The sequence below is a fragment of the Parus major genome, chromosome 20 (assembly GCF_001522545.3).
Source record: "Parus major isolate Abel chromosome 20, Parus_major1.1, whole genome shotgun sequence".
NCBI lineage: Eukaryota > Metazoa > Chordata > Aves > Passeriformes > Paridae > Parus > Parus major.
In genome coordinates this window covers 8,555,259-8,698,341 of record NC_031788.1, presented here as the reverse complement: position 1 = coordinate 8,698,341, position 143,083 = coordinate 8,555,259, and the positions used below count along the sequence as shown (strand labels likewise).

Sequence of the window (143,083 nt, the reverse complement as noted above, 5' to 3'; positions counted from 1 at the left end):
TGATAGATTTATTGAAGACTTCCATGAAGAAATACCACAATTTGATTTTAAGATGAAAGCAAATTTCTGACTACTGATTTTTTTCCCCAATAAATTCTCATTTTATTAGATCAGTTCTGCTCCTCACAGTATATTTCAGTTCCAGAAGATCATTTTCCTTCTTCTTTTTCATTTCCACTGGGAGGAAAAAACCTGTACTTTCCTACTTTATATTACTTGGGTCCAGAGAGAGAAAATAGTGCAGCCCCACAATGGAGTCAGCATTATCCCCTCAATCTGAAAACTCAGGCTCTTCCTTCTGTGCCAAGCTGCTGTGGAACAGCAGAGAAAGGTGACCCCGAGTCCCCAGGGGAGCCCACAATCCTGCCCACAGCTCATTGCTGGATGTTTTCCTGGTGCTTTTCCTCACAGTCTGGGCTGGCGGGAGGTTGGGTCAGAGACCAAAGGCTCAATATTGCTCCTTCTGCTTTTGATGTTTAGTGCTGTAAATAGCTTTCTCCTCAGGATGATCACTTAATTTCAAGAGGGTAGAGCAGCTGAAGGTATCAGAAGAAAAATTGTGGCTTTTGAAGTCTGCTTCATTAAAAAAAATTAAGAGGAAGGAACCCAAAATATTAATTGAGACCATTCTTGTTAACACCAACCAGCTCAGCAGGGAGAACCATTTGAAATGGGAAGTATTACTGGTGTAATATTTTTTCATTTGCACCATGGGGAAAAAATTGAGCTAAACTCAACTGACATCCAAGGGTTTACTTGTGATTATTGCCAGAGGGAGAGAGCAGAGTTTAATTCCTGCACTCCTAATGTGCCTCTGAAGTGCTTTACCCTGGCAAGGAGTTTTGGACTGGAAACTAATGAAGATGAGGATTCACAGCCCATCTCTGCCACAGATTTGTTCTGTGACCTTGAATAGGAAGTTTGTGTTTTGGCTGTAACTCCTCAACACAAGGAATTAACAGTTCCTTCCTCAAAAGGAAGCTGGGAAATAAAATCAATTGAGGAACAGGGGCCCTAACTGTGATAATAAAGAGTATAAAAATGGACAGTAGTATTTCAGCTTTCCTTGCTGCTGTGCAGAGCTGTGAAAAATGCAAATAAAAGACACTCTCCATGCTCAGGAAGTCTTGTATAAACACATTATGACTTGCACTGATTCTAAATCTTAAGAATTTTAAACTGTAGACAAAGCTAAAAAGCACCTTTTGCATATGGATCTGCCCAGGAAAAGGTAGATAAGACTTTTCTATAATAAGATGACTAACTTCAGGTTATCTTGTGCCTTCCTTCATTATGGCCATAATTACTAGCACACAGTATCCACAGTCCTGCAGGAAAGAGCTACAAGAGCTGTGAAAGGATGTGGAATTTATGTGCATCACTATCTCCATGAAAAGAAATCCTTGCAGCCTCCACTCCCTTTATCTGTATCCATATTTACCCCCACAGAATAAGCAGGAAATTTGTTTCCCTACCTCCCTGCACAGAGCCAACTGCTCCAGTGGAATTCCACTAATGAGGAATCACATCACAATACATGAGCAGAGCTACACAGACCCTGCAGTATCCCCACGCTACCACAGCTTCCCACACCCACAGCCTGCTTGAGCAATTTGCTTTCCTGGGCTCCAGAGTCAGAGTCAGCGATTAATAAAAAGCAGAGAGTGTGAACTACCTACTTGTCAGGCTTAAATAAGGAAGAAGTCTCTGTTCCTGTGAGATGGCAGTGTTTTGGGTCTCTTACAAGCCTAACTGCTACTTTGCTGCCTAACAACAACTTTACTCTGATATTCTGCTGGAGAATTCATCATTCTAGAGCAGGCCTGAGCATGATCTGGTTGTGCTGCCCCCTTGGCCCTCATTCCAAGACCCCAAGGACATCTCCAGCTGTTCCTACAGTGGCCAAAACCCACAAGAGAGATGGCTGATCCTGCCCTCAACATGTACACACTCTGCACAGCTCAAGGCCTGCTGTGGCTCCCTTAGCAGCTCATTTTTGACTTTCTGAAGGAGAGCAGGTTCTGTTGGAATACTCACTGAGAAATCCGCATCCTCTGCCCGCAGGTGGTCTGCGATGTAGTGAACCCCTTCCACTGCCAGCTTCAGGGCTGGGGACATCAGCACGAGGTGCTGCTCTTTGGCACAGTGGCTCTTGCTCCCCTGGGCTGCTGTGCCGGCCGCCTCGCCCTTTTTGCACTTGCACTTGCACTGGGGGGGTTTGTGCCGGGGCTGCTCCCCGTTGAGGTGGCACCGCTGGGATGCTGGAGAGCCACTGGAGTGGCCATTGGTCTGGGAAGAGTCCTCTTGCAGGTAGCAGTATTGGATGCTCCGGGACCTGCAGCGGATTGTCCCCTCCTCTGCCTTGTTGGGGCTGTACATCTGCTGGACACTCAGCGACCTGCCTTTCAAGGCTGAGGTGGCCTGGGTGTCTCTCAGGAGGTGGCAGGAGGGCTGTGGGGAGGAGCAGGTCACCTGTACGGGCTCTGGGTGCAGCACAGAGTACTGCCCTGAGGGGGATTTGCAGATGGGCTGGGGTTTGGCTGGCTCCTCGAGGTGGGCACAGAAGGAGGAGGTGGGTGTTGGCTCATTGCTCTGGGGGCTGGGGGAGGATGAGGTAGTGAAGTTGGGTTCCACATCCATCTCAGACCAAAGCCTCGGTGCGTTGGTTATTTTGTGCATGGACTCAATGAGCTTCTTGCAATTGTCCTTCACTGTGGAGGGACGTTTCATGAAAAGGATCCGTGGGACTACGTCCAGGAACACCCTCCTCACCCAGTCTGGCATCGTGTGCGTGCGGGGGGAGCGGTGGTGCACGTTGAGCACGAAGACAGTGATGATGATAGACAAGGTAACGAATATCATGGTGAAGAGGAGGTACTCCCCAATCAGAGGGATGACCAAGGAGGTGGATGGGATGATCTCTGTGATGAGCAGCAGAAACACAGTGAGGGACAGCAGCACAGAAATGCACAGGGTTATCTTCTCTCCACACTCAGAGGGCAGGTAGAAGACCAGGACGGTCAGGCAGGAGATCAGCAGGCAGGGGATGATCAGGTTGATGGTGTAGAACAGCGGCAGCCTCCGGATAATGAAGGAATAAGTTATGTCGGGGTAGATCTCTGTGCAGCACTCATATTTCTTGCTGTTGTAATTGCCCACAGCGTTGATGATGACCCACTCCCCACTCTCCCAGTAGTCCAGCTGGTCCACATGGCTGTGCATGCTCACCAAGTCTATCTTGGCTTTGTCGTAGGTCCAGGAGCCAAACTTCATTGTGCAGTTTTGCTGGTCAAAGGGGAAGAAGGTGACATCGATGCTGCAGGAGCTTTTATAGATAGCAGGGGGCATCCATTTAATTCTTCCATCATAGAAGAGGTGAGCCTTGGTCAGGTGAGTGACTGCAAAGTCACCATCAGCACTGGGGACAGATGGAAAATAAGAAAAAAGGCTCAGACTTCTCTAGGACATGTCAATTCTGTTAAGGAAATAGGATATTTAGTGTCTGGCTTCCAGATGACCTGAGAGATGCAAAAGGCACATCACGTCCAAACACCAGATCCATCTACTCTGTCCAGTGAATTTTGAGCTCTTGGCTCAAAAGCCCTGGAATTCACATGCACATGTCAGCCTTCCCCTGGTGTAAGTCAGGTCATTGATGTGATTGCACACAGGTTTTCCCCAAAAGTGTCCCAGATGTGCTCTGGAATGGGTTGAGTTTGTTTTAGAGGTGGGAGGAAGTACTATCAGATAGTGTAGCTGGGGGCTCTGCAGAATTATTTGTGACAGCTGTTAAAAATGAAGGAGTGTTGGGTAATCACCCAGTCTCTTATGTGAAAACCATCAAGAACATCCTATTAATAGGAATAATGAACATTAATCTTTTGATTTCCCTGTCAGGAAGAGAATTGACTTTTGTGATATATTCTCACAGTAATCCTCAGCTGGGGGTTATCAGATAAATAGACAACAGCTCTAATACAACAGGAGTTTGTATTGGAATTGCATGAATAAATTGTATTTTCCAGACTTTTGGAGGAAGAACCCCAGTTACAAATAGCAGCACTGCCAGAAAAAGGACAGGCTGTGCAGGGGAAGAGAGCTGCTGCTAAGAACTTGAGATGAATTATTCAGGCTGCTGTAGCTCAAAAGCTCTCTGCTCCTGCCCAGCCCAGCCTGAAGCCACATCCCCGGCAGTCGCCAAAAATCCCTGGGCCCCGCTCTGCTGCTTCAGTGCCCAGATGTGCCCTGACAGCAGCCACACAGTGGCAGGGATTAGTTTCATAGAATCATGGAATGGTTTGGGTTGGAAAGAACCTTAAAGACCATCTGATTTCAACTCCCTGCTATGGAAGTTTCTTTTTTCCCCCCCTTCCACTAGACCAGGTTGCACCAACCCCCATCCAATCTGGCCATGAAGAATTCCAGGGATGAGGCAGCTGCAGCTATTCTGGGCAGCCTGTGCCAGGGTCTCACAACTCACATCACCTATTTCCACTTGCCCTGTGAAATATCCTAAAAATGAGAGTGGTGTAGTATTGGGAAATAGTGGCAGGATCTGGCACTTGCTGAGCTGCCTTGGCTAACACGGCTTCTGGGAGAGATGGAAACATCCCCAATCCTCAGGAGCACAGCCCAGATGTCCTTGAGACAATTTTTTAGGTTGCTTGAAGTAATGGAAAAATAAACTCAGAATTCTTGTATGGTGGAGAACCAGGTTTTACTAAACTCTTCTTTGTTCTTTGTGTTCTTTGAGGCAGATTTTTGAAAAACCAAAAGATCACAAAAGGACATAATGCTTTTTGACCTCTAAATTGGATTTTTTTCTAAAGATTGAAAACACTTAAAAAGAAAAAGTGGAAACTACATACAAGACTCTCACAAAGGGATTAAGACAAAATCAGCACAGTGATCTACTCTGAAGCAAACAAACCTGAGCCACTCTACAATCCATCCAGCTCCTGTCTTACCTCTTCTTTCTTAAATCTGATTTACACTTCAGAACATGTGATTTGGATGAGAACCACCTTTTTCTTTTTCTCCTGTGTTTTTCCAGGAGCACAGTAAAGTCAGATTGAGACATGAAACAAGCACAGCAAGTGACAGTCCAGTGCTTGCTGTTCTTGGTGGTTTTCTTTTTAAATCTCAATAGGAATATGGAATCAGATTCTGCATTTAATGATATCTCTGAGGCATGATTAAATCTCTCATTAATGGAGCAATACTTTTAATTGGATCTTATTAGAGAAAAGGGATTATGAAGCATCCACTATGAGTGTTTCCCTTCTTAGGTAGAGCAGCATCTAAGTGGCTGGATAAACACTGGTGTGCATTTTTTCTTTGAAATCTCTTGGGAAAACAAAACAAATGCAAAACTCTTGCTAAAATGGCATCCAGGGATGATAATAATTCATGTAACTGTGTTTCATTCCCAGAAATGCCTTCCCTGGCAGTTTTGCAGTTTCTGTGTCATCACCACACTTCTCTTCTGCAGAAGATCTGTAGATGGTACCATTGTGATGCTGAAGATCTTGTGTGTCACTTGTTTCTGTAAATTATCTGCTTTTTAATGAGCAACATCTTTTTTTAATTTTTTAATTGCTTGACTAACAAACCCAGCTTCATCCTGGGTCCCCTTTGGCTCACATGCTTTTACAAATAACAGTGGCACTGCCTTCCAATGGATTTTGCCTGCAGTGCCATGGCAGGAGTGAAACCAGCTGCAGAACATCTCCTTGGATTTAGTCACTTATTGACTCTGAGGAGCCATAAGACACCCTGGGATGCTCCTGCCTCACCAGCCTACCAGGGCTATCAAAGAATTCCTGACTTTATTGAGAGAGTTTCACTTCTCATTGCAGTTCAATGCAGAGGAATTTGTAAGCAGAGTGAATCAGCCATGCTGAGTACATAGAATATATCCCAAGCAGCCACATCATGCAAAGGCAGTGTTCCCACTTGTCTCACTCTTCATGCATCCATATATTTTTGCCTTCTTCCCCAGGATTCCCACCCACACTAGACCTTCAAGCATATGTTTACTGGATTGGAAGCTGTGTCTGCTGGCACCCTGCCCATGCAGGGGAGCTGGGAGAGATTCTCTCCCCTCCTGTGTAAGACTTTGATTCTGCTCCTCTCCACATGAGAGAGGGAGCAAACGAGGTCATCTGGCTGTTGAGTGCCTTCCAAAGTCTTTCCCTCCAAAAGGATGAAGGTGAGACAATCAACTGCAAACACAGTCTGCAGTTGGGAGGTTGGGGAAACCCTGTGTTCCTTTGGACAGCTTTGCTGTGGGAAAATTCCTGTTCCTACAGCCCTGACTGCACCACCTGAACATTGCCTTAGACAGGAGGGTGGGAGACCTGATGTAGTGGGACAGAGAAAATCTGCAGACATTCCTTTAGAGCAGTAGCACATTCTCATCTCTCTCTCAGAGGAGACCACTCTGTTGTGACAGTTGTCATGAAAATCCATTTGGAAGAAGGCGTGAGTGCAAGGTAAACATCACAAGAACTGGAGAATTCAGATAGTCAGGCCCTCCTGGTTACTCTGACCTGACAACTTTAAAAATATGTCAGTAATAAAGAACTAGAGCTCTTATATTTTTTAATGTCAAACACAGCAGTGCACACCAAGAAAGAGAGAAGACAATTATTTATTTTTTTCCCAAGGAAAAATGTGCTGTGTGCTGCAGCCTTTGATTTCTCACTTTGAGAATAAAGGTTGCTCTTCTAAATCTCCTAAGTTTATAAGGGTTTAAGGATGGCATTGCTTTACTGACATCTAGTAGCCATGTTCCACTAAAAAGCTCTGCTGATGGAGAATTTTTATTTTCTTTTGCTACTTCCTATTTTCCTGCAGTTGGGAGATACACCATCCTACAAAATTGTTTTCAGAATGCACATAAACGAGGCACACATTTATTTTAATTTCTGATGATGTAATTTAAATTCAAGCAGACCTTTAAAAGCCTGAAAAATATCTATGCACATATATGGATACAGTAGAATATCCTCACTTTAGTGAAAAATGCTTTAAGAGCAGTAACAAAGAAAAATTGTAGTATTAGGAGCCTGCACCCTTTTGGTACACATTGGAGAGATGCTTCTGGAATGTTCAGATTAAAATTCTCTCCAAAGGGAAACCAGAAAATATTTTGTTTAACTATGGTTTTGTGCTACCAAATGATAACTCAAATGCACTGCTTGGAAGGCACCTCTGGAACTGTCTCCTGCCCAAAGATCCCTGCTCAAAGCAGGTCAGCTACAAGAGGATCAGAACCTTACCTAGTTGGGTTTTAAATATCTCCAGGATCTTGGCAAATTGGGTACAAAACTTCTTGGGTGCCCAGGGGGGCTGTCACCAAAAAAACCCCCCCATCACAAACAAAAAAAATGCAACCCCCAAGAGCTCATTATTCCCTCATTAGAGAAAAAAAAATACAATTCATTTTTTTATACTTCACAATATACAAAGAAAAACTAAAGTGTGCTTCAAAGTCAGTCATGAGTGGAAAAACAAATAAATGCAGAGGATTAGATAATTCATTTAGAAATGATTTGGTGGTGCCTGAAGAGCCTTTAATACCTCAGATAAGGAACAGTCTGGTTTCTTGGCAAAGAGGAGGCTTTGTCACTTCACTATGAACTCATATTCCTCTGTTATATGTATGTTGTGTCACATCCAGTAGAAACTATCTGCAGAATCTTGGAACTTAACTCATCAAGCCTGAAAATTCAACAGCATATTAATTTCCCTGTAGGATATTAATTTGGTTTCAGATTCCTTATGAATGTTGAAAACTACATTTAGTCTCTAGGCCAAACCAGCGGAATTTACTGATTTAATTTGGGTCTCTAGAGTGGGTAAATGGAATTTTTTTTACAATAATGAGCCAAGATATGATAGTAGCCTCACAACAAAGGGTTAGATTTCCTTAAAGATGCAAATCTGAAATCAGTGGAAATTTCTCCATCTCTGTACCTAGCCCAAGATGAAAAGAGAAGGGGTATTTGTATAATCTTTCTTAAAGGAGTCAATCCCAAACAGAAATACCATATTTCTGCCAGAGCATGTGATAAGTAATAATTAGCTCACAGCTAATTATTAGACAGCCTGAAGACAGCCAAAGGTCAGTGTGGCCTCTCCCTCCCTCCCACCAAGGTTTCTCTGCACATTCTCTTGCTCTCAGGGACCCAGACTCATGTGCAGCTATGTTAAACTCCCTCTAAACTATATATATCTGTGTCAAATATGAGATGGACTCCTTGTTAGCATCACTAATCATTATAATTCCCAGCTGAGATGCCCACCAGGGGAAGCCCTGGCTGGGAATGCAGTTGGTGAAATGCTGTGCAGAAGAGCCTCACCTTGGTGTCCCACTGCTCTGGAGGTTTTGCCTTGCATTTGCCCTGCAATCCCTAAAAAATGTGAAACCTGATGAAGACACTGACTGAAGCTCCAGATGGGCTTGGTAGGAAGTTAGGTGGAAGAGAGAAGTACATCTTGGAGTAGAAAACACTTTGCATAAGAACAAAGGGAAATATAGCAGTGAAGATATATGGCATTAATGGAAACCCACTAATGTCTGGTGCCTAGCTTACATCCATGTTTAATTCATGGATAAAGTAACCAATTAAAAATGCATGATAGACTCATGACAACCAACAGATGAATGCATGGTTATTAATGCTAAGTATGGATCAAAGGAGGGAAGTAGCTTGGATTTGGAGAGCTGGGGAATGAGATCTCCCTGTGTCAGCAGGTCCCAGGACAGTCAGGTTTGCTGCTGCAAGTCAGAGCAATAAGGTGGGCAAGACTGAAAGACTCTCACTGCCCAGAAGAGGTTGAGAAAGACGTTCTGGAGTGGCCAGGAGATCAGACCCTTGGAGCCCCTGTAGAGACTCGAGTGAAGCAACAGTGAACAACAAGAGAGCAGAGGGGCAGAGCACGAGAGGGGCAGGAGCCAAAGGCTGCCCAGCTCAAGGTCTGGGTGTCCTGGACATCTGGGGGATGTCTTCAGCATGAAACCCCAAAATGCCCAGAGGCTTGAAGGATACCTTGACTGGGGGTGGGGTGAGATCGTGTTTAAGATATTTTTAAAGATATTTTCATCCCAAACCGTTCTGTCATTCTGTGATTCCCTATTTCCAGGCCCGTCCTTCCTGCATGGACCATCCTCATCAACTGTGCTGAGCCAAGGCAGAGGAAGCAGAGGTGACACATCAGGTTCTTCTGTGCCAGTAGAACCAAAGGATGCTCTGATGCACAAAGATCATGCAGGGATTTGTGCCACATCATTTCCTTTGGCACCATGGTCCACCACACCACCAGAAGCACCAAAAATAATAATCCTTGTCATTAATTTAACAACAAGAATGACAAGGTCATTATTTTTTTTTCCTAGTGGAAGCTGTGAACACCTTTCTTGGCTGCCAAGTGAGGCACTTGCAAGGCTATACTCATGCTCAGAGTGTGTCCCTGGAGGGCAGGAAGGTCCAAGTGCCTCTGAATGAGTCATTTCCATGGGGCTAATCTCTGAAAGGTGCTCAGTGAGGATGCAGTGATTTCCAAGAGGTTTGCAATCACTTCACACCACTGAGGATCAGGAATGAGCTAATGGGAAAGATAACAACCCCTGTAGTCTCCAAAGCTCACAATCCCCTGGGCAGATTCCAGCTTCAGCCATTTATTTTGGTTTTTAAACAGAAGCAAAATCATATCAAGCTAGAACCAGATGACTGTTTATTAAAACCGAGCCTGGCTGCTGCTGTGAGGGTTTTCTGAGTGTCAGCCACATGCAAAAATGCTTTTCTTTGATGCCTGCAGCAAGTGTTTTCTCTGGAGCCTGTGCTGGGGTGGAGGACTGGGATATTTTACATCCTGGGGGACTGGAGAGCTGTGCTGGGGGCTCCAGGGAGAAAACAGCCTTGGCACTTGGGCAGCATTTCTAAGAATATCAACAGGCTCCAAAAGAAAGAAAGAGAACCACAACCTGCTCCCTAGGAAGTGTCCATCTCTCCTCACGAGGGACAGATTCCAAGCATCTTCAATGAGGAACAAATACCTATTTAGAAATCATTCCAGAATGGTATTTAGCTGACCTGAAACCCCTGTAGCTGCACAAGCCTGACATGTTTCAGCATATTTTCCTTATTTAAGCCCATCCTCAGTAATTGGCTTTTCCAGTTGATGGTGATGAATTAGGGGAGAGCTCCTGGGTGAAATGAAATTGAAGAGGACTGAAAGCTCAAATCCAGCTTAATTGTGCATCTGACATGTGAAGAGAAAACAATACCTGGCATCCCCCAACAAAACTGGCTGCCCAGAGGAAGGATCATCAGGGGAGCAAAGCCCTTGTGGTGAATGTCACTCATGTCATTTACGGCATGATATAGAATCTACATGAACTCCCAGCACAGAGAACAAAATAAAGCGGAATAATTGCAGGAAACATTTTAACCTCATGAACAGAGAAAAGTTGCAAGGATGGGTCCTCCTTCTGGTCACAGTGCTCACACTCACTTGTTATAAAGGACAATGTCTGGCCTCCAGATGAGCTCCGAGGGGATTCGGATGGATGTGACATTTTCGTATTCCTGGGGGTCCCAGCGCAGTTTGTAGTCGTGCCACTCCTGCCAAAAATGAGGTGGTTACAAAGTGGGGAGAGTTCAGCATAAAAACTGAAAAGAGGCATGGAAAAACACATATTTGGGGGCACCCACCTGCTTCACCCACACATTCGTGGTCATCATTTGATTTTTCTCATCCTGAAATGCAAGATCAGATATTGGTTACAGGAGCAGATTAAGACGCCCAAAGAACCCTCAATTTCCCTTAATTGTATTTCATTTATGTAATTGAAAATCACCTCTGCAATAAATATAAGTTCAGTCTTGGAAATAAAAAGCAGATGTTTCTGTCATTTGACATGGGACAGGGCACAGCTGTCTGATACCACTGAACAGCTGAGCCTGCACCTAAGCAATCCTGTGAGCAGATGGAATGGAATTTATTGGGATTTTACTCAGTGCTGATGGATTCAGCCTGGGATGATGATACCAGGTAGAGGAAAAAGCTCCCCAGCCTGCCTTTGACCTGAGCACTGAAGGAAGGAAGTGATGGATATATAAACCCTTACTCACACACGTGTGGTGGATTCCAGTGCTCAGCTTCACCTGCAAGGGTGTTCTCCTGTGAAACATTATCCATGGACACACTTCTGGAAACAAGAAGCTCAGCAGCATTTCTCCTTCTACCAAATACATACAACTTGTGGCACTGTGGATTGGATTTTCTGCATCAACCCCAGCTGCTCTGCTGACATTCTTGGGCAGCCTGGTTTTTCTCAAAAAATGCACAAAAAAGGTAAGACTGTATGTACATATTTAAATAATGCCAGGCATTTATAATGCCAGCAGCACTGCAGTAGGGTTAATTACTGTTTGCTGCTTGCCTTTTGTGCCCTCTGTAAGTAACTCAGATGAATTATGTGGGACAGAGCCTAGTGCTGGTCTGACTGAAGTGTCTCATCACAGCTCAGGGTTTACTTGCGTGGGTTTTTTTTATCTCTTGCCTTGGTTGGCATCAAACCCAGCTGAGCTGTCAGGGCTCAGCTGACAGCAAACTGTTCATCATTAACCTTGCTCTTATGGCAGTTCAGGATTGATTGTGAACATTAAAACCCAGAAGTTTGGGGGTAGCTCTGTCTCCTCCTCCCTGAGCCTCCTCATTGCTGTTGTGGCACCAGACATAAAACCTGAGCAGAGATTCTCTCCTCTGGGGCTAGGGATGAGAAACACATGGAGGAAGGAGGAATACAAAAATACTCCAGTGAGAAACAAAGAGAGAAAAGACCCAGCTGCTTCTTTGGGTGTCAATGGAAGATGAAGAATGCCATGACCTGGATCAAGCCTTGAGTACCTGCTTCTCTTACCACTTTGCAATTCAAGCATCTGAGGGTCTCCACCACAGCCCCTGCACTGAGCATCCTGGTGTAGCAGGTGCTGCCTTTTACTGGAATTCTCCCTGGAACCACCCTTTGTGGAAGCTCCTGCCCATCACCACATCATCCTCCTGACCCAAGGGAAGCACAGCTCCAGTCCCACGGGATTATCTGAGAGGGGTTTGCAATGTGCCAATGCCCAAGCTCCTCCTCAGCTGGCACAGCTGGCTGCTCCTCATGGAGCCAGCCCAGAGGACAGCAGTGACTCCCCAACCTGGCCCCTTCTCTCAAGGTGAACACAGCACGTGAGGTCCTGCAGACAAACAGCCATAGGAGTCCAAGGGTGTCTCTTGGTGGCTGCTCCTGGACACACATTTGATCTCTTCCTCCGTATTTCTGGTCCCAGAAAGCCCTCAGCAATCCAGGGTGAGGTGAGGACATGCAGGAATGTAGAGCTCCCCATTGATTTCTGTTCCCCTGCCCCCAGCTTTTGTCAGCAGGAGCTGGGGTTTGAATACAGCTCTGATTTCCCTTTCAGACTCCTTGTCATTGGGAGCTGAGCGTTGTGTCTAACAATTGCAGTGGGGTTTGCACCAAAACTGTCACTGTTGGGAAGGGGGAGAGGAGCTGAAGAGCCACGGTGGTGGCAGGAGTGTCACCAGTCACAGACTGGGGCAGGAGGGGTGAGAGCTCTCCTCCAGCCATGCCCACAGGTCCCAGCACAGCTCTGCCTGCGAGTTGCACTTCTAACCACTGACATGGTTTTAAGAAGATTAATTTTTCTTAAGTAAACTGGGAGTGCACTGTGGAGCAGGTGTATCGATCCCCCCCTTCCACGATTCAGCAGCTGCATAATGGAAAGTCTCTCTCATGCCTCCACAGTCACTAATGTCTCATCTTTAGTCTTATCAATTATTCAGATGAGAACCATGCAACTTCAACATTAGCAACTGCAAACAGCCCTGGATCCCTCGGGCTGACGCAAGAGTGAGGAGGGGAATGGAGACCATTGCTGTGCTGCAAAGCTGGAAGTGGATGGCTTCTGCACGAGATGAGACTCTCCAGCAACTGGTGTCTTCGACTCCCCACCTCCTGAACCATCTCAGCTGTTTCCTTTTCATCTCCAAAATCTGGTTTCATAATATAAAACTGTGTGGAGAGTCATCTGTTATGATTGTCCCACACCAATAATGTCTTTAGGTTGCATTATTCTTTCCATTGTCATAGAAATCACAGAATGGTTTGTATTGGAAGAGGCTTTAAAGCTCATCCAGTTCCAACCCTCTCCAACACCTTCCACTAGACCAGGCTGATCAAAGCCTCATCCAGCCTGCCATGAACATTTCCAGGGCTGGGGCATTATCACCCCTTTCACTCTGCCACATGACTACAGTAAAAAGTGACAGGGAGCCCCATCTTCTGAAAAATAAGGGGGTTGGACAAGATGGCCTTTAACAGTCCCTTCCAACCCAACCTATCCTGTGAAAGCCAGCCCAATACCTGCTCAAGGAGTGTGCAGCTGTACAGACACTCTCCTGGGAAGTGCCACGTGCAAACAGGGACAGCGAGGAGAAAAATACAGGAGCAAGAGGTGCACAAGCTCTAAAGCCTGTGAGTGTGTCTGGCATCTGCAGCCCTGCAGGGACCTCCTTTGTGTAACACTTGACCCCAACACACTGTGCCAGAATAATCCCATAAATGCTGTTTCAGTGCACATCGGTCTGCATGCAGACCTCTCTGTTTTGTACCAGGCATACACAGTTTGCACATGTGTGACTTCTGTCTGAGCAAACACTCCAAGAATTTTCTTGTTAATATCTGCCAGATTAGCTAAAAATGCTCAAAACTTTCATTTGCAGAAACCTCTTCAGGCAATCTCTCTTCCCAAGGTGTGCAAAGCACTGTCCCTATTAGCTTGTGTAAATTAGTATTAATGAACATGGCTCAAATTCCAAATTAGGTATTTGAGTTATTCTTTTGCCAGAATTCTCTGGCATTTATGCCAGGGGCTCCACTGCCCTGCTGTGATCTGTCCTGTGGATTTTAACAGGGAATTTGGGATTTTGCCTGTAGCAAATGAAGAGTAAAGGATCCACTTTGAGGACCAGCTACTCACACGAGTCGCCCGTGTTCCACCAGCTCTGTCTGCTTGATCACTCTGCTGATGGCAGAGCCTTCCCACCCCAACCCTGGATCAGCCAGTCGAGCCCACATGCACCAGGAGCCTCTCCCTGGGCCCCAGCCTGGCTAATCTCAGTCTCTGTTGCACAGAGAGGTTGCACTTACGACATCGATGAGCTGGGCGATGGACAGGCCGAAGCGCACCAGGACCACGTCCGAGATGTTGGCCACGGGACGGGACCATTTGTTATAACCAGAGAAGAGTTTCTTCAGGAGCCGCTCCTCTGCGTGGGCTCGGGTCTCCACGTGGCCAAAGGCTGTGGGAAAGGAATGAAACACCTGCAGGTCCAAGGGCTGGCATAGCTGGAGCCTTCTCCAGAGGGAAACTCCAGCAAACCACAGTGATGGGCATTTGGGGACACGCAGGAGGGCGATGTCACTCAGGTGATTTGTCACCCCTCTATCCCTGACATGGATAAGTATTCTTCACTCTATTCACCCACAATTACAGAGCAGGATTGGTCTGAAGAAAATGGGGGCACCAGTAATAAATACCATTTAGAAAATACTACATGAGCCATTCTTCCCTGAATCTGGTCTAATTTTTATGGCCACTTTGTGGCAAGTTTTTAGCACTGGAGTCTGCAGGCAGGGAAGAGGGATGCTAGAAGGACAAGCCAAAAAGGAAAAAGCAGCTTCCTGCTGGGAGATAGGAATTTTGGATCAGATTTACACATAAAAAATTTACATTACACATATCAGAAGAAAAAAGGCAGCTTGAAATTCAGCTCTTTAACCTGCTTGGTGGATATTTCACAAAAACAATGGGAAGAGGATGGTGGAGAGCACAAGTTGGATAACAAGATCCCAGTTTTGCTCAGGCATAACTTGAAAAGTTATGCCATGCAAGGAGCAGCCCTGACCCCTCATGCAGGCTCCAGGAGCTGCCAGAGGTGCCTGTGGTTATTAAAAATTAAAGCCACGTTTCATCCAGGGGCTGTCGGAGGAGCTGCACTCCTGAGCCGGCGGTACCAGAGAGACGGGAGAGGGAGCCGGGGGCTCTCCCCACGTCCCCCGTGGAATATGGCTTCTACTCAGGCTTTAGCTGCCCTGGATTATACAAAGGGAAGCATTAGCTGAGCGCTGGCTGTGCTCTCCCCAGCCGGAGCTGTAGCCCCGAGACACATTAACACACTTTACCCAGGGAAAAAAAGCCCAGGCAAGAAGCAGGATGCTGAGCCCCCCTCTGGATTCTCCCTCCTGTCCCCTTCCCACCGTGGCTTTAACCCTTTCTCCATCTAATCAGACTAGGAGCAGAAAATAAAGGCAAAGCGGCTGGTGCTCAGGGGACCAGAAATGATGGGGCAGAAGGGTGGAGGAGCCACGGAAATTCCCTGTTGACAGGGGCTGGTTTTTGCAGCGTGTCTTTGAGATAGAAAAGGGAGGAAAGAGCTGAAGAGCAGAGCAGGGGGAGAAGAGCTTTCTCAAACTTACCGGGGAAAATGCTGGCACACAGCAGGAGGAAGAGGTTTCCCTTAGGCACGAGAAATCCCATGGTGGAGCAGAGCTTTAGTGTGCAGAGTCTCCCGTCAGGGCAACTTTTCTGCTCTGAGTCTCTGGATCCTCCAGGTTCATTACCCTAAACTCCTTTGGCTCTCTCTCCCTCTGGGAAGGGATAGCAGCTGGTGCTTTGTTTTGTTTTGTTTTTTTCCCTTCTCTTCTCTCTTTGAGTGATCTCCCGCTCTTCCTCCTCGAAGGATGCTCTTTCCCGGGACGCTGCTGCTCGTTGACTCCCCGGTGATGCGGAGATCTCGTGTAAGAGCCGGGGTGCCCAGCAGCCCTGGGCTGTCCTGCTGCTCCTCTCCCCGCTCCTTGGCTGCTGCTTTATTTGCTGCTGCTGTTCCAGCCTTCCCCCAGCCCTTGGGGCAGCCTTTGCTCGGGTTTTGCTGCTGATGGGCCAGCGATGATGCCTCTGGAGCAGAGAGTGAGCACAGCGTGTTTGTATATTTAATGTAGTCAGACCTGCCCACCACCCGCTTAGGAGGAGGAGGAGGAGGAGGAGGAGGAGGAGAGAATCCCTGCACTCCAGCAAACAGGCTGCAGGGGGGAAAACTTTTGCAGGAGAAATAAAGGGGGAGATCCGGAGCCCAGCTGCAGCCAGAGGTGGATATGGGGCCAGCTGGGATCCTTATAGCACCGGAAGCCCAAACAGTTCTTAATTAACGAAAGCTGTCTCTTTAATCTCGTCCAACTGCTTTTCAAAATCACTCCAGTGTAATTAGACTGAGATATTTCTGGCTTGGGCACGTATCTTTGCTGTCAATAATTACTGGGGTGATGAACCTGCCCAGGAGAACAGGGCTCTGCTGTGCTTGGTGCTGTACAAACACATAGTACAAATACAAATATTAGAGTCTGCAATATTGCAAACCAGGGGTGAGACCGAGACAAGGTCACTTGAATTTATCTATATGCTTAAATGTACCTTAAATACATCACAAAAAACTCTGCTGAAGTCTTGCAAATTTGGTGGAGGAAAGGATAACTCCTCGTGCTAGGAAGGAGTTATCACTCCAGCCCTTCATCTCACATCCCTGATTCCTTGCATGGGAGACGTGGAGTGGAGCTCTTCCCATTTTATTTCAAAACTAGCTTTGATATTAACACAATTACTTCCACACAGATAGCAAATGGATTTAATTTTCAGGCAGGGGTAATGTTGCCAGCTGCAAAATTAATCAGAGTCCATTCTAATAATATTAGCTACATATTTTATGTATAATAATTTCCCTACTCCCAAAGCATCTCAAATATCCTCCAATATAATAGATTGCTCACTGCAAATGGGGAGGATTAAAGTCACAAGAGAAATTAGGTCTGTAGTGAGATTATAAATAACATCAGTGTAGTGCCAAACTCAACTTGTCTTGTTTTTCTTATCTCTTCCTCAACAATTGTCAGCCTTTCCAGAGACAAACCACAGGGTATTTTCCCACTTCATGGATTCTGTACACTTTGCCTGCTTTGCTTTTGGAGTCCTGATCCTCACTGCTGCACCTGAGCACCTGTACATGCTATAAAAATCTGTAGTGCTCATTCCAGGGAACCATCCAGCATTAATTTAATAAGCAGCAGATGTGAGATCAAATTAACTCGGAGCTGAAGGGTGGGATCCATCCTGAGAGCCAGGTCCTGTGCAGCTCTGAGCACCTCCAGCAATAGGGGAGCAGAGGGGCAATCACTCCTCACCAGGGTAAAAACAGCATCACTGTCACCTGCTGCAGCCACACATTCCCAAAAACAACCACCAAAAAACCCCTAGCATTTCTTTAATCACCTTTTCTCAGTGGAACCTGAAGTCTGCAGGTTCTTGTACTCCTTGTTATGTCCAGCCCAGTTCTGACCCAGCAGCATTAAATGGGAGAATCCTGGGTTTCTTCCCACCTCCATCCAGCCACGAGCACCAAACACAACAAACAAATAGTGAGGAATAGGATTTCTAAAGGCCATTTTTCAGTGAGGCTGGTGCTCTGCACAGGTCACACACTGAGCAGCCAAACCCAAGGGATGTAAGATCAGCTATTCCCTTTTGAAAATCTTGGCCATAAATAATACAGGTATCCTTGACTACAGACCCTCCTGTGCAGAGCTGATTCAAATCCCATGGACAAACCCCATCCATCTTCACCTTGCCTGGCTTTCCGTACTGGCAAGCAAACACTGCCTTTAGATTAACCCTATAAATTATTTTGATTAAAAAAGGATTTCCTTCCTTTGGAAATTAATTGTAAATCACTATTTCCTATGAGTGAAACATTTATCCCTCACCTCGCTGGCCATGTGGGAAATGAGCATATTTTACAGTGGTTTCTGTGCCTTGAAGTGACCTTGTTAAATCTCACTGCCAGTTTCTTTCTGCATCATTGGGCCATAACAAAATTTCCATCAGCTCCTGTGTGTATTTGGAAGGCGATGACTTCCACTGGTACATGTTCAAAGGTCTCTGACTGGAACAAAAGATGACATTTAAAGGTTTTAATGATTTTTTTTTATTGTGGTAGAGAGCTGCAACCCCAGCCTGATTTCCAGGGACCCCACTCTGAGTCTCCTCATTATTATTATCTTCCTTGGTCTGAAAAAGACGTGGGTAATTTGGGTGATCCAGATGTTCACAAAAGCTGATTCAAACATCCCAGCTACTGAAGATTTTAGACTGAACAAAACAGAAACAAGGCAGCATCTCTCCAAGGTCTCCACTGAAATCTCAGACTTGTCCTTGGAAAAAGGGCAAGCCAATAACAGGCTCAGTTTTGGGCCATTTAGTGGAATTCCATGATTCTGCAAGGATCTGGTAAGTGTTGACTGTGCCTTCTTGCATTCTGCACTCCTGGAAATCTCTTGTCTACTTTTACCCTTTCTCAAGTAATTGTTATTCTATAGAATAACAATTCTGGCAGAAACAGATGGAAGGTCCCTGAGAGGTGGGTACCTGCACATAAATTGTGCCTAAGCCACCTCTCCTGCCATCACTTATTCAATGTCAAAAAAAAACCAGCTGCTCAAGGAGGCAGAAGCAGCTGCACTGCCAGGGAATCCTAGGACTGCACATTTCCTTTGAATTTGCTTTCTCTCCATGATCTTGTCTTGGATGTCACAGCCAGCCCTCCAGAGCCAGCCCTTGACCTCTGCTTGTTTTGTAAAATGTCATCTGGATGTTTAAATCTACCAGAGTGAGACATTATAATGATAATATCTCCTTACCTGTTGCCCATTTGGGCTTGGCACGGGGGACAGCTGGGTTAATGGAATGCTTGAGAAACACCATCTTTGCATTCAAAGGGGATCAGGACTTTTTTCCTTGTCTGTCCATTCCTGTGATAAAGATTTCCCTCTCCTGTTCCTAATGGCTTTGTCACCAACAGAGGCTTCAGGTGGAGCAAAAGCAGAAGGAAGAAAAGCAACAGTGAAAGGGGAGAGATCTCCTTTCAGTGAGATGTGCACTGGAATGAGCAGAGCAGAGGGACGTGCAGGGCTGTTTCTGAGCACAGCAGGCTCTAGCTGCCTCTGGGGAAACCTGTGAGGGACTGCTGGCTTCTCAAGAGTGACTCTGATTTATTCATATTCATTTCAATTTGTTTCTGAAGTGAAAGAAGGTTTTGAAAGACATTTTTAACTAAATCAAAGATTTTTTACTCTGCAAGAGACTTCTGGCCATGCAGGGGAGCTGAGACACCTGCATGGGACTAAGAACAACGGTAAAATAACAGTGTAGGAATGTAAAAGAATTCAAATTGTAATGAGCACAGGGAGAAGAGGGAGAGATGTTGCCTGTAAATGTAGGAATGATTATTTCCAAAGCAGTAACTACAATTATGGAGCCCAGGCTTTTCCAAGTCTTCTTGCCTTCTTGGAAGTTGGCTATGGAATGGATTTCAGCCACAAAATTCTACCATATCCCCTTATTTCCTGGAGCACCCTCAGGGCACTGACCAGGCCCTGCAGTGCCATGGCTTTGCTAAACCTCACTCTCAGTGAGAGCCCAGGTGTGCCAACACATCTGAGATGCTCCAAAGCTGCATCTCCCACGTGATTCCCCTCCAGACCCTCTATAGGTGCACACAGTGAGTAAATACCTGGCAGCCCAGCCCTTGGTACACCACAGACACACATTGTCCAGTCAGGCTGATGCCTTAGGATTTTAGCTTTTATATTTTTCTGAGCCTGTACTTCTTTAGTGTAGAGCTCTAAAGCTCCACAGTCTGTTAGTTACTGCCTTCCCATTTTATTCAGAATACAAAACAACTCTCTGGGCCTGAAACTCAAGGACACCCTACTGTCTCAGGCCCTGAAAAGTGTAAACAAAAAGTAAATTGGAGGGGGGGGGAGCAAACTGGGAGTATATTACTTCATTAGCTGAAGCTGTAATTGAAGGATTGTAATATGTAAATGGACCAAACTTATAATTGTCTGAAAAACTCCTGACCATTGTCCGTGTTGGGTGTAGCCCCTCTTGGAGGCTTTTGGCTGCCCAAGGTGTAGCTATTGAAGGCCTTTAATAAATATGTGCTTTTACTCTCTTAATCTTGTCTAGCCTCTGTTCCAGGTGGCCACTCCAAGGCATTAAGGTCCCCCCAGTGCTGAGCCAGGGCAGCCCCACGGCTCCAGCCATGAGGAGATGCTCGGTGGGGCTTGGAGCAGAGATGGGCACACCCCACAACAGGGCAGTGTGGTTAATGCAGCATCTCCCCCTCCTCTCTGTGTGCTCATTAGGATTTCAATCCCAGCACAAGAGCCCTGATGCATTAACCTTTTGTGTTGCCTTGGAGTTGTCACGCATTGCTGGGCTGGGAGCTCAGGGAGCTCAGAACCTTGCAGGATTAACTCTATAACGAAGCTCTGGGGAGAACCCAGTTGTATTTACCTCTGAACAGCCTGTGCTGATGGAGAGCAGGGGGAATTCTCTCATTCTTTCTGTCTCCAGATTCGTTCCCACTTCTGTCCTCCACAGCAACACATTTATTCTCTTCTTCTCCGACCCGTGATTCATCATGCCAACAAAACGCAATAATCCACACGTTTCTTCCTCTCTGGATTTCTCTTCTTCCTGTTGCTCACTCAGGCATATCCTGGGAATTTCTGAATAAGGCTCTTTATTAATGAAGCAACAGGAGGATTTACGGTTCTGGCTGTGCTTAAACAAAGCAACAAACAAAGTGAGCCAAACACTGAAAGAGGAAATGAAGCAAAGAAGAAAGTCATGGCCTCATTAAGATTTCCAGCTCTACAGCTACTAAAGGGCTTGTGTTACAGATCAGATGAACCTCTACATCTTATTTGTAAATGCCAGACTCCATTGTAAAGAGCCCATAAAGAGCAGGGAGGCAGCTTTCACTTAAGATCTATGAAGATGGATTTTTAAATTAGAGAACTGAAGCATGTTTCTCCAGACAAGTTTGTTCTCCAAGGATAGCTTTGGTTTCACTGCTCAGCTTTGTGGATCTAAATTAGGCTCTTGTCCTTCCTCACCAGAGGGCAAACACTGCCCAATTTACTCACTGAGGAAATCTGAAGTTGAGTGACTGACAAATCCTTTCCTCTCCCCAGTCAGCCCCAGCAAGACATCACAACTTCCCAGCCAGTGCAAACCTGTCCGAGGGTGCTGCAGGCTACAGGCAAAGCCAGGCCTCATGAGAACAGGGTGGAATTAGCTGGATGAGGTGACTGAGTAAGTTACAACCTCCCCTGAGCTCCAGGCCTGGTGATGGGAAGTGTCATAACCCTGCTGAGCAGCTGGGGCTCTGGAGGTCAGGTACAGAACCTGCCCGTCCACATGGAGAGCAGGAGCTGGGAGCTTCTCCAGCCACCCCTGCTTGTATCAGTGGAGTTCAGGAGGTTCCTGATTTGAAGCTCTGGATGCCACTGCACAGACATGACCTAGAACAACTCCCACACCAGGCCTCAGCTCCCTGAACAGAGGATATTTTAGCCAGGCATGGAGAGAAGAGTGATCTGAGCCTGAAACACCTCAAGTGCCCTCACCAAGGCTGCTGTGAAGACAGAAATGAGCTTTGCCAGAGGTAGACCCTGCTCCAGGCTCTGTCTTGATGACTTCAGCCTTCATTTTCTTGCCCATATCAGTGTGAATGTGATCTGTGTCCTCTGTGCAAAAATCAGCATTAAAAAAAAAAAAAAATGCAGCCAGTGGTAAAAACTTGGTCATAAATATTGTGCTTGGCACAAAGCTTTGGCCATAAATATTTCCTTGGTTAACCAATAGGAAATGATAGCTCTTAAATCTCTATTATAGTTGAGTAGTAACTGGCTCACACTCATTGGCACCAGGGTCCTGCCTTGCCTGTGTGGCAAATAATAAGGGCAGCTTTCCCACAGCTTTGGAAGCAACCCTGAAACTCTGATTTCTGATTTCCAGAGTTCAACAGCATTTGTTTTCTTTCTTAATTTAGAAAGAGCTGGGATGGAAGCACTCTCATGTTTAGACTTCCTTAAGCACTGTCCAAAATCTTCCTGCAGTAGATGTTGTAGTGGCAGTTCTTTTCCAGCCTTTTATTTTTCCATCAATTTCTTTATTTACTGGATTTATTCATATATAGCTCACAGACAATCTTAGGATGTGAATCTTCAGAAGTGCTGCACAAACAGAAAAGGAAAAGTGGTGTTTTTGTTGAATTTTTTGGAACTGGAAGTTTCTGAGATGCTGTCTGGTAGTTTAGCTATGATCAAGCCAGTTGAGATACCTTTCATACCTACTATAAAGTTTATGTTCAAAGTTAAAAGAGAAATAATAAAGAGGATTCAGAGCGTCATCTGTTATGGCTGCAGACAAGCTGTGGCCACACTCACCATACTGGTAGATGCTCTCCCCAGTGTGCACCTGGGAAGGTGGAGAGGGGACAATCCAAGAGCTCCAGAAAAAGGTGCCCTAAGTCTGGATTCAGGCCAAAGATCTTTTTTTCCCTTTCACATCTCTTTGTGCAACAGATGAGAAAGAGTTTGGATAGCCAGGAAGGTTGAGCCTGATTTGTCTGCATCCTCCTCCCACATTTCTGGTACCTTCAGGCTCACATCTCTCTGCTCATTAAGACACTGGCTTCTATTCTTTTCTTGCTGCCTGGCCCACACAAAAAGAAACATCAGCCATCTGTTCCTCCCACAGTTTTCTGGATCACAAGAATGTTGTTGATTAAGGAGGAAGTTTTTCCAAAAAGCACCCATTTCCCACTGATTTCCCCAAAAATATAGTGTCTTCATCTAAAATTACAGCTTCTTGTCCTGCATGTTGACAACACACTGGCTTTTACTTCAGATTCGTGTACAAACCTGTATTTGCACAGCAGTTATTTACAGCACTACTCACTGCTCAGTCAGAGTAGAGGAACACAAACACTTGATTTCAAGTGCCTGGATATCTTTGGAAATCTGGACCATGCCCACCAAAGTATTGTCAGAAAACCACAGCAGTCTCATGCTATTCAGGAACTCGGTTATTTTTTGCACTTTTATACAAAAACAATTTATCATGATGTCTTTAGGCCTCATCCTGCCACTCTAAACATCCAAAAGTTCAGGGATATTTATACCTGGACTGCTTCTAATTTTTCCAAGCAAGATGATTGGGCTGGCATGGCTACAGCAACTCCCATCATGATGACTGTAGAGCTTGGAATTAGCATGAAGATACTTTGACATATTTTATTCCTGATTCTATTCTTCTTCTTTTGGCACAGACTGGTGTCCCATATGTCCCATTGTTGGACCCTGCACCAGCTGAAGGAAAAGCATCTTTGATTGACACTTGAAAATACCAAGTTGGGCCTTTGGGCTGGCTCAGGCTGAAAATGCTCTTGGCAAATGGAAACAGTCATGTCATTTTTATTTCACTGTTCAACAGGAAGAAGATATTTTATACACTGAGCAATACACATAAAAGTTTATTCTCTGAGGGGATGAAATATTCCTCTTTTGATCTCCTGTAGCATGTTTCCAACTGGAAACTGGTTACAGATCACACATTCAGCTCTGAATGGAATTTGGAGGAATAAAAACCCATTCCCAGCTCTGGCCTCTGGGTTCAGAAATCAAATGGCTCCTTCCCTTGGGGAACACAACCCTTGGTCTGAGCAATCTCCTGCTCCACGGGTTCAAAACTCTTGTGTGGGATTACCCACACCCAAAGAACAAGATCAACCTGCTCCTTTCATCTGTGAGGATGGAAATGCAACCAAATTACACAGAATGAGCTGGGGATAGAAGTTTGGAAACATGGACACTCAAATATTTCTTTTTCTAACCCATCTCCAAAACCACAACATAACTTACTTTCCTGGGAGTCCTCAGGACTATCCACACCATCAGGAGTAAAATTTTCTATTCTTTCAAATTTTGCCATTATAGTCTAGGAGAGAAATTAAAAAAGGACTCCCCAGACTATTTCACACAAAAACAAGTGTGGATAAATGAGCAGGAAATAACAAAACCCCCTGTTAGTAGCAAGGCCAGTGGTAACATTATTTTTCTTGTATACCTGCTGAAAGCATTTTACTGCAGTCAGACAGGAGCTGACTAATTTGTGGGTTGCAGCAAGAAGTTAAATTTGTGTAAAGGAAGAAAAGACGGGCATGGAAAAAAATTATTCCCTCTGCCTATCCAGAAAGTGCTTATAATAGAATATTTGCAATTCTCAAATATTCTCACTCATGCTCCTGTTAATGGCAGGGGAATCAAGCCAGGTTCTTGGAACAGGACAACATTGAAATCACTGGTTATGTCCATTTTGTGGGATGAAAATTTTATTGGATAAAGAGCTGTTCCTATGTGGCAGCAGTTGAGTTTGATCCTATGGCTTAGGATATACATCATATAACATGCAACATATCTCCTATAACCCATAAATTCCTTTAACAATGGAGATTGTAAATGGAAATCAGACAGCTCCACACAGCACAGAGTGAAAAATCAATCAACTGTAATAGCAAATACAAAGGCTGTGCTGCAGGGCTGAAGAGCCATTGTGCTCCATGTATTCAAACACCTGCAGCAGAAGAGGCTCCTGTGAGGCATCTCTCTTCTGATGGAGAGACATTTCTCATCTCAATCCTTAATGAACACTCAAATCATCGAGCTGAGCCTTGCTTTGTGTGAGGAAGAAAGTGCTGACCACTTAACATAAAAAAGCGCCCACAAACATGAGTCATAGTCCAAAGAGCAGGAGTTTTTTCTTTAAAACCATAGGACTAAACATGGGTATGAGGTTCTTTGCAATCCTTCCTACCCCCATCCTACAGAGATCATACACTTCACTTCCTCACTAAGATTTTTTATGGCTGTAAGAAGGGAAAAAAACAGAGTTTGTCAGATATTTATTTCCCTGCAGTGTCTGAGGCTGTTGGTGAGACATCACAAGCTCTGTGGTGTAACCCCAAGACCTGGCAGCCCTGAACCTCATCCCTTTCCCTGGCATCAGCATTCAGCCTCTGCCAGTGACTCTGCTGCAGAATTCCAGGGGTGAAACGAGCTGAGAAAGCCAAACCTCTGGTCCCATCTCATCATGGCCTCTTCTCCTCTGAATATGCTGTTTTATGGAAGTGTGAAAAACTTTCTAGATTTGACGACCCACACAACAGCAATATTTTTTTATTGCTGAGATTTGGTTATTTTTTCCCTCCTGCGAGTGAAGGTGCTTTGGAATTCATGAAAGTGTTTCATTGAGGGATACTCGCTTCAACGCACCGCCATTGTTCGGTTCTCTGTTCTCAGAAGGAAAACACAAATGTATAAATTATGCAGTCAGAAGTCAATGAGGCTTTTGAGGGGGAATTTGCTGACAGTGGTTTGGAAGGCAGCGAGTGGCTCCTCTCTGTTGTGGCCGGTGACTCCTAAGCTCCCATCACACCACGGTTTATTAAAAATCCAGTCAGGTCCCGGGCTGAAGTGATGTTATTCTAATACCCCATTCATTTCAGCAAGGTGTAAATTGCTGTGTGGAAAGGAATGACGTTGCCTGAGGCGAGTTTCCAGCTTTGTGGAGCAGGGCAGGAGATCGTGAAAGAGACGGCACAAGGGCAGGCAGGGGGCTGACAGTCGGAATATTCCCATCAGGATCCCAAATGTAGCAGCCAAAGCTTCAGTCAGAGACAATCATTGCTAGGATACAGGGAAATGTGTCCAGAGTCATAGCAACAACTGATTACGAGCAATTCCCCAAATGTTTGAGGGGATGGTTCACTCTAGTCAGCGCTTCAATTTCTTGGTGATTATCCAAGATGTAAACATCTTTACACAAATAATGCAGCTGTCAGCCATGAAAATCGATTAAATGGGAAAGTGGATTCCTGCAAAATGGTCCCTGCAAAGATGTCTGTGTTGGTGGAATTCAAGGGGGCCAGCAGTGCTGGTCCCAAAGTGGGAGCTCAGAACTCTGCACATCCTTTTCCTTTATCCACATCACACGATCCAGCCCTGCCAAGGCTGGCCTCACCCCTCAGATGCCACATTTAGGGAAAAAGAGCACCAAAAATTTAAATTTAAATTTATACTCCATCTCCCATGAGGATTCTGAGTGTTTAAGGCAGCCAAGGCTAGAGATGGCCCTCGACTGGCTACGGGCATCCCTCGCAGGGTGGATGAGGGTAGGGCCCTTGGGAAGGTTGGGCTGACAGCACCTCCTGGAGAGCTGGGCTGCTGCTGCCACCAAATCACCAGCCACACATCAAATAGTGGCCACCATCACTCCTGGCACACTTAGTTCTTGGGAAAATACGATGTTGTCCCAAGCAGGGCAAAGATTTCCACAAGGATCCATATTTTCAGGCTGTGCTCTGCACCCTGAAGGTGCCAGCCTCGCTCCCCTCAGTGCTGGGAAGAGGCTGGATTTCCCTGCATTTCTCAGGTTTGGCACCTCAGGCAGGACAGTCCTCGAAGTTTCCCTTTTTAAATTCCCACCTCCTTCCCCTGGATCCTCCTCCTGGCTGTGTGTGCCAATGCCAGGTGTGAGCAGAGCCCAGAGCTGCCCTTCAGGGGAGGAAAGAACTGACAAGCAGAAAAGTCTGAACTAGTTAAATGTGCGCAAGGGACGCTTTGTAAGCGTAATTAGAGCTAATTAGAAGTCCTCCAAAGCCATCTACCAAAGCCCTGATGAATATTTATTGCCCTATTATGGACTGCTCCCAGGTATTCTCCAAGAGCCCTGGCAGTTTTTGAGGGAAGGCAGTGATATAAGTACTTTTAAAGCAGTTCTTTTCCAGGATTGCAGTGCTCTGTGCAACTTACCTGACTTTTACATACTTTTTTAAATATTGCAGGGGAGCACAGTGACTTTTCTCAGGATATGTATGAAAGGTGACCTGGCCTTAATAGATATCTGTTATTTCTACACTATTTGGAGTTACACTGATGAATTGAGATATTGTTTGCACCCTGGGCTGTGTGAGCTGTTGTCAATGGAGCCACTGGTCACACCGGGCTCTCAGGACGAGGGGAAAGTTTCTGGGTGCAGAGAGTAAAAGTCCAGCAGTGGCAGCAGCTGCAGATTTAATGATGTTCAGTTGTTTGGGATGTGAGCTCTCAAACCATCCAAAGAGAGAAGGTAAGGCTGAGTTGCTGGGTTTAGCCTGGGCTACCAAGGCGGGATTTTGTAGGATTTTAGTGATTCCTGCATAAAAGATTTTACACGTGAAGAAAAGCCACTAAACCCAACCTTCACAAAGCTTGTGAATGCCTTTACTTTAAAACTACTAATTGTGGAGCCATGAAACATCCTACATTTTATATTATTTTAAACGTGAATTTGTAAACCTTGTATTTTCAGCAGATGTAAAAAAGGAAATTGGTAATTCACAAACAAATCAAACATGAAAACAAATCCTCTTTAAAACCTCATGAATTTAAGCTTTTTCTTGAGATTTTCATTGAACTGATGCATTGGTAGCACCTGCCCCATCTGCACTGAAAACCAGCAACCACATCCCCACGTGAGAAAGAACTGAGGGGAGGGAGAGAAGGAGAGAAGAAGTTTAACAGCCCGAGAAATCCAGTCAAGAAGGAAAGTTGCTGCAAGGCATGTGCTGTGCAGAGGGCTGAGGTGGGATTTCAGTGGCTTTTGTACTTTATTTTAAGTACAGAGGACGTGCTTTGGAAGCAAAGACCATTCATCAAAGTGGGAGTTTTTTGATCCAAACACCAGCAGGGGTGATGCACAAGGCTCTGGCCATGCACCAGCAATTCAAGCACTGGGAGTGATTGACACATCTCATGGTGCAACTCAGTTTAAAATTATGGTTTGTGCCTCTGGAAACACTCAGGGACCTTCGATATTCAGGCTCCATGTGAAAAAAGAAAGAATTAACCATTGATCCAACACCACCCCAGCATTCCAGGGAGATGAACTGAGGAGCTTCTGCACACTCGTGGTTACACAACCCACAAATCAACCCCCCTCTCCACACACATCTCTGCAAGAAACACAAGATAAATATAGAGAAGGCAGTATATCAGCTAATTAAGCTCTCACAAAGGTGAACTGCTGCAAGTTTAATTAGCTCGCCGATGTTCCTCCTGCAAGGGTGTTTAAATCAAAGTCAGCCTCATCTGGATTTAATTTGTAGTGCACAGGGATGCGGAGGGGTGAGCAGACTTTCACCTTTAGCTGGAAGCAGCACATCATCTCAGGCATGGGGAAAATGAGGTAAATGACATCACCAGGCTCCTCTGGGCAATGTGTTACATTTTTCTGTTGAAATCATTCATCTGTTATTTAGCTTTGCATCGTGCCCTTTTCTACTGAGGACGTTTGGCTCGAAAATCCAATTGCACAATTCACCACAGTAATCCTGGTTTAATGGAAAAACGCTCATGGAAGGGCTGTGAGAGGCACGGGGCCTTGGGTGACCCTTTCCCAGTAAATCCCACCATAGGTACCCAGCTGGAAGCTACCAGAACTCCTGGTTTGCTTCCCCAGGGACTGAGCTTCTCCTTATGGCATTTAAACAGAAGATAAATCAGTGTTTTTCAAGAAAGGTGGGAATGTGAGGCAGGGGAGAGGGGCTGTAAATAATCACTCCTGAATGTCCATTTCAGCTTGTAGCCACAACCAGAGCTGCTGATCCAAGTCAGGGCTCTTCCCAAAGCTGGGGCAGCACCATTTCCCCTACAGCTGTAGTTTGGTGTGGGTACCTCCCTGTGCAATTCATAAATCATTGCAAGCGCTACTTTTAATTAAGTCTTGAAACCATCAGCTTTTCTAAGCTAAAGTGAAAATCCTACCCATTAGCTGAAGACTCTCCAGAGCTGGAGAGAAGTGATCAAAAGCAGATGGAGAAGAAATAAACACATGGCAACTATTCCAATTTTCAAATTGGGTTCTTTACCAGCTGTGTCCAAAACTTTCTTCTCCCAGAAGTGTAAATCTTCCTTTGAGAGTGTAGCACAAACTGGAACCAAAATTTCTGGCGGCTTCCAAACTCTGCCCTACACCCCTAAAAGGGAAAAGTCCTCCACAGGCCACCACCAGCCTGGCTTTTTCTCCATGGTCACTGCAGTGGGCTGCCCTTGTTGGAAAAGCACTGCCTGCATCTGAGATTCCTCCACTGCACACAATCCCAAGGCAGTAAAAGCCTGGAGAGTTTCAGAGAGGTTTCCAACCCTTCCTCTGGATTTGGGCTCTCTCTGCCTCTCCCCTGTGGTGCTTCCCTCTGGCACCTTGTCCTGGTGTCTTTTCCTTTGTCACTGCTTGTCCCACAGGGCTCTGAGCCAGCTAATGGAAGCTCATCAGGAGCATCCAAGGAGAAGGGAAGGTCAAACACCACCACCACACTTTTTGAGCCCAAACCTGCTAAACAGGAGGTGCTCTGGTTCAAAATTAACAATGGTTTTCCATGTGTAGAAAACGAGCATTTTCCTACTTATTCTAATATGAAGAGATTGGACACACAGTGGATTTTTATGGATGTAAATGGATCAATTTAAATATACAGCAGCCAAACCAACTCTTCCCTCCCTTCTTTCTTAGACTGAAAATCAAAAAGGAATATTAATTCTGTCTCTGTCTGAACACATCAGCTGTTCTGGTCTGCCCATGTGCCATCTCAGAGTGTGTGAGAGCTGATTGGAAATGGTTTGCCATTTAAAATATTTTTTCCAAAAGCAAACCTTGTGAGTCTGAGGCTGTCCTAGACATGAGGAATTAAAATAATGTTTGTCTCCTCTAATTTAGAGGATCCACAGACCTTTGATTCCACATCTTCCTGGCAGTATCAACAAACAATTAGTACTTTTGCTGAAACTTGTTTATGCTTTCCTTACTTTCAAATGAACAGAAGGTAGGGCTTACTAAAATAAAATTATAAAAAAAGGGAGAAAACCAGAATATGTCAGTAAGAAAGAATTACAAAGTGCCTGGAAAAGAACAATTAATATCCTCTGAGAAGCTGAGTAAGGGCTACAAAATTCATTTGTATCCTAACAGGATTTTCTTTCGTAAAGGAAAACATGAAATATAAATCAGCGATTGACATTTCTCCTTGGGGAAAAAGAGACGAAAAGTGACGGATGACAGATGGCAGAGAAGTGACAGTACACTGCAGAGATGCTGAAATCATTTGTTGACAAGGAGAGTTTAAAAGCTTGAACGAAATGAGATATTTCTGCTCACACATTTATTCAGATAGTGCTTAACTGGTTTAGTGATGAAGGCAGAAAATGCTATTTAAAGTTTCTGAAGATCTGAAAAAAAAAATAGCTCAGGGATGATCATTTTTTTTAAAGTCCAAGTTGTGAAAATATGATAAAGCATTGGCAAAACATTTTCTTCAGGATAAGACTTGAAAGCCAGCACAAGAAATAGGTTAAATAAACATAACTTTACTGTCACAAGAAATTTTAATTTTGCATTTTCCCTAAACATCTTCTTATTTTTAGGCAGGCAGTAGGAACTCTTTAAAGCCTCACTTAAAACACCCATATATTAATATATACACATATATATTCATATATACACATACATATTTATATATACACAAAGATATTTTTATATACAAATATATAGAGAAATACATAGATAAGTAAATATAAATCCCCCATGTATAATTTTTTATTTTTACATATTGCTTTTTTATTGTCAGTCACTGATCAATGAGGAAAAATGAGAGAAAACTTCAAAAGGTGTTAAATGGGATCAGGGACAAACAAAGTGGAACTAAACTTCAAAGTCATGTCCGATGCTTCCAGAGGTTTCTCAGGAGCTCAAGAAGCCAATACAATCCCTTGTTTTGTTTGTGTGGATCAGCTTTGCAAAGCCCAACCTGTCAATAACAGATCTGGACCATCCCAGACCAGAGGAAATCAATGCCATGAGGTCTCCCAGAGCTGTGTTTAATTTGGTTCTTGCACATCAGATGAACGATTCCTCTTTGGTGCTGGTTACACAGTCCTGGCAAATGATGGATGGAAACTGGTTCATCTGCTCCCTTCTTCATGACATTTAAAATTGCAAATGACCAGGAAAAGGCTCCAAAAAGAGCATTTTTCAGCTTTCAGAAGAGACCATCAGCTCTCTCCACATAGTAGAGAAAAGAAATCTTTTATCTAGGTACTTTTAAATACGATGTGCTGGGAGCCAGAAGTGCTCAGACAGGACAGGGATGGTGGGATGTGCACCAGGACTCAGCCATGGGTGGTTCCTCACTTCCCAGCCCTACGACCAACCCACAAATTTTGCAGCACGATGCAAATTCAAAACCTAACACTTAAAAAGTAATGGAAACGATTAGCAGAGCTACTTGACAGCCCTTGCCTGGATAAACCCACATCCACACTTAGTCTGGAGTGGATTTAGAGTCTTGAGGAATGTGGGACCTTCCTCACAAGAGGATCACCTCTGCACAGGATCTGCTGCAGAACAAAGGGTAATTCCACCTCTGAAAAGAGCAAACAGGAGACAAAGGCTTTAACAAGAAGGAATTCACTGAGTCTATGCAAATCGCGAGGTCTGCGTTAATAGGGTTAACAAAGCTTTGTTAGCACAGAGAGATGCACACGGAGGGGAGTTTTTAGGGTTATTAACTCTCACACCTTGTTGGCTGGGATTACCATGCAGCAGAGAAATGTGATTTCTGTCTGATGCATTTGTTTGCAAGGCCTGGGGCGTTTCAGAGAGAGGACCACCCTCGGATCGGAGCTGTTCGCTCAGGATGAGCAGGAGAGGATTCCTAATTCCTCCTCCTGCTCAGTGGAGCAGTTGGATGTCTTCAGCAGAGGAATTCGCTGAGGGTCGAGCAGCAGGGAGATAACCTTGCCCTGCAGGGATGGGCCATTTTCTGTATTCATCAGCCATTCCCTGGCATGCAACAACAGCATAGCAATGAGCTGCTCCCACCCTTTCCTCTCCTCTCAGCATCCTAGGAGGCAGAAGATCAAGCTAAGCTTCCTGATAAACCTAGCCCTATTCTCTTTCTCTTCACTTTTCAGTTGAAAGATAAAGCAGAAAAAAAAGAGAAAGGAAAGGACTGGAGAGTGGAAATTCCGTGGGGAGCAACAGCTTTAAGGTCATGAAGCCAAGACAGGAAAAAGCTGCAAAGACAAAGCTTAACAACTGTGGATCTTCCATATTCCAGCTTCTTCACTGATGGTGTCTGGTCAGAGGCTTCTCTCTTTTCTTTTCTGCAAGCTTTTTTTCCCCGTTAAAAACTCTTTCCAAATGTTTTTGTTTGTTACAAATGAAACAAGAGGAAGCTGATTCACAGAGATGCAGGTGCCTCTGTTCTGGTGGGTCAGTACAGTCTGAAGCCTCAGAGGAGGGACAGGAGAAAGAACTTAGGTTTCCAGGAATTCATGAAAACCAGATAGGTGAGCCAAGGTGGTAAATAATTATCCTTTTGGTGTTTACTTCAAAGAAATGGGTGAATCTCATCCTTTCTGTAGCAGGAAAGAGCAGTCTGAACCCCTGTTTGTGGCTCAGGAGGGAGTGAATACTGGGGGGCTGTTAACACATATGGAAAATTTCCATCCCTTTTTCTGCACCTCATGGAAGAGCTAAACATCAGCTTCAGCAGCACCAGCAAAGGAACAAAGTTGGGAGCAGCCTGCTGCACTCCCTGCCTGTATTTACTGCAGAGATAATGACTCCTCCTTGTCAGGACTAATTCCATAATGGGACTGACAACCATTTAGGGGCTGAGTGGTGTCATTAGATGTGGCTCGCCTGCTCTCCAGCTACTTTTTCTGGCAATTTGTCAAAATTTGTCTTTCAAGATGTGCGGGAGGGGACGAGGGGAGGAGGGAGTACATAGGGTTATCTATTTCCAAACCTTTCTTACAGGGGAAAACAAAATCCTGCCAGCTGAAGGGGTCGCTTGGCATGGAGAAGAGAAGGGAGTGGATGGGGAAGCAACCCCAGATCTGCTCCTGATCACAAGGAGATCACCCTGATGTTCCCACACACTCCCCTGAGCATTTGCAGGTGTCAGTGAACAGGCAACAGCTCCTGGTGGGAAGGGAACCCTTTTCCTGCACAGCAACACTTTGAATTTTTCACACACCCAGAGAAAGGCTGGATCCTTATTTTCATATCACTCTTGTGTCCATTTTTAGATGTAACAGTGCACATTCATCCAGGGTTTCCCTCCTGAAATTGCAGAGGAAGGAAGTGTTAAGCCCATTACAAATACACTTTTTGACTGACAGCTTAAAAAAACTTCAGATTGTGAAGCAAGTTGTCCCCATGTCAGATATTAATTATTACCATTATTCACTGTGGAAAACAAAAGATGTGGTAGCTCTCAGACACTCATGTCAGCTTGACTTTGATCAAGGGCAAACAAAATAGGGAAGGAGAGCAACGTGCTGTTTGAGCTGGGAATGCAATTGAGGTTTCATTTTTTTGGGATGTCACCCTGAGGCCACAAACCAGCATGGGCTTTGCTGGAGCAGCACTCTTCCCATGGCACCTGGGCTGGCAAAAGCTTTGCACTTCCCATTAGTAAGTAGGATAACAAACATCACTCTTCCTTTGGACAGAAAGAAACCAATATAATGAGAGATGTGGGTAAAACTCAACCAAAACCTGAAAGAGCCTGAACAGGACCCCCTTGGCTTTGTTCCACCTGCTCACCATAGTCTGGCATTGCCTTCTGTGGCTCTCCATGGCCAGAAGAGCCCCCTTGGTCCCAGCAGCTGGGGAGATGGCTGTGTCCCTCTGCAGGTGCCAGCAGCAGTGCCCAGCTGATCTGTTCTGACAGCAAATGAAGATCTTCTCCCCTCTTCCCCCATGGATAGCCATTCCTTAAAACAAGTTGAGTTTTTTTTCAGCTCTCACACTGCAAAACAGGAGAGATGTGTTGAAATGATGGAACTGGCTCTGGGAGGATGGTTAATCACCTCTAGGTGTGTGACACGTCGGAGCCTCACTGCAGTGATACAGTTTTATGAATCATGTTCCCACGGGGCACAAAGGAGCTGCACAGTTTTGTGTAACAATATGCATTTGGGTGATAAATCTCCCACATACTTTACCTGGATGGCTCCACAGTTCCCCACAAACACTGTACCTGCTGATTTTTATATATTTGGGGGGAATTTTTGGATCCATTTACACATACAATTATCAGGGTTGACAGAAGCTATTCTTAGGAGAGGGCAGGCAGGCTGGGATTTAAAATAAATACAGATGTTGGAGAGAATTCATGTTGATAAAATATTTCAACTCTCATCTTGGTGTAAACCAAAAGGCAGTGGTGGGTTATTATTTTTCCAGTTGTCAGGTGCAAGTTAGATTTACACAGTGCTGAAGGAAGAAGGTGGAGGAGAGTGGAAGAGAGAGCTGCTGGGCTCTCAGCAGCCCCAAGCTCTCACTTGGAAATAATAATTTATGGAGCTGACATTCTGGGGACAGAAACCTGAGGGCAATCCAGCCCTGAGAGGAGAAGGACACATCTGAGAGATGTGAAGTGTGAGGTCCACATTGCCGTGAGTGCTGGCATATGTGATGGATGGGCAAGAAGTTCAAGCAAGTGCAATAATGGATTATGAAAGCTGTCCTCACTCTGGGAAGAAGAATTGCCCAGGTGCTGAAAGAAGCTGCAGCAATGGTGCCACAGGGAATGAAACCTTTATTTCTGTCACTGGAGCCATGCCAGAAGGCTGTGTTTAGGATCTTCATGCCAGAGAGATTCTGCACTGTCCAATTTCTTTTCTGTCTCCTGGATGGTGATTGATTTACTGACCTTGAGCCCAACACCTCGCCCTGTGAGCAGCACACAGCCTGTCCCTGCTCTTCGTCCAGGCTCTTACCTTTTAAGTTATTTCTCTGTGCATAATCCAGGAATCTCATTTGATTTCAGTACAAAATAAGAGTTTTATGCTACTGCATAATGAAACATGGGCTGAGCCTATTGCAGGGACTTGAGAACATGCATGGAGAGGCATGGAGAAGGGAGAAACACCTCTACTATTTAGTCATGCCTCAGAAGCTGAAAGACAGGGCTCTGCTGTCCCAGGGCATGTGGAAACTTGGTGGGGAAAGGTGAAATCAGCCTCCTGACACTTCTGAGGAGGCTGAACCATCTCAAGGGTGTCCTTCCCTCCCGGCTGGGAGCCTGGGGGGGAGGGAGTCCTGCTGTATCCCTGCTTTGGAAAGAGGAGGGATGTGAGCTCTGGCCTCCCTGAGCAGAGCCCTGGAGCAGCAGCTCAGCATCCCAGCACGTCACCAAGCCCTGGAGCTGCCTGCAGAGCCTCCCCCAGCTCGGACATGGCCAGCTGGGCTGCTTGGGCTCTGCCTGCTCTAACTCCGTGTCCTGGCCCTCCTCCCGGCACAGCCCTTTGCCCGCTTGTCTTAATCACTTCGCAATCTCTTTTTCCCTCGCCTGGCTGCCCTCCCCCTCCCCTCCCCTCTCTTTTATTTCCACCTTTCCCGACATTTCCCCTCCTCCGTCCGCCTCCTCTTCCCTCTCCCCACCTCGCATTGTCCTTCCTTTCATTCCCGACCGCTCTAAATCCTTTCTGACGTCCGAGCTTTTGTTCCTCTCCCTCCTGGCCCTGCTGGGACCTGCGCTGCCTCTCTGTTTGCAGACATGCCTACATAAACCCCGTGTGTGATAAATGCTGCCCCTCTCAGACCCGTTTTCCTTGTGCAGAGCATCCCGTCCTTTGTGCCAAACAAATGGCTCAGCTCTGCCTCTCGCTCGCTGCTCGAGAAAGGAGGATGCAGATGAGCTGCCCAGGATTCGGGCTCAATCTGTGCCTCGAAGATGCCTCCCAGTGAAAACAGCAGTCAAGCAGCGAGATGAGAAGGAGGAGAAATTATCCAACAACGTGAAATTAACTTAGCTTTGTTTCCCGCTGCCTGGATGGACCAGAGGCCAGACAAAAAGCAGCTCCTGGCTTGCTCTTGCCTACCACGTGCATGCAAAGATTTCCCAAGGGTTTACCCAGTCCCTTTGTGTAACTTGAAACATAATCATATTACAAAGAGAAATCGCAGCATTTGGAGCTTTCAGCTAAGTGTTCTTGAACGGTCACTTGTCAGTTCGACTCCAGCATCCTTTATCAGTCCCTTTATGCCATGGCATTTCAGCTTGAAGACAACCAGCTGCATCTTTCAACATTGCCCACTTGATCCGGCTGCCAGTTTCTCTCTGACTCACAGCATTTTATTTTAAGCAAAAGAAATCATGAAATATTTATCTTTTTTCTTTGGGAAACTTGAAACTGGAGGAAAAATGTAACATTTTTGCTTTTTCTCTTCCTCCTCTGTGTCTCTGAACTGCTCCATTCATGAGAGAACTCAGGAGTAAGCACCAGCCTCACTTTACAGATATTGGGATTTCTTTGTGGGACTCTCAGTAACACAAAACCCCTTTCACCTCCTGCCTGTCCCCACAAATTCACCCTGTGTGTCCAAACCTGCCTTCCTGGTTCTGCTGGGGGTTTCCAGCATCACTTATGGAGACAGGTAACTGCACACTTTCTCTGTGGATTCCTTCTTTCATCCTGAAGGAAGCAGCAGAACCCACTGTTACCATAAATTTGAAAACCATGAAACAATCTACTGTTTATCTTTGTGTACTTTCTGTGCTCTTGGCACCCTTCAGAGATGGCTTGCCCTCATCTATCACCAGTGGGAAAAGGGGAAAGGCCCTACTAGAGCTTCTTGGTTGCCTCTGTAGGGATATAGTGGGACCAAGCTGACTTTAACCCCCATGAGATAATAAAACCCCCTGGGAGGAGGCGATTAGTGGAACAGATTCCACAGGCACCCTGCTGCCTCTAATCTGTCTGTTGTCATTCTGCTGCTGCTGTTAGGTCCAAACAGCCAGGCAGGGACATAGCCACGCATTTCCCTGGGGTTTATGTCAATCTTCTGACTTTTCATTTTACTGGGGTGTTTTTTTTTTTTATTTATGGAAGGTATGGCATTGGGCCTGGCCTGGGCTGTGGATAATCTCTGCTTAGAGCTTTTTTGATCCATTTTTGAAAAAGATTATTTTAATCTCTTCCTCCCTTCCCCCAGAGCATCTCTCCACACCGAGGGATAATTATTTATCCTCTTGGCTCACCTCTCTCCCACTGGCCACTGTTTAATGCTGGCCAGATGCCTGGAGCAGGGGAGACAGGGTGAGTTTTTGTGCAGGGGATGTGATGTAGCACGGTGTCAGTGATTCGAGACAGCAGCACAAAAGGACTAAATCCATACTTAAGTAAACTACCACAAACAATAGTTTTGTTGCTTGTCTGTGCCCTGAGCCAGGCAGAGGCCAGGCCTGGTTTGAGCAGTCCCTGGGATGCTCTGCTTTGCTGTGGCGAGCTGTTCTGCTGAGAAAAGAGAGAGCAAACAGGGAAACCCTTCAGGCAGGGCCAGGCAGGTCCCCAGCACCCAGCACTGTCTGTTTTGCCAGCAAAAAAAGGCAGCAGCTAAGAGCTTCTGCCTGTTCAGCTGCTCAGTGTAAACAGCACTGAGTTTGCTCTGGAAGAAATTATCAGATTCATGTTCAGGACCCCTAAATTCTCCCAAAATGAGTCTGTTATTTCCTTCAAAGGCTGCTCTAAAGACACACTTTTGGGAATGGGTTTGGTCTTCAACATGAAAATTAGGGAGAATGTCACCAATCTCAGGCCACATAGATCTGGACAGTGTGTACAGACTGATAATGGGAACTGGAAATTCACTCAGAAATATGATTCAGAACACATATTTTTCCCTTTCTCTTCCTCCTGCTTTTGTCTTTAGCAAACCCCTCTCCCTACTCACCCAGTTCTGGAGGGTAATTTGTCTCTTCGTGGCTTGTGGAGCCTACTTGAAAAGGTTCAATTAGTGAAGAAAGGTTCTGGCTCTGTATTTGCAATACTTCCATTCCCTGGTTTTGCTGAACCTCTGTCTTCATGGAGATTACACACTCATCTTAATTAGGAAGTGGAAGAGGAAAAGAGAGGCTTTTTAGCCTGCATTATTCAACTTTGATCTGACTCATTCCCTTTCATTCTGGAAGAAAAACATTTCAAAGACTTCCAGGAGCCTCAGTCTAATGGCATTGACCAGAGGCACTGTCAGTCTTGCTGGAGAAGAGAAGAATGCACTGATATCGCAGTTTCTCACAGAGTGTAATAATGCCCTTCTTAGAAACCAGCTTTCATTAGACAAATTTCTAAATTTAAGGTCATATTCTTTTCCCTGGGTGATTCTCAGTTAAGAGTCTATAATGCAGTTGCATCTTACATTTTGGTTAGCTTTACCCAGGGAGAGAAAGCGATTCTTTGTCTCGTACTTAGGTTTCACAGGCAGTTATTAAACACACTTAAATACACTCAATATTTTTAAGAAACTTCATGGGCTTTACCCTCAAAAAGGAGTAGGAACTCTAAATTCAACTCTCCTCCCTCCTGGTGTAGCATTGAGACATTGAGGGAAATTATTTACAAACTGGGCTGAGATTGTGACATCCTGCTCACTAATATTTGCTTAACAAATACCACAAACACAACCAGCTTCTGAGGGTTTTTTGGAGAGGGTTGGGGTTTTTTTGCCAACTTTTGCATTAAACACTTAAATATAGTCATGGGGTTAGCAATGTGTTGCTGGGTACCCGCAGAGATGCCACATTCTGTAAGGGAAGTGCACATAATAGAAGGAGTAATTGCACCAAAACTAAATTGTACCACAGATCTTCCCAGGCTCTGCCATGATTGTGTTTTGAAGAGCAAATGGCACGATGGAAATGTCCTGGGAGATGTCTCTGGTTCTGGAGCTCACACTTGTGCCTCACTGCTTTAGTTGTCACCCCGCTGTCCTCCTCCCCAGGCTGTGCAGAGCCTTCAGCAATAATGCATTATTAACAACCTCTTCCTGGACACCAGAAATCAAACATTAATAGACTCATACAGAGTGCTCCAGTTCAGATTACTCCTTTCTTCCTCCTTTCTTTTGCTAACAGGAGATGTCAATACAAAGCACACTCTGAGCTGGGGGTTGGCTCAGGGTGGAATTTCACCACAAAGTTAGTGTTGGAAAAAGGGCTTGGTGAAGTTTTGGTTCACTTAGTCACAGTTAAATACCTGCTGCAAGATGGAAAATCCAGCTTTTGCTAGTGTGTGAAACATGGAGCTTCATTTGAGGTTTAATAAGTAAAAGAAACAAGAACCACTCCCCACAGAACACACCCACCCTTCTCGTGGCCTTCTCGTTGAGCAGCCGAGACAGTTTCTCACTGGGATTTCCCACTACCTTTATTTAAAATAATAATAATAATAAAAAAGAATTCTTAAAAAAGTGTATGTGATTTTCAAAATCAGGCAATCCTTTCCCCCAGAAGCTCCCATTCAGTGCTAACAATTCCTCTTGATTTCCATAGAGGAAGACCCAGGGAGACTCTAAGCCTGTGTGTGAGTCTTCACGCTGTCTCCAGCAAGGAAAAACAGTGAGACAAATTTCTCAGTCTCTCAGCTGCCATTCCACTTTTCACAGGACACAGACTCCTCCTCTTTTCAGATGCTAAAAGGCTAGTTTTTTGGGGGTAAATAACCCAAGCCACAGTGGCGAGATTTGTCAGATTGTTCCTTGAAAGGACCATGGGAAACTGGGCAGTGGAATGGAACTCACTTTGCAACCTTGCTGCCCTTTTAAAAATACAATTAATAGAGCATTAAAAATATAATCATATCTAAAAAACAGATTAGAATGAGGAGACCTGCTTCCCAGGTTGTCCAAAATGTGGAAGATCTTATAACTCCAACCTTAAATTTTTTATCCTCTCAAAACTGACCCTACAACGTCCTTCAGGGACAGGGCATTACCAACTCCTGAGCGAGAGATGTTTTGTCAGATACAGAGGCTGGGAAAGAGGCCAGGATCTGCCATCTAAGGGTTAGCCAAGCATCCTATTTATAAACTGTTCTGGTGACAAATGAAAGGTGAACCTGCCTGGCCAGGGCTGAGGGCAGAGCCTGCCCAGGAGGGGCTGAGCAAAAGTCTGAGCCCAAACTGAGCTGTGGCAGCTCCCACCCTCTGAGCAGTGCTGTGTTATCAGTTCTGCCTCAGCACAGCCAGGTATGAATAAAATATCACATGAATACATTCATCACACCTGGAGAGCTTGTCTGACACACTGAGAATCCAGCCAGCTCTGTTTCATAAAGAGCTTCCTTTGGTGCTTCAAAGGACCTGCTTACACCAATCAATTGTGTCTTTCAAAAGCAGCTTAAATTGGACTTACATCCATTTTTAAATTTATTTATTTTAACAAGACCCAACAAGGGGACAGAGAGGGAGACTCCTCAGATGGTGTCAAATTTTAGATTAGTTCCTGTAATATGGGAAAATCAAACTAATTTCAAGCTTTAGCAGGAGTGATTTTATATTTAGAAAAAGGCAGCTAGGAGTGATTTGAAATGCAGCCTGGCTGAAGATGGACAAATGGGCAATAAATAGATTTCCAAGTTGTAATGAGGAGGAAGGAATTGGTAAGGGGAAGTGTTTATCCTCGCAGTGTTGCCCCAGAAAGAGTTTGTCTGTTCCCACACACAACGTGGAACAAGCAGTGGAGCAGTGGAGCCTGGGATAAATCCACAGGACCTGAGGACACATTTGGTGACTTCTGGAACATGAACTATCCCAAAGTAACAGTGGGGTAGAGAAGAAATGACAAACCAATGAGGGAAAAAAAAAGGAATATTTTTTTCTATTTCACTTCCCAAGATGAATATAGCACAAAGCCATTACTTTAGAGCTCACTCTGAATTTAATTTCAATGGCACATTTGGGGGAAGAGCTCCTGCTCATCACAAAGGTGTCAGACACCGTGTGGCAGTGGTTCCCCTTGCTCCAAGCATTAAGCAAGTTTCTACATTTTATTTTAAGGTAATGGGTTTTCCCCTGTTGGATGAATCACATCCAAACCAGGTTTATATTTGGCTCTGTAATTCAGCTCCTTCCTCCGTGGCCTTTCAGGATGGAAAGCTCTCCCTCTTCTCTGCCTCCTTAAATGTGTCATCACCTTCTCATTTTATTTAGGTGTCTTACCTGGTTTCCAGCTTTCTTGAGGTGTTATTTTAATCAGCTCAGCTGTTCCAGCCCCTTTCTGTGTCATGCCTGGCATAGGAAGGGCCAAATTTTCGGGGAGGATACAAATCTGCATAATTCCAGTGAAAATCATGGAATTCAGTTGCTTTTTTGCAACCTCTGGATGTGACTGACAGATCTTGCAAGAGCCAGATGAGGTTTTGATACACCCTGGATTGTGCATGTCAGAGTGACTCAGAGCCTGTGGAGGTGGGAATAGTGCCTGGGCAAAAACAACATTTTACCTTTTTTTGTTGTTTTTTGTTGTTTTCTCTGCTGAAGGTAAAAGGATAAGCTTAATTAATTTTCAATATATTTTCCCTTCGCATTCTAACTCTCCTTCCCATAATAGTTTTTCCTCCAAGGTGTCAATAGGAGCATCCTTCTCTACAAAATACCAATCAAGAGGATTCCAGTTAATTGCTTCCTGCAAACCCTTATAAGCTAAACAAGGCAATCCACTGCTCTTTAATTCCCTTTTGCTTTCTGTTCTTGCGGGTTGGTCAGTGCTTAGGGATGCTGCTGATAAGCTAATAGCCGATTAGGACTCTAATCACGTGCCATCTGCAATGAAAAGACGACTCCAGGGAGAAGCAGAACACAGATTTAGTGCTGCTGAAGGAGAGAGCTGCTGCAGTGCTTGCAGTGTGCCTGTGGAGTGGCCAAGGGGGAGATGGCAGGGGTGGCCAGGCCCTCTGTCCCGGGGACAGGGATGGGGACAGTCCCTTTGCTGCTTTTGGTACAGGCGAATCTCCTGTCCCCTCCCCTGGTGCTCAGGAAAGGCAGAGCTGGTTTTGCTGCATGGAACTGTTGCCACTTCTCTTTGAAGTGCTCAGGGAGTATAATCTTGTTTTTCCAGACTCTCATCTACCTCATATCAGCTAAGGGTTGGCAAACGCTTCAGTCCTGCTTGGGAAGGTGTGAGAAGAAGATTAATATGTCTGTCTTTGACCCCAAAGATGGGTTCTGCCTCACTTTTTCCAGTCAGAATCTGGGTCTTTCAAACACTACAAACACTTCTCACCTCAGTGAGTGCCTGGAACACGTGAATATCTGAAAGTCAGACTCCAGCAGCTCAGGAGAAGCTTCCTTTGGGTCAGTTTGAGTGGTCAGGACCTGAGTGCCATGACTTGAATGAGAGGAACACACCCCATCCTCCCTCCCTGTGCCTGAGATGATAACAGGCATCTGGGATATACAGCCCAAATCCACTAAGGAACATCTGCACAGCCAGGCTCTGCTGCCCACAACCTGGGGGTCAACAGAAAACCTCCATTGTGGTGTGTAACCCCAGGCTGCAAAGAGAGCAGGCAAAGAAAACAAAAGGCATTGTCCAGATAGAGTCCTCTGAGCTCCTTTCTGAGGGCACAGGGCAAATCACAGCTGAGTTATCCGGGGGTAAAGCTGTATCCTCCCTCCAGCTGTGCCCAGCTAAAACACCGTGAGCAGGCGGCTCCTGCCTCTCAGAGCAAGGGAGCTGCTCTGGGTCAGTGCAGCCAGGCTTTCTTTCACCTGATGAAACGATGTGATGGTGAGCTTCACCTTTTCGTGGTCTATGGCACTGTAAAAATGGCTGTAATTAAAGAAAATCGTGCTTTGGTTTTGTTTTTTCCCAGTGTGTGTTTAAAGAAAACGTTGGGGGTGGGGCACTGTGGGATGGAGAGGCACCAACTCCATCTGGAGCCCGTGGTAGAGGAGCTGTCAGTGACCACAGGCTTGATGAGGGAGGTCAGCATCACTCCTCCAAAGACAGAGAGGGAAGGCACAAAGCCCTGGAGCCGTGCAGAGCTGCCTGCCTGCACCAGATAAGGGTTCTGCTGGACTGGGCTGCGTGAGCAGACGAGGCTGAGGGGATAAACACAGAGGTTTTGTGTTCAGGTAACTCAGTGCACGGTCAGGAACAGAGCAGGGTCACCTCAGCCAGGGACTGTCCCCAATTCCTCAATGCAGGCAGGTTTTTCTCTTCCATAATGGGTGAAAGAGGGTGTCTGTGCTTTTTAATTTTTTCTTGATGGGATTATTTTTCCCAGTCAAATAAACATTTGGTGTTTGAACAGTTTATTCAAGCACCTCTGCCACTGCAGCCCCTCCTGCCCAGAAGGTCTCAGCATCTCACAGCCTGAAGGGTGGATGGAGGAAACTGCCATTTTCATTTTACAGGGAACTGAGGAATGGAAAAACAAGTGATTGATCAAGATTAATCTGTGGTAAAGCAGAACCCCCCATCCCAAATCCTACTTCGTGTGTTAGCCTTGCTCTGTATGCCTTTAATAAGAACAGATTTAGTCCTAGAAATCAGGCTCCATTCATGCTCAATGCAGTGTGAAATCCTCCACTCTTTACTACATCTCTGGAGACTTGGGTTGCTTGTATGTGAGATCTGGCTTTCAGCTCTGGCTCCTGATTTTAATTTCTATCATCTACAGGTGCTTGGCTCGAGAGCCTGCCCTGCTGCTGGTCCTGAATGCTAATTCCTGCCACGCTGTATGGAAGAGCTGTTGTAAATGTGATAAGGAAGCACTGGGAGCTAGTGCCAGAGTCTCAGCTGATTGCAAACTGATACTGCTGCCTTGTTTAAGTGGAAAATTAGATGGAAAAAAATCATTAAAATATGGTAGACATTTTCTTCGGGCTCTTTTGAGGGCTGCTGTTTCTCGGTGCATTCCAATAAGATCTCTATTCCCTATGCCCTTGTAATACAGAGCAACTCAATGGCCTGTCAGAAAGTACATGACTAACTGCTGTCTTTTCTCTGTTCTGTTGTAATTAAAGCTCCAGGAATGTTTATGGGATTTGGGCCCTTGCTTTTAATGAGAGTTGGACTCGTGCCCCCATTTTAATCAAGTATGGGACTGGTTATTATTAACGTAGGACTTTGGATGCACATGACTGATTCCAGAGTTAATGAAGATGGATTCTTCTCCCAGAATAGATTGCAGGCCCAGGTCCTGCAACCTCTGATTGTGAGGAGTTCTTGGGGAGTAAATCATGAGCTGCTGCAAGATGACAGAACTCTGAAGATCAGCAAGAACTGCCCCTCCTGAGGATGCTCTTGTGGTGGGAAATGATCAGAAGACAAATGGGATTTTCTTGTTTTGGATAAAATTTGAGTTGGGGTCTAGAAAAGAAGAAACAGCAAGAAATCAGTCTTGGAATGCCCCATCCCTGGAAGTGTCCAGGGTCAGGTTGGATGGGGCTTGAAGAAACCTGGGATACTGGAAGGTCCCTGCTCATGGCAAGGGGGTGGAATGACATGAGCTGTAAGATCCCTTCAAACCCAAGTCATTCTGTGATCCTGTGATTCTGAACTCCAAAACCCAGTTTGTTCCAGGCATCAGGTTACTGAGTTCTTGACACTTTGCTGTTCTCGCTCCCCATCCATCACACCCACCAGGCTGTCTGTGGCTGCACCCTGAGACACAAGCTCAGGCCTCCCTTGCCACAATATTCCTTCTTCTTGTGTCCCTTCTGCCCTCCACGTGCCCTAAGGCAGATCTGCACCTCCATGTGTCTCCAATTGCAAAATAAAGACACTGCTGTTTCTTGCTTGGTTCGACACTTTTCAGGCAAATCACATCCATTTTGTCTCTGTGCATCTTTTTGCACAGTGGTGCATGATGGCAGCTGGGGGTTCTTGGAGGCAGAATAATAGAAATACTGAGTGAGAAAAATAGGGGAAAATAGGACAGTGTGAAGGGCAGGGATAAAATCCACAAGGTCAGGAATTTCTGGCCATGTCTGGCCTGACCAAGTGCTGGCATTAGTCCTGTTTCAAGCTGGAGGTTGGATTAGAGGCTTCCAGGAGCACTCTCCAGCCAGCACTGCTGTGATCTGGAGATTATGCATAAAGTCTGCACTTCAGCACAGGCTGAATTTCACCAGCTCTAAAACAGACAAGTTGGGTGAATAAACTTATGTCCCCTGAGGTTCATGCCTCATTTGCATTGGAAGAAGCATCCTTGTGTTTAATCTCCAGTGAGGCAACTTGGTTGTGCAGTGAGGAAAAGGGAAGGACAGAGGGGAGCTCCCCAGTTTGTTTCCATAGCCCACATCAGCATGGACTGGCCCAGGGTGCCAGGTAATATGGCCAAGTTAGACTGATTTAATGAGGAATCTTAAGCAAATACATTTCACCATCTAAGGGGATGAAAACACAGACAAGGTTTTCTTCTCTCTTCTGCTGAGCTGAAACTTGTCATGCCATGACTTGATTTCATTTGATTATGTGCTTACATGATTTGGCAGAGAAACTGCACAAGTGTAGCACTTGTCTATGGGTCTGTTGAGTTGAGATAACTGAGGGCTGCCTCTGTTTTGGTAAGAGCAGCCCATCACTGGGTCATCAGCAGAGAGTGAAAATCGTGTCAACCCCTCTGCTGTTCAGCTTCAGGCTTCCCCTGCAGCTTTCCTGTGGAGGCTGTGAAATGTCCATCCTTGCAGACATCCAAAAATGGGTTGCAAAATGGCCTGAGCAGACTGGTCTGACTTCAAAACTGGGTCTAACTTCAAATCTGGGTCTAACACCGATGTTCTCTCTGCTTGGGAAGGGGGATGGAGCAGGAGGCACCCAGGGGTTCTTCCAGTTTACAGCCCTTTGTGGTGTCACAGGGGGAAAATGAGCTGAGTTTTCCTCAGGAAAATCACCCAGGTCAGCACTTACACAGGCAGGGTCCATATGAATTACAGTGTCAGGAAAAGTTACCAAAACATGAAATTCCTCCTTCACCCTGAGTGTATTGGAATTGATTCATTCTCCTGAGAAATGTGCTCATGTTTGGCACTCAATCCATTCATTTCCCTTTCAATCTGCACTGAACACCCACATTGAAAACTTGGGGTTGATCCCAGCCTTTTTTATTTTGTGAGGTTCTGTGCAGGTTTGTAGATCCAATGGCTGGAATGAGTGAGTGCAGTAAGCAGCCCTTAAAAAGAGAGTGATGAAATACCCTTTTAACTTTCCATCTTTCTAATCTGTCATCATATTAGAGCAGGCATGGTAGGCTCTGTGCAATCAAATCCTTCCACATTTCAAGCAGTTGGTGTATAAAATTCCAGAGATATTCTGTTCCTTTTGAAAATTTCACAGCTCAGGATATCCCCACACTGAAGTCTGTGTGACTCCTTATTTTTCTAAATAGAGTTTAACTGATCTTAACCTCAACTGCCAAAAGCTATGAGAGTTTTCAGCATAAATATATTTTTACCTGGCAGTAGCAACTACCCTCTCTTACCTGTCAATAATTTGAATTTAAAATTTTAAAAAAATCCAGAAAAACTTGGTATGAATAAGACCCAGTGTATCACCTTTCATATTCAGGTGTTCTGCTCCCAGGCAAAAGAGATTTTAACTGTTTGATCATCCACACTATGTCTTATTCTTCCTGTAGGATATAATGCTCCATAGAAGCTGATCCATGCTGAATGACTAGCTGTTCTAAAATGCCTTTGAGAAAACAAAATGGTTTGATTACAGCTTCTAAGTCATGAAATCATGAAGAAAAAAAGGAGGGAACTGGAATACAGAATGTGTCAGAACTGGTTCTTTTCCCACTGGTTTCTGAGGACTGGGATTTTCCTGTTGGGATGACTCCTGGCAGTGCCAAGGGCAGCAGCATCCTGTGAGTGAGGTGTTTCAAGGACTGCAGGTCTTGGGGACACGAGCAAAGGTCTCAGGGACATCCTGGTGCCTCAAATACTCCTGTAAAACTACAGAGTCTCCCCTGCTGCCGAGGGGGTGGCACCAGAGTTAAGGAAATGCAAACCCATTTCGAATGCAAATACCAAGGCAACAGTTTGCATTAAAAAATAGCAGCTCTGAATGTCAGGGAAAGAGTTTTAGAGGCTTCGTCTGCCTCATCTCAGGCAAGTTGTCCAAATGTGGGCAGGCTGCTATTTCCAGAAATCTGGGCTGGAAAGGGAAAAGTTGTTTGGATGGGTTCTCTAATCATTTCTGTGGGAGCAGTGACCTGGGAGAGCTCTGACCTCCTGTGAGAGACCTTTGTGGGAAGCCTGGGAGGATGGGCTGTGCAAAGTGGGATTGCAACAGCAGAACTGGGGAGAAGATGGTCCAAGCTTCTGCAGACAGTGAGAGGATGATTTGAGAATGTGATACAAACTTGCTGAAGAGCGGTAGCAGAACAGGAGATGTCTGGCAATGCCAAAGGCTGGAGTTTGAAAAACAGGAGGAGAAGCACCAGGGGTGGGCCAGGATTGACATTGTTTTGGAAGAGGAATATTTAAGGGTCTTGTATCACTGTGACCTGATACTTCTCCCTCATGTGCTGTAAAATTTGTTTTGATCACAATTTTTTTTTTTTTGCCATAGGATTTCAGGTTAAAAAAAAAATTAAAAAATTCACAGAGCTTTCCAAGGAAACAGAAACTGATGTTACCTCAACAGCTTCAGCCACCCCTTGCCAAGTTCTGCTCTGGCACAAACAGGTCCCTTCCATCTGCTGTGTATTTCTAGCTCTCTAAATTGGTGTTCTGTCCATGTGATCCATTCTCTGTAACAGAAAACTTCATGGGCCATTTCTAGCAGCTCACTCTGTCTCTCTGTCCCTGGCTCTGCAGCCTGTCACGGGTTCTCTGCCAGCACAGCCCATCGGGGCAGGCAGCTGTACAACTCCAGGGCTGGGACCCCAAAAATGTCCCTGAGTCACTTCAAAATACACAACTCCAGGTGGAACAGCATCTCCAGCAACTGAAGAAACTGTGATTTGCAAGATGTTTGGTTCCTCCAGGGCATTGTGCTCAGATCTAGAGGATGGGAATGAATCCTTTCAAAAATGCTACCCAGTTTCACTTCCTTTTAATTTTGTGCCCTGGCCACCATTACAGTTAAGGATAGCTGTAACTGCTGTTATTACAGACTGTTTTACCCACACACACTTCTTTACAGACAGGCAAACTTTCACAGAACTCTTCTTTAAAAATAAGTTTTCTATTGAAGGAAGATCGGAGGCACTGGATAACATTTTCTTTAAATTGTCCAATTAAAACCAAAGTGTCCAAGACCTAATAATCAAAGCAGATGTTAGCTCAAAATCTAAACCAATTATTTTTAAAATCTGTTCTTGATGGACTTATGCTAATGAACTATTTTATTATCATGAGAAATTGTAGCTTGTGCTGTGGTTTTAACAGTCTAATTACAGAGATAACGCTTGTTTTGTGTGCCCATGATAAGCACAGACTTTTAATTCACTCAGCAAATAGTGGCATGGCAGGAATTGGCCAGGACTCTGCATCTGCAGCTCTACAGAAGGCAAAACCCAGGAGCTCTCAACATCTGAAGAAGTGTTCAGAGCTCCTCTGTGTCCTCTCTCCGTGGGGGATTAATGAGTGTCTCCAGCAGAGCGTTTCTTTCAGTGTTTGTCCCTGTGTAGACCTCAAGGAAACTGCCTTGACTGCATGGAGCTGCTGGCTGGAAGTTTTAGGACTAACAAATATTTAAGGTATTTATTCATTTTCTATGCCTGCCTTTACTGCTCCAGAAAGGGAGAGAACACTGGAGATGATATCCCTGAGATGCTGAAGAGCAGACTGTGGTGCTGTTGGCTTTTGATTTCCAAACAGGGAACTCATTAAATGCTTTTAAAAATCCTTGAGAAGAGATCAGATCTTCATAAAAACCCCAGGCAAGGGGAAATCTCTGCCCAGGAGGGAGAGGTCAGGGTCAGTTTGGAGCTTTCTTCACAATCCCTCTGTCTCTCTGCCCCCATGTCCATGAAAAACAAAACTTGGTTTTTCCTTTTATTTTGCCAACGTTACTGCAGATATTTTAGCCAAAGGCAAGAGAACAGAACCTCTCTTTTCCTCTGTAGAAGTTGCTATTTTTTAATTTTTCTTTCTCTTAGCATAAATCATACCTTGCACAAAAATGGTAACTACAGTGCAAGGACCCACAAGAGCAAGGATTTCCAGAAATCAGGCACCAATCCCATCTGCCCCCCCATCTATGAGATGCCTGGAAATTTCTCTGACCTCACACTAACACAACATCCATAAACAGAAAAGTTTCAAGACTTTTCCCAAAACCCTGTGAGCAAAGCTCTGTGTGTTGCCTTCAGTAGGGTCTGGCTTTATCAAAATCAGGAATCCAAAACTCTGTTTATGCTCAGTCACAGCCACCAAAATTCCAGCCCCTCACTTGTCCTGTGATTCCCTCCACGCCCCAGAGCCTAAGAATAAACCTGGTTTATTAGTGGGGTGTCAGCAGTGCTTGGGGACACCCTTGTTGCTGTCCCACAAGTCACAGGTGACACTGGAGCCCAGATGAGTGGCTCCTGGGAAGGATGCTGGGAATCCCACAGGATGTGGGGGTGATGAGGCTCTCACCAGCTCTCTCATAAAAGCAAACAGTGGAGCTGCACCCATTGAGCAGCAGCCAACAGAGAACAAAAAGCCCCTTACCTGGACTCTGCTTCAAAAGGGCTGAATTGGACAAAACCCCCACTAGAATAAGTCTTTATTCAGAGTACAGAGGCAAATTCTGCTGCCTGTGTTTCTCTTCTGCCTACATCAGCTGCCCAGCCTGAAAAAATTGCCAAGCTATAATCAAGATATTTTTCAAGTGACTCTGACTGCTGAATAAATGTGGAGGTCATGGGGCTGTTTTCTCCCTCCTTCTTCTAAAATCTGTTTTCATACAGATCAATATCTGTGAGGACTGAAGGAGAAAACAGGCTTTGGGAGTCAAACCTTTTCTGCTTGGAAGCAGGGCAAGAGCAAGAGGCTCTGCAGCAGCGCTGTATTAAGGAGCAGGATTTATCATTGCAAGCCAAGGTTGGCTTCTCTTTCATTCTTCAGCTGGATCCTTCCTTTCAGTGACTCTCATTTCTTCCTTGTACAGCAAGAGAGTGAATGCTGAATAAAGATCAGCACCTGGCACATCCATCCTCTGACAGTTTAAAGGAATTGTCTCTTTTCACAGCACAGGACTGAGCTTTCATCCCATCTGTCGGTACTGGTGGTTCCTGGGTACTGGAAATCTTAGAAATTAAAGAAATTGAAAAGTTCTTTGCTTTCTATTTTGTTTTTCCAGGTCCTCATTCACCTGGGATGATAGAGGTGCAGCACTGATATTCAATCACTTTGATCAAAATTCCCATTTTGCAGGCAATGTGGTGAAAAGCCTATTTAAGATTTACTCCTACACAACCCCATAATGTGGCAGATAATATTCTTAAATGCTGCTGAATTTTGTGTTGGTGATATTGGATTTTTTTGTGCCTCCTCTGAGCTGAGCCTCAGCCACTGGACAGCAGCAGGAGCCTTCACCCTGTCCCTGTGTGTCCCCAAACCCTCATGTGAGAGCACAGGTTGCCCTGTCAAGCAGTTTGGGATGCTGTGGGGAAATGGGATTCCTGAAGAGCTCATATTTCTGCAGAACCAGCGGTGCTCATCCCACATTTGCTGAACTCCAGCCCATGAAAACAGCTTTTTTTTTGCATTTTGTGTAACACCACCTCACCCACTTGAAAGCTGCAGAAATTTGATTTGCAAGCAATCTGCAATTTATTCCTCTCCCAGCCACCCCATTTCTCTATCGAACACCCTCCCTATCAATATCCATCACACAGCATCTCCTTCAAAGGCCAGCTTCAGCCTCCCAGCCCTCTCTTCATTAGGAAAGGATGAAGTAAATCAGCTCTTCAGCAGGTCCCAGAGGCTTCCAGGCTGCGGTGGAAGATGAATTGCACCATTGCCTTTTATGAGTCCTGCAGAGTAGCCATAGCAGGGCTTTACAAAGGGCCATACATCTTCCCAGAACCGTGTGACCATTAGCTAAATAGCTCTGCCCCTCACAGGACAGCCTGCACTTGTACAAGATGGGAGAAATTGTGCAGTTATCCCTCCAGCTGAAGTGCACCCCAACCTGTGTGGGAGCTCCTTCCTTCCTCACAGGACAAACCTGTGGATGTGGATGGGGTGAGCACAGTCTCTGTAATCTGCAGGACACAATGCAGGTGAAAGAACTCAGGGTCAGTTTACCAGCACTGCATGAACAAATATCCCAAATTAAACATGTGAGGAGCCATCGACTCTGGAAATAAAGCTCCTGCACCCTCTGCTGGGGAGAGGCTCGTGGCTGCACAGCCTGGCACACCAATTTCACAGGACTTTAATCTAAAATCCCTTATTTTACCATGGAAATACTCGCAGGGATGTGGCTGAGATGGGGAAAACAAGACAGGATCTCCACCCATCCCAGCCCTTCCTGCCATGCCGAACAAAAAGCCTGCAGACCTCAGATGAGAAGGAAGCCTTGAATAATATATTCCATACTATCAATAAATCATGTAATAAAACCGAAATAATGTTTCTTCTCCTCCCATCCTCAGCTTGAAGGGTAAGAGGCCAGGGAACATTAATATTCCTGTCTCTGGTTCTTCCCACACAGTAGCTTTTCCCACTTCACAGAACACCCCATTCCTTGTAAGAAAACATGTTTTGCCCCATTTAGGAACCCAGTTTCACTGGATGCCTTTATTTTTACCAACAGTGCTGCTTCCACTCTGCAAAAAGCAAGGGTGAGGTATCCTACGGGAGGCTTGTTAAATCAGGAAAGACCCCAAATTTCTCTGCTTTCTTCCCTTATTTAGGAGAAATTAAATCCAGATGCTTTGGACTACCGAGGTGGGTTGGGGCACAGCCTGAGCAATCTCCTGCCTCTCCCTGGAGAAAACATCTCCAAGGTGATGGAGCTGGCTTCCCTGGAAGTCCTCACTGTGTAAATTGGTGCTGAGTTATAATCCCCAGCAGGAATGTGGGCTCTGCAGGAGCTCAGCTGGCAAAGGGAGGGAGGGAGGGGGCTCCACCGAGGTGATGCTGAGCAGCCCTGGGTCTCCAGCCCAGCTGCAGGTTCCTTCTGCCCTCTAGGGTCCAGCTCCGAGGAGAGCTGCTCACCTCCCTCCCCACGGAGAGCAGCTCCAGCTTTTCTGCAGGATGGGCTGGAGAGGAAATTTCGGCTTTGAGCTGCTCCAAAAGCTGCCCTAATGATGCTCCACTGCTCAGCAGCAGATGGGGTTATGTGGTGCACCAGTTCTCCCAGTTCATCTCTTGTGCCTTGCTGCTGTTTGCTTTAACCACTCAATTAAAAGTGCATTCATTGGTTTGTATTCATCATCTGACTGCAGTAAAAGCTTCAGCTGAGTCAGGAAAAAGCCAACTATAAAATAATGTTTTAGCATTTACTCTTTAAGAAGAAATTAGGACCTGAAAGGACGCAGCAACTGTGGTTTTTATTTAGTTTGGAGAGCCAGTCCCAAATTCATGCGCTGCTTTTGTGCTCAAAAAGGAATTGAGCAGAAAGCTACAAAAATTAAAGATATGCCAGTATTACAAAACCCTCACACCAGTCACCAATGCTGACCAGTGACAGAGGGAGAAAAAGAAACAGCAAGGATTTCTACTCATTTTTGGTAGTAGAAATTTGGAGAGATAAAGTGTGTCAGTGCATCTTAAAACATTTGTTCAATAAATCATTGGGAAATGTGTAATTTATAGGTCTGGTGATGGGGGAATATCTAGGAGTGGCTCAACTGAAGCTAAGAAATCTCTGAAATCCAAAGTGGAAAGAGGAGCTCTGGGACACTTGTTTGTTTTATTTAACAACCATGGTGTAAAGAATAACTTTATCAGCTTTTTAGGTGTGTCTGAAACCTCCTCTCTCCATCTCATGCTAACAGTCCTTTGAGAACAAGGAGATAAAAAAACTTGCTCATGAGTTTTGTATGAAAAGTCTCATGTTCCATTATTCACTGAATCCTTTATTCATACCAAATTACATAATCCTTTAAAGTGTGTCCCGTGCCCTCTTCCTTCCACTTCAATTTCTGTCTGCCTTTCTCTTTAATTATGTATTATTAACTTCCTTATATAAAGAGAGTGACCACCTTGCTGAAAATGGTTTCTCTTTCCAGAAAGACACTTTATGCCCAAAACCACCATTAAGTTACTATTGATGGAAACAGGGTTTCATCAGGAAACAAGCAACAGCTGCCAAGAAAGTAATAAGGGTAAATTATACCCCAGAACAGAGCTGGAGTAGCATTTAATGGATCAGAGAGATTTCATTCACTGTTCTGCCACTGAGTTATTGCACAGCTTCTTAAAGGAAAAAGGTTTCTGACCACCCTGAGCTTAAAATCAAAATGCTGGAATCAGGTGTTATCAGGATTTAAAGCTGGGGTTGGTTTATTTTTCACCTTGGACTGAGAAGCATCAGCTTTGGGTGTCTTCAATGCAGTGCTCAAAAGCAGGACTGAGATTTTACAAACTGCACCTTAATCTTGCAACACCTGCTTACCCCTCCAGTGAATGAGGAAGAAATGTTCTATTAATTTTCAAGGAGAGTAAATGGTTTAATTAGTCAGCAAAAAAGGGAAAAAAAAATACCCAGACTGGGATTTCTGCTTGGGAACAGAGTTTTTGGCAATGAGTTCCTCCTGCAGAACTTCAGACTCTCTCACTGCATATACAATTCCAAATAACTGCACTAATTTGAAAAAAATCACTTTTACTTAAATTCTGAAATTTAGTTAGAGTCAGGAGGCTGTGCATGGGATCATCACTGAGTTACTGAAGGTAACTGGCATCCTGAAGGGCCAAGAGATAAACAGCACTGAGGGCAAATTGTTCAAATAAAAATCAGTTTCCCTTGAGCTGTATCTATGAGAAGACCAGGTAGATCCGTTCCCATGATAGCAACTGCTCTCCTAAGGGATATAAGTAGTTTGTATTCATATAATTTTTTTTCTAAGACTCCAATATTTACTTCTGCTGCAGGGAAAGGGCCTTTCTGATTTTCCCAGACTATCAGGAGTCCAATACCCAAGGAAAAGCAATGCCTCCTCCTGCTGGTCTCCTCTCTTGGCTTGGCAAAAGTGAGAGAAGGCTGCAGGTCTGCTTGGCAGCTCTGCTCTGGCACAGCAGGTGCCACGTCTGGCTCCAGCAGCATCCCTGTGGGATGCAGCAGGACAGTGTTTGGATGCTGTTCATAATCCTGTGCAGACTGGGGAATGTGCCTTAGCAAAGTGAGAATTCTCCTGCTTATCTCACTGGTGTGAAACCTAATGAGATAAAGTGTAATGATGTTATTGAAGCCCACTCAGTGTGCTGTATCCAGGAAATGCTCACACCTGGACTTCTCTAATAGCTCTGGGGAGGATGGAGCTGCTGAAGGCTTCGAGCCAAGGCCTCTGGCACAAGCAGGGGCTGCTGTGCCTGGGCACACTGTTCATTCTGCCAAGCCTCTGTCACTGCCTTGCCCAAATGACTGGCAGGCTGTCTAAAACCCAGCCTCTGGATCATCCACATTCCCATGCTACATCTTTGTGGAAAAAAATATCAGCACAGAGGAAGGGATTTTGCTTTTTCCTTTTCTCTTACAAAGTGGAACTGCTGTTTCACCAGCCAAGACCTCTACAGGAAATACTGTCAATCAATCCACTTTGCTCCTCAACACTGCTCCAAAATCCAGCTTTTTTGATTTAGGGCTGATGCCTGGTAATCAAAGTAACTCATGGGTAACTCCATTCCCAGTGCCATTTCTTGGCTCTGAGCCCACCTTGATGACACCAACCTCCATTTTTAGCAGGGTGATAAGGAGCTGGCACAGGGAGTGAAAGGCTTCTGTAACCATCTTTTATCTGTCAGGATGTGGTTGATGGTGAACCTTAAGAGAGTCAATATTGTTTTAGGACTCTGAAGAGGCAGTGTCCTTGTAACTAAGGGCATTTGAGATTTATGAGCTTGATTTTATGCTCAGAAAGAAAATATGTACTCTAACATTGGAAATAAAAATGTGTTTAAATGAGGTTTAAGTTGGGAAATCAGGTTCCTGTTTCTCTTCTCTCCATCAGCCATTAAATACATCCCCAAAGTACCAAGAAACCCCCATAAATAAAGAAACAAAGAGAACAGAAGAAGTGCAAAGAAAAATAAATGTGTATTTCATCTCATGAAGGTTAAATCTCTGGTATTTTTACTGAATGCAAATTTTCCATTCTGATGCTTCGAGGCTTAAATTAATGATTGTGATTATTTAATTTTCCTCCATTTCCCTTCCAGTTGCAACCTGTTGGTTTTCACACCACACATAAAGAGTTTTGCAGCTGCCACAGTCATTCCTGTGAAGGTACAAGCTGACCCACGCTCAGTGCTTCAGTGTAAAAGTCTGGGCTACGTTGTTTTTCCACGGTGCTCATGTAAAACCATGTATGACTGTGTCTGTCAGCTTCCAGCCAGTCCCTTAGGAAAAATACAGGTTATTCCCTTGGCACCTGTCCCTATAAAATGTACATTGCACAAAGTCATGATTGTAATGTACAGAGGAAATTACACATTCACCAACAGAAATAAAAAGAAAAAAAAAAACCATAAAAAAAAAGAAGAGAGAAAGGAAAATCCGATTGCTATTTTACAAGAGAAAAGTGTGTCTCATTCCACACATACAAAATGTTTTCAAATTGTACATAAGTACCAAAGGCATTATGAGAGATTCTTTGGAGATGAAACGAAAGTGCAAGAAAGCCAAGGCAACAGAGCAAATGAAAGGAAGCAAAGCAGCAGCTGTCTTTGCTTTCTAAAGGACAACCAAACTTCCCGGCTTCACACGCGGGACGCGCGGACGTGCCGCCCCACGCTCGTCCCGGTGGGAAATTCACCCCTCAGCTCTCACTGTCAGGACAAAAACACCAACCATTTCCAGCTCAGGTAAGGCCAAATGAGCCAGATGCTGTTATTATCCATGGTAGTGTCAAGGTATCTCAAGGAAGCGGCAACACACTCCGGCGATGGATGTACCCTGTGCTCAGTAACCTGTTTAGGGCTGAAGCAGCTCTTACAGCTGAGAACTTTGGACCCAGAGATGAATTTCAGGCCAATACAAAAATTGGATTACTATTTACTCAAGGCATCCAGCAGTATTAAACCAGAAAATTAGCTGTTCATGCCTTTGTTTATTTAGATTAAACACTGAAGGGTAAGCTCTACCCAATATAAATCTTGTATCTGTGAAAATACTGGCAAAATTCAGCCCTAGAGGATGATTTGTTTGGTGAGGCTGGTGAAATCTCTGAATAGGGGCTATTGGAGTCTGTGGGCTGACCTGCTTGGAAAATCAGATTTATCAGTCCTTTCTTCCATAACTCTAAGATCAAAGATGGGCTTTTAATATTTCTTTTCTTAAACATCCCTTACCTAGGGTTTTTTTTAAATATAGGCAAAGGTAAGACCCACGGGTCACTGGGATCCTCTGCTTGGGCAGAAGGTTTGTGGGAGACCCTGGCACTCCCACCGCTGCCGTGGGACAACCTGGCACAGCACGTCAAGACTTTGCCCTTGGATCTCCAAAAGCACAGGACAACTGTTTGGCCACACATTTTAGGAACAGGCTTTTTGGACTTCAAGTTGGCACTGGCCACTCTATTATACTTGTTTGTTTGAAAGGAAGCCAAATAAATTATCAGTCAAAGAACTGCCTCACTCTGCTGCATGGCCTGTGCTGCCTTCAGAAGTGGGATTTCTCCTTGGGATGGCCTCTGCAAATCTTCCTTTTTTGAACAAAACAAACTATTGAAAAAGTAATTTGGTTTTATTTTACCCACTGTCTCACCTCCAAAACAGAATTTTTCTTCCCCCTGTGCATCTCAGATGCAGCTTTATCTGTTTTGATAAAGATACACCCACATGCACATACAGCCCCACGTGGGTGCGTGTACTCCAACCACATGCACACCCTTCTGCAGCCAAAGTTGTGTTGTCCTTTTATCTTGCAGGTTATGACAAAGATAAACTGTGAGCTTCATTCAATCTGTACAGAATTTACAGTTCAGATGAATAGCAATGAAGAATACATAGGAATACAGTAGCTGTTAAGTATTTATGGGCTGTGTTTGTTCGTTTTGTTCAGGTATTTTTTTAATTAGCATCACAGAGGCAATCTCGTATTTTAGCTTCCTGATAAAATCTGTTTAAAGAAGCATTCAAATGCAGTGAATTTCTTAACAGAACAGGATGTTCATTTTTTTTCCCTTTTCCCAGAGTCACATCACAAACCAGGCAGGTGACACTTTGGTGTCTGTTCAATGCACATATGTTGATTGCATGTAGAGATACCTGTCAGCACGTGGCATGTAATGTGCAATCTGTGTGCAGTACATGTGGATAATGTGCCAAAGTGACACCAAGCAAGATAAATTTCATAAATACAGTGTCTATATTGGAGAAACAGGAATATAGTTTTAGTGTGTGGAGCGTTGTTGCTGTATAACAGTGGCACCCATCTATATGAATTACTGATAAAAGAATAAAACATTTATAAGAATAATTTATTGAATCTCCTAAAGCATTTGATACACCACGCAGCAACTGCAGCTATGTTTAAAATCTGCTCTTGATTTAAAATAACAAAATCTCTGTCATTTATCAGCTATTTCTTGTTTTGCCTCGGTGTTCCTTAAAGTCTCAGGTACTCTACACTGTGCGTGAATTTTTTGAGAAAAAGTGAAGAAACTTCAAATTTTAGGTGTTTGAGGGGAGGGAAGAGCAACCAACAAAAAAAGGTCTCCATCCTGCCTGATGAGAGGAGCATGGAGTAACTCCAGCTCCAGGGAAGATGCTGGAGCAGTGTGAATAACCAGACAGGACAGAAAAGACCTGTCACCAGCCTTGATGGCTTGTCCTCAGGTTCTCAGCAAGGCTGAGCATGGTGTTTGTGGAGATGCTAAAGAACCAAGACCTCCACACCCCCATCTGTGATCAATCCTTTCCATGAGCATCACTGCATATGGAAAACACTGGGTCATGGCCACTGTGTTGGTCAAGTTTAATGGATTCCTGCAAAATGCTGCTTCTGCTTTAAAGGGAGGTGCCCATGGTTAAAATAAGGAGGTATTTTCCCACTGTGGCTTGCAAAGCTTGTGCTGACCTTTTCCTGTGTGGAGTGGGAAGGAGAGAGCATCTCCCCATGTCCACAGTCATCACTGTCAGATGGAGCTGAAATTCCAGCAGAGGCTTTGCTGGCAGCATGACATTCAGCCTTGTTTTGGGGTCAGAACCATCCAACCTGAAGGTTCTGGCATGGCTTCTACCTGAAATCATTAACCTGCCCTAAAATTATAGGCATAGCTACAGGTGAAATCCAGCCTGAGCTTGGCACTGGGCTTTGGAAAACCTTGTGAGCTCAGGTTTCTCAGAACCAGGCAAACAGATGCTGCTTGAACAATTCACCTGCAGCTGTATTTACAGGAATTAGGAGAGGGCAAAATGCTTCCAGGTTCACTGGCAGCTTTGGAAACAGCACAGCTTGGACCAGCTGCTTTCCAGTTCTCCCCATTACTGAGCTGGAGCCTGGCATGCACAGCCACATCTGTGGGTCGCCAAAAGGGACAAGGATCTTGAAAACAGCTCTTGCTTCAGGCAGCAAAAACATCTACACTGGTAGAGCCTGTGAGCTCTCCTCAGAGATGTTCACCTGGAAAAGAAAACCTGAGCCAGACCCTGATCCCTGTTTCATTTTAATCATCTAAAGCCACGGGGACAAACCCTCACAGGGCACAGAGACAGCACAGACCCCATCCCCATATGGAAAAGCTCCAGCAGAACAAACCAGGGATGTGTCGAGGCCGTGGTGGCTCAATGAGGCAGCAAAGAAATTACCAATAAAAAGCAAAACTGTCATGGTAACAAAACACAAAGGCTCTCTGGTGCATCTGGTGATGCCAGGCCGAGTCTCAGAGCAGAGTTTTGGCATTACAGCTTCCCTGGTAAATGGTCTGGGCAAGGAAGGGGAGGATATGGGGCCAGGGTCAAACTAGGTCATGGCAGCAGTGCCAAGAGATGAGAGACTGCAAAAACCAGCGAGATGGACAAACCCTGAAGGCCTCCTGACAGCCTGGTATTGCAGTGGGGAGAACACTGGCAAAATATTTATGGAGATGAAAATGCCACTCCATAAGGAGAGTGAGAGATGCTTCCTTGAGGAATGGTTATGGCACAGCTGCAGGGTGCCCGAGACCCCCAAGGCTGTAGAGAAGGGTGGATGGAATTTCCAAAGAGTGGTTTCCAAGGTTTGGAAGTCACACTCTCCCCTGTGCCTCGGGCTGTGCTGCAGGCACAAAAGCACCTGGCACCCCAGGGCTGGATGCAGGTGAGGGAATCCTGTGGGAATTAAACCAGACATATGGCAGGTCCCACACTTGTGGGTTCAAATGGCATCTTTGAAATGAAGACCAGGCCTCCATCCTTGGCACTGCCTGCTCCTCCAAACCCACAGAAGGGCTATCTGGGATGCTCTTTTTCAGAGGCATCCTGATGGAAAGGAGGTTGTGACACACAGCCAACACAATTCATATGCTTTCCTCCCCATTTACGTTTGAAGGAACCACAGGTACAAACAGTTTTTTACCCCGTAGTCACAAGCAGTAGAAATGGAGTCTGTGCATGCTGTATCAGAGGGATGGGTGATGACCAGCTGCAGCATGAAAGACACTTGGTATATCAGTGTAACCTACAGAAGCACCGCAGCACCCTGCGAGGTGGCTCACTGGGAGGACAGCCTCTCCCCAGAGTGATGCTTTTGGCAATGTTACCTTGTCAGGTACTACAGCAATCTGGGAGTGCAGATACAGCTGGAGCATATTGCTGTCTACTCATCTCAGGCTGCATGCAGTAGCAGGCAAAATTGAGAGTACAGTCAGTGAGATAGTCCAGAAAGCACATTCATAAGTTAAAAAGGACCCCGCTGCTACCTAAATTCAAAGCGTGAGTAATAGTGTATCAAAAGGTGTGTGATCCCTCTCCCTCTAGACACTAAGGTAAGGCAAGCAGTATTGTGTCACTGGGGCATCAAACACTAAGATATACTAAAGAAGATTCCTATGCAGTATTATTATCCTTATTATTAAAAACCCACCCTGTTGTTATTGTTAAAAAAACCAGTGAACCCCCACCCCTGCTCTGAGCAGGTTTTGCTCCGTGAGGCAGAAGAGTTGGGGTGTTTGTGTGCTAAAAGCAAGGGTTTGCTTTTACACCTCTGAGCAGCAGTGACCCCGTGGGGCTCGGAGGGGCTGCTGCCCTCAGCCCTCCCCACAGCCTTCTCCTCAATGCTACCTGCAGCTGAAGGAGCTTTTGTATCTGATTTCCTTGTTTCTGGCTCAGGAAAAGGAAGCTGATGAGAACAGAAGAGGCTGACCCTTGATGGAGAGAGGATGGAGAGGATACAGACGTGCAGCTGTGTTGGGAAGAAAGGGTTGGAGGCTCAGGGCTCGCTCAGCCTGAGCGTTCACATGATGGAGAAACAGAAATCCTCACCCTGCTCCTGGGCTTTTTGACATGCCCAATAAAATAATCACTGCTAAGGGTCTTTGCGTGGCACAACTTTGGGTAAATTCCTTAGGAATTTCAGTTTCTCTTTTAATACTTACATTTTAGTCTTAGCAATAACATTGCTGTGACCATGGTGGTCTGATGATATCAGGAAAATGAGGTTTCCAGTAGCTCCCTCTTGGGAAAAGTGTGAGTGAAGGTGTTTTTCTTTTCTCTTGGGCAATTATCTAGAAGGGGAGCATTTGTATCTGAGGTGATGCTCTGGCTTCTCAGGTAGATTATACAAACTTTTTCTAAAAATTTACATAATTTAAAGTTTTAAAAATCAATTAAAAATGTAAAAAATATACCTATTTATCTGTAAATAGCAATGACCTTGCAAAATTCATTTGGACCTATTCAGCAGCATTTGAAACAAAATGCATTTTTAGAAAATCTGATCTATCACACAGTCTGTCTAAAGAAATAGAATGGCTTTCTGAGCTGAATGAGAGGTTTGGTTTTGGTAAGCTCCTTGACGTTTTTTGCTTTAAAAATTGTTATTAAGAAAATGGGTCAACAAGGAAATTCACATACAAAACCTGCACTTGAGTAACATTAAAGTCCCTTCCCAAATATTGGGAAATTTGACTTATGGCTGTTTTTCTGTCTTAGGGTCACATTATGAAAGGCCACCTTGCAACATCTCCAGCCACATCCCCTGTACAGAGAACTCCCCAGACCACCTGAACTCGGACCTGAAGGACCCAAAAACTTACTGTGGCTTCATGTCCCAGCCCAGGCATTGCTCCATCATGTAGGTGGGCCAATTGCAGGATTTATTTCCAGACCTAGACCCAGATTATGGGAAAAAAAAGCCCAGAGGTTTCTTGGAGACCAGAGCTCAGGCCCTGGTCCAAGGTCACGGCTTCACATCCAGCACAGACACTGCTGGAACCAGGCCCTGGGCACGGAGCCGAGTGTGGGCATGGGCAGCCCTGGAGCAGTTCAAGATGGTCTGCTGGAAATTTGGCTTTCACATCTTCAGCTCCCTCACTGGACTCCTCTGGCCACACTTAGCATTGCCTAGAACTTCTTTCTGTCCTCCAAAAAATATGGAATAAGATCTGGGAGGAAGAGGGGAGCAAAGAGTAGCCCAAGAGAGGCTCAGCAGAGGGACAAAGTTTGCCTGTCCACCCTTTTAAAAGTCTTCATTATCAGGACTGCCTTTAAAGCAACCCAAAACTGATTTATTTTCTTGTAGTTTAAGACTTCTTGTGGGAGATTGCCACCAGGAATGTGTGCTACAGACATGGGGCAGCTGAGCCATTAGAAGGGAAGACTTTTCAGAGAGTATTGGACTATGATTTAGGAAAATAATGGAATTATTTATGTCAATAAGCAACAAGCAGGACCTGTCATTGTTTATGCAGGCTTCAATAATTTCATGGAAGTGATGAGCATTATTTGCAGCTAATTCTAGTGTAAGTTAACCCCAAAATCCATGAGGTTTTGCCTGGATGAAAGAGAAATGATGAGTTATGGCATGGTTGTGCATAGGGGTGTGTCAGAATTTCTTTGGTATGACACCACAGAAAAATATATCTCATACCTTCAAAAAAAAATTCTATCTGAATTCTATGTGAATTCCATGTGAAATGCATATAAAACCAGTTTTCTGCAATCACTGATTATGGGACAAATCTTTTCAACATGCAAGTCAAAATATATTTATAGATTCCAGTGCAGGAAGTTGAAGAGGAAAAACTCAATTTTTCCTATGCAACACCTGAAGATGAGCTTTAAGGTCCCTTTCCACCCAAACCATTCTGTGGTTCTGTGAATTGATGATCCTGTGGTTCTGTTACTAAAGATCAGGCATGTACCTGTGCTGGAATAGGAGTGCATGACATCATCCTCATCCTCATCCTCATCTGGCATTCCTGCCTCTGTATCATACCCTTGGTGCCAAATTTCCAGCAGGCCTTGAAAAGCAATTGCAAACAAATAAGAGAATAAATCTTTGTTATCTCTGACTTGGACAAAATTTGGAGTGAGCAGCTGGCTGGAGCAATGTTGATTTTTGCCTCACCAAGTATCATTTCCATTCTTGTGGTTGGTAGAAAGCCCAGGCCACTACATTTGATTTAGGACCTGCTGACACTTGTTCTAGCAGAAAGGAACTCATTTTGGAGCACACCAGAGGCAAATCTGCACAATTTACAACCATTAGGCATTTAAACTTGTCTCTGTGTGGAAGTCAAGGGCATCACTGTGTTAATTCTGCACAAAGAAATCTGGAGCCAGAAGGAGATCTGGAGCACAAAGAGAGAGGGGAGAACTGCAGAAGTTAACAAAAACATGGCTCAAGAGGGGAAAGAAAAGAACTAGCGTGGCTAGAAGCCCAGTTTCTCCCTAATAACAAAGTTTTCCCCTCCTGAATGGTGAAAAATGGCAGGGAAAGTTGTGAAGATACTTCCCTCTTCCTCACTCCATCATAAGACCTGTGTGCTGGCCCTGGGCATTAGCAAAAGAATGGTTTTATTTTGTGTCTGCAAGTTGTCAGACTGCACCCACATCTTCCCTAAGGCCAAAATTATCCTGGGTCTCCCCTGGTTGCTGTGTCTGGTCAAGCAAAGAGGAGGAGAGAAAAAGGCTGTGAATCTCCCTTCACCCCAAGCAAATCAATGTTCACCCTCTCAAAGGCCACACAGAAATGAAATTGTCACCTAAATATCCTTAACAGGCTCTTGATATGACACAGGGAAAATGTGGAAAGATGGGGGTTTGAAATCACAGCAGAAAACACATGTGGGATTTGGGCTGTGGATGCACAGCAAGGTTCAGAGGCACAAGGTTCACAACCTTGGTGTCCCAGCCCTGGAAACAGATCCCAAACCAAACCTCTCCTGATCCACCCCCTTGCAAATAAACCCCCTAACAACTTATCCACGTAAAGGATCACTTTGTGGCTTTGTTTTGGTCCCAAAAGAAACTCTGAGCATCACTTTTCCCCTCGCTTTCCCCCAGCTGAAGGAGCTGCTGAGGTTCCTGGCAATGACACAATGACCTTTCCAAGAGGAAGTGCTTCCACAACAATGAAACGGGGCAGACGGGGATTGGCACAACTCGCGGGCAAGCACGGGCAAGAGGCTTCTGAGAGACCATGAAGAAAAAAAGCAGGGCCTCTTGACTCAGCTTGAGGGATCCAAACAAACCAAAGGATGTCCCGAGAACGTGGGGGTGAGATTCTTGGCAGGGCAGAAGAAGGAAGGAAAGATTTTCACGGGCATAGTATGTGCAAAAGTGTTCAGGCACAATGCAAACTGTAAGAAAAGTGCCCACTCTGACCAACAGGGCTTCCAGAGGATGGAACTCAGCACTTAACTCGCAGCAAGGCAGGGACCACAGCATCCTGCACGTCCACCCTCTCCCTTTGCCTGGTGGCTGTGCCTCCCCAACAGCCCTGCTGGCCATGAGAATGGCTTGGGATCATGGCAACCCTCCAGAGGGGATGCCTTTGGTTTGTCTTTGCTTTCAAAGCACCCCCAGGTCCCTTGTCAGCAGAAGGAGAGATAATTAAATACAATACATGGTTTAAAATATAAAATTCCATCCCCTTAGTCTCTTGTCCTCCTTCTCTGTCTCATTTCTCTGTTCTCTGGATTGTCCCTCTTGCACTCAAGCTCATATTTCTGAGTTTTTCCTAAGATGGGATCATTTCCAAATGCTCTGGTTCTGAGCAGTACCCCAGCAAGTCCCACTTAAGGCCATGTCTTCTTCTCATGCAAATATCCCAGCCACCATCCCTCTCCTCCAGGGGCCCACACAACATTTCCATGTATTATATTGGCATTATGTCACCTTCCTCACAGCTGATGAGGAACCACAGAGTAACAATCCCTCATTATTACACGTGCCCTGAAACCTAGGCCAGAAACAGACATGTATTCTGTCTGTGACTCCAAAACACCTAAAAGTGTGATCAGCTTCTGCATGACATAGCAATTCCCACCTAACACTTGTCAGCCACCAGTTAATGTGATCAACAAAAGCCCTGGCTGGGTGATTTATTCCTGCCCTGCGCTTCTGAAGATTCCCAAGAAATGCAAATTGCTTACTCTGCGCCATGGAAATTTCACCTAATGATCTTAGAAAGAGAGTATGAAAGAAATCTGGACTTCACGGCTCCAGTTCGCTCATCACCGTGACCTCTTCCAAAAATGCAGGCTTGGACCTGCTCATTCCCCCCCAGAGTAAGCTGCAAGAAAGTATTTGCCAGCTAAGGGTGCCCTAGAAAGAGGAAAGCCTTAGCTGTCGGTCTCCTGGAGAAGTTCGGCACGTGGACAGCTGGAGCGGGCAGCTGCCTGCGCTTGGACGTGGCTCGGCGGCTGCAGGGAGGCTTCACTGCCGGGGGGCTGACCAGCCCATGTCACTGAAGGGTCCCTCGCCCGTGGCTGACCTCGGGGGGGGACCACAGGGTGTGCAGAGGTCAGAGTCGGTGTCTGACTCCCCTTCTGCAATGTAGGGTCTGATTTTGGCTACGGCTGCATAGCAACCGTTGTTAAGGATGTCCAAATTCTCTTTGGACTGGGAGATGCTAAAGCCGCTGAAAGAGCGCTCCAGTTCCTCGTGATCCACCGAGGGGATGGAGATGGACGTGTCGCTGTCTCTCATGGCACTCTCGTGGTGTTTGGTTGTAATGTCTTCGTTCCTCAGGTACTCGGCGCTCGCCCGGTGCCCGCCGCTGTAGGCGGACAGGGAGCGCTCGTGGGAGGGCGGAGGTGGGATCCGGACCAGCGAGCCGGGGTCTCCGATGGGAGAGGAGCCGTGGCTCTGCCGCTGGCACGACGTGGAGGGCGGGCACGCGTTGCTTGGGGCTGGTGGAGCGGAGAAGTTCTTCTGACCCATGGAGCTGGTGGACCTGATGATCTTGATGATGCAGCCGTTCTTGTCGATGTGCTCCCTGCTGTCTTCGGGGCTGTGGTAGGGAGGGGCTGGGTCTGGTTCTTTGGACCCAAAGTAAGCCTCCGTCTCCGTTGGTGGGATGCCCATCCGCTGCATGTAAATGTTCACCAGGAAGTCCAGCTTCTTCTCCATGGACTGAACCTGCAAAAACACCACAGTTCCAGCAATTCATGCAGGCTGAAGCACGTTAATATCCTGATTAATAGCAACTTCCATCAAGGTAGGAGTGTGGGGCTGGGCTTTGTAGCTCCTCCACATACACTGACCCACAGCATCTCAAACTTGTAGCAAATATTTAATTGCTCTGTTCTGGAGGGTTTAATTCTCCACCTTTTTACAAGGCTACCCTTGTTACAGGATTTTCCTTATCTAATCTATATCTAATCTTTATGACAGGCAGCAGGTTCTAGAAAAGTTGAAGCACACTTGCTTCTTCTATCTCCTTCCTGAACTTTCTACTTGTCTGGGCTCAGAAGGCCATTGGAATTTCTGAGCCTTAAGCTCTAGGAAGATTTTAAATCTTCAGCAAGGCCAGCAGCTCCAGCAGCCAGTCTGAGGGACTCATTTGAAATGTGTCCAGCATGGTGGAAAAGAAACCAATGTGCTGTTTTCAAAAAGTAATGCAGGCTTTTGACAAACTCACTAAAGTAGACTCAAAGTGCCTGGTTTGAAAGTAGCACTTAGGCTTCCAAGGTTTTAATTCCTTTTTATAACATCCACTTGCTGATTTTTCAAAGTATTCTGGGCTCTCACTTTTTTTTAACTAAAAGGTAATGTCCTACTGATGGAAAAAGGCAAAGAAAAACCAACACAATGCATGCAACACCCTCTGAAAGAACCCCTTCCTGACCCCAGATACCTGTTTTTCAACTTTTCCAAGCCTGCCCATCATGCTGGGGTCTTCAGGCAGCTCCCCTTCTGCTGGCCCTTTGGTCCGATCCTTGTCAGTCATGGAGGATCCTCTCCCAACGATCTGGTCAACTCTACCGGGATCAGAAAATCCCCCCGCCCCCGGAAAAGGACCTGGAGTCAGTTGGGGGCAGCAGGTGAGGAGGGCACCGCTTGTTGTGCCTCCATGGGACAAAGCAACAGCCTCTCTCCCCAACTAACACTCCAAATTACTCACAGACACGCAGTGCCACTGAAGTGTTAATTCAGATGCAAAATTCAGAGCAGTATTAGCAGAGTTTGAAATTATCCATTTCTGTTTATACAGATAAAACCTGGCACATTATGCACAGTAAATTTACCCACTGCAAAGAATTTCTTTTACTGGCTTTCTTCCAAATCGATTAACTTCTTATTTGCACTGAGAAATTATTATTTTGGGGGAAGATCAAGTTTTCTGTCTAGCAAATATCAATGGGATCTTTTTCAGTCTTTCCAGCAGTTTCCTCTCCTCAGTGCAAATGCCCATGTGTAATTCTCATGTCCATGAAAACAAGCTGCTTGTCTCGGTCCAGACAAACAGACGCAGTGATAACTTTTTTAGTGGAATTACATGAAGGCTGAATTTGGCCAGAACTCACCAAACATTACCAAACTTCTTTTCATCTCAATGCAGCTCTCACTTGTACTGCTGGATGTTTTTTATTAGCAGGGCACCCAGCTGGGAGCAGCAGAGGAGGCTCCTGCCAAATCAGCTAAGAAAGGTTACCAGGCACATAATTTGGTACTGACTTCTTTACACACATCACATTTGCACATCCTTATGCCCACTATGGAAACACCTGGGTTGATTAACAGCTCCATATGCAGAGGAAGGAGGAGAGAAGAACCAGTTTGGAAGCTGGAACTCAATTTCATTAGAGGCATCAAATATAAATTTCTGGAGAGTAAACACTGGAGCTTCTCCAAAGTCTTCCCTCCAAAGTCTGGGGAACAACTCATTTTTGGAATAACTTCTTAATGGCAGCCAGGTTTAAAGAATAATTCTGTGCTGGGCAAACTTTACTCTTGCATAATGCGCCAAACGTAAGGGTGGCAGGGGGAAAGAAGGGTTAATTAATCTGACTGAAACCAAGTTGAGGTATCTTGAGCGAAAACTCAAAATGCTTCTTACGCAGTTCTGCAGTGTGGGCCATGGGTCCATGCACCAGGAGGAGGAAAAGGAAGGAGCTGAACACAGACAGACAGGGGAAAATGAACAAACAAAAACCAAGGAAAGGAATGAGACGTGAGGCTATTTCCAACACAAGAGCCATCTGTTTTCTTCACACTGGACAGGGACTTCGTACGGATGTTGGCTGTTGACACTGAGGGACAGGTACCAGTGGGAATGGACCAGCGTGGCTCCCTTAGCTTATATTAGAGCAACAGCACTTTACAGCACCAGATCTGGCTCAAAGAGATGAAGTGGATGAGCACATTGCACCAAAGACAGAAAATATAAGCCAGCAATCGTTTCAGAGTTTAGCTTTGATCCCAGAAGCTACTTGATTTGGGCAGGGAGGTGACAGAATTCTGTTCTGCTTAAAAAAGCCATGTTTGATCCTTTGCTTAGCAATATAAGCACAGGAGTACAAGGAGCACCGAGTGCTGGAATTACAAGTGTGAGGAATATGCATGCCTTATTTCTCTCTTGTAATGGGAGAAGGAAATCACTGACATTTACAGGAACTTCCCACGAGGGATGCAATTACTGACAGGACATACAGCACAAGAAATCCTAGGACAATGTCGTTACCATGTAAGCAAAGAGCTGTTAAATTGGGTACCTCGGGCTACCTTGGTGGGGAATCACAAGTCAAGGCGTGGTACAGCCACTGTATGAACTCCTCTCCTGTATGCACAAGCAAGTAGACTGGTAAAACAATGAACACGAGTTTAAAGAGGCCCAAAGTCTAAATGTTACTGAATATTGCAGAAGGCCAAGAACAATCAGGGTGCTCTGTCCTCCTGTCCCATCCAGCACCACACTGACACTGAAATGTGTCCACTGATGGAATGAGATGTCCCTCAGCAGCTGTGGAGTAGAGCAGGGAGGCAGGACAGACTGTGACACAGAGAGGAGAACCCAACATTGCATTGTAATAACAGAGAGAGTCTTGTGTGCCCTAATTGTAACCTTGCAGAAATGAAGGCAGGACTTCTGTTGTCTTTCATACCTGAAGAGAAGAGCTATACAGTGAGTGAACCTCACATGGCCCGCTTCAGGGGCCAGCTGGCACTTCACAGATGGAGTGATGGAGTGATCACTAAGAAGAGCACTAAGTTGTTGCTCACCTTCAGGGACAAAACTTGCCTTTAGACCTGCTGGGATTTAGGAGCAGGGCTGAAGCCCTTCACAGAGCTCGCCCATAAAGCATCCAGAAGCCCTTTCCTATTATACAGTTGACAGCAGAGCCCAGAATTCCCACTTGATTCATTCCCTTTGTGTTTGTACCTGGGCACAGTCCTGACTCCTGGGGTTCTTGTCTTCCACAGCTCTGAGGAAGCAGAGCAGGGCAGCACCAAGGATGGTGCAGGGGGGCAGCTCTGGGCCTCTGGCTTCAGTGCAGAGAGGGGAGAAGAAGGTGAACCAAGTCCTTCTGTCTTTATAGTCTCAAGGTCTCCCACCCCTCTGTTTCCCATGGTACAAGCTGGACCACAGGAGAGTGCTGCTGCCCTCAGCAAAGCGCAGAGATTTTGTTTGTCTTGTCTGTTTTGCCTTTTGCTTTTGGATGTCTTGTCCAATACAAGAGAAAAGAGGAAATTCCTTGTGAGCTCCCAACCCACCTGCACCTAGCTGAGGACCACCAAAGGCAGGAGGTCCTTTTAACCACCACAAGATTTTGAGATTTTGTCCAAATGGGAAACAAAGCCCAAAAGAGGAAGAAGAAAGAACATATTCCACTTTAGCAAGCAGAAGGGGATAATTTATGTTCTTACTGCATGATGAAGGACCAAGAATCTTCTGAGGTGCCCATCCCACTTCTACACTACAGCCCGTGGGGAGACTTGTGTCTTCCCAATACTTATTTTTGCTGGGCCAAATACACATGTGCAGAGGGAAGAATTCAGCTGAAGCTCTGGGAGAGGCAGCCCCTTTTTCTTCATTTCCTGGCAAAAGAGGATTCAGAGTTTCCTAAGGATGCACAACAAACTGTGCCATCTGCTGTCCTTGGTCGGCTCTGCTGGGCCTCAGTTTGGGAGGGAGAGAGAAGAGGGGATTGCTCTTTAAAGTGGACTTTACTGTCTTTCCTTCTTTCTAATGATACAAAAAAAATGTAAATTCTTGCATCAGCCACAGTGCAGGTTTTCTCATGCTTCATTATGCTTCATGCTAACAGTGCATGCAAAGAGGTGTAATATGTCACCCTCGGGCCAGAAGCAGACATCAAAGGGTCAAACGGCTCAAATGAGATAAAAATGAAGTGTTTGGGAATTGATAGTCAAGTATTTTGTTTTTTTTTTCTTTATCTTTTATAAATTTTTGTAAACAATCCAAGCATTGAAGCCAAACCCCCTTCATCCATGTCACAGGACTGGCTACTTACCCCTTCATTTGGCAATAAAACTTCCTCTGGACAAATTTTGATCTACAACTGTTGTCTGAAACTTACAGCTGAGATTGCACTTATTGTAGGCTAAATCAGCTGATCAAGGGAATTTTATCCAAATTGTTTGTGTGTAGAGCATGGAGCAAACACCATCAGCCAAACCACAGCTGTGGGCATTCCCAAGGATCCCCCTGACTTTGGTGGGAGCTGAGTGCAGAAGGATTTTGGCTGAACTGATCAGTCCATAGGGTCAAGACAGCTCATGGGACATCCCTGCCATGATGTTTCTCTGGGCAGAATTTGGCTTAAACAGGGGGTGCAGGCTGAGAAGGAGGGGCTGGAGCCATCCATGGGGACCTCACAGGACACATCCCCATGGCACAAACCCACGTGGTGTTGGGGTGATGAAGATCACAGCAGGGTTTTTGGATCTGGGCTTGGGGCTGCTCAGAGCTCTGGCTCCCATCCATCAGCCCCTTGAGCACCTCACAAGTGCCACTGGTGTCTGTGGGAGGATAAAACTGCCAAAAATTAAATGCAGTATAAGCCTTTTCATGGGTGGGAACAGAGATTTCAGCAGCCCTCTGTACCCTGCTGCTTTCTGCAGCCACAGCTTGATACCAGGGAAATGATAAAAATCACAGGAAAAGGGAGAAATTATGGAAAAAAAAGTCTAAACATCCCAGGAGCCTTGTGGGAATGTGCAAAGATTTTTTAATCAGTATTAGAAACTTTATAAACAGTGGGGGGAATGTCATTAGTGTGAAGCTGATACAGCAACTGTCTTGGACTGAATAAAATAAATATTCCAGTTTCAAGTGTCTTCCCCTCAGATCCATCAATCACCTTTGCTGTCTGTGAGGCACAAGTTCTCACATGAAAATCTTGTTTTTAGTGAAGGCTTGTTGGACATATCATCTTAAAGGTTAAGTACAACAAAATCCTGTTGAATATGTATTTTTGTTTTTAAATATGTTTCTGCAGATAACAAGGTTATCTGTTATTTCATATTTCATATGTTTCAAGGTTATTTCATTTTCAAAGACTTCTTTTGGCAGGGAGGAGGAATGGGAAAAATACTTTTCTGAAAGCATTTTTTTTCAAGCATAAAGCTTTGGGCTTCTAGAAAATTCTATTTTTTAATGTTTGAGTTAGCTGAGTGGGAAAAGGTAAGCTTTCACTATTCCTTTTACTTACATTTCTTGAGTGAAGATTACTCAGAGCAGCTTAAATAAAAATCAAGAGATTTGTCACATATTAGTTCTTAGGGAGGCAAATATATTTAGGAAAAAAAAAATATTTGAGGCTAAGCTTACTGCATTTAAAAATCACCTACTATTTCTGCATGGAAAATGACTTTCTGGCAAATATTTATATTTGCCTTGTGCTTTAGTGGTCTCAGTGCAAGGAGAAAATACATCCAAGCTCATGGCCTTGCTGCCCAGACCTCAGAACGCCCTAAAATGGGAATTTTTGTGAGAATATATTCCTCACTGCTTGAGCTTCAGATATGATTTTACTCAGGGAGAGAACTTAATGAGAACTATCTTGCTGTGTGGCTGAGGGCTGGGTTTGACTCCTGCTCCTTTTGCTTGGAAAATCAGGATTGATTTATTATTTTTCAGAATATGAATCCCATGGTTTCAGTATTTTAACACAATTTTTTCCTCTGTGGTCACTAGAGTGGCACCTGGAAGAAATAGAGCTGCCTTCACCAGCTACAAAACACTTCATTCTTACTTTGCCCACTGAAATAAACTCATTTCATTGTCCAAAGAGCTGCAGAGGCTCCTTTGCTTGTGTGAGGACGGTGTCATCCTTTAGGAAGTGGATTGTTCACTTTATATTGGTGTTGGGGGTAAATATTCCACCTTTTACATTTGAAGACAGCCTGATAAAGTATGAGATCTTTTAAAAAGATATAATTTAGCTTGCTAACACCTCAAAGAAGAATGAAAATAGGAAACAGGCTCGCTGAAGGAACTGATGGTTATTGATGAGTGAACGAACATCCCCTTTTTTGTTCCCCTCTGGCTTGAAGGCAAATCAGAGCACACCCAGAGCAGCAAACCCTTGTGAGTCATGATTTAGCAGGCTGCACTGCTAAGTGAGAAATGCCGTCATATAACTGGCATGAAAGGGGTTTGACATTAAGCAAATGAACAAAACTCCAGAGAAAGCGGCATTTTGGTGAATCCTAACCTAGGCGAGTACTGGGGAGACTCTTTGGAAGAATACATGGGTCCTTTGGTTGGATACTTCTTATGCCGGGGAGTTGAAGGGGGTGGGGGACCCACAATCATATCTATCCTGGCAAAGTAAATAAGAAAAAAGAGACCAGCAAAATGCATAATGAAGCAACACATAGAGAAAAGTTGGTCAGAGAAAAGTCGCAGAAAGAAACAACTGAAAAACAGAACGACAGGGAGAGAGACAGAGAGAGAGAATTTGAAAATATATTCCTCTGGAAACAGAAGGCTCTCTCCTACCACCTGGTTGTTGGGGAAAAACCAGAGTCTTACCCACCTCAGGGTAAGATTTGGAGATTTAGGCACCACTGCAACATTATTAGGAGTTCCCCCCGCCCCAGATATAACAGGCACCATGCTTTACCCTCTGGAATATATTTGCATATGTGTGGCAATATCCCATTGAGGTGGCTGGGTATGAAACAACATATATTCATCCTCCTTTCAGTTCCAGTGCTAGAGAACACATCCTCAGCTAGTTCAGGGAAGCATGAGCTGCTGGGAGTCGGCGAGGAACGCTGCAGGACTGGATAACTCAATGAATGGGAGACATCCATGGTTGGCAAGGTGTCAGGATGGAACACGAGACAATGTGAACACAACACTGAAAAGAGCACATTGCAGACACAGTGACAGAGGCTTTACTGATTAAAGAGGAAAGTGCATGTAAACACCCCAGAAATGTGCTTGGATGCAGCTTTAATGCACCAAAGCCCTGGCTAGGGGAGGTGAGAGCCAGCCCTGCCGAGCTGAGCTGGCAGGCAGAACAGGGCTTTGACTGATGAAGGAAAGGGACATTAAAATATCTGTTCTCCAAGGTGACTTCCTCCCTGAGATGCCCATAGGGTGCAGGGTCCAACATTGGCCACGGCTTTGTCTACAGGGAACCCTTCCAGTTGTCCTGGGCAGGTGCCCAGCCATGGAACCTGCTGGTGCCCAAAGGATGGCATCAAAGGGGTCTGCTCCCATCACCATCACTGATCTCCTGCTCAGTGGGGACAGTGAAACCTGTGAAGCTGCCTGGTAGTCCTGGATCCCAAATCTAGGTGCTTCATGCTTTTGAAGCAGCTCCTGGTCCTCCTGGCTTCCCTGTGAGAGGATGGGTGGTGGCCTTGACCAGCCCCAGACCCTCATCCTCACAGTCCCAGAGCTAGAGCTAAGAGGAGAATCCAGTCTGGTCTTGGAAAGCTGCAATTCCTTACCCCAACCTCCCCAAAAAAGCAGACAACCAAAATGCTTTGTCTTTGCAGCATGGCCCTGAAGGCCTGGGAGACCTGGACGGGTGGTGAGGCAATCTGGCACAGCCCCCAGGGTGCTGGAGACTCAGGAATCCCACCTGGAGCCAGTGGGGATGATAACCCCAATGCCCAGTGCCCACTGCAGAGGTGGCCTCAAGGCCTCTCGTTTCAGGTTACCAAAGTTAGGAAATCTCAATCCCCTCCTTCTCCTCTTCACCCTCTATATTCAGCTACACATCTTGGATCTATGATCACTGAATTTGTACTGAACAGGAGAGAGAGGCTCACACAGAGGAAATTCTCCAGGATATTTTAGTCTCCATTGCAAGGGAGAATGTTCCTTCTGGGAAAAGCACAGTGTGCAGCAGGGCTGCGAAAGTTACCTCTGCGACTTGAACATCAAAAATAGCAGAGTTAAAATGGTCTCCAAGAGATTCATGGCAGAACAGAGATTCCTCTTTTTCCCAGTACAACTTTCCTACTTAATTCCTGAGGTTTGTGTCAGCTGTTTGCATACAAAACCACGTCTTATTTCTTCACATTTTCTGACTCTGCCAGGGACTTAGATGGGTCTGAAATTAATAGAAAACTTCCTCAATGGCTTCTAGGGGAAGCTGGGCTGCCACAGCCATCAAGGGAAGCAATTTCATCCTCCAAGTGTAAAAGCAAATGGTGTATTTTTTTGACTGGAGATTGCCCATGGCCAAGCCCTGCCACAGTTCTGGGTGTCCTTCAAGCTCTGCAGAACTGGAGCTACTTCTGCTGAGCCAACACAACCAGGGGTGTTGGAGGCTTGGGGTCTACTTTTCCCATCAGGGCTGAGGGAGATTAAACTCTGACCCTCTGTTCAAGGAATCAAACTTATGTGTTTGGGTTTTATTTTTCCTTCCAGGAGAAATACGGAAAACATGGAACCTTCTCGGTTCCACTTGCCCCTTTTCCACATTCCTTCTGCTATTAAAATGAACACATCTCGCCCTAAAATCCCAGCACAGAAGCTGAAATGCAGCTCTGCTAAACCCCACCTACGCCAGTGGGCTTGGATGAGAAATTCCCATCTGCATGGATTTTCAGCAGACTGTGCCACCCAAGGAGGGATTCCTCCTCAAGGGGCTTAGCATCCCAACAGGGGGAGGGAGCTGCTGCCTCCTCACTGCTCTGTGGCAGCAGGGCCACAGCCAGGACACCAAATTTTCTCTTATTTCACTCCCAGAAAGGCACCAAATGACCCACATGAGCCTTAACACTGGGGCACCAAACCTTTGCACCCTGCCAGGAAGACCATGGAGACCCACCCGTGTTTGCTATGGGATATACCATCATGCCAAAAGCTCCCAAAATAAAGCAGGAGGATGAGCCATGATTCTTGTATGTCCTGAAAAGAGAGTTTTAGGGCAGTCCCTGTCCTGCTTATCCCTGTGGGTACCAGCCATAAGCACTGATGTCCTCCTTGGGGATTTGTCTTAAGAAGGAAAAGAATAAGCTGTAGCTGCAAAGGAAAGTGTCTCTCTCCTGGCAATACCTCCACAGTGAACAAAAAGCAGTGGAAAATGAAGCAAAGAGAGGGGTCTCTTGCCTGGCCTGAAGGTTTTTAATCCGGGAGAGCATGTCCAGGTGGCCAGCTGAGTACTGCTCGATGACGTCCATCACGTCGTAGGGACGAAGGCTCTCCTTAAACTTGCGCTTGGAGACGAGAAACCTCATAATGCTGCAGGAGACAGAGAGCAAAATCATAACACAGTCCCTGGGTGCAGCCTGACCTGCTTAATGGGAGATAAAAAAACACTGCAGGGAGCTGCTTTGGAAGGAAAATGGAATAAATCCCAACCCTGTGGGTTTGGGAGAGGATGCAGCAATAGGAGAGAGGAAGGGGATTGCGGGGGCTGGTGGCTGAAGCCCTGTCTGCGCCAGGGGGTCCCTGATGCCCCTTGGACTGTCATCTGTGCATGTGCTCTCTGCACCACTTTTAGAAATGTCAGCATTAAATCTCAGAGCTGGTGAGAACCGTCATTTGGATGCATCCCTGCAGGGGATTTTCCTGTTTCTCCATTTATTCCTTCCCTAAGCAAAAAATTGCCCTTCCTGGCAAAATTGTCTGTAAAGCAGGGCAGGCCACCCAGGGGAAAAACAGCCTGCAGCACACACATGTCAGCATTTGCCAGCACTTCTTGGGTTTTACACTTCTCGTTTTTCTCTATAATTTATTCTTCTGGACTGACTCCCCCCTCTCCCTTTCTTACCACACTGCCCTGATGCTGACTTTCAGCCCTGGTGTCAAATCTTCTGTCACAAACTCGCAGTTGCAGCTTTTGTTCTCATCAGGAATGTCTTCTCCAGGGAGGCTTGCTTCTGGGTTTGGGACAGGGAAGGAGAAACACAACACGTTACTGTTTCCTGTGCCAGTGCTGCACAAGGGAAGACGAGGCAGATCACAAACAGCAAACCCAGGGGAAGCAGCGGAGAAACCTTTGCTGAGCATCCAGATGAGAGCACTTCCCAGGATAGGTGACATTCAGCAGTGCCAATTGCAGCTCTTACCCATCCCTGTATCAGTGAATCCCAGTGTCTTTTGGGTCAGAAAAGTCCTCGAGTCCAACCATTCCCCCAGCACTAAACCATGTCCTAGGTGCCACCCCTAGATGTGTTTTAAATCCCTCCAAGAAGGTGACACCACCACTGCCCTGTGCAGCCTGTTCCAGGGCTTGACCACCCTTTCAGTGAAGAAATTTTTCCTATTATCCAACTTAACTTTCCCTAGCACACCTTGAGGTATTTTCCTCTTGTCTCAATGCCTGACTGTTCCTCCTTTCCTCATCCTGATATACAGAAATATAAAACATTCTCACGGTTATCAGAAGGGATTTTCTTGCTTCTTCTAATCATTATTTATAAGTTTGGGTTGGAAGGGACCTTTTAAAAAGGCTCTCTAGCCCAACCCTCTGCAATGGGCAGGGACATCTTCAACTTGATCAAGCTAAAAGACTGGGAGGGGAAGGAGTCCCAACACCTTGACTTGTAGCTCTGCCCTTCTTAGGTAGGGAGGGAGAGGATGTTGGGTCCAGCTGGGAATTTGGGGTCCAGCAGGACACCCCGAGCCCTCACCTTCCGAGTTCTGCCGCGACGCCGCTCCCTTGATGCGGAAGGCTTGCCGGGCTCGGCTGCGGTCTCCGAAGCTCCAGCTCTTGGGCACTTTGCTCGGGCTGTCCTCGATGCTCTGGTCAGCGCTGGGGGACCTCCTGATGCCCTGAGCCTGTGGAGAGCCTTTCCCTTTGGTGCCAGCACCGCGGGGACTGGAGAAGACACGATCTTTCAAACTGACCTTCTGACTGTTCAGAGAAACACGTTGAAACAAAGACAAAAAGGAGACAGCAGGAGGAGTCATTCTGGAAACCACGCAGTCCTTCCCCACCAGCCATTAGAAACCAAGAGCACTTCCAAGCAGCAGTGACATGTAGCTTTGCTGTTGGCTTTTCTTTTTTTTTTTTCTCTTTCCAATATATATTTTTTATTTTTGTTTCAAAGAAAGCATTGTAGAAATGTTTCCATCATCATGAGTGAAATGGGAATGGTTCATAAGAGAGAGAAAATAATGAGGACTTAAACAGAAGCCCCTCATGGGATGCCAGGGCTGGCGGGACAGAATGACATTAACAATGAGGTTATGATTCCTTAAATCACTGATCGACTCCGATCACGAGTTAGGAAGCTTTTCTTTCACAACTGCCTTCCAAAACACTATGGCTAATAAGAAAATACCAATTAAAAAAACCCCAAATCATTATCTTAAAACAATTGTGCAAACACTTCACTTCTGGTGCTCAGATCTGTCCTTTCTCTTTCTTCAGCTCCTGTATTTCCTCCCTCTTAAAGCATGATCTGCCCTCTTTGTATATTCCAAAGAGTTTCTCTTTATCTAGTTACATATTGAAACACATAAATACAAACACTGTGCAACTCCTTTGTATCCTATAAAAATCCCATCTAAAAGCTATCTGCCATCTCCCTGGAAGTCTGCTATGGGTGTCATAAACATGGAAAGTAAAATTTTAAAACTCCAGAATATGGCACTTTAATGCCTTTTTCCCTACTGGACTCCTTGCAATTATGGTTGGAAAATGAGGTCTCTCCAGAAACAGAGATGATCTCACTGTGAAATAGTGACCACCCAACTCTAATTAGTTTCCAAATTTTGCAATTTGCATTTAAAGCCTTTCACCCAAATTAAGATGCTGAATTTTCATGTGAAAATTTGAGATTTTGTGAATCTTTATGAAACCACAAACTTTACAGAGACAGCACTGGGGAAAGCAGACTGCAAATAGTTTTGGACCATTTCATATTTTCTTAATAGCAATCGATGATTAAACTCCAGTGATTAGAGGTTGGACAACCAGTGCAAAATACTTGCACAAATAGCCAATATTTTATATATAGGTATATCAAAACTGAGTGAAGACAGGGATTTAATTCCCAACACTCTGTACCATTGCAGCAGCCACTTATCATTCATTCTGCTGCCAACTCTCTGCCGCAATTTGCGGGAAGAACATTTCAGAAATTTTAATTTCCACATCACCAACCAAAGACCTGCTTTTTTTTTTTCTTCTTTTTTTTCGGTGTGTCTTTCAGCAGCACCAACTTAAAAGTCAGAGCCACACGGCCCTTCCTTGCCTTCAAAACTGGCACGAGGTTCTTCAATCAGAACTTGGCTGCTGGTTTTGAAGCAAAGCAAAGCGCTGCTCCCTTTTCCCAGCCGCCGGCTGTTCCCTGCTGACAGGAGCAGACAACAGCTCCAGCCAGCAAAGGAAGAAGATGTGACTCGAGGATGCTCAGGGAGCAGATTTGTCGAGTAAGAAGGTGCTATTTTTACAAAGTCACTTTACATTGCGAGACAACAAACATTTACAGGGAGAGAAAGGTGCTTAGGCAGCGTTTTGCAGAGCTGTGTGGGGAGGGCATCCCCTGGGCTGCAGGGAAGGGTTGGCTGTGGCCACAAGCTCAGCAGCAATTTCACACTGAAAGATGGGTTGGAGAGAAAATAAAATTTGCTCATGACCAAACTAAAAAAGGCAGAATTATTCCAATTAAAGATGAGTTTTAATTCAGGTAAGTGCTGGGGATTGAATTTCCAGTGTGGTGCCCACCTGCAGGGGCTGTCTGAAAGACATGGGACCAGCAGAGCTGAAATCCAGGTCAGGGGTACAAATCCACACAGGAATCTGGGAACAGCCACATGCCTAAACACCTTTCTGGAAGTAAGCCTTCATTACTAATGCTACCAAAACCATTGTACATAATGAGCCAAAAGTTTAAATGAAATTCTCACTCTGAGTTTCTTGGATTAGAAACCAGATTGAAATTTCGTCATTTGATTCTAAATAGGCCAACTGGATATTTTTTCTTTATTTTTGTTGATTTGACAGAGTAACATTTCTTGAATCCACTGTGTTTCAGTAGTACTGTTACTTTGAATTACCTCTTTAAAAAGTAAGTTCAATAAAACTGCTTTAGCAACACAGCAATATTCAGGATTCAGAGTGATCTCTTTGTGCCCTGTCCTCTGCTGAGTTTCTCCCATCACCAATCCCAGCATAAAACCAGTTGCCTTCCACTGAGTGTGGCAGGGTCTTTTCCTTGGAGCCTTTTTTCCATTCCCACAACAAATGCGCTACAAATGTTTGCAGGAATCACAAAAAGCCAGAAAGGAAGGGTTGAACTTGGTGAGGGACACGAGCAAAGAGTTTCAGGCCTGAGAGCATGAGGAGCAACACATTAAAAAATCTCACAGAAATCTGATGAACAATTAGGATCTGGGTGGGTTTTGTTCCCAAGTGCTCACCAAGGAAAAAAACCCAACACTTGATGTAAGTTCCTTGTTTAAACACAGACACATGAGACACCATGGACAATTGAATTTTTCTTCTGCCATGCAATTCCCTCATTGGAAATGACACCTGGAATCACATGCAAATACAATCCCTGCAGAGGAGGATGCTGTTGGGGTCTGCAGGAGCTGGTAGGAAAAAAAATCCCAAAGGAATACAGACATACATAGGAATATATGTTGTCAGCTAATCCAAGATCATGTTCTCACTCAACCAGAAAGTCATGCAGAAGGACGCAGAGTGCCTCAGAGAGGTGTTTGGATGTCACTCCAGGATGGTAAATGAGCCTCAGTTGAGTGGGGAGTGTTGGTGACATGAAGGCAAGGACAGCAGGACAGATGGACGCTCACAGTCGTGACAGTGGCACGAGCACAGGGCAGGAGCTCTGCTCGTGCCAGGGGAAGGAAGGGAAAGGGAACTGTGGCTTTGCAACCAGAGGTAGAGACTGGGGGAAGCCACAACAACCTTACAGGGTTTAATTCTAGGTCCTCATAACCACTCCAAGTGGCACCTATGAATGCAGATTTGACAGCAAAAATTGCCTTTCCAGGCTGACTGTGGGAAAGTTTTATAAAAATTCAGGTTTTGACTTGAATTTAACATAGAAACTGAGCTAATTTTTCTCATTTGCCAGTCAAAAAATGAGAGTCCATGCTGGAGAACTGGATGATGTTCATGGCTTTAGTGGGCTTTGCATTTTGTTGAAGTCCAGCTGCCCAGAACTCAGCAGAGAAATGTGCAAGTACTGACCTTCAAAATGAGCTGCCAACAGCCTCCTTAGGATGCCAGGGGTTTAAGCTCCTGTTTGAAATGCTCTGGTTTGGGGTTCATTCCAGTTCTCTATAGTATTAAATCAGCACTTTAAAAAAAATGTGGACTCATTACATTAGCAGTAATTTTAGATCAATAGAAAGTATCAGTTGTAAGGTCTTGTCATTGATTTTAAACTATGCTTGAGCCATTACTTCATTTTCTTCTCAGCTAGGCAGGGTGAGTTGGATTAGCACAGACTCAGATCCATTTCTGCATCCAAACTCAACCAGTATCAGTGCTCATTCTTCTGAGAAGCTGTGGCCAGGAGAAGAAGGTTGTCTCCTGTCAGTAAATGAGGGGGCTTTTTTAAAATCAAGAATTTGTGCTGAGCTTGTGGCATAAGAGAACAACTCATTAAAAACCAGGCAGGAGTGCCAGGAGTGAATGATGGCCTTTGTGATTATCACTGGGCTCCAGTCTGCTTGCTGGTGTGGGTAAGAGGCAGAAACCAATTACTGGAGACATGAAGAAAGGAAAATAAAACAGTGTATGCAAAATTTGGTGTGACTAAAACAGAAACCAAGAGAGGGCCCAGCTCAAGCCTGGTTTGCCTCCAGCAGTTCCAGAAAAAACATTGCTAAAAGGTGAATTCAGCCTAGAGAAGGCAGTTTCTAGAAGCAGAGAAACCTGGGTGTAAGGGAAACAAAACATCAGCCAGTGATTGTGTCATGGTGAGTAATCCCTCTCCTTTTCCTCATCCACAACCACGGTGCTAGACTTGGATGGGAGCCACCGAGGCTGTGATGGCAAAGACTGGAGTTGCACCGTCCCTGCAGCCACCACACAAGCACAGGAAAGCACAGGGCCTCAGATGAGTGAAGGGACACCAGAGCCAGACTCATGTCTGTAACCTTTGCTGTCCTGCAGCATCCTGTTACAATCACCCATCTCATCCTAATTCCCAGCCCTCTCCTCCCAGACTGATGTTGAGTGCTGTCAGACACCACATCAGCCGCATCCTGCATCTTCTCCCAGCTGTTTGCATTTCGGGAGCAGAGCAAAGGGTTGCACCTCTGAGCTGGCTGATCATGCCCAAACCAGCCTCCCAAACCCAGAGCCACAGGCCACTCAAGGGCTCTGCAAACACCTTTCCTTCACTGCCCTGGTGCCCCATCCCACTGTGAGGTGCCCTCATCTCTGAGTGTGCCGGGAAAGTCTCTTACAAAGCAGAATACAATGGAGCTGATAATCTGGCTTGGTGTAGTTACATTACTGTCTAAAAATGAATGTGATATTGCATTTATTGACTAAAGATCACTGGTTTAGTACATTAAGAAACCACAGCTTCTAAGGAGTTTCCTATTAATTTACCTACATTGAGTTTTCCATGATTGCCTCATGGTGTGCTGTAATTTTGTTATGTGCATCCTAGATGAAGGCTTTTAGCACTCAGCCTGAGCTGCATCAAAGTGCTGGCATCTGCCCCAAGAGTTTGTGCAGTGGGGATTGTTGGCAGACGCCCAAGGGTCCAGAGAAACAAGACATCTGAATTATTTTTACATCCCTTCACAGTTAACCCACAGTTCTACTAAAGCACAGGGTGTGTATCACTACATTCAGGATAGATGCAGGTTACAAAGATGCTCTTGTTGAACTCCAAAGGTTCAAGGGTCCTTTTTGACTGGAAGAAAAACAGCCTGTTACCCTCCTTTTCAGACTCTCCAATAGATTAAGAAGATATTGAGATAACACTTTGTTTCATCCTCCCTTTCCCTTGCAGAACTCAAGACAGGGGAGATGAAATGAGGACGACAGTGGGACAGAATCCAGTAGAAAACAGAAAAAAAATTACACTGGCTTTAGCAATTAAAAATCCATGCCTAGGAAGACATGCAAGGAAGACACTGAGATCAGAGTGGCTGATTTTCCAGAAAACAGAGCTAGACATGAACAGATGAGAGGACAGATTACGAATAGCACTGCTCATTTTCATCTCTGCCAAAAACAACCTCAGTGTTAAGCAACTGAGAGGAGGCTTTCTCTGGGGAGGAGTCCCTGCTCACACTACACCTCCACACATAAAACAGCCTCACCTGGCAAATGGGAACACCACAGAAGTCAGGATCATTTTTTCCAGCTAGACTATTGACCAAATCTTTGCCATTTGTCTTGAAATGCTGCCTGTGCAACTGATGATCACCCAATATTTACCCACACTTTTCAAGGCTAACCTTCAAGGAAGGCCACAGCACCACCAGATATGTAGCAGGAGGCTGACTCAGAGGTTCAGGCTATTTATCCAGATGTAAAGGATTTCCTACTGTGGAGAAACTGCTTTTTATGAACCCTAGATCATGCACCATTCCTCTTTGTTACCCATTCAGAGATGGGATTTACCACTCTACTTCTGAGCACCTGGTACACGCAAACCTCAGCCATGTGAGTCTACCCTCTAGACTGACAGAGAATAAAAAGAGCCAGCAGGTCAAAAAATAGCAAGAAAAGAAAAGATACAGGTTGAAACAATTAATGAAGAAAATCAGAGATACATATACTGTTAGAGCTGCAGTTTTATACTTTCAAAGCTGTAGTTTGTTGGCTTTCTGAGGGATACAGAGACTGGTGATTTTGAGAATTAAAACGGACTCCAAAAAAGAGCATGCAAAAATCCGAGTTCACAAACATGCGGCATCACTCAGTGCCCTGCCACTCCTGGGCTGTCCACCTGCCTGGCTGGGGGGCCAGGAGCTCGGGGGGTCCCCTGCCAGCATTCACAGCATGCAAACTCTGGGCAGTGGGAGATCAAGAAGGTGCATGTTTGCTGCTGAGGAGCAGGGGTGGGGGCAGAGACTCTTCCAGTGCAGGTGTGGAAGTATTTACGCACAAGATAAGATCTATGTGTCTGTGTATATGGCCATGGGTGCACTAAGGGATGCTCCTTGGGAAGTCCCTGAAAACACCTAGCAGTTGTCAGCTGGATGAAAAAGATGCAAACCCTGCTGGTACAAAGCCCTGAGCTAAAGCTGTCTGTCCCCCTCGGGGTCTAGAAACAGAACCATTCACAAGGCCAATGTCAACGCTCAGGGGAGCCCGTGTCCCCTAGGTCTGGTGGGACAGGCTGAGATTAGTCCTTCTCTAGCTGCGTAGTAGAGGTGCTAGATAGGCAAGCTGTGGCTTCCAAAGGCCACCAGGCTAGGAAAGGTCAATTTGTCACGGTCAGAGAGCCAAAGGAATGGTGACTGAGCAGAGGCAGGAAGCTGGTATTTCTCGTGCTACTAACTGGACATTGCTGTACAGTGCAAGTCAATTTGCAAGGATTCCCTGGACATTGAGGAGAGATGGAGTGATAGGGAGGACAGGGTCTTTTGAAAAAAAATTAAAATTTTTCATTTTTCTTTCTCTTTTTTTTTTTTTTTTTTTTTTTTTTAAAGATTTCCATTATTTGTTAAACTTCATTTCCTGGCCTCCTCCCTTGCTGAGCAAACACTGGCTTTGGCTTGGCCCAGCCCAAATTCCCCATCCTCATCCCTTTGCTTCGTGTGCTCTGCACAACTGGCAGCCAGGGAAGGCTCTAATTTCGGGGCGGGCACTGGGGAGGCTCTTCCACCTCTTTTTTTACTCATCTAGTACCTCTATTAAGCAGAGAAGTGATCAGAACGGGTGGTAGCAGGGTAGAGGGAGAATGAGCCGTGCAGCTTTTGATTAGTTTCGTGCGACGCATTTCCCGTGGTACCTAGAGTTTCCTGAGCAGCATCCGCATAGTGACTCTCTGCACGGTTTGCTTTTACTGGAAATGAGGGGAGAGTAAAAATTAGACCTGGAAGCAAATGCCAGACAGGAAACTTTTGATTACTGACTCTAGGTTTAAAAGACAGGTGTTTTGAGGGCCGGGTTCATGACAGGATTGTTCTGCTTGAGTGTTCAGTGAGGAGAAAAAAAAAAAAAAGTCAATCAAAAATCAAGAGGGTTTCTGAAATTTGTTTCACTGTGGTCAGTAAATTTAATTGTTAGACATGAGGCATTTTGCTCATTGAGTTGGTGGCGTCAGTTTATCTACAATTAACTGCAAGAAGATTTTTTATCTGATTTGGAAACAAAAAAAATACTCTGTTCTTCTTCTAAATATATAAAAAAAAACATAGGTTTTTTTCAAATTGTGTAAACCATGGAAAGCGAAAACTGTAACTTATTTTGTCAAATACTATCCAAAAAGCTCAAAATTATTTTTTTTTCCCAAAAAACCAAACAAAAACACTCACAAAGAGAGTTAATTAATATGTGAATTATTTGCATTTTTCATATGGGAAATACCATTATATTAAGCCTGGCATTAAAAAAAAACAAAACAAAAATAGATAAAGACAGGGTGTGGTGCAGTCCCTTTATGGGAAGGGAGTTGAACATCTGTGTTCACACATCTGGACTTTGTAAAGATTTTCGGACAGGCCCTACCACTTCTGGGGAGTTGCTCACTTTGAGGAGGCACCACCACAGCTCCATCCCAAACGGCTGCTCAGGCACTGCCCTGCCAGGAGATCCCCACCAGGACCAGGGTCCTCCACGCCATGGAGCAGCCCTCTACCTGTGGAAGGGGAATGACGTGGCCCCATCACCCCACCAGGCCACCAACCACGCAGCTCTTGCCAGATTCATGGGCAGACTGGAAAGGCTGAAGGGCATCAAATCCCACTCTTATTTTACACTTGAGTTGGGTAATCAGAGGAGCTCACGGGCACAGCATCCCATGCAAGCTCAGCCGACACCACCCTCGGCATCCTGGGGACTCCTCAAGTGTCCACAACGGGACCCTGCATCCCCAGGTAGCCCCAGGGGCTGGTGGTGCTACCAGGGCTGTCCTGGAGCTGGCGTGGGAGTGGGATATTGAGCATGCAGAGCCTCGGGGAGACGCATGGGTTTCTCTTCTCTCAGTCCCTCCAGAAAGATGCAGTTCCTTCCGTGCAAATAATCCGCTCCCCTAAAGGCAACTGATTATTTCCAGATTACTGTCAGTCCCAGCATGAGTCTCTGACACCAGTTAAATTGGTTAGAAGGCCAAGCACCAGCCCAGGCTCATGTGGCCCATGGGGTTTCTATGATTGACCCTGGTTTCCACGGGCAGCAGAGGTTCGGGACACCTCGGACATCCTTGGCTGGATGAGCAGGGGCCCACTGAGTCAACCAAAGGCATCCTCCAGTGCGTACAGAAGCCTTAATCACACCCCTGAAGAGAGATCTTGGGGTTGTGTGTATCTCAGACAGACATATACACACACTGAGAGATTAACACACAGATATACACACACGGTACAAGGGACCCAGCCCAGCATTCACCCAGTGCATGGCCAAGGTCCTGCTGAGCTCTCTGGGGTCAAGGACAAACCACAGCTGAGAACAACCTTCCAAAGAGGTTCCTCTCATTACCTACAGCGCTGAACTCATGCTGGACAAAGTAATCTGAGTTTTAGCTTCCCACTTCCCTGGAATCCTTCTGTTTCTTTTTCTCTGATATTAATGTGTTATTATGTTCGTTTGGTTCATTAGTTCTTAGCTTTTCACCCAATTGTACTTTGGAAAATGCAAGAGGAAGAAATGTGGTTGTGGATGCCTTCAGATGTTTCTCAAACCATCTGTTAAAGAGCATCTGAAGCCCACATTTCATACAGGAGCCTCCATAGCCCTGGCGAACCATGTGCTGTCTTTTTGACATTACAATCAAAGCAAAACAAACAGAAATGAGATGCCACAGCTAATTTTCAGCCTGATAAACAGAAGAGTAACCACCCCCCATTACCACTCTGATCTACTGGCTTTCTGCAGCAGGAGGGGTGAGAAAAGCCCTAGCAGAGAGCAGGCCCCCTTTCCTGGGCTATGAGGGAGAGTGGATTTGCATTTGGAGCCTGCTTGGCAGCAGTGTTGTCCTGGAGGTGGGATGGGTCCCAGGGCAGCACAGCCAGCCTGGGGAGGGGCAGGGGCAGGGTGGACACAACACCCAAATGATGGGCACCAGGAGGCTCTGAAAAGCCTTTGTTTTTTTAAAGGGAGGAGAATAAAAAGGGGAGAAGGGGTACATAGCATGTAGGAAAAGGCCAGCGTCTCTTCTGCTCATGGCAGCCTAAGCTCCACCTCTGGGAGAGGTGGGCTCCTGGCCCCCAGGCAAATCAGCACAGAGCATTCCCAGCACTTGGATGTGGATGCAGACAAGCTCATGGTGGAAAAACAAAGCAGAAACCATAGAGAAAGGACGTAACCTGTCCCTCAGATCAGCTGTCCCATTTTACACCAAGACTAAATCAAAAGAGAACCAAGAGAACCACCCAGGAGAAATTCCAGGTGACCCTGGGCCTCTGCCGCACTGACCCCATCACCTCCTCATGTCCTTCCAGCTCTCCCAGTGCTGTGTGGGCAGAGATCAGCACTGGGGTCGGAGGGCAGGACCCCAACAGCCACCCTGTGCACTGGCAGAATGCTTGGGATGCTCCCTGACCTCACAAGACACTGTTTATCCTGCAAAGCATAATCCCATGTGCCATGCTAGCATGCCTTCTCTAAATTGAAATAAAATAAGGTGAAAAATTGCGGAAAAGCTCTTTCTGTTCCATTTGCTGCAGGGGGTTTGTGGTGTATAGGTTACAGAGAGAAGGATATAGGAAATCAGCCACTCCCTACACATTACTAAAACAGGAGGAAGATCCAGCTGCCTCCAGGTGTAAGACTGTTTCCTTACAGAGATGGAAATGCAAAGTGGAAAATCCTTTCCCAGCTGAAGCACTGGAAGTGTGGAGCTGGGGTCTGCTGAGAGAGACGATTCATCCCCAGGAGCTTCCTGAGTGAAGCATCAGCAGCAAGTGGGTGATTAACTGTCAGGTGGGCAGAGAAACAGGATGAGTTCTCTTTTCTAAGGGCAGGATGACACACTGAGCATCACCGGGAAGCTGCTGGAAATTCGAGTGGGTGGAAGATTTGGGATGTGAATGTAAAAGACACAGAAAATTTTATTGGGGAAAACAGGCAATTTGGGCTCCTCTGAACACAAAATTCCTTCCTGAGGTCTGGGGCAATATCAGATAGAAGGAAAATGACAGTGGGAACAGGTAGAGTTGGTATTGTGCTAACACACAAGGAAGAAGGAAGGAGCTTTGGTGCTGCCATGGCAGCAGAACTGAATGATATGAAATAAACTCCAAAGCTCTGCACAGCAGCTGCAGACCCTCAGCTAAGCCCTCCTTGGGCTGGGGTTTAGCAAGAAAACCCATCGGTGTCACAAGAGACAGGTGCACCACAGGAGCAGGAAACAGCACATGGAAATGACTCTGATGAAGGACCTATAAATAGTAAAAAATACTCTGAAAAAGGACAGGGAAGGACTATTTTTACTTCTTTCTGTGACATAAGGTTGAGAAAATAGAAAGTGATCAGGGAAAAACCTGCAACCTCTATGAAGAAATATTGTACACAACTTCAGGTTTCAAGAAAATAAATATGAACCCTGTAAGACAGGATTGAGATTCAAAAATCAGAAATAAGACTATTTAGTCTTAGTAGATTGCAGGGTTGATGTGTGGTGTAACCCTGTAAGGGTCTGTCAGATGCCAAATTTCCTTGGTTATGGAGCTGATGGGGCTGAACAGGGATTTCTTCTCATTGCACTGTAAGAAATGTGGATTTACCCTTTGATGCAACCAAAGTTTATCACTGAATGAGGCAGGACAGCAGAGCAGCCAGACCCTGGGATGAAATTCTGACCCTCCTGATGCCACAGGAAGGTGAACAAGATTTCAGCCTTGGTCTGCTCCCAAAGAGCTGTTCCCAAGTAATGCTCCCTGCTCTAATAATGCTGGATGGAGGCTAACTTCACTCCAGCTACATTTAAGACCTCAAGCAAAAAATAAAAAATAAAAAAAAAAAAAAAAAGAAATCTGGATAGTTGAAACATGATCTTGGAGATTTGGGTTATTTGGCAGGAAAGTAGATAGAGTGCTGCAAAGGTTCTGCTTGCAAAGAAAAGCTCAAATGAATGACAAGGGAAATAAAAGGGGGGGAGAGGGAGAAGGAAGGAAAGATGAAATTTTCCACCCTTTCTTCAGCAGTGTATCCAGCCAGATATCTTTGGTTGGCTTTTATGCCAAGGAAAAATTATTTTCTGGCCTCTTATAAGCTAAGAGGCATGGCAGAGAGGTACATCTGCAGAATGCCAGGCTCTAGCTGTACTTCTGAAAAATGTATGCATTGTTTACAAAATTCAGGCTGTAAGTTGTGTTTTGAGGAGTGAGATGGAAGATCTGAAAGCCGAGCAGATGATCTCCACTGATCATCAGTGAGTTTGTGTCTCATCAGCCAAGGAAAAAAAGTGATTCAGTTCCAGAATTATTTTTTTAAAAGAACTAGAAAATATAGGACAAAAAAATCCCAGAATTAAATACTTCTAAGTGGATGAAGAGTGTCCTAAAAGTATCCCAAGCACCAGCCCTGCTGCTTTCCCTGGGAGTTGTGAAGGGAGAAAAGCTCTACCACAAGTGAGATTTACGGCTGCCCTTGGAAGGTGCTCGCCACGATCCAGAGCACGCTCTGCACCGTGGGCTCGAGGCGTGGAGGGAAGATGGAGCAGGGAAGGTGTTTCCTCCGCAGGGAACGGGGTGCACAGAGGGTGTCTCTGCCATGCCACCTCATGCCGTGCCAGAGAGCCCTCCTGTGTCCCACGGAGCAGCCGGTCCAGGCCGTGCCCTGCAGCCAGAGGAGCTCAGGAGACGTTGCTAACGCGGTGACGTGGCGATGGCTTCGTGCTCCCCGTGTCACCTCTGTCCGGCACAGACTGTCACAGGGTGACAGAGACACGGGCAAAGCGCCACCTGCCCCTGGGTGTTATACAGAGTTACTCAGCTACGACCCCAGCAACGAAATAAAACAAAGAAGCGTGAACCAAAGCCCTGCAGTCACCCCCGTGAGTGCCTGCCAGCTCTGCCTGTGCTGCCACCGCTCTCCGGACCCCCCCAGCCTCGCTAGCCTGCTGCTCCAGCCCGAGGCAGGCTGGAAGGAAGATATGATTTAAGGTCCAGCACACACGTAGATACATCGGACTGCACAGCACAGGAAAAGCACGGTAATACCTAGGAATGCTTCCCTCGATGGTGCCACGACATGGTACACACACGCACACACACAGAAATCTACAGGGAATGCATGGGGATGGCGTGTTGGCAGTGATACAGACCTTGGCGATGGTTCGGGCTGCTGCTCTTTCCTTTAAACAGAAGCAATAGTACATTAGCATGGTGTCAGGTGGCAAAAGATGTTGCTGCTTCACTGTTAAAACATAACGAAACGACAATACCAAACAATACAACTAAGTGGAAGTTGTGGACAGAAGGAAGGGAAAGGAGAGCTTAATTCCTGAAGTTTCTGGCCCGGACAGAAGATCACTGGAGACTCACACAACCTCAGAGAAGACACACACAACGCACAGGGCTGAAGGTTTCACCCCAACCCATCCTTGTGCCTAGGCACCACTGAGACACCTGAGGGTTGTGTGATTTGTGTGAGCACAGGAGGACTTCTGTGGGCTCAGAGAGCGGCCCCCTTCCTTTGGAAATGCACTGCCCTCATGTTTCTGCACATGGGGAAGGGTTTGAATGGCTCCCATGACCTTGGTGCATTCTCTTTTCCTCCCTGGCCACTGGGACAGAGCTCACGTCAGATCTCTGAATGCACGGATTAATGCCAGGTGCTGGGGTTGGACATGGGTGGGAAGGAGCATGAACCCCTGCCCTGGCATCCTGGCACCCCAGGTGGGGTTTATACCTCCAGAGCCTTTGGCAGCTACTTTACCAAAGCAGTTGGCAAAGGCACCACAGTCTGTGTTTGCAGTTTCGTATTGAGATCTGAAACTGTTTGTATTGCCCCAAAAAATCACTGGGGACAAAGTGAGCTGGATGCCTTCAAAAGGGCAGCCAGGACACTGCAAGCCATGCTAAGGCCACACTGAAAAATACCCCTCACCTTCACTGACCAGGCATTGGGTTGGTATTTCCCTCCAGCAATGAGGAAAACCTGCTCTGCCTTCAGCTGCTCTGATTCACAGCTCCACTGGGGAATGGTGTTTAGCTGGGACCTCCACCAGCCCTGCCCCTGCAGCCCCCCAGAGAGGGAGCAGACCGTGTTTCTCAGCAGATACAGCTCTGCCTCCCCTAACACAGGTGCCCTCTGAGTGTGATGCTGCACCAGCCCTGGCCCTGCCACTGCTCAGCAGCGACCACTGAGACCTGCACAGAGCCCTCAGCTAGTGGAGAGACTAATAAAAATCTCTTTCCTCCCCTCTGCTTCTTGCTCAGAAAAGCTTGGAAGCCCAGCCTCAGTCACTAGCTCAAATACTCACATTTTAAAATGTTCAGGCTGACCCAGGGGTGTATTCTTTATGGAGGCACACAGCCCAGGGCAGGCCCCATCACACACCTCCCAGCTGGCCCCAATGCCCACTGGCCCCTCTCCATCCCTCCCAGGGTCTGCACACTCCCCATTCACCAACAGGGCAGCCTTGACTGCTCAAAAACCCCAAGAATTACCCCTCCCAAGCAGAGGCTGAAGGTGCAGAGGATTCATGTAAACCTTGCCACAGCCAATTCAGCAAAAATGTCTCACTGCTGCAACCTTGCCTGCTGTCACTGGAGGGAACAGAGAATGAATTAACACATCACGGGCCTGAGTGTCCTCTGAGTGTGGGGAGGAGCAGAAAGGTCAGAGGAAAACTGGGATCACTACCTCCATCAGCCCCTTTGAGAACATGACTTTGAGTTGTCAGTCAAGCACCGTGACATTGCTCCAGAGCCAAGTTAGGCTGAAGGAATTCATATAGAGCACAGGAGAGGGGCAGGGAGGAGGTCACTGAGTGACCCATGTGGGACCAGCTGTCAAACCTCTTTCATCTTCAAGGATGTCCATATGCAGGAGGGGAAAAAGAAAAAATCAAAAACAAAGAAAAATATTGCAAACTGTGTGAGTTCCAAACTCTCTTAACTCTGCTGCTAACCTGAATGTCAGTCCTGATTTGCTCTTCAGGTTCCTCAGGAGCTCCAGCTGGTTCAGAGGAGGGATGAGTCTAGAGGGACAAAACAAAGAGCATTAATATCCAGACAGAGCTGATTGCAGAGCCTCCTGTCTCGGCAACTTCCCCTGCTGCCCCATCCTTTCAACCAGAACCAGCTTTGTGCCACCAACTGCAGCTGGGGAACAGCTCAGGAAGGATGGAGAGGGGGCTGGCTGCTACTTCCAACAGTGTCCTAAGGCAGAGCAGTGGGGTAAGAGAGAGAAAGTGACAGCAAGAGAGAGAGAGAAACTTGTCTGCACCACTGGATTTTGAACCTCCCCAAAACCAAGCAGCTGCCAGGGTTCCTGGGCAGCCCGGTGGTGTTTTGGCAGAGCTGTAGTCTGGCAGGTTGGCATTGCTAAATGGAGAGAAACTCCAGCTTTGGGGGAAAATAGGAAAACTCAACCCTGCTGCTCTTGGGGGTGCGGGAGAGCATGGGAAGGGGCAGAGAAAATAAGGACCTGGGGTTGGGAGCATCGCAGGAGAAAGAGCAGTGTGCTCCAGTTCTCTATTCTCCATGTCAGGTTTTGTCCCAAAATGAGACAAAATCTTGTGTCACTGCCTTCCAAAAAACCACAGGGCTTCATTCCCTTCTCAGTTAAAAAAAATACATAATATATATTAAAAAAAGCTGACAATGGGAATCCTGGTAAGAATTAAAAGCCCAGTGAACAAAAATCCTGTGGCCTGCTTTTGTGCTTCAAAGCCATGAAATTAGCTTGACATCCATTTTTGGGTTCTTCCTTGAGACCCTGGAAGTCCAGGGCTTGCTCCATCAATATTTAATACTGATATTCCCAGCCAGGTTTTCAACCAAGAGAAAGATAGGCTGGAGGTGTCAGGTGGAGACTGAAAGAAATGAGGCTTCTGAAAAAATAAAGGGAGAGATATTCATGCCCACATTTCTTCAGCCATGATGAGACCAATAGTTTCACACTTTAACTAAAAAAAAAAAACCAACTCAACTGGAAAAGCCTCTTCTCTGCAAGCAAAAAACTTATCCTCAAAACCACAGTGGTTTAGCAGAGATTTTGTGTTCACAAGATTGAGGCAATCAGAAAATTTTCCAATTCTAAGTATGGAGAAAAGAATAAAAATAGGCCTGAAAAATTTTGGCTCGGCTCCCCAGTCGCTTCCATCCAGAGAAAAGCACATCCTGATCTGCTGAATTAATGATCCTCTTCATTCCAGACATCAGGAAGAAGCTGACCTTGATGCAGTGGAGCTGTGCATGAGTGCTGGGCTGTCACCTCCCTTCAAACACACCGTAGGGTTTGGAGATGCATTCCAGGCTGGGAGAGGTGGTGCATAAAATCCAGCACAGGGTGTACTCTGCAGGTAATGAAGGGTGCACAGCTCTTCTGTGGTGAATTAACTCCTCAGGGAGGTCCATACCCAGCAGAGCACAGGAAAATTGCCCCATTCTCTCCAGCTGGGATTGCAAATCCTGGGCTCTCACTGGTGCATGTCTCAGATGAGGAGTTCATTAGCTCAAAAGACTGGAGGGTTCAGGATTCCAAAATGAACTATTTCTTTTGCATCAGCCCATGGTCTGCAGCGTGCTGAAGGTGGCCACCTCTTGGGCCACCACAGATGCTTCCATGAGGAAGTACAGACATGCAACAAACACAGAAATTCACCATTTCTGTGGTTGGTTCATGGGCCTGCTGCATGGGGTGGAAATCACCTGGTATCTTACTGAAATAATTATTATTGAAAATGGGTGAAAACTTACACATATTTCAGGACCTGAAATTTAATCTCAGCTAAATGCTCAGCCTAACCTGTCACTGCAAGAGCAGCTTGGGGAACAGCTACTGCACCACACCATTTCTCCAAACCCTTAAAAACCAAAAAAGGCAGAACTCCGCACAGCTCTTGAATGGAGCTTTGCTGTGGAATGCTGGATGCACGGCCCCCTGCCCTGGTGTGTGCCCAGGGCACAGGGGACACAGGTGCCACCATGCCAGGTGCAGGAGGAACCTGTGTCTGGGGCTCCTCACGTTTTCTCTCTCTCCTCCTGGTCCGTGTGTCACTGGTTAGCGAGGGAAGCGCGTTCCGGTTAAGGGGGAGCTGGCTGAGGAATCTGCACACCACGGGACACACACAGCTCATGCCACCCACAACAGCAACGCTTCTCAGCTGCTGCAGGTCCCCCCAGCTGCCTCCACCACCCCTCCCAGTACAGCACAGAGAAAGGCCACGCTAACTCCGGGCGCCGGCTCCCACATCCGCAGGGCAAGGCGGATCCGCTGTTCCTGGGAGCACAGATAACTTCTCAAGCATTAGGGGACAGGAGGGAGGTCATGCCTCGGGCCAGGACACCACCAGAACCCCACAACACGAGGAGGGCAGCAGCACACGGCACGGTGGGAGCTGCAGGGACACACCACGACACGCACACGGACGCCACGATGATTTTTTTGAACAGTCCCAGGATGAACAATTAAGGAGACGGTGACAGGGAGATGGGTGCTGGAATGGAATGAGAACCTAAATGAGCCTCCATGCACTGCTGGAGTTCCTATGGGCAGCCAATTTTCTCCTTAACCATGACTTTATGTCTCCAGCTGAAGCTATTTTTCATGACTGAGAACATTCATGAAGCTTATAAAATACTTCATTACAACAAATGGAATGGAAGTGGCACATTCTTATTCCTCTCCCAGTAGTAGAAAAATGTCTTAATTCTCAAAACAGGGTGTTGTTTAGCACAAGAGGAAAATATATTCTTAATATTATACTTGCAGTTCATTGATGCAATTTGCTATAAATTAAGCACACAGAGCAGTAAGTGTGATTTACTAAGGCTGTAAAACTTGCATCTGTGAAAACTGGAACTGGGTTTCGAAATCAGACACTAAATCACATCAGTTCTAGTGGCATTACTGCATCTAGTGAGGGTTTAAACTACTCTAAGAACAGAGCTTGGCTTGCAGTCTTGAAATGCAAGTCATTTATTCCCCATCTTAAAATATTAACTTGACTACACCTTCAGATACCCATCTCATATAAAATACACCTGTGATTTGCACATCTATTCCTTTCTGCAGAACCTGAGATAATATTATTTATCATAAATCTTACACAGCCATATCCAGGACTTTGCATTTGGATTGATCCCAAAAGGTTAAGTCCAAGATTGAATAACTGTGGCTAATAACTACTTAACTCTAGGTGGGTCTTGGAACTAAAAACTGAAATGGAAAAGTCCTGCTGAGATGAAGCATTCTTTCACAAAAAAACCAGATTGGATTACTCCAAGAAATGAATGATTGTATCAGTTTAGCCTCAGATCTTTCTCTTCTCCAGGTTTTACCCTCAAAAGCAGGCACAGCTGCTCTGGAAGTTTTATTCTGTGCTACCACTGATGTGCCCTGTGGTGCCACCCCACCAGCAGACTCAAAGCCAGCATTACCAGGTGGGCACAACTCCTGCAGCTCAGAGCCAGATAAATGGCACAATGAAGGATGGGAGAAGAGGGCTGGAGAGAGGGAACACACAGGAGTGAGGGCAGAGGGAAATGGAAGATGAATGGGGATGTTTCCTTTTTAAGCGTTGCATGGATTGGGGGTGGGGGGAGGTTGGAAAGACCATCAAGAAATCATCCTTAACAAAGCAAGCTTATCAAGCACGCTCCCATTCTCCTTCCTTACATCATCATTTTGGCAGTTTCCCAACACTTGTGTGTACCAATAGCTAAAATGTACATGGGGGTGCAGGGGGTTAGTCTGTAGCAGCAGGAGGGCGCGTCTGCTTTGGGCTTTCACTCATTCCTTGGAAAAAAACTCATCTTCAAAGGTTTCTGTCTTTTTTGGTTGTTTGTTTTGTTGTTTGTTTTGTTTTTTTTAATTCAAGGCTTTGCATGTTACAGTCCCAAATGAAGAACAAGGAGTGACATGACACACACTTTCAGAGTCACATGCACTTCATACCTGGAGGCACCATACGTTTGCGTTTGCGTGCTTTTCAAGTGTTTTCACCAAAGAAAACCAAAGGGGTAAGAGAAAGAAAAACAGGGAGAGGGGGAAGTTGGGGTGGAGGAGAGGGGGAAAGAAACAGAATAAAGAAAATTAGCATATGAACGAAGTGTGTCCCCAGGAGCAGATGCTGTGGCCAGGCTCAGAGGTGAGCACAGGAGCGTGGACTGAGCTGGCTCCCGCTGTGGCTGGCTCAGGAGCCACGGCACACCCGTGTCACCCTTGGGGACAGGCAGCTGGCACCTTGCTCCAAGAGCAAATGGGCACCACGGGCCAGGGAAAGTGTGGGGGCCTCCCAGAGTCCTGCCATGGGACACCCCCAGCCCTCGGCCCCACCAGCCAGGAACTCCCTGGGCTGGGCTGCTGAATGGGCAGGATGTGTCCATGGGTTTGGCTTTTTTAGTGAAAACCAATATATAACAGCAGTTCAGATCAAGGCCCTGCTCTCATGAGTGACAATAAGAGCAGATTATTTTATAATAAATGCAGTGGCTGATGCAGAACAGGTTATTTATGATGTCTGGGTGCACCAAGCCAACTCGTGCATTACAACCCAAACCACACCTGCACACACAGAGGCCTTGTGCTTATTTTCGAATTTGGTTCTGCCACATTTTGGATTTAAAGATGAAATCTGGGATTCTCTCAGAGGCCACCATGTTTTCCCTGAAACAAATCAGAGTAGCTCTACTGCACTGCTTGGAGTGATGCTCTGGAGCCATGTGAGCTCCTCCAAGGCAGGTGTAACAATTTTCTCATATCAAGCAGCCAAGCCTTTCCAGAGATGCCTTGGGAAGAGAGATGAGCTAAAGGCACAGGCTCCTGCTGTGAGGAATAAGCAGCTCAGTGTTGAGCAGAAAGGATGCCGAGTGCTGACTGCAGATCATCCCCAGGCACCAGAGAGGGGGATCTTGTGTTCCTCTAGCCCACCACCAAACCACGCTGTGCACTGCAGCCATGGCCTGAAGGGGCTGCTGGGCTTGATGTGCTGCTACAGCTGCAGCAGCACCAGCAGCAGCACAGGGCTGCCAGTGCCTGCTAGCTGGGTTGGGAAAGTGGGGAGGCAAGGAGAGATGGTCAGTGTGAGTGATGCAAGCTGCAGCCAGAACATACAGTTACTCCCTTTTTTAAAAAAAATAAAATAAATAATCCACCTAATTTATTTGACAGCATTCAAAATACAGTCAGAAGGGGTTCACTGCTTTTTTGGTAAAAAACACAAACAATTTAATTGAGGGCTGAATCCATTGGTGCACCCATGGCTCACTCGCCTGGGTGATGTTCACTTGATCTGAGCACAAACAGGAGCTGGGATTTAAGGGAGAAGCTGAGAGCCCAGAGAATCCATTTCTAAGGAAGCCCAGAGTGTCACTGCTGTGTGGGGCTGAGCAGCACCCACAGCAGCAGCCAGCAAAACTGCTACAACCCTGCTATAAATCTGTCCTGGCTTTTTACTCAAGATAAGCAGGCTCTCCAAACTACTTTTATTTTTTTTTTTCTTCTCTTTCTCCTCTCCAGAGTTTCTATTTAGCCTTTTCTGGAGATCTTTAGCTCAGATTTCTTCCTGCATATTAGCTCTGTGGAAATACAGGTTTTAACAAGGAGGTTGTGTAACAGGTAATCAAAAGGGTGTCACTGCATGTCTGGCTGCATGGTAAGTTCAGTATTTCAAAGAGCAGTAAAATCTGCCAAAGTCCACTGAAAACAAGCCCTGATTGCCTGCATTTTGCAGTGGATTTTGGGCCAAGCTCTGTCCTCATCCTCTCCAGTAGCTGATCCCAGGCAGTGCTGGAAAGTTACAGCCAGAAGGTCAGGTACAGGGAGGGAGAGTTTCAATGGGTGAGTTTAATGCTATTGGAAAACAGCTTTGTTCTGTTCTGTTGGGTTGCTGTTGTTGTTTTGGTTTTTTAGACAAAATCTTCAAGTTGGTTCCTAAATTTCTAGGGGAAATGCAACCAATCAGACACACACTGAGAATGAATCCAATGAGAACTTACTGACCACACCAATGGGACTTCCAACAGGTTTTTATGATGGGTTAAGAGGCTGGCTGCTGTGTTTGAAATACAGGCTAAAGCTTACCCCAGGAATACATCCAGGCTGTCTGCCTGAGGGCTCGAAGGCACCAGTAATATGGAAAACAGGAAGGGATTATTCCTGCAGTGGCACAGCCCTGTGTGGGAGCGGGGAGATGGGGCACAGGGAGCCCCATCACACCCAACAAAACCCCACGGTGCTACAGGAATATCTATCAAACATATCCAACCATTCTTCAGACCCAGAGAGTCATGGATCACCTCTAAAAATCCACCAGGAAGGGGTGCCTGGCTCTGCCCAGGATGCAGGGATGAGGTGTGGGGTGAAAATGAATAGAAAGTTGTGCATTTTAGCTTCTAAGGAAGCCACAAAGCCAAAGGGGGACAGGAAGGATGCAGTGCTTCCCCATGTCCTGGAGGGCTTGGAGGCATGTCAGAGGACTCTGTCCCCAGCTCCATGAAGTTCCACAGCCCAGGAGGCTGTTAATTTCCACAGCACTGCTCTAACCTGTGTGGTTTCACCTTAAAAACCTGCCTGGTTTTACTGCAGGCAGAGCAAGGCAGGTGGCTGCTGCTAAAACACTCTGGTGTTCAGCAGCCTCATCCATCATGGTTCCAACGTCATTCCCTGCTTGTGTCAACACCCTGGGATGATATAAGTGAGATACAAGAAATGGGAAAACACTCCCTGAATCCCGAGTTAGTTTTCCTCCTCTTGGAGACAAAAAAGGAAAAGAAAGGAAAGGAGGACCCAGGGAAAATGCACCTGGGAGAGTGCCAGGCTGGTCAGGGGTGGGAGAGAAGTTTGCTGAAAGACAGAAGGACCATTAGAGACCTGTTGGACCAGCAAGGAGAGCCTGAGAGGGCACGAGGAGCTGCAGGTAGGGTGAGGGTGGTGTTTACCTATGATCCAGGGCAGCTTGGAGGGAGGTCTTCACACCTGGGCACGGCAACTGTCACAACACAATGCAACTACCAGCAGGCGTGGAGAAATAAAGGTGAAAAGAAGAGCATGTACACATAGAAAGACATGGGAAGAAAAAAAAAAACAACAAAAAACACAAAGCAACAGAGAAATTAAAATCAAGTCAAAAAGAAAAACAATGAAAAAATACAAAGCAAAAAAAAAACAAACAAAAAACTCCAAAAGAAAAGCATATACCAGCTCTTAGGAGCTCGAAATCAACTTTTTCAACCAAAAAAAAAGTAAATAAATAAGCAAAATTATATATAACTATGGAGACAGTGGCATTACGAGGAAGGCAGTGGAGGAGGAAGCTGGAGGAGGAGGTACCTGTACATGGGGACGGTGACGGTGCGTTCGTAGTACTGCCAGGTGGAGTGCAGGTCTGTCCGGGACAGGTTGGTGGCATAAAATCTCCAAGCCGCCTGTGCAGGAGAAAACCCAGTGAGATTGTGCACCCAGGCACAGCCAGAACCACCCCTGGGTTTATAAACCTCAACCAGCACCAAGTCCTGTGGGATGGATCCAGCACTCTGCCTTCTCCTTGATTTGGTAGGTGACAAACTTGGGGTGGTACCATGATCCTCCTGACCATTCACTGCCAGGCTGAGGGCAGGATGGGCGCTGTTGCCCATTCAGAAGTGAAAAATGTGGAGAGAGGGGAGCAGGGGAATGTAAAATGACTCATTTAAATTCTCCAAGATGTACAGCAAGGCCAGCCTTCTGCAAGGACATCTGCTCTCATGAAGAAAATGCTCCCAACTGTACCTTTATATCAGGATAAATATTCTCTTTGGGGAGAAAAAAAAAGGGTGAAAACAGATTGTCCCAATGCATTTGTCTTGCTGAGCTGGCTGCTTGCTGAATTCCATCCCTTTTCTCTCTAGATTCCCCACCACATATGCTGTTTTCCCATGGTTGATTTCCTGGCATTTATTCCCAGACAAAACCAGTCACCAGCTGCTGTCTCACATCTTACACACACGGCACCATTTGTCTCCTCCCCATCTTCCAAAGGTCTATGAAGCTCCCCAAAACCAGGATGATGTAAGCACAAGGTTCCTTGGATGTGACCCTCACCTGGATCAGCCCCGCTGCTGGGTTTCTCCTCTTCTCAAAGTGTTTTTGTCGATGCTGCTCTTGCACCTTCAAAGCAAATCCCGAACCCAAGATGCCCTGGGGAAGAGAACAACAATTTGTTGCTAGGATGGGTTTAGTTAACCTTCCTCTTAAAGTCTGTGGCCAGCTTTCCAAAACTCCAAAGGCTTTTTTCCTGGCTCATTTTTTGATTCAAACATAGAGGAAGGAAGGAGCCTCCATCCCAGCAGCCGTGGCAGACACTATCCAAGGGGCAGCAGACTTTTCTGGCACTCACTGGAATTGCAAATTTTCCCAAACTACCTCCAGCCAACTGATAAAATACAAAAGAACCCCGGCGTGATGGCATTCAGCAGATTATCCCCATAGGAATCCAGATCCTGCAACACACTGAAATGCACTGCCAGAGGGACAGGGGGAATGTGCTGAAATGGTGTAATTGCAGAATAACAGATTGCATTGGGTTGTAAGGGACCTTAAAGCTCATCTCATTCCAACCCTCTGCCATGGGCAGGGACACCTTGCAGTATCCCAGGTTGCTCCAAGCCCCATCCACCCTGGCCTTGAACACCTCCAGGGATGGGGCATCCACAGCTTCTCTGGACAGCCCATGCCAGGCCTCACTACTCTCACAGGGATTGATTTGTTCTTAATATCCAATCTAAATCTACTCTCCTTCATCTTAAAGCCATTAATTACCCCAAGGAACAGCCTTCTGGAGGAAAAAGTGCTTTTTATTGTTTCCATAAATATTTGTGCAGAGCCAAATTGAAAGCTCCCATCCCATTTGCTCATGCAGGCGATGCCCAAGCTGTGGATATTCAAACAGGCTCTTCCCTTTTCTCCCTCATTTTTTGATTCACAAGCCACAGAACATCACAGTCAGGAGGCCTCTGAGTGCATCACGCTGTAGGTGTTAGAGTGCCACCAGCTCCAGGGGCTGGGGACAAGGCCCAGGTGAGCTCAGCTCCCCCCACTTACGGCAGGAAGGGCGAAGAAGGAGACGCCGATGAGTGTGAAGGTCGCCGCCAGCAGCCGCCCGTTCCAGGTCTGTGGATACTTGTCCCCGTAGCCAATGGTGGTGAGAGTGATCTGCAGGGAGGAGATCAGTGCCCAGCCCTTGGTCAGACAGCCTTAAAACTGAAACAACACGGCCAAAGCTCCCGCAGCACACGGCGGAGCTGGGTCACCATGCCCTGCACTGTCCGAGGCGCAGCTCGGGGAGCTGGGAAGCAGCAGGGATGGATACAGGATGCACAGACACCCCAACACCCGCCCTGCTCACGTGCTGGGTTTCACACCACTTGGGAGTGTTTCAGTGCCTTTTGCTGTCAGAGAGAGCTGCCATCTGGTGCAGAGGCTGGCGGTGCTCGGAACCTCCCCCAGGAGGGGCTGTGCCTTCGGCAGGGGAAGCGAACCAGCACCGTTCCCCCAAACTCCCTTTCTGCAGCTCAGGAAAGCTATTTGCATGCACAAAATCTGCTGTTTATTCCAAATCTTCCCAGCAGCGCCTATCAGCTGGTCTCCACTCCCCTATTTAAAAACAGCCTGTTAGGCTGAGAGGATGAATTATGGCTCCTTCACACCACCTCATCTAGGGATGGGTTTTGTGCTATTGCAATGCACCAAGAGAGAGGTGGAAAATGCTGTCTGTATTTTGGGGAAGGACATGAGAGATTTGTTGGAAACAGTCACCTGAATTTCAAACTCCAGGGGAAGACACTTTTTCCCACTTCACTCCATGGACATCACATGGGAAATGCTGGCTATTCTCCCAAGGCTTCCAAGAGGATTTGGAGAGCCTGGGACTGGCAGGGCAAGGCAGAGAGGGATGGTCTGATTAGAAACATCTTTGAGACTTCTGATCCCAAAGGCTGTCCCTGTCACACAGCCTCCACGGACAGAGCTGGCCCCAGGGATGGGAGCTGACACCATGCTGATGTGGCACTGGAAACATGCATTCCATTTAGAATAAGAAATCACTTTTACACAAATGGAAGTAGGATCCCAAAGTGCCTTTTAATTGGTCCCACTAAAAGCCTTATCAATTAGATGCTATTTTGACCAAGTGGTTGAAAAATGCATCAACATGGCTAATCCTTACTGAAACAGAGTCAGAGCAAGGCTCTCTCCATAATCACTGCAAATCTGGTTTACAGTATTCTTGTAATTTCTATAGACAACAGTAAGTGTTGGATACACTAAGATCAACCAAGGGATGAGATTCTGACCCTGAAATTTGATTTATCCCATCTCTCAACATCTGCCCATATTGGATCCATGAGCTGGACTCTGACAAAAACTGTTTATTTTAATGAAGCTTAATTTATTTTCTGAACTTCTCAGTGGCAAAACAGTCTCAGAAGCAGAAGGGATAAATCTGCCCATGGTTCTCCCCAGACTGAGCTCTAATCTGAGCTGTCACTTTTCCCTCATTGTTTATTTTCTTGTTATGTCAAATTGGGCTTTGTTTTTATTTTTCTGTCCTAACTAAAGGGTTTGAAAAGCAATTTACAGCCTCTTTCCCTTTGTTGGAATGGAGGAGCTGCTTGATCAGCCGATTTCTCCCCAAGCCTGTTATTGGGATTTGATCAGATCGGGGATTTTCATTACATGCTTTGTAATCAAGGCCAAACTAGTGATGGAGCAGAAGAACAATAACACAAGAAGATTAGAACGTCATTAATTCTCTCTTTGTTAATCGGGTAATCCAATAATTCACATGCACACGCACAGCAAACCACAAGTATTGCCCTTTCAGCAGAGATGTGACAGGGAGTGCTCGCCCCGCTGGAGACTTTCTGCTACTTAGGCCCTATTAATTTTATAAATTTATTCCAGTGCCTTGCCCAAGTGCAATTTGAATAATTAAAAGACAGCAATACTTGTCAAAACAATGATCAAAGCACCCCATGGTGCGGGATCTCTCTCTGACCCACCTCTGTCACGACAGAGCTCAATCCCACAGCTGGGAGCACATGAGTTCTTGGTTCCCCTGCAGCTCCAGCTAACTCAGAAATGTGATCCCCCAACAATTTCTATGAGGTTTATGTAAGAAAAAGAGCTAAATGGAACAGCCTGAAGCCATTTAATAAAAATGTTAACTAAGCACTCTCTAAGTCAATACCTCACGTAAGTGATAGAAGATGGAGGGTTAATGGACATTTTATTTTAATAACCAGCAGCTGCTCTATGGAAATTACTTACCAGACCCCACCAGAGTGCATCTGCGTATGTATCAAAGTGCTCATTTTCTCCCTTCTCGGCCAAGTACACCAGGAAAGAGGCCAGGATGAGGCACAGGAAGCCAATATACCAGGCAGTAATCAGCTCCTGTGAGAACATTAAAGAAAGAAGAGAATAATTGCAGTCCTGGTGCGCATCTCCAAACGCTGGGTTTCTCGCTTGCTGCTGGATCTGAACTTTCCCTGCACTTGTTTAGGTTTTGGGGCTTTGGCTGGAGATCAGTGATGGCACTTTCTGAGATGGGATCGCGGCTCTGCCAGGCCTGAAGACCAAATCACCCAAACACACACAGCAAATGGAGGAGGGGATGTTAAGAGCTCCATTATTGCAAGAACTGGAACTGAGATTTTAAAACTCTCATATTTCCCCAGTTCACACAGGGAAGTGGAGTTGAAACTGAAAAGGAACCCCCAGATCTCTGGATATTCTACTTAGGACAAGTCCAATCCAATAAACAAGGAGGAAATGTGAAGTTGGGGTCTTGTTGGACTATCCCCCAGCTGCAGGGAAGTTTTAATTCAGAATTCACAGGAGTGATTATTTTTGGATTAGGTTAGTGCAAGGGTGGAAAAAGGAGATGCACAAATTTCCTATGATTTTTACACAGTGCTGGAGAAGCTGGCTAAGCTTCTCTGGGGAAAAGAAAGTGAAGGAAACAGGAGAAATGCTAAAATCATAAATACAGCATCAGGAAACAGCAATTTAACAACAACCTCTTCCCAAACTGATCCCCCTACATCAGGGATTGGTCCCACGACTGGAATCTCTCTCTCCCTTCCCTTCTTGACTGGTGGAGCACTCCATCAGACCTTGTGTCTCCGACCGTGCTGCTCCTCTGCATTACCTACGGTGTCCCTCCAATCTCCCCAGGCCTGGAAGAACTTTGGGATGGAGAGCTGAACCAAAGCAGTGTCTCTGGTGGGGAGAACACAAAGAGCAGCTCCACGTCCTTGCCTGGGCCTTGCTCACCTTGCTGTGTGCGTAGACCACAGAGCCCAGGAGCTTCCAGGTGCCGCCGCGCCGGTCCATGCGGATCATGCGCAGGATCTGCAGGAACCTCAAACTCCTGAGTGCCGAGGTGGCAAAGACGTTCCCTTGGGACCCCGCTGCCAGCACGGCGATGGATGCGATCAGCACCATGATGTCTGCGGGAACACGGGGCAGGGAAAGGTGAGGGAGCGCTGCCAGATCACCACCAAAGGGAATGGCATCGCCACTGCCCCGGGCAGTGCGTGACAGGGGTCTCCTACACCTGTGTCCCCTGCTGGAAGGGCACAGAACTAATCTGAAACTGGATGAGAGGAGCCACTGCACCCCTTGTGGAAAGCTTTTCGTTCTCCGTGCTCATCACTCCCATAGAAAATGGGTCGAATGCTGCACAGCCTGAATTTTGATCTGATTCAGGGTTAACATGGGATTAAATCCTTGCCAAAGGACCTGTCTTTTATCAGTCATAGGTGCCTGTTACACAGAGCAAGGAACTCCCCCATCTAAACTGGTAATGAAAATCTATACATCCTCCATAATCCTAAAGTGCTTAAGGACAATGGAAGTCCAAGAAATAGGCCAAAAAAAAAAAAAGTCTTGCTCAATACATATCAAAGATCCCATAGACCTCCCTCTTCCCAGATTTATAGGAGTGTTTTGCTGTGGAATAAACTGAAATCCTGCATATGTCCATTGCCAGCTCCCAGACAGTCACAGGCAGTCTCCACAGCGAAGGGCACGGCCACTCTGTCCATTTCTAATCCCAGAAAATATCACTGCTGTGCCCAGATGGTCCCTCTCACAGGAGACTTTCTGAGTGCTTTACAAACAATAATTAATTAAGTCTCACAACTCCCTTGAGAGGCAGCTCATCAGCACCAGGATGACACACAGAGTCTCGATGACTTGGGAACAATTTGGTGTGGAGGTTGGACGTAGGATTGCAGGATTCCAGTTCCTCTGCTCAGCCTCTCCCTGCTAAACCCTGTTTCTGTGAGCTGTCAGTAATGCTTGAGGTGTGTAGGGTTAGGGTTAGGGTTAGGGTTAGGGTTAGGGTTAGGCTCCCAGATCAGCAGAAAACAGGTAGAACCCTGTGATGAATAACAAAAGGCATGGCCATGGATTAGGACTTCTGCATTTCTGGGGTTTTTTTTCCATTCTCAAGGTGACCATGAAGCAGCTGAAGTTTAACCCCCAAAACACATGCAAGACACTGGGGAACCATGCAAGCAAGTGATTGGAATGGCCCTCCTGGATTGGGGAATCCCATGCAGGGCCTCATCTCTTACCGATGACACAGAAAGGCTTGCGGGCAAATTTCAACCGTCCCCTCCAGCCCCGGTATCGGCAGCAGCAGCCGGCGGCCCAGATCCGCACAAAGTATTCCACCCCAAACACCACGATGGTGACGATTTCCTGCGAGGAGGACGGTGCCATTAGTGGGGAGAACAGGATGATGGAGACTGTTGTAGTTGATAGCTTGAAATATATCTTTTCCCCTCTTTTAGTTGTGATTTCCCCCCAGCTTCTCTTTTTCCTAACTGTTTACCTGGTGTCAAGTTACCATGGTTACTGAAGTTTCTCTCATCAGCCCCACGGCCGGATAAAGAGAGGACCCTGCTGGCATTTCCAGCTGCTTGAAGTTTCTTTAGCCCAGGAAAGCACGGGGTTAGGAGAAGAGAGACCCTTCAGTTTGTAACTCTGTTTTCCCTGTCCCAGAATGCCTCTGAGCTATGGAAGCTGAGAGGGTTTGCTTACCTTCCCTTCCCTTTCTTTCCCCCCTGTGTTGCCAGGAAACCAAGCCCCCCCTCTCTCCCCCTCTGCCCCTCTCTGGAGAATACTCCTACACCTTTGTGGGCATTTGAAGAAGTTGGTGTCTGTTATTTCTTATCTTGGTGTGTGTAACCTTGATTTGTAGAAAGTTTGTAAGATGTACTGAGAAAAATAATTGGTTCTCTCTCTGATGTTCCCTCCCTCCCAGAAACCCTGTTAAAAGAGACCCCCCAGACCCCAAATCCTTTGTCTCTCATCCTTTGGATTCCCCTTCACAGAAATAAACTGTGGAATGCAAACCAGAGAGAGAGTCCCCCCCTGATTTCTTTACTCGCTCTATAGACTTGAATTCTTGAAGAAAATCAGTGAACCCCACAAACATATGCTGGCTCGAAACCCGAGTGAAGAGAAACCTCATCACTGAGCTAGCCGGGCCACCATGCTCCCAAATCCAGGAAAAACCCACGACCTCAGAAAAATACACCTCAGAAAAGTCATTACTGAGCAGTCTGCACCACTCAACAGAGAGCCAGGCTTGAAAGATCATCAGATCTCTTCTCCTGTGTCTTTCCTCCCCCTCCCCAGGGTGGTGAGAGGTGCTGCACATTGTAGACATGAACTGGAGTTCTACCCTCCTCATCTTGTGCTTGTTCCCCCAGCACAGGAATGATGAACACCTCGTTGTCTCCCTGCCACCAGCCTCCAGGACTCAACTCAGTTAATGCTGAGGCAAGAGCAGAGATGGGAATCACTGAATGGGAATAATCCTAGAGGATGACAAAAGGGGATGTCAGCATTTTCCCTATAAAACTGGCTCGGTTTGCCTGTGTGTGCTGGGAGATCTGGTGCAGATGCTCCATCCCTTGATGCCACATGAGCTCTTTCCAGCTCTTTCTGTCTCTTTCCATCTCTTTCCAGCTCTTTCCATCATCTCCACCTGAATACCCTGTGCATGCTCCCTTCCCTCTCAGATCCTGTCACACCTTTCTCATGTGTCAAACCCGGTGAAGCCCCAATTAGTCTGCAGCATTCTTTGATTTGATGTAGGGCAGGAATGGGGAAGAGGAAAACAGACAAAAGGAGAGGAGACTGATGAAGCTAGCAGCTGTAGATTTTTAAAAAGTTTTTCCCATTTCTGTCCCACAGGCCTGAGTGGTCCCCTTCTCACAAGGGACAGCTTAAATTCTTGCCTCAAACACCCCCAGTCTCAGGGGTTTGTGTGGATTTGATTTGATTTTAATACCTCACTGTCAGCCCCCACTTACCAGGATATAAAGGGCCCCCTCTGAGCTGTTCTGGTACTCATCAATGGTCGAAAAGACAGACAGCACCAGGCAGGAGAACACTAGTAGAAAACTAAAGGACACAAAAAGGGAGAAAGAGAGAGAGAGAGAGAGAGAAGGTCAGCCTTAATGGCAGTAAATTTTCGTACTTATCCAACAAACTCAGAGGGCAACTTTGGATAAATTTCTCTCTGAGTATTTACTGCACAGCTGCTACACCACCACATAAAAAGGATAAGTCAAGTGCCCAGTTTTGCTAGATGGAGGGCTTCTTGTGGATGTGTGGATGGACCCACTGGACTGTCCCCAGTTTGGCCAGTGCCAATCCAGTTCCCCTTCCAGCTGGCAGCTCTGGTCACTTCTGACGTTTTTTCCCCAAGGAAGCATCAGCTCTTTCAGCAAGGTTCAGATGCATCCAAAAGCATCCAAATGAGCAGGGAAATTTCTAGCTGGGACAAGAGGGGAGCATCTGGCTGAGGAGCAGGAGCATAGGCTGAGCATGAGCTCCACTCCTGCTCTACTTATACATTTACATCTACAAAAGCTCACACAGAAGTGGTGCTGCAATTCTTGCCAGATTAGGACATTTTGGGTGGATTTAATGTTCTTTTCTCAGGCAGGTACTCCACATTAACTTCCTGCTGCCTGGAAAGGCTGGCAACTTTTTGGGTTTTTGTGGAGCATCACTGGCTGTTACTCTGCTCTTCTGTGGCCAGGCATGGGGGTTGATCCAGCCCAAGGGAATGTGATTTTGGTGCTGTTGGCACTGGGGAGGGAGCTGGGCTGCTCTCTGTCCCAGCTCTTCGGGGACAAAAGAAGCCTCATCCTGCCATAAGCTGTGGGGATATAACTCTGGTATCAGCTCTCTCAGTCGCTGATTTACCACAGAACTGGGAGATGCTCAAACCCCAGCGTGCACCCAGATCTCATTGACATCTACATCCACGGGCAGCCTCCCAAAAGCAGGCTGGGCAGTGCCACCCCAGGCTGTCACTCACTGCCTGTCCCCAGCCAGGCTGCCCAGTGCTGCATGTTCTGATGCAAATCAAAGGGCACCGAATGAGTGACAGGAGCTCGACTCTCTTCTGACACTCAGCGCCTGAATCCGCAGCTGCCGAGGTGTCCTGGCATCTGCTCAAGGATGGAGGCTTCCACCCCTGCCCACTGCTTGTTCCAACAAAAGCAGGGAAATTAATTTACTTGGGATCGATTTACTAATACAATAAAGTAGGCCAGCGCAAGGAGAAACTAAAAGCTGCATTCTTTAAGAGCATTAAATAATTCATTTGTCTGACTTTGTCTCGCATTCCTACAAACTGCATTGTGAATATTTATAAGGTTTGGTTCTGCTGGTGGGGGCTGCTGCTTTTTGGTGAATAAAGAAAATGAGTTTCACACCACCAGGTCGTGCTTGTGGCTTTGCAGTGACCATTAATGTCACAGTAACAAGTAAAAATAGGGAGATTTGCAGAATTTATTCGAACCACAGGCTGAAACCTGGTGGTGAGGTAGGGACTGCTGGAAGTAAGGGACCTTCAGAGCCATCTCAGCCAAGGCTGAGCTTTATCAGCCACAAGATGAATCCAGTATCAGGCAGATAATTTCCTGACTTCTCACTGCAAATTTCTCTTTCTCACACCAGATTTGGTGTGCAGACACTTGAAACAACCTCAGGAGAGTAAGAAAACCTCACTTGCAATCCCATCCATGACATCACTCAATGCCTTATCCAGGTCTCACTTTAATTGTTCTTTTCTCCCCAAGCTGGTCTTTTTAAAAGCTTGCCATAAACAATCCCACCAGAACCTGCCCTGCAGTCAGATGGACTCCATCCCTCCCAACATCCTCCAGACTGCTGGGGCCATGCCCTGGGAGCTGGAGAAGGGGCCCCAGTGCTGCCCACACCGTGGCAGGGGGAGCAGAATCCCACACTCCAGGAGGGAAGGAGCTGCAACTAGGTTGCTGCACTCCTGGAATAGCCCAGATTTTGCTGCAAACAACAAGCATAGCAATTTTGCTATGTTGAAGTGAGAAACAAATGAATAATCAATGAGAGAAAAAAGGGGGGGGGGGGAAAAACAAAAAAAAACCCCAACAAAACAAAACAAAACCAACCGAACAAAAATAAGATAATGAAAAGGGATCAAGGGAAAGAGAATTCTACATTTTCTGATTAGAGAAGTAGATTGTGAGTTGTATTTGTTTTTGTGACCAAGCATCACTGTAAAGTGCCTGAGGAAGGGCTGAAAGCAAAGTGCCAATATCAGAGCAGGCTTGCACACAGTTTTTGCTCAGTTGATCACCTTGGATGGATCCAGAATGAAGCCACTATCAATTCATGAGTCCTGGCAGGGACACACACCACAAAAAAAAAGAGGATTCCTGTATGTTAAGTTGTCACTAGACAGATATTGATAGGACAGGGAGAACAAACAGGAATAGAATTTGCTTTATCACTTCAAATCCCAAGGACAGATTGTGCAAGCCGTGGTTATGGGGAGAGCTGGGGCAGCTCCAGGCGCTGCTGGAGAAGTTGGACACGTGGCTGCTGCTTCTCCCCCTTCCAGCACATCCCTGCAGCCTCATTCCCAGCCTCCCTGTGCTCCTCAGCTCCCCAGGGCCAGCTCAGGGCTGCTGCAATTTCCACTCTGGGCTCCCCAGAGCTTCCATTGCCAGGGAGACCTGATGCAGATCAGGCTGGCAGGGCCAGCATTAATTACAGCTCTGCCGAGCACAGGAGGCAGCAGGGAATGCACCAGCTTCTCCAGCAGAGCATGGGAGATCCACAGCCAAATCCCACAGGGACAAAAACCTCCCCCTGGCTCAGTCCCAACAGGTAAGGAATCTCCCTGGCCCAGCCACCAGGTAAGGAGCAGTCCTGCCAGCAAGGGATGCAGGCTCTGGATCAGCACAGGATGAGCTGCACACGAATCCCAAAATAGCTCCAAAGTGATGTGCAGCTCCTCTGCCCGGCCCTGTGCCCCACCAGCCTCTGGGGGCTGGAAAAGGAGACTCAGAGAATGGCACCTTTCTGCAAGGGAACTGCTCTGGAGGGGGTTTGAGGTCTGTCTGGCTCCTGGGAGGGTTTCAGGGATCTGCAGATCCCCTTTGGACAGAGAGTGGAGGAGAGAAGCTGGGAGGTACGTGCACATCGGGGCATGAATCCTCTGAGCTGCCACAGAGGGAGAGCAGTGGGGAACAGGAAGCTGGACTCTGCTTTAATTCCACCTAATCTACCCAGACAGATCAGGAAAGGGCTCCAGATGATAATGGATAGCTAAGGAAAGGGAAACAAGCCAATAAATAGTGTAGCAGTTAGGATGAATCTAATTTTTAAAGCTACGTATCTAATGAAAGCAAATTACGTCTGCAGCCTGACTCTGGGAAATGTTCATGTGCAATAAGGAACATTAATTAGGTCCCATCTAATGATTTTTACATTAAAGATGCCAATTCTGCTTGGAACATTGGAGAAGACAATATCCTCCTGTTGAGCAGACAGGTCCTGCTGTGGAGTCAGCACCCAGCATCCCCAAAACTCCGGGCAGGATTCAGGGTGGTTTGGGACCACTGTCTCCTCTCCAGAGGGACAGAAAGGAGAAATCTGCCTGTTGGAGAAGGACACCTCATTGCATTTTCTCACCCACCTCATTCCTGCAGGCCCCCAGCCCCTTCTGCTGCTCTGACACCCCTCATACCTGTTGCTGAGACCTTTAAGCTCAGCCAAGACTCAGCTGTGCAAATCTGACTGCTGCTAATACCAGTAATTCCAAAGACCTCCAAAGTCTGACTTTACATCCAAAGGTTATGTTGACTTAAAACACCCGTGCAAGCTTCTTATTACAGTTTTTAAATCCCAGCCCAAAATCTGCATATCCAGATTTCATATCCACCGTGCTTCAGGTTAGCAACAGAAAAAGGAATGACTGAACTCCCCCTTGGAAATAAAAATACTTAAAATGGCATGAAACATGAAAGATTGTCCTTTTTTTTTTTTTTTTCTTTCCTTCCTCAGTGAAAGCACATGATGGAATCATCATAAAGCTGCTCAGGTTAATCATCTAATTTGCCTTCCAAAAGAAACCCCCTTGGAATCTACATGCCCATTTACATAAGAATTTTAAAAGGCTTCTAAATTTATTCCTAAAATACTCATATTCAAATAGCATTCACTGACATTCAGAAATGTTGGGGTTCTTCTGATGGAGCACCACTAATTAGCAACTGGATTCCTGGAGATGGAGATGGATACAGCACAAGGAGGTGACAGAAGTTTTTAATAAGCCACTGTGCTTGTTGCCCACTTTTGATGGCTTTCCCTGGAATTGGGAAAGGACTTTAATGATTTGTTTAATTAGAAGGGGCAAAGCTGGAAAGGAAGGAGTATTTCACTACAGGCATTCAAGAGCTGCACAATGAAAAGCAACTTAAAACATTTAAAACACTTGAAAATTACTTTGGGGATGTAAACAAGGCATTGATAATTGTGCTAAAATAAAACTGACATGCTTATGTGCAATCCAGCTGCAATCCCAGTAAATCCATTTGCTGTGGGCTCTGTAAAACGCTGCAGTTCAAGTACTTAAAACTTTGATGTAAATCAAAGGCCAGGGAAATACAGAAATGACAATAAGTGAAGGTGAAAGAGCATCCACAGCGAAGAAAAACAGAGATTGGCAAATGCCTTTTAGTGCTCAGAGAGCCTCGAAATCAGAATGGGAGTATTTGCAGCTCAATTTAAACCTCCATTGAGTCAGAAGAAAAACGCTGAGAAAGCCGTGACTTTTCCAGCAATAAAGACTTTGTTGTATGGCACCTACCCTTAGCCAGGAGCATCCATCATCTTTATTCATGTGAGCAATCCTGCTGTGACTTGCAACCTGGCTGCTCATTTCCAAGGCTGAATAGAAGCCTAAATACCTCACTCTGGGTTCCCACATCCCTTGGTCTCAGCCAAAATCATCTCCCAAAGCAAATCCTGTCACTAGAAGAGCTGGAAATAGAAGTGGAGAGTCCTGCCTTTTGGTGCTCTCCTTCCCAAAAATAACTCCTGACGGCATCTCAATCCCCTCAGGTCTGGCCATGCCCAGCCCCATCCTCTTTCCTGGGATTTTGCTCCTTGGATGAGCCTGGAGGATCCCTGAGCATCCATGTGGGTAGGAAACATTGTTTGTGGTGAACACACCAGCTGGCTCCAAGGCAGGGATTGTCATGGTTTATAAACTTTTTAATAAATCATTATCAAAGGCCTGTCTGGGACAACATTTTCAGCTCCTGTGCACTCTCAGTGCACTCAGGTGATGCCTGAGCAGCCTTGGTAAGAACCTCCTTGCTTGTACAAAGCCATAAAGAGCACTGAGGACTGTGGTGTGAACTGTGGGATGGTTTGGGTTGAAAAGGTCCTTAAAGATCACCTAATTCCAAGCCCCTGCCTTGGGGCTGACACCTTCCACTGGAGCAGGTGGTCTGAAAGGTGAGCTGGAGCATCTCCAGAGGACCAAAGCAGTGTTCCAGGGAAGGCTGTGGTGTGCACAGTGAGGCTTTAGATGGTGTGCTGGGAGGTGAGAATTCATCAGGCTACAGAGAAATGGCTCTTACAGATCCACGTTAAAGGACTGGCCCTGGGATGGGAAGGAAAATCATAGAATGATTTAGGTTGAAAAAACCCTCAGGGATCTTTGAGTCCAACCCTTCCCCAGCACTGCCAAGGCCACCACTGAAGCTTGTCCCCAAGTGCCACATCTACACATCTGTGAAACCCCCTGGTATGAGTATGGTAAAGTGGCACAACCTAGTCACAGGAAAACCTCTTGCCCTGCTTTCCTTCTGTTTAGGACATTTCTCAGAAATAAAAGCAGGATTTAGGAAATTTTTCCTTCAATATCCACCACTTCTGAAATTGGTTTCCACTCCAAAAGCTCCTCCAGCCTTTTGTCCTTGCTTGTAACAGGAGTGCCAGAATCCTGATCCAAACCCTTGGACTGCAGGAATCTGAGCTGAAATTGAAATGACTTGAAATAACTTGTCCCTAGTCCAGAAAAGGATTGTGTGTCTTCACACTTAGGAGCAAGAGTGAGCTTAAGAGATTTTCTGGATTGAAGCCTCAAAGAACAAAAGCTGTCTGGAAATGCCAGGGAATGGAGATCAAGATCTGAACACTTACAGTGGGAAAAGGAGTTAAATGTAAGGAATTGCTTGGGTTTTTTACAGGCTGGCTCTAATCATCTAACTTAGGCTGAATAAAAGCCTTATTAATAATAATGACTGCATGCAAAGTTCTAGCTCCAATGTTCTGCTTTGTCCTCACCCAGAATGAATCACTTGGAAATGCTTGTCTGCGTATTCTCCTCGCCCTGCACACGCAGCCTCAGAGGAGCCAGATGTCTGGAGGAAAACCCAAAGTATTAATCAAGCCTGTGCACCTGCCAGAAGAGTCTGTTCCTGCTGGGATCCAGCTCTGCTGGGCTCAGGCTTTCTTTCAAAAAATTTGGTGGGGAGAAATATATTCATGCAGCTGCAGAAATGGTTCATGGGAGAGAATCCTAAAGCCCACGGTGCAATTATAGTGCATTGGGAGGTAAATTAAGAGTATAAAATATTGGACATTTAAGTAATTCTTAAAATGTCTGTGCAGGCATTTATTCAGATCATGTTCATTGATTTTAATGTGAGGGAAAGTTGCTGTCTCATGCAATACCCATATTATTCAGATTGAAATCTGAGCACTGCCTCTCTTTCATCCCACAGGGTATTCCCCCAAAAGAGCCTCTGCTTCCTCCCCACCCTGGAGAAATCATTACTAGTGAGCCCAGGAATACAAACCTTCCTGATCCAACCTTTATCCCTGTTTGAAGATCAAGTTATTTCTGTTTCTTAAGCCTCAACACCTCAAGAAAAGTAAATTTCAGAAGCCAAGGAAATGCTGCATGCTTGGAGCATGCAGGAATTAAAATTCCTCTTGCTGAGGTCAAACTCCTCTGACTGACCTGGGCAAATCACTCCACCTGACTTAAGCGAGCTCTAAAACTGGGTTAAAAGAAAGCTGTCCCTATAAAATGTAATGCTGCATCTCATCTAAACATTCCTCGAGGGAATGTGATATACAAAAATAGGCTCTGGTCTAATTGCAGATAGGAAGATTGTCTCCAATCGGGCTGGTTCCCGCGGCAGACAGGAATAGTAGCCGCTTTTTCAAAGGTCTGTCCCAGAAGCAGAGATTCAGCTGGAGCCTGAGGTTTCCTGCCCACGAAGGACGAGCTCCATCCCACTGAGCTCCTTCAGCTTCACTTCCCCATCTCTGACTTTGCACTAGTTCTACAGCACCACGAATTTCAGCACCTCAGAAACAAAAATCCTTGCTGAGAACATCCTCAGGGAGCGGCAGCAACAGGGGCTCAGCGGCTCTCAGCAGCCACCTGAACTGTCCCAGACCCACAGAAGGCAACTAAATGGTTCAAAATCCTTGTGCTGCCTTTAAAAACCTCAGTTTCCCCAGGGGTGAGACTTCAGGCTTTGCTCCTGTAAAAGCAGGACCCCAGAGCTGTTGCTCTTGGGCTCCCTCCCAGCTAAGAGTGAAGGAGAACAGATGAGATACTGGCAATTTTGAAGGCACTCAGATGCCCCAGTCACTTCCCAGGGTCCATCCCAGCTTCATTCCTTGATAATTAGAAGACAAGGATGTGGTTTCTGAGAACCAGAGGCTAATGGATAACACCAAAGTGTAAAATGCAAGAATTACCAAAGCCCTGCTAATTTCATTTGTTCATTCATTTGTTTAATTAACAGAGTCTTGGGGAAAATAAGGAAGCATTTGCAAACTGCCCAGATAATATGCCTGAGAGTTGGTAATTTCAACATCTGTTTAATTTTACCTCTCTTGTCCCAGGCAGTGAGCAGGAGCTCACAGCAAAGGTGCAAAAGAATTGGTTTACAGCCTTTTGATTTCAGTCCCCAAAAGATTATGACCTCCAAACTAGGTAAAAAAACCCCACAAGGAATAACAGGAATGTCACAATAATCAGGATTGATGTTCCCTCTCACCCACTCCAGCACAAATCAGGAATAATCCCCTGAAAGCCAAGGGGCTGCACTGCTACAGGAGAAGCTCCAGCTCAGCTGGGTCCAAACCCCGCGATGCCTGAGAGACAGCTGAGTTTGGCACAAGAGAAAATGCAGGATTAGGTGCAGCACCAGAAATAAAAGGCCAGTGGTCACTTTTGGAGCTCTGCATCCCCTCCCCACGTTGGTAGGACATCATGATCCTCACCTGGCAGAGGTGGCAGGACACGGCCCTGGTGCTTTCCCTGCTGGTGAAGCTGCTCCTGTCAGGATGGGAACATTTTTCCAGGAGCAGCATCTGGGCCATGCAGACAGGCAGCCCAGAGGAGCTGCCCAGGGTGAAGGATGCAAAACAAACTTAGATCTCTGGAGAGCTCAGCATTTAGAAGACAGTGCTCTTTAGCCCTAAAAAATTGCTGAACCAGCCCAGTTATGCCGCAGGGAGGGGAGAACATCACACCAGCTGCCAGTCCAATCCCTGCTTAAATTCACCAGTAACAGAACTATTCTGAGTCTCCCAGGAGATGCAACTCTGAATTCAAAAGTCCTTTTGCACCTTTTCCTCTCCATCAGCAAAGTTCCCCAGGGCAGTAGCCAGGTCTGTGCTCCCCAGGGGCGATGGGGACATCATCCTGCCACCATCCACATGGGCACCTCCTCAGCTCATGGCTCATGACTCCTGCACAGACAGCGCCAGGTCTGCCAGGACACAGCCTCTCTTTGCACCTAATCAATCAATCCCCAGCACCAAAGGACAATTATTCACTTCTGTCACCTCTCACTTCTTCCCTGGCATAACACACATTCTGCAGGTGGATGGCCAGGTGTGGAGCAGCTCACACATCGAGAACCTTTTGCAGAGGGAGAGGCTGCCCAGAGAGCTGAACCCTCCAGAAAGTGGAGGAAAGCCATGGCTCTGGCACAGGAAATCAAAGAAACTTCAGTTCAGTGAGGGATCCTCGTTTGAACTGGGCAGTTTTGGGGGCCTGCTGCAAGCAGCGCTGGGGTTGAGAGCCAGCACGTTCAGGTCAGGGCCTTTGTGCTCACCTGGATTCTTGCAAAAAAGGTGACATTGCCTCACCCAAAGCTCCCCCCAGACATCCATCAGTGGAAGGGGGGAGGAATGATGCCTGTCCCCCTCCAGCTGTCCCTGCAATGCAGCAGTTCCCAAGTCAGCACAACCTCTTCACTTCAGCTAAGGGTACATTACCCAGCCAGTTCCCAAACCCCACACCTGCCCCCACTGCTGCTCACTGCTGTGAGGCACCCAGACATGGGCAGGAGGGAATCAGGCTCAGACAGCACCAACCAGGTGATCTGTGCATCTCCTGACTCCTAAGGCAATGGATGAGCCTCACATGATTGCCCTGTCTGGCTCCCACCCTGTCTCTACCTAAAATTTGGACCTGTTGGCTGATTTTTATCAAGTTTTCCAAAGTGATGGGGAGCAGTGAGGATAAGAACCTCTTGCCCTCTGTTTTTGCCCCTGAGAGGAAGCTGCCACATGAGCTCCATGGGGCTGGCACACACCAACCAGCCTGGGAAAGCCACGAGCTCCCAGAGAGCAGCTCCCTCATGTTCCCCCGCACAGCAAATGACAGTTTTGTTCCCTTTACTTATTTCCCTGTGCCAGTAAACACAACAATAAATAGCAAGCTGCAGGAGGCAGATGATTGTGTGGTGAAAGGTGGAAAACATCTAAAAATGATTTAAAGCAGGGAGGAGAATAGGAAGAGAGAGCAGTGGATTATAATCTCTGAGGAGGAGGAGCTGCATGGCTGGGGAAAGGCAGCAAAGGCAGGGAAGGTTTTCCTTCCCACCCTCCAGCTCCTTGCTCTGGGTGATGCTCAGCTCTTCTGTGCAGGTCCCTCTTTGCAGAGGTCCCCAGACCCAGCCCTGGCATGGGACCCCAGCAGCCCTGGGACAGGAGCAGGAGCAGCACTGCAGGGGTTGGACCCTTTAAAAACTCCTCAGGAACAGGGACACAGGGCATGGACACAGTAAAGCTGAAGAGAGATTATCTAGCTGCCATTTCAACACGCTGGTAAATCAAAGTCGATGGAAGCCATATGCTCTGCTGGGAAGCATCCATCTCGTTGCCAGGGAAACATCCTTCCCATTTAAAATGGCAGGCAAAGGCTTGCAAAAACCTGCTTTTAACCCCCTTTTCTCAGGCATGATCCAAGTCCCCCAGCAGCTCCCCCAGCCCTGCGGCATCACTGTACTGCTGCCTGGGAGAGCCGCTGCAGCTTAGCCTGGGAACAGGAGGAGGAGATGGTCCTTCTCCCCTGGGGTCCTGAGGAAATCAGAGCCAGCCTGACAGCAGTGAGATCATATATCAAATTCCCATCTTACTCCCAAGGCAGCTTCCACAGTTCATTCCTCTGGAAAAGCAGGGAATCACCTGCCTGGGTCACATCCAGCAGCTGCACTCGGGGATGCTGCAGGTGCCTGGTACAGATGCACACAGATGTGCCCAGCTGTGGGGCAAGACCCTGCTGCAGCAAGGGAATGACCAACAGCAGGAGCACGGTTGGGTTTGTGCTGCTCAAGCCATCTCCTGCAGAGCTGCAGGTACCACCCTTTCCTTACAGGCAGCGAGCACCAATCTGACCTTGGGAATCACGGCAATCACAGCCAGGACTGCAGGAGCCACAGGAAACCAGCACTGAGCTCAGCAGCTGGCCCTGGGTCTCCTGCTCTGCATCTGCACCTTCTCCTTGCTCCCTCTAAGCCAGAGGTGCAGTCCTGGGTCTAACACAGCCAGGCTGGTTTGCTGGGGCCACTGTCAGCTGCAGGAGGGGGTGGTGAGGATGTGGGATGAGCACTTCCAGAGCACAGTTTAAAACCTGGCACCGTGGAAGTCACAGCAAACACCCTTCAGCCTATCAACGCTGATGAATGTGCTTTTGTTTTAATCAGAAGACACGAATCAGTGCCCACTGGAACAAACCTGGACATCCTCTGGGACAGGTTTCACTGCTCTGTTTACCTGCCTCTGAAGCCCCTCATGATTTTTTTGGTTTTGATAGAATCATGGAATGGTTCGGGTTGGAGGGGACCATAAAGATCACCTTGTCCCCACCCTCCTGCCATGTGCAGGGACACCTTTCACTAGACCTCTGCTTCATGCCCCGTCCAACCTGGCCTTGAACACCTCCAGACCCCTTTTTAAAAACTGTTCTCATTTTTTGTAAATCCCATAAGCAGATGAAGCCAAAACCAGAGCATTTTCTATTCTGATAAGTAACTATGCCTTAAAAACATTTATAATGGAGATCAGAGACAATATTTAATAATGCAAAACCTAGGAAGGCGTGATGGGACAAAGACAAATCCTGAAGGCTCCCAGCCTGTATGGGAAATGGTTATTGCAGCTGGAGGATGGAGAGGCTAGAGTAACAGCCTGGGGAGCAGGGATGCTGGATTTTTATGCTGCAGGCATCCTGTGTCACTGAATTTCTCTGTCCCTCAGCTCCCAACTGGAAAATGGTGATGATTTCCCCCAGCACACAGAGGCACAGCTGAGGTTAAGCCCAGGTCTAGCTCAAGACATGTCCATGGCCCTCAGCAAGAGATAAATCCTTCTGGAGTAGCACAAAGCCTGGCACAAAACAACTGCAAAGCACACCAGCAACCAGGGCTCACGTGGACCCGAGCAAGCACAGCATCTGAAACGACAGCACAAAGCCACCCTGGAGCTCACAGGAGCAATGTCCTCCAGCACACAACCCCAGGCCATGCCCAGCACCACAGCCAAAGGTTCAGTCCACCCCTAGGTAACAGCTCAAGGCGTTTGCAGCAGTCTTAAATCCCGTTCCTGGGCTCTGGCTTGGCTCCGGAGCCCATGAGCAGCAGGAGTCCCCATCAGGGCAGCAGCTCCTGCCAGAGCCGGGCAGGAGTCACCTTCACTGCTGCCATCGCTGCCACATCTCCCTGGCGACTGTCAGCCGGCCCCGAGACCTGCTCGGGCTGCCTGGGCATTATGTCAGCGGGCACTGTAAATATCCAGCGGCCCTTTCACGATCCCGCACATCCCCGCTATCCCTGCCTGGCCCGGAGCCCCGTGCGAGCTCTGTGCTGTGCGCTCAGGTCACTCAGCCACACGGAGCGATGAATGGAAAACAGCCAGGTAGAATTTGGAGTCACAGCATCCTCAGCCTGCTGCTAAACCAAGGAGCAGCTCCATCCTGCTTGTGTAACCCGGCCTCGCAGGACTTTCCCCATAATTAGAGGGCCTTTCCCTGCAGTCCCAGGGGGGCCATATGCTCTGTGAAAGGATGCTCAGAGCTGAGCTTCCTCTCTCGCATGTATTTTCAGTCTTCCCTAGAAACAGCAAAGAGCAAGAGGAAGCAGGAAGGAGGGAAAGAAAAGAAAAAAAAAAAGTTTAATTAATCTTCATTTAATTTCTGCTGTCTTTTAGCAAATAGAAAACAAGTGAGCAAGCCCCTCAGGCCTGTGCTGCTGCCCTGGGCTCTAGCAGCCCTTGTGTTTCCCAGATGGGATGCACATCCCACCAGGCCACTGCAGCCAGCAGAGAATGCTGTCACAGGGTCAGGCCTCACTCCAGCCACTCTTCCCAACACATCCCATGGGGATGTGGCTGCAGGGTAGAGGGGCTCCCCCAGAAACAGATGGGGATCTCAATACCTTCAATCATTTCTCTGTGATTTTCAGTAGCCATCAGCTCCCAAGGGGGGAAGAGCAAGGCCAGAAAGGACTGAGTCCTTTTGGAGGTTCAGCCCATTTACCTACAGCAGGCTGGGGTTTGGGCAGGTGCTCTCTGCCAAACATACACCCACAGAAGGCTGTCTGCAAAGAGGGGAAGCAAAAATGGCAGGTTTGACAGAGGTGCTCCCCAGGTGCCCAAGTTCTTGCAGATGGATGGGCCAAGTCCAGGCAAGATCAAGCCCTGAGCTATTAGTAGGACTCCAAAGTTTGGGTGAGACCCAAGGTTAGGATATGCCCCACCTACTTTTAGATGTTTACATCTCCACCTCCTGGTAAAAACAGTAAGATAGAAACAGCTTTAGAGTCCTATTCATTTGTCATATTCACATGCTTCCATTACCTTTTCCTATATTTACAACCCCAAATAATTCTCCACATACTGATTGTTTAAAATCATTGCCAAATTAAACCCAAGTTTCATACCTACATGGTGTTATCTAAGGTTAGACAGAGAACAGAATCAGGTTAGGAAGAAATTCTTCCCTGTGAGGGTGGTGAGGCCCTGGCACAGGTCACCCAGAGAAGATGTGGGTGCCCCTGGATCCTTGGAAGTGTTCAAGGCCAGGTTGGACAGAGCTTGGAGCAACCTGGGACAGTGGAAGTTGTCCCTGCTTATAGCAGGGGTGTGGAATAAGTTTTAAGGTCTCTTCTAATGCAATTCTATGATTCTATTTATCCCATTAATTTACTGATCCTCATACCAAGCCTCAGCAGCTCTCTCTGTGTCATTTAATATGACTTGAGGTGCTCCCACCACCCACAACTGCATCGAGGGGGAGGGTGCAGGCTCTGGGTCTGAAGGAGCAGCTCAGAGAAGGTTTCAAATTATATCTGTTTTATGTTGCAGAAAATAAAAACATCATCAGCTACAAAAGGTTAGTGCAGAAATTCTTCCTATTCCTCATTAGCTGGCACAATAAGCGAGAAGCTGCTAATTAAGAATAGTATTAAAAACATCTAGATGTTAAAAGAAGAAAATGTGGAGAAGAAGAAAAAAATCTATGCAAAATTCCAGTAAGTTACAGCCAAAGAGCTCAGGAAATTCTCCTTCTCTCTAAGTCTTTTCCCTTCCTTACAGGAATATCCATAAGTAAGAAACAGCCCATGACAGAGATGTGCATCCCCTACCCACAAGAACCAAACCAGAGATCACATTAACCAAGTTCCTTTAGAGCTGATACGGATTAAATGCTCCGTTCCCTCAGGCTATGGAAACACAGCCCTCATGAAGTGCCAGCAATTGAGTTCAAGACATAATGACATGAGGACTTGTCCCTCTGGCTCAGGGTGATGTTTAATTGGGTGTGAAGTCAGCTTTTGGATGAACACTGCCATTAACACGCTGGCTTCTGTGCAGCTCCCAGAGAGGTGCTACTCCTTTCTCCCCAGATCACTGCAGGGCAGCTTTCTGCAGGCATGGGGTGTGTCTGGAAAGGCTCATCCTGGGGAAAAGGACTCCACAAAACTGCTGCACTGGCAGTGTCTCAGAGGAGCCCAGCCACGCTTGCCCATGCCACCTCCAGTCCCTGCTCTGCTACCAGTGGAGACTTACAGCTCCTCAATGCCTCATCTCTTCTAAATAATGAAAACCACACTAATCAAAAACCCAACAGGATCAGCAGAGCAACCTCTGGGGGAAAAAAAGGGTACAAATCCCACCTCCCCCTCAGCCATGAGCCACTGAAGAGCAAGAACTGCTGCTCAAGGACATAGAGCGTGCTCAGGTCCCCACGAGCTGTCCCAGCTGCTCCCCACCCCGAGATGGACAAACATCCCATGCAAGCTCCTACCCATGCTCCAAACAGCCATGCTCCTGCAGCCAGGAGAGAAGGATCTTCCAAAGGATGGAGCCAGCTTGAGGGTTGGTTTTGTTGCTCATTCAAGCCTGGAGTCTTTATATAGTGTCAGGGCAGGATCCAAAAGCGGAAGAGAGACACCCACTCCCAGGGAGTGTAACACACACACTGAAATAAATAGCTCCCTGCCTAGGGGGATGACTCAGGGATCTCACTAGTCCTTAAAGCACAAATCGCTGCTAATAAACTCCAGAAAGCTTGGAGGAAGGCCTAGCAATAGGTCAGCTGGGCAAGACTTGGCATTCCCAGCCTTGCCAGGCAAAAAGGAAGAGGAAGGAAGTGTAACCAGTGAAAAATAACAATGTCCAGCATTGAGGCAATGGTCACACCAGCCTAAGCCCTTCCTGCAATCTACCTGCCTGAAGAGCATTGAGTAGTCCTTGTTATTGGGAAGAGGTTTTGTTTTTCACTGGCACTCCTGGAAGCACTCAGGCTTACCCACCATATGTCTTGAAGTGGCAGGAGGAAACAGAGCCTCTCTCTGTTTGTCCAGCTATAATATACAGGTATTTATATTTACCTATTTTGCTCTCCTGTTGAGTGAAAGACAGAGTGCTCTTACATCCCTTATTACATTCTTCACATCAGGTAACAAACCTCCCAGCCAGCATAAACTCAATTGATGGTCACTTTGAGACTCTGAGTTGAGCACAAACCCATAAACATGCAGGGAACATCTCCCAGAGCTGTCATTTCACTGCCACATGTAACAAACACTCCAACAGGAGAAAGTCAATAAGACCCATTCCCAGCCCTCTCTACATGCTGCATCTGTAATGAACAATGAGATCCCAGAAAATTGTTCCTCTGTGGGTGATCCATGTCATGGAGAAGATGTCACCTTCATGCTCCCAGCCCAACCTTAGCCCTGCTGAGGTTCTCAGACCACAGGCTGGCCAAAGCCAACCCCACCTTCCTTTGCAAACCCCAGAGCACAGACAGAAACCAAACCACCAATCCAAAAGCAAATCAGGTGACAGAAAACGCTGTTAAAAAGAAAAGGGGAGCAAAAAGAACATTTACCAGCAGTGCCCCAACAACTACTTTATGCTTTTCTGTGTCTCGAATGCTCAGTACACCAAGTCTTCCAGCAGGGACTGGCTCTTTTTGACTTGATGGGCAGAACAGAAACCTGTAGACTTCTGCTCCCATTAGTGGTGCTTGCACTGCTAATGCTATAATATTAACAGAATAATATCAACTGCTGTAATATTAACAGAATAATATTTCTCCCCTTCTATTCATTTTAACTACTCTTTGACTGTTGTTTTTTCTTTTTCTTTTGCACCCCATGTTAGTTTTTTCCTCCATACCAAGCCAAATCTGCAAGAAACAGACAAGTACCCAGGCACAACTTACTGCCCTCACACAGGAGACACACGATGTGTACAAAAGTCACCCTTCAGTCAGGATTTCTGATAGCTTATTTTTTTCCTGGGCATCATGATAACTTCATGGAGAGTGACAGTCTCGCTGTGGAAGCTGCGTTAGGAGTGCCTGCCCTGCTGTGCTCATCCCTTGCAGTGCGTGACAGCAGCTCTGCTGCCACCCCAGCCCTAATTTGCTCCCACACTGTCACCTCCCCAGGGCTGGCAGAGCTCTAAACGAGAGAGCAGGACTGCCAGGCAGATCAGGGTTTGTTTACAAATGAGGAATTTGTGAATGCCTGGGAAAGACCCTCCGGAAGGCAAAATCTGTCCTGAAGAGACCAAGCACCAGCCACGACGGACTGCTGAGAAGCTCAGACAGAGAGTGGCTGCCTCCTAACCCAGACATTCCCTCTACCTTTGCCTGTCCTCTTGTTTCTTCTCCCTGTCCCACCCTCCCAGGGGAGGCAGTAAAAAAAGGAGGATCTCTGAATGAAGATGGTAACTGGGCACCTCACTCTGGAACACAACTGGAGCTGCTTAGGAGCTACAACCAGTATCAACAAGGCTTGATTATTTCAGATTTTTCTCCAGTCTTGGGCTGTAGATCACAAGAGTTGACCAGGGTTTGCTACAAAGATTCCTTTCTCCAAACCACTTCTCAAAGGTGGATCTCAGATCCAGGTCATCCCATTTCAATGTGGATCAGCCTCATCTCTCCACCTTACCTGTTGGGATGCCCACAGTGCAGTTCTGGCTTTGAACACCCCAGTTCCCACAGGCTGTGGCAGGAGGTGGGAGAAGCCTCCACTCACTCCTGTCTCAGTTTGAAATCATGCCAGGCTCTTTCTTCTCTCCTCCTTGCCTGGACTGATCCCACCCAGCCCTCACTGAGGTGTGCAAGGGAGGTTAGACTCCCTCTGCCATCAACTGAGAGAAATGGGCACCTCCAGAAGGCAAATCTGCCCTCCTAAGCCTGCACTGAGGCTCCTGTGGGATTTGCACAGGGAATCCAGCAGGTATCTGAGCATCATCAAATTCACAATGAAAGCTCACTGCACCTTAAACATCTGGATATTACAGGTCCCAAGTCCAGTGACTGCTCAGGCACAAGAGCTTTCACCCAGCAAACCCAGTGACTCTGATGTAGCTTTAAATCACCAGCAGGACTGAGAGGTGAGAAGATTCCAGAGGTCTTCTTGCTTCCTCACTTGGAAAAGTCAGCTCTTTGACATCCAATCCACTAAAAAAAAATCACTGGATGGATGCTTACCAACACCAAAACTTTTCCACAGATCTAAAAAGCACATTAAAAGGCTGGAGTGATGCCAAGGAGAGACCAGAGCTCTGCAGGAAGTCTCTGCACTCCCTCCTTGACTGGCAGTCGTAGATCCAAGCAGCCCCGAGGCTGTAACAAAGCAGCTCTTGCCATCCCATCCAGTGCCTTGTGTGAGATACTCCCCACCAAATCTACAAGTAATTATTTCAGTACTTCACAATAAATGCCCATGAGGCCACCCAGGCAGTGTCACAGGAGGCTGTGTTTGCAGCTGACCCAGGGTGAGCCACGAGAACCATGTGGGGAGCCGAGGCCACCACAGCTTCAGGGAGCTCAGCAAGTTCACACAACTTGCTCATCACACAGATTGCTCTTACTGGAAAGCAAAATTTACATTGAAATATCTACTCTTGCAGTCCTGGTGGAATCATCTTTCATCACAGGTGGCTGTCAGAATAGCCCACATCTTTTTGTCTTGCAGCCTCATTAGGAGCCATTTAAATACGTGGTGGTGGAGGACCCTGCAGCACTGTCCTTCTGCACTACCTGGCTTTGCCATCATGTGTTCACTAGTCAAGTACATCTAAATACACTCTAAATGCATTCTAAATAAATTCATGAAACAGTCCAGACCACCACAACAATCTGGTTTTGCAATGTGGTTCCCTTTGGATTATCAGGGGATAAAAATCATTGCGTTATTCTAAAGAAATGTGTATCTCAGTGCTGGAGATTCCTCTCTTTGATCTACAGGGACATCACACCAACAGGGACAGGCCATTAATCCTTTGTAGGAACCACTCTCCACCTTTCTCAGCTCTACCATATCAGTTCCACAAGAGATTACATGATTACATGAGATTTTCCCCGGGAAAAGGGACTGGCACATCTCCCTGTCACCATGATTTAAAGAACAATCTGTTCCTCAGGAACTAAGAAATCAGTGAGCATTTGGGCTACCTTAAAAAGGGTTGTGCAGGGCTAAGTGTTTGCTGCTTAACTCCCAGAAGCTGAACACTAAATTTACATGCTTTTTATCCTTGTGAGCACCACTGATGCCAGGCAGGCAAACCCTGTGCCCTGCTCATCCGGGACAGTGTCTCACTCTGTCATCCCTTCCTTCTGCTGCAATGCAAAGAAAAAATACATATAAAATCAAGAAACCTGATTTTTATAACTCTATATCTTTGAGCTGTGCCCATCTTGCCTTTAGCACAGGATTTGGGGCTTGCATTTTGGGTTATTCCTTTTTTAATACATTGAACCGTAGCAAGACTCATCTGGTTGAGGTGTGTTGCAGCACAAAAAGGAGGTGACCCAGGGGATCAGCTTGTTTTTCATTTCCTTAATGTCAGTGTGGGGTGAATGTGATGGCTGGAACGTGACACATTAAAGTGACTGAAATCAGGTTGCTCCCACCAAGCTCTGACTAAGCAGCTGCAGAGGAGCTGGTGAGGCATCCCACCAGGAAGGTCCCTGGTCCCTGGGGCGGACACAGCCCCACAGCTCAGGGCAGAAGCACTGGAGGTCAGAGCTCAGCAGGTCCATTGAGCTCAGCACCCGTGGGAGGGAGATCTGTACTGGCCCCTGCATCCCACTCAGCCTGGAGGTGTGAAGGAGAATCCAGGAGAGGTCCCTGCACGTCACTGGTGGATGGGCTGAGTTTGGTGGCACTGTACAGTCCACCAGGACAACCCTGGCTGAGGGTGGTGAGGGCTTGCCATGAATCACCTCTCCTCAGGGTTTGGGGATGGACAATCGAGACTGTCAGACCACATTTACCCCGAATTCTGGAGTATGAGATTATCTGGGAATGGATCTATGTGAAATAACCATGCTTTCATCACTTCTGAGGAGTGAAAAAAGTCCCAAAAGAGGTCACTTCTTCAAAGAGAAACCCTGGAACTCCAGAGAAGCACCTCAGCCACTCTCTCTGCTCCCCCTGTGCCAGCCATGGCCATGCCAGGATGCAGGCAGTGCAGGCAGGACACTGGAGAGAGAGGTGGCTTGTCTGGGTGAGAAGGGAAGAACAAATGGGATAGGGATGGTACAAGGAAATTTTAATAGAATTAGACAGGAAGGAAATGTTCCTCCTTATTATAATTTAAGTTCATGCACTTGCTTAATTAACTAAATGCATGGTGCACAGTATGCAGATGAAAAATGCACCCAAACTATTTTTAACACAGTTAAAGAGGTGCATTAGGGCTGTAAATTCTAAGTAGGAAATGCAAGAATTATGTTGGTTCCTGAGCACACAGCTTTAAAAGTGCCTGAATCCAGGCTGTTTTCTTGCCACTGTTCCAAATGCAGCCCCTTCTTCAGCTCAGGGACCAAACCTGAGCAGCTCACCCAGGGATCAGCAAATGTGCATCCAGACACCCCAGAGCAGGGTGAGCACCTTGATTAGGCTGGCACAGAACACAGAGATCCCTCCTGAATTAAGATGGCAGGTAGGGACAAAAAATCACTTTCAAATATTGCAATTTCAGCCCTTCCTAAGCACAGGAAAAGTTATGGAAACCAAGCCAGAAGGACTAGAAGGGAAAAAAAAAATAATCCAGAGTAATAAAATGGAAAAATTTTGGAGACCAAATGCCCAGCTGTACAAAGAACTAAATTGAGATTGAAGTGCTGCTGCACCCCTCAGAAAGCCTGACCTGCTATTTAGACACAGCTCAACTTTTCAAGTTTCAGCTTGAACAGAATGAAGCCATGTGCTGCATTGGTAAGGATCTGTCAAAAAAAAAATAATAAAATAAAATGTTGGGGGAATAGAAAAATAGAAAAAGATGTTGAGGGAAATATTGGGAGAAGGTGGGAGATAAAGGAGGCTCAGACTTCTGGGAGCCAGAGACCACATCTAACTACACCCAAAAATGGGGTCCACCAGGCTCAGCTGTCCATGGGGTTGTGCAAAATATATATTATATAGCATATATATCATATATATCATACACACAGCTCCCAAGAGCAGGTCACCCAGTTGTGTCAGTGTAGGAAGAGCTATTAAGTACAAAAATGAATCATAACACAGAAATATAAAACCGTGCTTTTCTCACAGAGGTAACGGCGCTTTTGGAGAGGCAACAACCGAGATGAGACCAGGGATGGGGGAGTGAGAGATTCCCTGGTTTGAATTTCCCTGATTTCATATGCATGAAATGGTGCGAAAGGGAATGATCGACAGCAGGAAGAGGTGGGAATTAAATCAGATGGATTGGATCTAGGATGCAGCACTGGAAATAAATGCAACCTGCACAGGCATCTGAAGGCAGAGCATCAATGGCCCTGTGCAGAACCAGCCTGGGCCTCTGCAGGCAGGAATTTAGCAGAGCTACTTACCAAGTCACTACTCTCATATTTATTAAAATATCTCCATGCTGGGAGAATCTCAAGTTTTTGTCTTGGATTTGGGTGCAGGGAGCTGCTTGAGCAGACCCGGAGCTTCTCTGTGCCTGGAAAGTCAGCTGGGTCTGTGAGCATCTCTGAGATAAAACCCAGCCTTGCAGCATCACAAACTCACTCACACTGGAAATAAATCTCCATGCAAGAAGTCCCCGTGAGCAGCAGGAGCAGGGAAATAGGGGTGCTGGCAGTACAGAGGGCTGACTGAGCCCAGGACAGTGGCAGGGCAGGGCACCCTCATCCACAGTCTTCTGTCCCTTCAGGATGAGGGATAAAGGTGTTTTTGTGCTCCAGGCTTTGGCACAAAATGAGGTTTGGGGCATGGGGAGACAGAGGGACCCCAATAGCACAGGTAGGGCACTGCCCTGGCCTTCGGGACATGGGAATGGCTCCAGCTCTAACATACAAACTTTGTGACCTTGAGACAGTCTTGTCATCCTCCCACACCTTTGAATAATCTTTTTATCAGTCCTGTCTGTCTGCATTACTGATTTCCAGTTACAAAACCCATTCCAGCACTCACAGACCTGGCACAGGCCATGCCAGGCTCACTCGGGCAGAAAGGGGGGATAACTGATGCGTGAGCTTATCCTGGTAACTTTGTGTGAAGGTTCCCATATCCTTCAGCTCTTCAAACACTCTAACAGCTAGCTGCCAAGGCTGAGCCTATCATGTGCATAGTACAGAAAACTGGAGTCCACAGAACTTCCCAATACACTGTATGAAATAATGGTATCACCAACTCTTCACAGACATTGGTGCAATTACCACTTCAGCCCTGAATTCAGCCTCCATTTCCCAGCAGGTGCCTGAGGGGTGGGGGCAGAGGCTGGTTTTACACGGCTCCCTGTGGTGCCACAGCGGATACAAGTGGAGTCACAAGCCCAGAACAAACGCAGCTGCTTGGGATGGGAGGGATGCAGCTACGTGCTGAGAGCCAAGGGGCACTGGGAATGGGGCAGTTTGGGGTGACCCTGCTCCTGCCCTGGGAGCTCTCCTGCCTGCCCAAGCAAATGCCACCACAGACAGCCAAACAGGTCAGAAGTTAAGACAGAAGTTAGCCAAGGAAACCAAAGATGTTTGTAGAGCCCTGGCAGTCAGAGCCAGCCCTGCTGTTTGTCATTTGGCTTTCAGCCCCTTCCATCCCTGTCACTGTCACCCCCGTGTCCCCCAGCTGAGCTCTCACCTGTGTTTATCAGCACATTGCACACAGATCCCCACCCTCAGTGCACACACAGACAATAACCCAGCTCACAACAGGAACACCTGGCCCCTCTGGAAGATTTTGTGACTTAAACCACGCACAACTCCAGAGGATGGACGGGAGCATGAAAGGCGCTCAGGATGCCCAGTGCTGGACTTCACACTCCTCAGCTGAGCTCCACAGATGCTTCCTCTTCTCCTCTCTCATTTCCCTGGTAAGATGAGCTCCCCCAAGGACCCCAACTCGCTGCAGTGCTCAGCAAATCTCCACCTTCCACCCAGCCAGCATCTCCCCTCTCCAACTGGTCCCACCAACACCTCCAAGGAAGGCCTCAATGTACAAAATGGCTGAGGAGCAGAAAGCACATCCCAACTCCTTATCTTACAGCAGCACAACAGCAAAAGGATGGAGAGGGGGAAAAAATCAGAAAAGGCCCCGAAAATCCTTTTGCCGTGGTAGACAGAGGCCCTGGCCATGAGGAAAACCACAAAAACGAAACAAAAAAAGCCATTGGCACCAAGGGTAGGAACACCTCAGCCTGAGCTCAGGCCTGCGGAAGAGCCCGGTGGGACTGTGGAAAGTCCCAGAGGGAAGGGAGTTGCAGTAACACCGAGATTTATCTTGACCCTCCCTTTGCAATCCTGGGAACAACGGGAAGTCATCTGCGCTCCTATGCAGCAATGCTTCAGAGATTCAGGGAATCCTTCTGCCAAACGCGGGTCAGCTGGGCCATTTCTACCCAAAACCCGGTCCCAGGGGGAGATGTGCACCCAGGGATGCTCCTTTGTTTACCGCTCCGCTGTACAGGCAGGGAGCCCCAGACACTGATTACCATTTCTTTCTAGACACATCTCCCATTCAGACGCTTCCCACGGGGGGCAAGAAATACCTCCAGAACCCTGAGCAGAGCCCCAGAACCAACCCCGGCCCCAAACCGACTGCAGCCAGCCAGCAGGCAAAGATGGGGCCGGGGAGGGAAGGATGCTGGGGGGTGGAGGGGAGGAGAGACGGTGCCTGAGCAGAGCTTTTTGTTCCTCTGCTCACAGCATTGCTATGGTGATTTCAAGCAAGACGGAGGAACAGTCGCTACCCATCACTCCCGCTGCTCCAGCCCCCTGCACCGACCGCATGAGCAGCCCCTTCCCCCGCAAGCAGCAGCGGGCAGGGGGAGACAGGGGCTCGGTGCATCGCACCTCTCCTGGGAGCCACCCCCCAGCTCTGCAGGGGCAGCTTCTTCCCCCCCGCCCCTTTCCCCGGATGGCCATCACCGCCCCGTCCCCGGGCACCGCCTGGGCTGGGGCGAGGGATGCGGGATGCGGGATGCGGGATGCGGGATGCTGCGCGGCCCGGCCGGGCGGCCCGACCGGTCTGAGAGAGGATGGGGGGAGCGGCTCAGCCTCCGCCCCCCGCAGCATCCCCCGGGGCTCCCCAAGCCGCCCTGGCACCCGGCATCCCTTCCCCGCACCCGCTCTGCAGCTGGAGCATCCTTCCTCTCCGGCGCATCTGGGGGGCTGAGGGGGTGGAGGAGGGCACCCCGAACCGGGGGGGGTCTCTGCCATCAGGTTCGCCCCCCACCCTTTTACTCACACGTATGCGTGGTAAATGAATGCCCATCCCCGCGGTCTCTCCAGCACATTGTAGAGGAAATTCTGCAGCTTGCGGTAAAAAGCATTCCTTTTGGGGGGCTTCCCGCTGCCCGAGACCCCGGAGCGGGGCTTGCTGAGGATGCTGCCCCGCTTGGAGCTCTCGGAACCGGCGATGAGGAGCGCTCCGTCCCGGCTGGAGTCCGGGGCTCCCGGGTCCAGCCCCACGAAGCCCACCTTGAGCTTCTTCTCCGCGGCGGGCCCGGGGTAGACGCCTCCGTTGCGGGATTTCTGCACCATGGTGGCGGCGGGGGCGGCGGGGCCGGGGGCGGCGGGGGCTCCGGCGGGGGCTCCGCCCGCGCTCCCCGCCGCTGCTCCGCGCCCGGCGCAGCCCAAGCCGCAGGAGCCGCTGCAATCGGCTCCGCCAGCGCCGCCCCGCCGCCGCCCGCCCCCTTAACCCTTGGCATCCCCCGCCGGCAGCAGCCTCTCGCACTCCCCCCACTCCCAAAAATCCGGGTTTGACATTCCTCAGCCCACCAAAATTGAAAAGAAAGCGGCTCCGACCGCGCCCCGCAAGAAGAGCAGGGTCTGGCATTGCTGCCCCGAGCGTTGGTCCCCGCTAAAGCAGGGTCCGACATCCCACCCTCTGATCAAGACACATCTTCCCCCTGCCCCCAAACCAGTGTCTGCTCCTCAAACCAGGCTCTGGCTCCCCCCTCAAAACCACCACGGAGCCCCGGGAAGGGCTGGGCAGCACCCTCCGATGGGATGCCCATCGCTGTCGTCCCTCTGGCAGCGAGGGATGGGTGCAGACACTCACAGGAGGGACCCGATCCATGCCCCATCTCCATGAGCCCACTCAGACACAGACCTGCTCAACCTCTCCACAAATCCCAGTGTGCAAACTCAGTCCGTTTCTCCACGCTTCCCAAAACCCAACCTATCATCTTGGATGCCCAAATTCAGCTTTCATGCTGAAACTGCATCATGACATGGTCACCAAGCTGCTCAGAAGCCAAGCTCCCAGCACAGAAAGCCCATCTCCAGATGTGCTGATCCAAATCAGCTCTTTAACACCCCACTATTCCCCTCTTACACCATGGCTGGATTCTGCCCCAAGGAATATTTCCTCCTGACACACCTTCACTAGACTCAGGAGAAGACAGGCAGACTGCAGAAGATAGGACTGAGGTGCCTGCCCCACATAATTATTCTCCATGGAAAGGGTTCTTTGCAGTGCAATGAGAAGACCTGAAATCAAATAAAATCAAGCCCAAGACCATCAGCTCCTTCCCAGTGACACTTCTATCCCTTACAACCCAAAAAATCACAGGAGATCTGTGAACTGTGCACTTCAGTGTGTTCTTTGCAAATAGAACTAGGCTTTAGGACAAAACTTTTTGTATGTAAATTAAATTGCAAGCTCAGGTAAGCTGCTCCTTTCATCACAAATATCTCAACACAATGTTAGTAGGGAAGCAGAAAAATGGTGGCCCCCAGTTTTATGGCTGCAGGAGCCACCCAGGGCTGGGTTTTGTTGGAAAAACAGCTTTTCCTGAAATTCATATTTAAATGAGAAAATCAACATAACCTTTCAGAGTGCACTTCTCAAATCCTGGCTTTTTGGTCCTCTCCTAATTTCTCAGGAGGATCCCAGTGAGAACTAATGGATAAGAGTAGCGCTGAGATTAAAGCTGCTGCCTCTCACTCCCCAAATCCTGTCATGCACATTGAGAGAAGAGCAAGCGTGGAGCAGCCCTACATTTTTTATGAACAGAATGTTTCCTGTGACCCATATTCTCTCCAACACATGGCTGAAAGAGAAGCCATCTCTGCAAGGCAGGCAGAAAACTAAAGCTGGGTTAAATACTGGAAAAACAGATCTGCAAGTATGTCAGCGAATAAATTGCTCAATTCAATGAGGGGCCATTCTATTCATTATTTGTGAACACTTGTAAGATCATTAGTGTTCTTTAATAGGGTGGCCAATTACCAATGTGCCTGGCACTAATGTACAAAGTGCATTATTATAGATCCAGTGACGCAGTCCCAAAGCAGGAAATATCCCCCTCCACAAAAAGGCCAACAACAAACAAAGGAAGCAATTTTCAATTAACAAATTCAAGATTACAAATAGTCTGTGAGCCCTAAAGAAGAATCTAAATTCAACGCACTCCTCTTTGCCTAATTAGTTGGTCACTCGCAGTGTCACACTGCAGCACAGCTTTGGGTATCCTGCATCTCTGAGACCACCAGAAATCAGGAGTGAGAAAGGGAAGGGGTGGGCTCTCCTCTCTCCAAGTCGTGGGTGGGCTGAGGAAAGGCACGGTGTGGTGGTAGGGACTGTCAGGGATTGTTGTTTCACTGGGAGGGAGGCAAAACCTCAAAGACAAGTGAGGCCAAGAGCAAGTGGCATCAAGGATTGCCTCCTTTTGTGAACAGAGTGGTCTTTGGGAGGTGGAAAAGGACTGATATTGTGGATGAAGGCATGTTCCAACCTCACCCCTTCTTTCTATTTACCTTGCACTCTTAGGGCATCTCTAACTCCTTTCTTACAATATTCCATGGCAGTGCCAGTTGCAGTTGAGTGCTCATGGCACATGGCTCTCCCCTTTCCATCCCCACATGGCACTCACAGAGATGTCCCTTGATCCCATCCCCAGTGCCTGGCCAGCTGCAGCCCTGAGTGGAGCAGCACTCTTGGGGAGCAGCTGGGACACAACACTGAGCTGTGATGTCCTGCATGGAGCCTGCAGCAGGTGATTTTGGAGATGAAGTCACTTGTGTGCCACTTTCTGCTGGGTGGCAGAAGACAAGACACAGCCATTAACACTGGGAATTAATGAGGTATATAAAAGCAGCAGTGGGAAGGTGCTTTTATCTGATCCAAGGACATTATGTCTCCACAAATAAACAGAATTACTGAGTCAGTCCTTTGCTTTCAACACTGGTGATGGCTTTAAAACACAAACACCATGGCAGATAGCTTAGACCCTGAAGGTAGGATGAAATCCATCAATCCATGTTAAGATACAGGAAGTCCATGCCCATCCCCTGGCGATTTTTGAGATGTAGTAAGAAATGACTGGTGTGAAATATGTAGAATATGACTCCAGGGATAAATTTCTGCTTGAAACACTGAACGAGAGCCCTTTCTCCATCCCCACCCAGCTGGTGGTTTGTGTGAACTGTGCTACCCGTAGCTTGGGTTTTGTCACCCACAGCTCTCTCCCAGAGCTATTTTCAAACCCTAAAGCAGATGGCTTTACCTCCCCTTGTACAGGATGCTGCAACATCCCAGCAACACTAACCTGCCAAGGGAAAAGACATTAACAGCTCGGTCTCTCTGCACCCAGTGTCCACCCATCTCACTCTGCTTCAGCTCCCCCTCACCTCCCACCACCCCCATCCTCTTCTCTGAGCAGAAAACAGCCCTCAAGAGCCCCAGCCTATTGATTATTCATGTCTCTTCCCTGCTTGACTCTTCCCAACACATGCAAAATCAGTTTTGGCTTTGAAACCAGTGGCCCTGACCCAAGAGAGGTTGGTTCATACAAGGCACTTGACCTGGAAGGAGATGCTTCCCCAGCATAAGGTGGAGCCCTGAGGGAAAAAAAGCTGTAGGAGGGATAATTCATGTACACAAATGGAGAAATCAACATATTTCCAAAGGAGAAAGGTGAGTGTGACATTTCTGGCTAGAATAGAAGGCGATGCTCAGTGGAAGCTTCCACATTTGGGGTGAAGAGATGTGGGCACAGCTGCAGAGTGTTTGCAGGGTGGTGAGGACACTGGTGCAGAAGGACCACCTCGAGAGCAAGAGGGTCCAAACTGGGCAGAGAGCAAAGCTGCTTTTGGCAATCAGTCACAACCACAGTTTCAGCACTGATTTTTTTCAGCTTTTTTTTTAAATCACCTGAAATGAAGATGAGCCAGATGGTTTTCCAATTCTGATCAAATCTGACAGTCACCAGTTTCAATGCTAATTAAGTTTCTATCAATTTTCATCAGAACTAGAAGCCATGATAGACAGAGGCTCCCCAATGATTCCTTCTTCCCCCTTCAAAGGGGATTTTATTCTCTTCTTTACCAGGCACAGGAAAAGGTGCCCATGAGGATGCCACGCCTCCCAGCCACTAAAAATCTTCAATCAGAATTTGCAAGCAACATGCTGATAAGAAGAAGCCAGGCTCCCTTCATCCTGCTGCTGACAGAGCTGCTTATTTTATATTACATATTTATTGGATGCAAAATTTCTGTGCCACCATCCATCTTCCTGCCCTGTTCTTAGACAGCACCGACCTCATTGGAGGCTGCTCCAGAAAAACCCGGGACAAATCCTGCTGTATGAGATCAGCTTCAGCTGCAGCTGGAAGTGTCTGACTGTATGAACAGAAATCTCCCCAAGTTACACTGAACTGACTTGTGAGACACACATGCTCCATTCTTAACCAGAAATTTATGTTCCTCCTTTCTAAGGGTGATTTAAATTGCTGAGGTCTAAATATTAATTTGTGCTGTGGAGGCCTGACTCTAAAGAAAACTGGTTTCTGGAAAGAACAGCTGCTTGACTCGGCATGTTGAAGGAGAAACAAGTGGGGGAAAAAGCAAAATTAAGGCCAATTCTATTGAATTAAATTGCACTACTCTCAGAGAACCCACAAAGCTGAAAGTAAGTCATAGAGGGACCCAGCCCATTTCCCTGTCATCTTTAGGCTGCTCTGCACAGACCCTTCTCCTGGCAAATTCCCCACTGGCCAGGTCTCCTTCCCCATCTCTGCTCTCCATGATTCCGTCATTGCCCTCCAGCTCCTTCTCCTGCCCTCGCCTCCTTTGGGATCACGTGTAATTCCCTTTCTTCATTTATACTGTTACCTTGAAGGTATTTTTAGCCCGTGACCACAGTTGCCCCTGATCCTTCCTTTTCCCAGACTCTGTAAATTTAGCTCTCTTAGTCATCCCTCACGTCTCCCAGTGCTCACATTGTTCCTCCTGACCTCCTTGGCTTTCCACCTCCTCCTGCACCCACAAGGACCAAAGCCACACCGTCAAACTGCTGTCACCTCAGTGCTCCCTGACCTCATCCCCCAGGACAAGGCTGCTCCAGGACCTCCTCACACACCCTGAAGGCCACCACAAGCTCCTTGGGGATGACCACCCAGAGATGGAGAAGCTGTCCCACTAAGAGCCCCTTTCCAGAGTCTCCAAACCAGCACTGTGCTCTCCACAGCACGGAGCTAACTGCAACAAAACTAAACTTGGTCTCACCTGGGAGCTCTCCCAGCCTTGCCTGGTTTCAGGAGCTTGGAATCCAGCTCAGGACTGGCTCTGCTCCCAGTAAAGCACCTCCCAGAACCATAACTGCATCCTGGCTGCAGCCCAGTCCCACAAAGCCCATTAGATGCTTTGTTCCCATTCAAGCACCTGCCTCCCACCGACTTCAAAGCTGAATCAAAACCTGCATGAATATTTAGGGACTGGAGGTTGTCATCCGAAAGAAACAAGCCCATACTGAAATAGCTGATTCTGACACATCATCTCTGCAAGGAGAGGCACATCAGATTGCTCTGTGCCTTATCCTGACATAGAAGGGAAACCAGCTCCAATAAACAGGCTGGAAATGGTCCCAGGTGTCCTGGGCTGGGAGGGACCTCCTAGAGCCCAAGCTTGGTCGGTGCTGGGGGCATAAAAGGGGTGTTGGTGTGTGGGGCAGGAGATGCTGGGGCAGGATGTGAGAGGGGTTCCAGCTCTGTTTGGGTTGCAGCACGTGGGGAGCTGTGCTGGATCAGAGGTCTCTGAAGGAGATAATCCCATCTGATCCTGTCCCAGGGATGGGGTGTTCCCTAGGGAAGAGCAGGGAAGGGGGGTACAAGGCACTGGCTGGGAGGGTCCCTGCCAGCAGCATGAGGAGATGCAAAAGCTCTAAACCTCCATGGAGAAAAAATTACTTTCTTTTCTTGAGCAAAAGCTCTTCTTTACTAATTTTTTTCTTTTTTTCTAAAATGTCAAAATCTACAGATTTGGCAAGTAAGAAAACCAAAGCAAATTACTAAAATACTGAAAAGCTTTAAGGCTAATTATTTTACCTCTACATTATGGAGAAAGATGAAAAGAAATCCTTCCAAATTTTAAAAGAAATCTGCTTTCCATTTTTTTCCATGCAATTTTTTTCCATTTCAAAAAAGAAAGTATATTAGATTTTGATTTTAGTTAGGAGGGTTGCTTTTGATCCATGTTTCAGGTTAAAAAAATGGAAGTATTCTGTTGGGAAGCTGCCAGGCAGACGTGGCTGTCTCCATGCTCCTGCCTCTGTCACAGCATACCATGTGTCATCTGCAAAGGAAAACTCTTGAAGTAACTAAATTCGTGGTTCCTCTGCACCGTGGGCTTTTGCTGCAGGCTTTCTTCAGCCTTTCAGCCTGGACACCTGGGAAATCAAAAGAATGTGAAGGGGCAAGAGTTTATGATTTATTTATCTTTAACCTGAGGTCTTAAGGAAAGCTGGTGTACGTGCATCTGCATCTCTCTTCTCTCCTTTAATAACTGCAGAGCTTTTGGGCAATTTTTATCTTCTTTATTAAAGATAGGGGGGAATTTCAGATTGCTTTGAGTGAGAATATGTGATGAGAGAGAAGACAGAAATCTCCTCTCTGCAGGAAATGGTGATGCATGGACACGATAATAATGGACATCAGAAAACATACAGGACATTATTTGAAACATAAATCCATGGGAAAACGGACACCCCTGGTTCTAGTGATAGTGAAATTCCCTCCTCAAGGGCTCACTTTGCATCCTGTGTGGGAAGCACCTGCTAAACATCTCGGGTGTGGGACAAGGCAGGATCAAGAGCTTTGGGAACGTTCCCCCAGGCAAAATTGCGGGTGCTGTGCCTGCAGGGTGGCATTTCCTCACTTCCAGCCTGATTTTCATGCAACCCCTGTTTTGTTCTCTCAGTTTTGCCTTGCTCACGCTGTTCCTGTCCTCTGGGCATTCCGAGGCTCCGGCTGTGCCCTCGAAACCTCTCATTCAGCATCTCTGTGTGCGGGCAGGGCCGGGGAGGCAGCAGCGGGGCTGAGCCGGGTCTGCAGCCTGACAGGAGCTGCCGGAGAGGGGCTCCAGCTCCACCTGCACATGTGCTCAGCCTCGGCCACCCCGCTCTGTCCCCACTCTGGGCACATTCCCCGTGGAGATTGGTGGCGGGGAGGACACCGAAGCCACGGAGCTGCGGCAGCGCTTCCCTGGCAGCCGCGGCTGCTGGGAACCGCTCGGAGCATCCTCGGAGCTGCTGCCCCATCCATCACAGCCACCTCCCTCTGCCACCAGCCGCCCTCGCCTGTCACCGCAGTCCTTCAGGGAGGTGCTGGAGCACAGTTCCACGCTGTGTCCTTGGAGCTGGCGAGCTCTGGAGAGGATCCTCTCGCCGCACTGACGTGTGAGAGGCGGTGGGGCTGGCACAGACACCCCTACACTCCTGCCCCACACCAAAACCCGGCTCAGAAACCCGCAGCCTGTGCCCAGTGAGTGCCGTCACAGCCATGGCATCCCCACAAGGCTGGTATTTGGGGATTGTCCTCCTCTCTTTCCCCTGCTCGTGTCCCCGTCCCAACGCCTGGCTGCCTCCAGACTCATCACTCTGAGTGCTCTGGCCGGCACTGCAGAGAGCATTAAGAAGATATAAGACATGAGAACAGTGCCAGACTCAGGGTGATTACAAATCATTTAGACTAAGCAAAACCAGGCCATCCTAAATTTGTAGGCAGCAAAAGAGTGTTTGTGAGCAGAGCTGAAATGAGTTATTTCAAGATGCTGCAGTACCTCTCCATAAAACATCAGAGCAGTGGCCAAATGGTACCCGAGGCAGGAGGGAGGGTCTGGCCCAGAGCTTCACCCTGGGCTGTGCTACAGCTCCACTTTCTCTTCAGCTCAGCAATATCTCTGCACAGGGTAAGAACAGCCCAAGAGGAGGACAAGATGTGGTGCATCACCCTGGCCAGAGATGCTGCTTTGTGTTCCCCCGGCTGCAGATGCACCTGAAAATGTGGATCTCAAACTGGGGAAATGCAGAGGGAGGTGGTTAAAGGAAATGAGTCAAAAGCTCGCAGGTTTGGCCTGTGGCATGTTGCAAAATGTTGGAGAGCCTGGCTTCTCACCCTCCTGTCTGAATTTGTACCTCTGGAGCCAAGGGTGGCTGATGGACTTGGTGAAGGGAGTGCAATGGAAGCAGGATGGAGAGATGAGACCCACCCAGGCGTGGGATGTTCCCTGCCCTGATCAGCCCTTTCCCCAGCTTCTGGTCTGGCCCATCCTCGATTTCCCAAGAAGGTTTAGTCTGAGGGGTTTGTGTCCAGCTCCAAGGACACAAAACCCAGGGAGAACTCCTCATCCTCACTGGGCCAGGCACTGCCCAGGCTGTGGGAATGGCTCCAACGCTGTCTGCTCTGATCTGGGTGCCCAACATGATGCAGATCTGCTCAGGAAAGAGGCCAAGCCCAGACATTTGGGCTGGGGAACAGAGCAGAGGTGACTTACACCAAGGGTGGATAGAGAGCTGCCCAGTGGCAGTGCAGCTTTGCAAGGGGAAATGTGCTGTGCAGCTGCCCAAGGAGAAGAGATGTATCTGCTGGAACACAAGGAAAGACATTGGTTAGTGATGAAGGCATTTTCTAAGGTCCCATAGTCACTTTGTGCTGCATGTGCATCATTCCCATCGCTACCACAGATGATTCAGCATCTCCATCACCAGCAGGCGATGGCAGGACCCCCTTGGGTGATGTCCTCTGGGAATTCTGGGCTGAATGGCACCTTGGCCTCCTTGGCAGTCAGTGACATTGGTTTAAAAGGCAGAAAAAATGGAATGGGTGGTCAGGAGACCTTTGTTTGCTTTCTTCTCCCAGTGGGCTGTGTTTTCAAATGTTGTGTAAATGCTTCAGATGTCACCAAGACTTTTGAGTCAGTGTGACACAGGCAGGACCTCACTGCCTGCATGGGGTTAAGGTTCAGCAAAATCTGGTGACAGATGATGGAGCCATGGGAGAGGAACTGCCCTGACAGAAGAGGTTTTCTGAGTGCCAGTGATGTGTGGCCTGTGCTGGGTCTGCAGGGACCTGCCCAGACTGACAAGGGGTTGTGGCTGATGCTTCAACTCCCCTCCAAGTGCAGAAGGGCAGCAGGAGGTTCAAATTCCCCCAGCTCAGCATCTGCAGCCTGGATTCCACTTGCAATCTTGCAAAAGCCTTATAAATTTTTTAGAGCAGCCCCAAACGCCTGCTGAGTCAGCCAATCAGCTCCAGTGGATTAAGAAAACTTACTTTAAATTATTAACAGCACACAGCCAGACACGAGGGTAGAGGTGGGAAAGGAGAAGCACTCATTGCTCATTCCAGTGGATGCCACAAGAGGAGTGTGGGGTTTGCCAGAGGTGTCCATTCACACCTAAAGGATGGTCCCATTCGTGGGATATTCCCTTCTCCATCAGGAACCCCTACCAAGGCATCAGAGCCATGCTGTGTGCGGGCTGTGCTGCATCGTGGAGATTTCCTTTTGGAAACTGGGTTCACATCCAGCCCACACCCCCTTCCCTCCTCTTCCCTCCTCTTCCAGGCCCATTGGCTTCTCTCCTCTTGAAGAGCTGGTCCCCAGCTGTACAGCAGAGCCAGTCCTAAAGATTTTTGACTTTCCTGCAACCTCAAGTACTTTTCCCTCCGCCAGCTTTAAATTTCAGGAAATACAATCACATTTGCAAATTCCGGTCCCTAAAGAAACAGCAATAAGCACTTTGCATCTCCCGAGGCTATTCCATTTGCTTCGGCCGTGCTGCCAGGATGAGGGACGTGGGTCTGGGTTTCCTCGGCTTGGCAGCAGTTCCAGGAGGATTTTGTCCCTGTTTCCACGAGATGGCACCGATGAGGCTGCTCCGGGATCAGCCACCGCGACGCCTTCAGGGAGGACTGGGGTGGAAAAGGACTCTAAAACAATAAAAGTTGCTATGAAAATATGCCTCTGAGCTCTGGGTTGTGGCGTCCCAGCACACCTGGACATGGCAGGGAGGAACTGGAGGAGAATTTGACATTTTAAAATCCATCTCACCACCGCAGTTCTATCACCTGCCATGGGTCACACACACCCACCTGCTCTGACACGGTGCTGATGGTTCCAAAATCAGCTTGAGCTCACTGCGAGGTTTGCCAAAATCCACCCGTGGTCAAGTTCGGGGGGCTGTTGGGTTGTTTAACATTTTGGTAGGATCCCAAAATGTATCATGTCAAACTAAAGGCATCATTGCTTGTGTGCCTGCAAGTCCTGTGGGGCCAGGCAGAGATTGTTGATCCAATCCCAGAACACAGATCCACAATGGATTCAAACCCAAGGTTTAGCTGGAGGCAGGTTGTGGCTTCATTGATACTGCGTTGAGATGCTCAGAAATTCAGCATATTTTTCTTTTGGAACCTCATCCTTTGAAGCAGGTTTAAATAACACTATTTCTGTTCATTCTGTCTTGCTAAGGATCCTGACCCAGACCTCCCAAAATGAGGGATGCTGTTGCTGCTGAGATCTCACTTCAGGCACCATCTCTTCTTTCTGCTCCTGCAGATCACCTGGGGTGCCAACCCACATTGAATTGAGGCTGAAAACTTGGCGCTGCTCTGAGCCATGAGCAAGTCTGAGTTAAATCCTCTGGGGTTTATATTTTTGCTGTTCTGCAGTTCTATCATTAATTACCTCACCACTTGTGCAGTGCTACCAGAGTATCTTTCACAGCTCCCCTGGCATATTTCTATGGAAACGTAGCCGTGGTTTTGTCAAGCCTGTTTTTGCTTTTAAAATAGCGAGAGAGGTGCAGACTTTGAGCCTGCTCTTCTCTGTCCCCCACCTGACCCCACGGTTGTCCCCACTCCTGCTGTGCCCGGGGCTGGCTTCCATGGGGCACCAGGGAGCTGGAGGTTCCTGAGCAGCGTGGGAGGGATATTCCCACATGAACTCCTGAAGCTGCTGCTTTTAAGGATGCAGGAAGATCATGCACATGAGGATGTTCTCCTGCTTGGAAATACCCAGGAAGAGGCACAAGGTGTCTCAGGGAAAACATGCCTTAGGAGCTGGGAAATGCAGGAGGAGCAGGAAGATGAGATTAAACTATCAGTGGGAGAACAGCCTTCTCCTGTGGCTGTGCTGTGCCTGCAGGGATCCCCAGATCCCCTTCCAATTTGTGGCATGCCAAGGACACGGCACTTCAGAGAGCCCAGACACTGCAAAGACCTTGGGAATCAAATTGTTTTCTATGGATGAAGCTGGTGGATGTGGGGTGTGTGGAGAGGGGTGAGGAGCCTGGGTGGCCTGTGCACAGGTTTGGGGATCTTGGCCCAGTCCGTGTGCGTGATGCGAACATGGGACGGGGAGAGTTTTGGGGTAGCAGGCAGGGTGAGATCATGCAGAGCTCTCTGTAATTCAGCTGCATGTCAGCTCCTTGAGGCTCTGCCTGGGGACACTCAGCACTGCAGAGCATCAGATGTTAATTAGGATCATTAAGGGCTTTGTGACACAAACAGTAATGATGATATTTGTGTCTCTGGAGCTCTCCTGGGAAGGGCCTCGCGTGATGCTGCCCTTCACAGAGACCGTGTAGGGCCACATGTTCCCAGCACTGTCTCCTCCTGAAAGCCGAGGCATGGGCAGAGACAAGCTCAGGATGCCCCAGCACGCTGCTAATGCCTCCTTCAGGGAGGAAACGTCCCTTGGAAACATCCCCGGAATGATGTAGTGGAATCACAACTCTCACACCGCCTCCCTCCTTCTCCCCGCCCCATTGTACCACCTACTGCTCCTCCTCACACTCGGTGCTCCCACTCAGTCCCCCTCACAGCTCCTGGCTGATGCTTTTGGGTCAATCCCAACCTCTCAGCAACCAAAACCCCTCAGACTGGGACAGCAGCACTGGGGGGAGTTGGGAGAGCTGCACAGGCTGGACTGTGATGAGAGTCAAGACACTGCCCTGGGTGAAGACCATGAGTTTCAGGGCTTCTTGTGAGACCTGAGTCATGTCTGGGTGTCAGTAAGGAAGAAATGTTCCTGTTGTGTTATTTGGAAAGGGCTGGGAGATCCACCATGGATGGGTGATGCCACAAAGCAGAGCAGAGTGGGGAGAGAAGGCAGTCTCAACCACTGCTCCCAATGTGATGGGGAATGGCAAAGACCCAAAGTGATGCTGCTCACCCTTACAGGAGACAGGGGATGCCCTATTTTCTTTTCTCTCAGTGGCATAACTCTAGGAGCTCAATTTAAGTTGTTTTGCATAAAAAAAAGTATTAAAAAGACTCTGGAAAATTATTTTAGAGGCTTGAGCTGGTTAAGGAGACCCTCAAAACTGCTGCAAGAGCTGTCTCTGCTTCAGGCTGGGGGAATCACTTGGGTCAAGGGGTGCAAGCTGGGGAAGGGCTGAGTGCTGGCTGACACCCTGAATATGGGCTCCCAGTTGTCCTCCTTCCTCCTTATTTCCATCCCAGGCCCTCCTGTGCCCATCCCCACCATCTGTGAGACTACACAGCCCCCAGCCAGCCCAGCCCCTGTCAGTAACAGATGCACACACACACAGCTCCACACCTTTTGGGTTGGTTGGTTTGGTTGGTTTGTTTGTTTGTTTGTTTGTTTTTTGGGGGGGAAGTTTGTCTGGTTTTGGTTTGTTGGGGTTTTTTTTTTTTTTTTTTTTCCCACTGTGGATGTTGTACCAGTTTTATTGGTAAAATTAACATGAAGCCTCACAAACGCTGGAACATGCTTTTCCTTTTAAAGAATTTCCACTGGACCTTAATGGTGAGCATCCAGTCGTTGACATATAAACTCTTACAAGCTGATGTGCACACGTGCGCCCGGGGGAGACGGTGGCAGCGTCCTGGTGTCAGGGATGGTTTCTGCGCGATGCACTGGGAGCCCACGATTCATTTGCCAGCCTTCTGGGCCTTCTGGGCAGACTTGGTGACTTTCCCAGCCCCACCGCTCTTCTTCTCCACGTTCTTGATGACGCCCACGGCCACGGTCTGCCGCATGTCACGGACAGCGAAGCGGCCTGAGGGACAGGGAGAGGAGGAATGAGAGACACACCGAGGCTGAGCTCTTCTGGGAGGATGGGGGTGGGATCTACACCCCCCACT

The 143,083-nt window shown here is 46.9% G+C and overlaps 3 protein-coding genes across 13 annotated transcripts in view; all 3 read right to left on the bottom strand.

The window, feature by feature from the left end:
* CHRNA4 (cholinergic receptor nicotinic alpha 4 subunit) overlaps positions 1 to 16,090 on the bottom strand; it is a 19,791-nt gene extending 3,701 nt beyond the window's left edge. Inside the window, exons 1-5 of the mRNA XM_015647080.2 lie at positions 15,557 to 16,090; positions 14,228 to 14,379; positions 10,722 to 10,766; positions 10,522 to 10,631; positions 2,038 to 3,418 (exon numbers count right to left, since the gene is read on the bottom strand). Coding sequence (XP_015502566.1) covers positions 2,038 to 3,418; positions 10,522 to 10,631; positions 10,722 to 10,766; positions 14,228 to 14,379; positions 15,557 to 15,617 — 1,749 coding nt within the window. The 5' untranslated portion in view covers positions 15,618 to 16,090. The remainder of the gene's footprint in view (positions 1 to 2,037; positions 3,419 to 10,521; positions 10,632 to 10,721; positions 10,767 to 14,227; positions 14,380 to 15,556) is intronic.
* A 38,962-nt stretch (positions 16,091 to 55,052) lies between these two features.
* Positions 55,053 to 130,258, bottom strand: KCNQ2 (potassium voltage-gated channel subfamily Q member 2). 11 transcript variants are annotated; one of them, XM_015647711.2, is made up of 17 exons: positions 129,943 to 130,258; positions 106,435 to 106,525; positions 104,686 to 104,812; positions 103,379 to 103,554; positions 102,371 to 102,496; positions 100,145 to 100,255; positions 99,146 to 99,241; positions 98,396 to 98,490; positions 95,021 to 95,050; positions 91,029 to 91,097; positions 89,217 to 89,246; positions 83,742 to 83,795; positions 76,473 to 76,696; positions 75,611 to 75,719; positions 74,947 to 75,078; positions 66,262 to 66,385; positions 55,053 to 65,543 (listed from the first exon to the last, which is right to left on the bottom strand). In XM_015647711.2, exons 1-17 carry the CDS (start codon positions 130,236 to 130,238, stop codon positions 64,839 to 64,841), a joined length of 2,595 nt encoding a protein of 864 aa, XP_015503197.1. In that variant the 5' UTR covers positions 130,239 to 130,258; the 3' UTR covers positions 55,053 to 64,838. The 11 variants fall into 11 exon arrangements, with proteins under 11 accessions (XP_015503197.1, XP_015503198.1, XP_015503201.1 ...); XM_015647712.2 differs by having other exon boundaries at positions 75,611 to 75,716; XM_015647715.2 differs by having other exon boundaries at positions 76,473 to 76,660.
* A 12,390-nt stretch (positions 130,259 to 142,648) lies between these two features.
* Positions 142,649 to 143,083, bottom strand: part of EEF1A2 (eukaryotic translation elongation factor 1 alpha 2) — a 14,534-nt gene continuing 14,099 nt past the window's right edge. The window contains exon 8 of the mRNA XM_015647804.1: positions 142,649 to 142,998. Within this exon, the coding sequence (XP_015503290.1) occupies positions 142,871 to 142,998 (128 nt within the window). The 3' untranslated portion in view covers positions 142,649 to 142,870. The remainder of the gene's footprint in view (positions 142,999 to 143,083) is intronic.

Excerpts from the sequence above, each read along its gene's own strand:
- KCNQ2 (XM_015647711.2), bottom strand. The coding sequence starts at position 130,238 with ATGGTGCAGAAATCCCGCAACGGAGGCGTCTACCCCGGGCCCGCCGCG. Across the intron at positions 103,555-104,685 it reads CAAGCCTTTCTGTGTCATCG|ACATCATGGTGCTGATCGCA; the intron begins GTAAGAGATGAG and ends GTGTTCCCGCAG. Across the intron at positions 91,098-95,020 it reads CAAACGTATGGTGCCTCCAG|ACTCATCCCTCCTCTGAACC; the intron begins GTATGAAGTGCA and ends TTGTCCCTCTAG.